At 32.1% G+C, this 144,179-nt stretch overlaps 7 protein-coding genes across 20 annotated transcripts in view; 4 read left to right on the forward strand and 3 right to left on the reverse strand.

Moving 5' to 3' along the window:
* The first annotated feature begins 5,075 nt into the window (after window positions 1-5,075).
* LOC134727596 (uncharacterized) lies at window positions 5,076-12,459 on the forward strand. The gene is made up of 3 exons (XM_063591975.1): window positions 5,076-5,198; window positions 8,001-8,463; window positions 10,325-12,459. Exons 2-3 carry the CDS (start codon window positions 8,031-8,033, stop codon window positions 12,457-12,459), a joined length of 2,568 nt encoding a protein of 855 aa, XP_063448045.1. The 5' UTR covers window positions 5,076-5,198; window positions 8,001-8,030.
* Window positions 12,460-31,744: 19,285 nt separating this feature from the next.
* On the reverse strand, window positions 31,745-61,529 carry LOC134680848 (cytochrome P450 4B1-like). Of its 4 annotated transcripts, XM_063540111.1 has the most exons (14): window positions 61,411-61,514; window positions 60,463-60,715; window positions 53,134-53,333; window positions 51,584-51,785; window positions 50,815-50,942; window positions 50,345-50,469; window positions 45,419-45,481; window positions 44,473-44,596; window positions 43,604-43,736; window positions 41,978-42,101; window positions 40,978-41,173; window positions 39,902-39,984; window positions 38,535-38,600; window positions 31,745-37,863 (listed from the first exon to the last, which is right to left on the reverse strand). In XM_063540111.1, the coding sequence occupies exons 3-14, from the start codon at window positions 53,296-53,298 to the stop codon at window positions 37,761-37,763; spliced, it is 1,512 nt and encodes a 503-aa protein (XP_063396181.1). In that variant the 5' UTR covers window positions 53,299-53,333; window positions 60,463-60,715; window positions 61,411-61,514; the 3' UTR covers window positions 31,745-37,760. The 4 variants fall into 4 exon arrangements, with proteins under 4 accessions (XP_063396181.1, XP_063396182.1, XP_063396178.1 ...); XM_063540112.1 differs by lacking the exons at window positions 60,463-60,715; window positions 61,411-61,514 and adding an exon at window positions 56,827-56,867; XM_063540108.1 differs by lacking the exon at window positions 60,463-60,715 and having other exon boundaries at window positions 31,746-37,863; window positions 61,411-61,529.
* Window positions 56,866-85,957, forward strand: LOC134680846 (cytochrome P450 4B1-like). 5 transcript variants are annotated; one of them, XM_063540102.1, is made up of 13 exons: window positions 56,866-57,021; window positions 63,306-63,509; window positions 65,778-65,976; window positions 66,582-66,709; window positions 72,278-72,402; window positions 73,289-73,351; window positions 76,529-76,655; window positions 77,244-77,376; window positions 78,319-78,442; window positions 79,279-79,474; window positions 80,112-80,194; window positions 81,088-81,153; window positions 84,351-85,957. In XM_063540102.1, exons 2-13 carry the CDS (start codon window positions 63,345-63,347, stop codon window positions 84,454-84,456), a joined length of 1,515 nt encoding a protein of 504 aa, XP_063396172.1. In that variant the 5' UTR covers window positions 56,866-57,021; window positions 63,306-63,344; the 3' UTR covers window positions 84,457-85,957. The 5 variants fall into 5 exon arrangements, with proteins under 5 accessions (XP_063396172.1, XP_063396176.1, XP_063396177.1 ...); XM_063540106.1 differs by lacking the exon at window positions 56,866-57,021 and adding an exon at window positions 57,037-57,055; XM_063540107.1 differs by lacking the exon at window positions 56,866-57,021 and adding an exon at window positions 60,628-60,656.
* Window positions 85,958-89,598: 3,641 nt separating this feature from the next.
* On the forward strand, window positions 89,599-101,802 carry LOC134680845 (cytochrome P450 4B1-like). The gene is made up of 13 exons (XM_063540100.1): window positions 89,599-89,912; window positions 90,556-90,740; window positions 91,164-91,365; window positions 92,936-93,063; window positions 93,756-93,880; window positions 94,524-94,586; window positions 95,321-95,447; window positions 95,980-96,112; window positions 97,058-97,181; window positions 97,978-98,173; window positions 98,908-98,990; window positions 100,647-100,712; window positions 101,505-101,802. Exons 2-13 carry the CDS (start codon window positions 90,576-90,578, stop codon window positions 101,608-101,610), a joined length of 1,518 nt encoding a protein of 505 aa, XP_063396170.1. The 5' UTR covers window positions 89,599-89,912; window positions 90,556-90,575; the 3' UTR covers window positions 101,611-101,802.
* A 2,643-nt stretch (window positions 101,803-104,445) lies between these two features.
* On the reverse strand, window positions 104,446-109,101 carry LOC134681845 (coiled-coil domain-containing protein 152-like). Its single transcript, XM_063541487.1, has 2 exons — window positions 108,968-109,101; window positions 104,446-105,398 (listed from the first exon to the last, which is right to left on the reverse strand). The coding sequence occupies exons 1-2, from the start codon at window positions 108,972-108,974 to the stop codon at window positions 104,587-104,589; spliced, it is 819 nt and encodes a 272-aa protein (XP_063397557.1). The 5' UTR covers window positions 108,975-109,101; the 3' UTR covers window positions 104,446-104,586.
* Window positions 109,102-109,198: 97 nt separating this feature from the next.
* On the forward strand, window positions 109,199-130,562 carry LOC134680849 (major vault protein-like). Of its 6 annotated transcripts, none has more exons than XM_063540114.1 (13): window positions 109,199-109,308; window positions 114,690-114,857; window positions 115,243-115,438; window positions 116,342-116,692; window positions 117,043-117,168; window positions 117,629-117,739; window positions 118,051-118,176; window positions 120,779-120,928; window positions 121,374-121,612; window positions 122,256-122,598; window positions 123,380-123,591; window positions 128,393-128,636; window positions 129,530-130,562. In XM_063540114.1, the coding sequence occupies exons 2-13, from the start codon at window positions 114,718-114,720 to the stop codon at window positions 129,866-129,868; spliced, it is 2,577 nt and encodes an 858-aa protein (XP_063396184.1). In that variant the 5' UTR covers window positions 109,199-109,308; window positions 114,690-114,717; the 3' UTR covers window positions 129,869-130,562. The 6 variants fall into 6 exon arrangements, with proteins under 6 accessions (XP_063396184.1, XP_063396188.1, XP_063396183.1 ...); XM_063540118.1 differs by lacking the exon at window positions 109,199-109,308 and adding an exon at window positions 109,404-109,428; XM_063540113.1 differs by lacking the exon at window positions 109,199-109,308 and adding an exon at window positions 112,706-112,809.
* A 9,308-nt stretch (window positions 130,563-139,870) lies between these two features.
* LOC134680850 (major vault protein-like) overlaps window positions 139,871-144,179 on the reverse strand; it is a 20,777-nt gene continuing 16,468 nt past the window's right edge. For both annotated transcript variants that reach the window (XM_063540119.1, XM_063540121.1), the window contains exon 13: window positions 139,871-140,748. In XM_063540119.1, coding sequence (XP_063396189.1) covers window positions 140,407-140,748 — 342 coding nt within the window. In that variant the 3' untranslated portion in view covers window positions 139,871-140,406. The remainder of the gene's footprint in view (window positions 140,749-144,179) is intronic.

Below are 144,179 nucleotides of genomic sequence, written 5' to 3' on the forward strand. Positions count from 1 at the left end.
CCTAGAACTAAATGTGATTTCACATTATTGCTGAAAAACAATTACATTTCTACATCATCAATAGAAGTAACGACGAATGGGACTCGTTTTCGTTTTCATACATAATTATGCTATGGTTTTTTTGTGTTCTTGTCTTTATTTTTGTTAATGTTCTTTGTCTATATGCCATTTTGTTTTTCTTTGTTGACAAACTTTTTTTCTAGAGATTATGATATGCGACTGTCATTTAACAACAAATGGAAGTTTATAACGACCTTGACTGGCTATACAGCCCTTGCACGGTCGGTCATTTAACATGTACAAGTCAGTGATTTATATAGCTACTGCATTAAATCAGATTTAATTCCTCATTTTCTATAAAAGGAAATGCTTGTTTCCAGTCAGGAATAGGATGGTGGTTTTCGGTTTGTTTGACGTGTTTATTTAGCGTTTGCTTTTGTCATTTGATGAGATCTCTCCACGTTGAATTTTCCTTGGGATTCGATTTTTTAGTTAATTTACTTTTTATCGTTCACATCGAAACACTCCGCTTAGTTCAATATTTGTACACATGTTTCATTAGAAAACGCTTAATTCATATGTATCTACCTCGTCGAAGTTTTGTTTTTTTGTGATTAAAATATCATTTCAGTATCGATGCAGATTGGCTTGGTTTGGTAGTTTTCAAACAGTATCTGTAACTTGTCTTGAATAGTATATTGATTTTTTAGTAAAATTAGCATTGCAAAGGAAACGCGTTTAAGCTTTTCTTCAGGTTAATGTTTTGGATTCCAGATAGTTTTTGACATTCTAACAAAACAATGTAATTTGAGTAAATGCTGTTATGATTTTAAATTCGACATCATTGGGGTAAGTTGAATGTGCCATTGCTAAGGTGGCACACAATATCATGTTTAAGAATAGGTATTAAATTATTTCACATTGTAGGTCCTTCTGTTTTTTTTCTTTTTTGTAGAGGGGATGCAAAATCCAGTAATTATCAGAAAGTGGAATGCAATATAGAATTAAAATTCCTACATATTATGGGAGTGCATTTTGTCAACGGTAGGGGAGTTGTCCAAATACCATGGCAGTGTATAATTCTTATTATATCTTTTCATGTTTTTTTATATAGATTGTCTATGTTGTTATAGCAATAGCATGTCAACTCTGAAAGGCATACACTCAGTTATGTTTGTATCTGAGTGCCTCGAACTAAATGTGATTTCACATTATTGCTGAAAAACAATTACATTTCTACATCATCAATAGAAGTAACGACGAATGGGACTCGTTTTCGTTTTCATACATAATTATGCTATGTTTTTTTTTGTGTTCTTGTCTTTATTTTTGTTAATGTTCTTTGTCTATATGCCATTTTGTTTTTCTTTGTTGACAAACTTTTTTTCTAGAGATTATGATATGCGACTGTCATTTAACAACAAATGGAAGTTTTTAACGACCTTGACTGACTATACAGCCCTTGCACGGTCGGTCATTTAACATGTACAAGTCAGTGATTTATATAGCTACTGCATTAAATCAGATTTAATTCCTCATTTTCTATAAAAGGAAATGCTTGTTTCCAGTCAGGAATAGGATAGTTGTTTTCGGTTTGTTTGACGTGTTTATTTAGCGTTTGATTTTGTCATTTGATGAGATCTCTCCACGTTTAATTTTCCTTGGGATTCGTTTTTTTAGTTAATTTACTTTTTATCGTTCACATCGAAACACTCCGCTTAGTTCAATATTTGTACACATGTTTCATTAGAAAACGCTTAATTCATATGTATCTACCTCGTCGAAGTTTTGTTTTTTTGTGATTAAAATATCACTTCAGTATCGATGCAGATTGGCTTGGTTTGGTAGTTTTCAAACAGTATCTGTAACTTGTCTTGAATAGTATATTGATTTTTTAGTAAAATTAGCATGGCAAAGGAAACGCGTTTAAGCTTTTCTTCAGGTTAATGTTTGGGATTCCAGATAGTTTTTGACATTCTAACAAAACAATGTAATTTGAGTAAATGCTGTTATGATTTTAAATTCGACATCATTGGGGTAAGTTGAATGTGCCATTGTTAAGGTGGCACAAAATATCATGTTTAAGAATAGGTATAAAATTATTTCACATTGTAGGTCCTTCTGGTTTTTTTTTCTTTTTTGTAGAGGGGGGTGCAAAATCCCGTAATTATCAGAAAGTGGAATGCAATATAGAATTAAAATTCCTATATATTATGGGAGTGCATTTTGTCAACGGTAGGGGTGTTGTCAAAATACCATGGCTGTGTATAATTCTTATGGTATCTTTTCATGTTTTTTTATAGTATGACTTGACACATTTAATGTAGCTTTAATGCTTTGATAATTCAAATATATGATAGTAAAGGGTAGTTTTTTAATTGATATATATATAGTGCCATTTATGAGTAATGAATATAGTTTTCAAAGGTGCCACACTTATAGTTTGATATGCCAGACACTCGATTCGTCTACATAAGACTCATCGATATCGGTGACGCTCAAATCAAATAGTTAGAAAGCCAAACAATTATACGTTGAAGAGCATTGAGGCTAAAAAATTCCGAAAAATGTTGCTAAATACGGCTAAGGTAATATGTGCCTGGGGTGAGAAAATTCTAAGTATTTCAAATTATTCAATTTTTCCATTCATTCCGTTTGTCAAGCGTTTTGTGTTGTCAGGTTTACTGGAATCATCATTTTTAATTTACCTTGGATTTCTGAACTTTTGTCAATACTTTGAACTGACTAAAACTTAAAAGAAAAAGTTCGATCCCTTTTTCATACCGTGATATTATTTCAATCATAATGATCAACGTCTATTCCTTTCTTTTTGTTTGTTCGTCTTTTCTCGATGGCTTTCACTGATGTATTGAGTTTATATCTCTAAATTGGTCAATATGTCCGTTTTTCTTTTTGCAGTGTCGTCTTACATTTCAATATACGTAACATTTTGAATGTTTGAGTGTTAAAAGTATTTTGTAGCTGGGATAATATTTTCGAAACGTGTACAAATCATATTTTTTTATTGGTCTTCCCTATCAAAATTCCGAAGATTTACTTCAAGTCATTAGTCGCTTTCTATACAATTTTGATGTTAAATCAACTCTCTTGATTTTCACGCATAGCGTTCACAAAACAACATCAGATTCAACTCGTGTTATTCCCTGTTACATCGGTTGACTTTGTTCAATTGATGGTTCAAACAAATCTTCTCATTACACAGAGCTTTTTCTTCAAAAATATGGAATTCTTTTATATAGGTAATTTTACAATTGCAAAATACAAACGCATAAGAAATAGAATGATGAAGCTTGGATTCTTGTTTTTTTTTTATTATTTCAGATACTTTTGTGTGTATATGCTTTGACATTTTTCATAACTCAAATTTCTGACAATTCAATGAGGTAAGATTTTTCCGTGATTGGGTCGGATTAAACAATACCAAGACAAAGAAAACGTCTTCAGCATGATTTATGTATCGTTTCAAGCACATGGTTTTTTTTTTATTCCAGACCAGTACTTCATGGCAATTATAGCTATATAGATGATGTAGCTCTATCGTAATTAGAAATTATGACATACGAGTTCGGTTCAATTTTCCATGATTGGAGGTCTAAATATCATGGCTAGTAAAAGGCTTTATGCAATCTTTTCCGAAATATAACCAAGATTCCAAAAATTTGTTGGAGCAAAATGAAGTTGCCAAAAACAAAAAGATTTCTGTCGTGGTTTTAAATTCTGTCATCTTGGTGAGGGTTCAATTTTCCAGGATATGGATTAGCATATAAATGTAAAACTACAAAGACACATTTTAATAACGTGTAGAAGTATTCTTTTATTTGTCTTCGTCACTTCTACTTTTACAGTTTAGGCTATTTTTGAGAAGTATATCCATTTGATGTCACTCCATGCTTTACATCTCGTCATTTTGTCGTGGTGTGGTAAAGTTGTGTATTCTTTATTTTTGTTAGATAATACATGAAACGTTATAGTTTAAGAAGAATCATGAATTTCAGTCTGTTCAAAATAAAGTACAAAAATTTGTTTTTGAAAGTTATCTAAGGACAGTTGATGTATCTGCTAAATGTCGATACTCTGTTACTTAACAAAATAATATCTGAATTTTGTATATGGTTGCTTTCTACATTTGAACTTTTTTTTTTAAATTAATTCGAGCGTCACTGATGCGATTATTTACATCGGACATTGAAAAATAATATTATAGTGTCGTAGTAAGTTGAAGTTTTAACTTGTTTTTCAATGGTCGATGACTTTTGAGCAATGAATGACTCACAATGTAATTGAAGTGACAAATAAGAGAAAATTTCTAACTTGTGTTAATATACAATGGAATTTTTGAGCAACTGCCTGATTTTTAGGATTTCCAATTAAACAGCATTAGATGAGATTGTAGTAATTGTTCGTTTTCAAAATCTACTTTTACACCAATTACAAAAGAAATATTTCATTTGTGATGATATACAACTGCAACGCAAACAGGTATTTTCATTTTCATTTATTTCATCTTTTTTAATGGAAATGCTGCAAAAGGTCGCCGTTAATTAAAAGTCTATCGTGAATATTTAAAAGTGCGTTAACACAGTGACTATGTTTTGTTTTAAAATATTTTGAATTATGCTAAAGATGCCAAATAAAGAATGAAAAAGATACCTAATAAATCATGTAAATAGTGCTAAAGATACAAAATAAATATTGCTAGCCTTTAAAACCTGAAGCCAAAATTATCAATCCTTAAATTGAATCTTGATTGGGCGAGGACTGTACCGCACGAGTATTTTACGACCTGGCCAATATGGTAGTACAGATAATATGCTTACGAATAGTATATGATTTAGTAATGTTTTAGGTAGGTTTATTATTAATGACATTTAATAGTTAATGTCACTTTCCAATTAAGTAAAAGTGGGTTAGAAATATTCAATATGAGTTTAAATCCCTCTCTACGACCGAATAACTCTTTTGTACATTCAATACAAATAATATACGTGTTGATAAAAAATCATTACCTATATACCTATTACATGTAAATTCATAAATATACTGTACATAAACTTGTTTACTGAATTTCCTTATTATATCCGGGTTTAATTCACAGAACAGAAGATATAAAAGTGTATCAATAAAGATAATAAGGAGAAAGAACACGATGGATAAAATGGGATCAAAAGTAGCATGAGGTATGTCTCTAAGGAAAGAGGGTAACCCGATTAAGCCCGTGTTTTATTGAAACAGGAAGTATTTTCGTAAAAGCCTTTACTTTGCCATTGTAAGCACTTGTAATTAATGCGTTAAGGGACATTATACTATATATTCACTGATTTGACGTATTTTGGTAACAGTTGCTAAGGTTGTACCGAAACAAATATATCCTAATGGAGTTTAGAAACAACAAGAAAGAATAAAAAAGATATTAATAAAAAAAAATCCGGCAAGAACAAAATTAAAAGCAAAATTTGAATAAGAATCTTTATTTTATATTTTTTGTTAAAATATGTTATGTGCGGCAAATACTCTTTTCTTTATATTTCTCATTGTGAATTAAAATATTTACCGCTAGGTATTAGTTGGCCTATACCTCTTCCTTTAAATATGCGAGACTGTGACAAAGACTCAATTGAAGACCATAGGACATTGAAATATGAATGCTCATGTATTTGACGTTATAAAAAGCGCAGTTGTTGTCCTTTCGTTTGATGTGTTTTATCATTTGATTTTGCTTTTTGATTAGGGACTTTCCGTTTTGAATTTTCCTCGGAGTCAAGTATGATATTAAGAACGTGTTTTTTTTTCAATTTACAAAACTCAAGAAGCACTTATAACAGCTAGTTACTTAAGATTATTCAATAATGATTAATTAGTTGTATCATGCATACCGATTCACATTACAAAGGAGTAAGTTCGGTAAGGGCCTTATTTGGCCCCTATTATAAAATTGAATGGTACAAGATGTAATATGCTTTAAGTTGTCTTAAAAACATTTGAGAAAGTAAAAAGTAAAATCACAAAAATACTGAACTCAGAGGAAAATCAATTTGGAAAGTCCATAATTTGATCCTATTTTATCCATTGTGTTCTTTCTTCTCCTTATTATGTTTATTCATACACTTTTATCCCTTCTGTTCTCTGAATTAAACCCGGATATAATAAGAAAATCCAGTAAACATGTTTACGTACAGTACATTTATGAATTTACATTTAATGGGTATATAGGTAATGAAATAGAACTATGTTTGTCAAAGTTTTATTCTAAAGCGTTGATATCTACATTAAAAATATGTCAAAATAAGATATTTTGACGAAATTTGACGTAACTGGGGGGATTTCAACCAAATTAAGGACCAGGAAACATAGAGCGCAGGCCTCGACAAACTAAATAGTCAACTTACACATGTAAGATGTCATTACAAAGATATTTTTTGTCGACAAATGCGCTCTATGTTTCATGTCCAATAATCAATGCAAAATTTACCAATTTTCATTGATTTTTCATGAAAAATGAAAATAAGTACTGTTTGTGACTTCATCAGTAGAACGCAGGGACGTAAATTTTCAACAAAAAGGCTTATTGGCTATCTAGTTAATGTATAAGCTATGATTCCTTGTGATATTGGTCAATAAAGCCTAATTTGATATTTACAAGGATTTAAGTTAAAAACAAAAGGGGGGGCCATTCTAGGGCCTTATCGAACTTCTACTTTATTTCTCCTTTCAATCAATCAAATAATCTAACCAAATCTTGCTTATTCTATTGAAAGAATGTGAGAAAATTATATACAACTGCCCTTTCCATAAAGATATATAGACTTTATCAAGATTCTAAATATATAATTCAAGGTAAACTGGTCAGTATAACCATATTCAGACTGAAAAGATTAAATATCATATAATAATATCAATAGCATGACATCTATTTTATTCAAATACATGTAATCAAAACATACAAATTCAAAATTACAAATATACATCAAATGTCCCTCTAGTGCGGTCTCTTTGAACTGTATCTGCTTATTGTTTCTGATCTCTTTTTTTCGTTGTACACATAAGTGGTACTTTCGAAAATCAAAATGTTATGATGGCAGGAATTCAATTCCATATAAATGGTCCATAACGCACTAAAGAGTAATTTTACATTGTACAGACATAAGGGAAACAGGTCGGTTGTTTGGTTGACCTGTTTCGTCTCCCTTTCAAAAAATGTTGATTTTATTTCCGACAAACCAGTTGGAAAGTACTGATCCTGTATATATTGATGTGTTGTATATTCTAATCTCCGGTCCCTGTAGATTTATGCGAGTTGATACTTGTCAGTTGTTTGTTAATTCCTGGTAAAGTTTTCAATATTTTTATTGTAATCTATAGGAAACTGTTCCTAAGGAAATCCGATCTGTAATGTTTAATATCTATCGGTGTTGCTGATTGACTTTATTTAACAATCTATGTTTTCTCTCTGTTGTCACCCAGGGAAAGTTCCATCTTGTTACAATCTGTTTAGAAGGTATGCTTCTCACAATTGTTTCGTTCCTTAGTGTTTAACGGATATCACAACGATTCAACGTCGTTCTTACTAGTGTCTTCCTTGAATTGCTTGCGATATGATTCTAGGTCTGATCGTTTACCTTCCATGAACAAATTAGTTTTCCTTGGTGGTTTATTATTAACTTTTGCCTTTTTGTATTAATCCATGACTTTAACAAGGTTAAGGTCGCTTATATCTGATTCAACTTCTATGTTCTGAATTATGTTTGGGTTGTTGTAACACAAATCTAAATCTTAAAAACATTGAAAGCAGTTGACTTCCGTTTGGCTTTTCGGGATGTATAAACCTGACGTCACTTCACGTCCTAATTGATCAATGATCAAGTCACCAAAATTTCTAGTGTAGTCTGCTGACTTGAAAACGTCATCTTATTTTTCTTTTTAATACATAAGAACATTATAATTACAATGTTTGCCTGTAACTTAAGCGTTATATTTTACAGTATTCAGCTGAAAAATCTATCAATACAACAATGTCCAACCAAAATGTATACGGTGATTGTACCAAGAAAATATCAACAAATACAAGTTTATTGAGAAATGTATGGTACCAAAGTAAGATAACCCAGGTACGAAAAGAAGTATGCAGTAGTTACTCTCAGTATCAATCAGTCATCTTTGTGAACGACTTTGTGAATAAGAAGACTTCAAGGAGTAACGATCTGTCTACCGACGAAATTCAACGAATCCATATTCAAAACGCAGAGAACGCTATTCCTACTTCTTGCAGTATAAAGATTCATAACATTGAGACAGACAGGAGTCATAGCTTGATATCGAAAAGAAATGTTCATGGATATCTATGTAAGGAAGTTGCAAGCAAATACAAAAAGATGTACGATGAACCATGGACGCCTGATATTTACATAACAGATGAGTATTTAGACAGACTTAACATTCCGCCAGGTAAGGATAAATAGAGCTACATTAAATTGAGAATGAAAATTGGGAATATGTCAAAGTCATAATAACCCGACCAAAGATGTAACAATAGCCGCGGCCCCCAATCTTAAACATGACGAAAATACTAAGCACGCTCCCTTTCGTTAGGCGTTCAGTATCATATCATTATAAAACATAACCCGTATCATACACAGAACTGGTTGTATAATAAATGTGAGTATTTCCAATGCAAATACCCTATGAGTCTGAATATTAAAGACAAAATATGCCATCTTTAATGACATGACCACAGTATTGTAACTATATCTCTTCTTGGTAACTCCGTTTAGAGATTTGGTTATCTTTTGAGTTGACATGTTTGTGCTTTGTAAATGATATTACTATAAAAGATTAGATGTGAAATGTCTGAACGTTTAATATGTATGCATGATGATTTATATTTAGAAATAAAGTCCATGTATCGATTGTAAAATTTAATAAATGTTTTGACTAGTTTGAGATATCGAAGCCCTAGTTAGAAAATATTTCAGTATTACATAGATTTATTTCGTTAATATCTTATACGTTGTTCAAACCACAGACTTAAAAATCCGCTGAGGAAGGACAAATGGAGCTACATACAATTCAGAATAGAAATAAGGAATGTGTCATAGTGATAACAACCCCGCCAAAGACAAAAAACAACTAAAAAACCAAAGACCCCCAATGTGTCTTTATTAAAGCAATAAAATCCCGCACTAGGAGACGTACATAGCTGACCCCATCAACTAAATTGAATGAAGTGAGGCAAGCTTTGTAAATGTGTACAAACTATAAAATGTCATAATTTATAGATTTACCTGGCACTGAATACTAATGAAGATTCCCAAACAACTATTTTGTCGATGTACGGATTCGTAATAACGCTCTTGACGCTACTGAATCGAATGCAAGGCGGTTTCTCTTAATTTTCTAAGTCAGTACTGAACTAAATTCAAAAATAAGAAAGCAATAATCGAGGTTGGTTGTTAAATGCAATATTTGCCATTTTGTGCTTCTTTGTTTATTTTGTTTATTTTGATTTAAATTCTTGTGCTATATATGCATCTTGTATTTATTGTTGACATTCTCGTATTCTTGGCTTTCATTTTTGATAATTTGCCTTTTCTATATGCCTTTTGGTGTTTCCTCGATACATATAGCTTGGCTCTGTACTTATGCATATTTTAAAACATGTTTGTTGCTTGTCTTTCATTTCTGCTACTAGTATGTGCTTTGTCTATATGCCTTTTTATGTTTCTTTGTTATATATATGATTTGTCTCTGTACTCATCCCGTGATTTCATTATTTACTATGGTAAATTTGTCGCAATTTTCCCTAATGTGTTTGGTATATAACCCACTTTGTGCCTCTTTGTTACATATTTGTTTGTTTTTTAGTGATTAAAAATGTAACACAATGTTTACTGCTGTATTTTTGACATTTTAACCTTTAATGTGTGTTTGCTTTGTTCGCGCATAGTAATCAATATAAAGGAATTTGATGCGACTGTCATTTCTTTCAAATGAGATAATTAGCTAGCTTTAAAACTAGGTTCTTTCCATCATTTTCCACATAATTAAAATGCCTGTACCAAGTCAGGAATTTGACAGTTGTTATCATTTCGTTTGAGCTTTTAAGAGAATTTCCATTTTGATTTTTTCACGGAGTTCAGTATTTTTGTGATTCAACCAACAAGATTTCCCGTGCGGATTTGGATACTGAACACGTACTGATTAACTGGAAAAGATGTTGACATTTTTCCTTGCGATTAATGCAGACATTTAAGAATGTTCAGTTTTTTAAATGACCGTTTAACAGTTTCTCTGTTTTATTATTTTTCAGGCAACCAAAGAAACCGACTCATAATATTCTACTCACAATCCAAAATTCTTTTTTGCTTTTTATCGTATCACATTGGGAATGAGTCCATTGTTAGGTTTCGCAGGATAATAATTGATAAGAAATATCCTCATAATATAGACTTTTTGAGTAATACACTACTTGCAAGTGGAAGTAGAGCGGAGGGTTTGGATATGAAAGGAAGCGACACAGATATCATGCTGATAGACTCCACAATTGAAGCGTATGAAGGTGATGATAAATCGAATCCCTTGATATCATGTCGATACGATTCTATGTCATCTGACTTAAAACCAGGATACGTACTGGTTGAAGCTTGGATGAGAGGTTATCCGTCTACTCTGCTTTCAAGTTCTTTCTTTAAAACAAGCATTTCTGTTTTCGCTCCTTTTCTGAAATTGATTTTTCAAATGGAACCTCATGGACCAGCTATGTCCGCCTCAACGTTTGGAGACGAATTTGATTTAGTTTATTGTATAAAAACTGTCACTTGGCCAAACATTGCGAGCGAATGGGTGTTTAGGAAAAGAAAATACGGATGGCCTTCGCAGGAAATGATCCAAAGTATTCAAAGTCAAGGCTGTCATTTAGTTCCTGTCAGTAGTAAAGTAGATGCTAGAACCACAGAAGAAATTGAATGGAGACTATCATTTTCATTTGCAGAAAAGGAGCTAGTTCATTCTTTTAGTCATACACAACTGTTAGTATATGGATTACTGAAACTCATTTTGAAAGAGGTAATAGATGTCCACCATGATATAGCAGAACATTTGTGTTCTTACTTTTTGAAGACCACAGTTTTCTGGGTAATAGAAGACAACCCACAATCTATTTGGAATGTCGATTTCCTTATTTTATCATTCCATTTATGCCTGGAACGTCTTATTCAATTTATTGTAGAGGAAAACTGTCCAAACTACTTTGTTCGAATCAATAATATGTTTTTAGAACGTTTCACATCAGAAGGAAAAGAAAAATTGCTGGCGCTCTTGTGTGAAATACGACACAGTGGATTCAGCTGGGTTACTTTAAGTTCAACCTTGAGAAAACTTAAAACTTTTCTAAAATATCCACTATCAATACGATCGCTTAATTGTGTTCAAAATGTAAAGTTTAAAAAAGAATGTTTAAGACTGATTTTAGATCTGTCAAGACACGCAAAATTCATTATGAGCAATATGATCATCGCAAATCGACAGAAATTCCTCCTATCATATGTAAAGTGTATGGTGAATACACCTGTTATCCGGTGTAGCTTTCTGAGTCACATTTGTCACTTTTTAGACATAGATGATAAGAAAATGACCCATAAAGATCTACATATCTTACGAAAACTATACATACAGTTATTGTGTATAGGATGTAGGGCAGATTTAGCGTGTGGTAAGACAATGCTAGCAAGCTGGTTGTATAATCAGGGAAAGTTTCAAGAATGCTTACACGTAACCAGTTTTGTTTTAGAAAGCGTTAAGTTCAGATGTTTCCATGTTGGCTCTAAAACTGTTACGGAATGTTCTAGCACAACACATATGACGCGGGATTTCAGTCAACAGTTTCCAAGTCATTTAAATCATTATTATACCGAAAATATCACTATTTCTGATAAGCCCGGAAAAATATCTGTGAGAGAACTGTCTAGATTTTTTAATTGTATTTTAAATTTGTTATCCATAGAAGACTATAGGCGACGAAATGCATTCTTTTACCAAGTTTGTCCTGAAGTGTATTGTTATTTTTTGCGATTTCTATGCTATCTAAGGCAATCGGATTTACTACATAGTGAGGAGGATTTTAACAAAATGATACAAGTTCATTTCGTTGGATCAGAATACGAGAAACAAATTCATGATTTAATTGTAACTATCATGAAAATCACGGGAAGAATTATAACACGAAATGTTCAAAATAACTGTGAAAGTGACATCTTTACGATGAATGATTTTTTTCATATTGAAACAGATGGAGATCTTTCAGCGTTTCGTGATGTCGATGTTTCAAAGTTATCTAGCTTTTTCAATAGCTTAAATGATTATGGATGTGATGAAAACTATATGAGAAGAATTTTTGCGTTTCCTAGTTCGATATTTCAAACAATTTTCGGTTTTTTAAATAAATAAAATGCTGCTCATTTTGTTTGGAGTTAATCATCGAAAATTAAGATTGCGCACACACACATGCACATTTTTCTTTGAAATTCAAGTTTTGTGCTTCTACATGTTCTACGTCTTATTTTAATTCGGCTATTTTACCTTTTTTCACTCGAGCGTCAGATTTGTAAACGAAACGCGCGTTGGCGTGCGAAATTTTAATATTAGTTTCTCTGGTAAGTTTTTTGTACTCCAATCATGCCTAGAAGGATTTTGAAACGAACAGCAAATCATGTATTTAAAGAATGCAATATTTCTTTGTGCAGAAGTGTTTTAAACAAATATGTGAAACATAATACATTTAGGGAAAACGATGTGTTTTAACATAAGCAGTTTGTAAAGTTTCTTACACATTCATTTTTCTTAGCATTAAGAACTTTTGTTTTACATTTTCCGTGTTTTCATTTTCATTTAGTATATTTATACTGGAGCTGCATAGTGCTCGCTCTTTTTCTAAAAGACGAAAAACCAGTAACCTTTATAAAAGTCAAGTCACAAAAATACTACACTAAAACTAAAAACACATCAAACGTATGGATAACAACTGTCATATTCGTGACATGGTAAGGCATTTTCTTTATGTAGAAAAATGGTGGATTAAGCTTGGTTTTATAGCTCGCTAAACTTCCGTTTGAATGACAGTAGCAACAAATTCTATTATTTTGATAACGATGTGTGAACAAATCAAACATACATAATATGTAAAAATGTCAATAATTGGGGTACAGTAGTCAACATCACTACAAATACAAACAAATAATTAACAAAAAGACATACTAGTATAGACAAAGAACATCAGCAAAAATGAAAGACAAGAATGCAAACTTCTCTAATGTTTGTGCTATTTTCACATTTCCTGACCGGTGTGAGAAAAATATTTCTCCTCACTAGTGAAAAATCTGTTCTCGGCAAATGATTTTTCGAAATTTGATTATGACGTCTAAATGTTTTCTTCTAAATTTTTCTATTGTGACGCAATGACAAAAGGCGGTAATGCATGATGACGTCGCATATAAAGAACACAAGTTTCTGATATCTTTCAAAAAGAAGGATACAATCATTAGAGAAACAGATGTCTCGAGTGGAGAAATATCGTAATACACTTGTTGCAGTGTAGGCATCTATATATTTACAATAGCACAATAATACGGAATGTAAAAGGACAGAGCCACGTCATATGTATCAAAATAGCACAAGAAGGCATGGCATATAGACAAATTCCTTTAGAACAAATGAGAGAAAAAATTCAATAGAATATTAACACAATGACGGTATGTATAAGTACAGAGTCACGTCACATGAGTATCACCAAAAAAAGACTTAACAGCAAAAGAAATATTCATAAAGACAAATAAAAGAATATTATAATACGTCATTAAGATGATAAACAACGTCTGTTCCCAGACTCTACACTTCAACGTCATCGTGTATTATTTGTGAAGTTGATACAAAATATGTATCAACAAGTTCTTGGCGCCTTCTTCCGCTTCATTTCTAGACTTATAGCTCGAATTTGACATACACAGTCATCTTAGTACCAGAATATATGGCAAACGAGACGATTTTAACTTGAAAATTATCAATGTCCTCCCCCTCCCCCACCCACCTTACTAGCAATTTACCAGCTTCACCTGCATATAAAATATATTGGCTTTATAATAGGTAAGGCATTTTCTTATGTAGAAAAAATGTCATATCGGGGCCTTTTATAGCTGACTATACAGGTATGGGCTTTGCTCATTGTTGAAGGCCGTACGTTGACCTATAGTTGTTAATGTATGTGTCATTTATGTCTCTTGCGGACAGTTGTCTCATTAGCAATCATACCTCATCTTCTTTATTATATTTATAACTATTTTGATCTGAGAGTCACTGATGAGTATTTTGACGCGTTTCGCGCGTCTGGCATAAATATAAAATTTAATCCTCTTATCTATGATGAGTTTATTTACATAGACGAAACGCGCGTCTGGCGTATCAAATTTTAATCCTGGTACCGTTGATAACTATGTCTGTCCATCTGATGAGGTAAGCAATTTTCAACTGATTTTTATAAATCGTTCTTTTGCTGTACTGTTACACCACTGCCGAAGGTTAGAGGAGGGTTTGGATCCCATTCTTTAACTCTTCTATATTCTGTAATTCAGCGGTTGTCGTTTGTTGATTTGTTACATATTTGTTTTTCGTTCATTTTGTGTACATAAATTAGGACGTGAGTTTTCTCGTTTGTATTGTTTTATATTTGTCATTTCGGGGCCATTTAAAGCTTTGCGGTATGGGTTTTGCTCATTGTTACAGGCCGTACAGTGACCTATACTTGTTAATTTCTGTGTGAGTTGATTGTTGCCTGTTGTCTCATGGGCAATCATACCACTGCGTCTGTTTTATAATTATTTGGTATTCAAGAGCTTGCAGCTCCTACTCAGACTTCGCTAAAACATCACTAGTGTCTGAGCAGATTAACCAGGGGTACAATGCATGTCAAAGAACGTCACGTCCTTTTCTTAAAAAATTCGCAGCTACATTAAGGCCGTTTTCACACTTCTTTCGACAAGGGCAGATAACTCCGTTCAATCTCATTAAATATTCATGCGTCGTTGTACACGCCGCCATGATGGAGAAGAAAAAATGTCCAGTTTACCATCTTTTGATGAAGCAGCGTTGCAGCAATCGTTGCCTTAGGATGCGGAATGGTCCAAGTCAGGGTAATTATAGAAAAATTGTAAAAAGTCATGGATAAATTATATGATTTAGGCGATTTTCTGTCGAGTATTAAGCCCCGCCCTCTACGAATATTTAGCCAATCAAAAAATACCTGCTTCATTTAGAAGCTTGCATCAATATTTTTCTCGAGCACCTGTAATGTGACGAAAAATAGGAAATTTGGACAGAAATGTGGAATTTGTGTTAATCTAGATAGATATTTAGTAAGAATTAACCCAACAACATCACAAAAAATGGAAACGGTACGTTTAAACGGAGTAGTCTGCAAATCTCAGGCCTCCGACTTGTGATGTTGTGCCTCCGACAGTGTCGGGGGTATAACTAGCCTAATTTATGCATTCTCTCGGTTAAAAGAAGTTATTTGCACTGATCCAATCTATTGTTTTCACATTTTTGTTGATTTTAATGAATGTTTGATGCATTTCCTTTACAAATGAAGATATACACACAAAAAAAGGGGGGGCACATTTGTTTCAAGATGGTGAAATTATACCCCCTTATCATGTTCATATAGTCTTCAAGCCAGGAAAGTGATATATTTATACCAGAATTGGTGCAGTTATGTAGACCATCTTGCTGAATGTGTGGTCAAGCCCTTTCAGTCATTCATTTTGTGATAGCTATATGCAGCAATTAACTTAAAGCTCCTCTAAAAATTCTAAAAGTTATCGTTTAATAAGCGTAGCTCAATATTATCCTCGTCTCTTGGTTGTTCTTGCCATTAAGAATTGTGATGTCACGCTTTCAATGCTTGTTATTTTTACTTTGGCACTTTCCTATGACCGATTGGAATAGACTTAATGATTAGTTTAGTTAGCATATGTTTAAAATAGTTATCAAAGGTACCAGGATTATAATTTAGTACGCCAGACGCGCGTTTCGTCTACGCTGTATAGTATATTGAGTCAGTAGTTTCTAACGATAATGATAATTTGAGATACATGTACATAAGTTTTCATCTCTAACTGTACTTTTGGTTATATGTTTAGGATGGCATTTACTTCCACACGTTTATATCTTGGCTTTTTTGCATTTGCACGTCTTGGTTGTGCACGAATCTTTTTATTAACATCTTGTGCATGTTTTGCTTGTAAGTGACAATTAAACTAGCATTCTTTGCAGCTGCGTGCAGTGATATCAAGGTCTCGGGCCATACCGATGTGTCTGCAGTGTCTTTAAGAGGCTCTAGATCTTCAAGATCGTAACATGACTGCAGTACACTTCTAGTATATTCACAGAAAAAATATTTATAAATTAACTTTAATCTATGGTCCTTGGCGGTGATGTCATCTACTTTACACAATAAACGTGGTAAATCACCAGACGCCCTGCCCTGTTAACCACCGATATGCGCAACATAACAAAACTTCATTTACAATAAGTGCAATTGATTTTTGAGATCTTCTTATTGTTCTTACAAGTAGTCAGTAAACTTCAATGTGTGAAACTGCTTTTTTTTATTTAGTAAAAAAAAATCCTTATAAAAATATAATAAAATTACCATTTTAATGACATGAAAACTAGAAGGGTCTGACATACCTTACGAAGAGTTTAGAAAACATGTTAATTACCCAGATCATATGCATACAGTTGGACCATATGAGTATTTATCTTACCTCCCATACATTTCTAGGAATATGATCGGTTAAAAGCGTCCTCGTGGAGACTGTGTATATTTGATATCAGGTTAGTAGGGAGACGTGGCTTATTTCATACATGGTTAGTAGTGGTGTTTTGTCCCTGAATACTCTATATTAGGCAAAAGGGAGGTGGGGCTTATTTCATACATAGTTAGTAGTAGTCGCTTTATAAAAACAAAAGGTACTGAGAAAAAATCTTAACGGTTCAACAGCTGACCCCATATATTTCGTATTAGGTCACTACATGTAGCACACTATGTAACTAATAATACCCATATAGTCATGACCATACTCGTAAGGTCCGGAACATATATATATATATATATACAACTCGTCTAAACATCAACCCAACAATGTTAGATCTGTAAATTTGCTTTCGCAAATTTTTGGTTCTTCCCTCGCCGGGATTCGAACCCATGCTACTGTGATATCGTGACACCAAATCGCCTGCACTGCAGCCGTCCCGCTAGACCACACGACCACCTGGGCTCTCAAAAAAAGAGCTTTCGGTGGCCATATGTTACCTTTCCACGTCAGTTTTAATCTAGCGGCGTACTACAGTACATGATATATTAGGCATGAAGATGTTATTGTTACAGATCAGCTAAATTATCTATAGTAAAGGATCCTACAAATTAATGTAAGATACAGTCACAGAAAATAATTATATTCATAAGTACGTCTGAGTCAGATATATATATATAGTCAGTTTGAGTAATAATTATCACATAATACCCTATGGTCATAATGCTTTTCATATCATCATTTTTGAATGCGTTTTATTTCATACTGGATACAAAAATTCAATATACTGTACATACATGACATAGACACATATATGCCAGAAAAGAAGTCATGTGCCAGATACACTGTACAATGTATATACATAAACATTAATTAACATTTCCCGTCATCTATGTTAAAATAACTTTTAATATGGACATATCTCTTATTGTCATGTCATGATGTCACTATTAGAATGACTCTGTGAGAGCTTCAGTCCTTTCACTAAAACTGGGTACAATTTTACTGTATCCAGAAATTGCATGCCAGAAAGGTAGGCAAGTGAGAAATAAATATTAAAATTCAAATGTATGCTAAGTTAGCCAGCTATGTTGACATGTCAGCTTTGAGTTAAATACATTCATCGTACATGTACGTACATTTGTACCAACATACATTTGTACATGTACATCTTGAATATAATATATTTGAAGCCGGTTCTGGATGACTACCAACTTACTAAAATGATATAGTTATTTAAGCAAGATAATTTATACAAAAAAGAAGATGTGATATGATTGTCATTGAGACCACTCCACAAGAGACCAAATGTAACATAAATTAACAGCTATAGGTCACTTTACTGCCTTCAACAATGAACAAAGCATATACCTCATAGTCAGCTATAAAACCATATATATCTATAGGTGTTCCAGACCACATGTGTATTTGGACCTGACCATACATGTATTTAAATCATTGATTGATTGATTGTTGGTTGCTTTACGCCGCATTTGGGTTAAATTGAAATAAAGATTTATCAAAATCTTTATTTTTAGTTTTAAAAGTTGAAATTATTACCATAAGATGGATAAAGTGAACAAGCGAGCAATTGAAATTAGACATTTGATTAATTGTAAATCTGAATGCTATTTTTGTTCTCTCGCCCAAGGTGACACTTGCTACCACAAGTAACGTAATATTTTTTTATATTAACATGTTGCAGTTCATGCATGATCCTAAGCATTTGCACTTTTTGTAAAGTTGCTAAATATAATAAAACAATTGCCCCCCCCCCCCCCCACATTATATTTACTTCCCATAACTTCAATTTCAGTGGCCATAATTCAAGTGTCAGATGAATTACTGATCGACATGCTAAATATAAGAGATTAACAGATTTAATAAGCGTGACTTTTTTTAAATAGTTTGAATATAAACTTCTTATTTCAATTACAATTGAACTTTTATATTAATTTGAGAGTAAAGTTATTTTGATCTGTTATATGCATTTGTATCCAATAAACTTGACTAACTTCTTAATACTAGTCAGACTGTTCGCGTACGGTCGACCATATAAGTATTTAAAAAAAGTATGCATACAGTCCAAATGGTACGCGTACAGTCCAATAACTCATACGGTCTGGTACATAGGCATTATATAGTTTTTCCACTTTTGTTTATATTCATTATGTTATTTAGTTTTGTAATTTAATGGCGTTTGCTGATGTCAACTTATTTATTCAACAGGCACATGCTATTTTTACTTTATATATAGCTTCCTAGAAGATCAGGCAGGGTATATATAGCTTCCTAGAAGATCAGGCAGGGTAACTCTTGGCATTATGCCATATTACCTGGCTGGTAACTGTTTATGTGCTATTTACATTAAAATTGTAGCACTTTACAGTTGCTGGGTAGGTTAAAATATCTCATCATTAAGAACATGGCAGCAATAAAGAAGATGAGGCATGAAAAAATGAAACTGAAATGATTAGTTCCTTGGGTCATTGCCTATTTCAATTGTTGATGTAAAAGAAGTCCATACTGACCATGTACTTGTAAGTTTTACTATCTGGACTATGCTGTTTTACTTATATTATCAGCACTAACTTATTTAAGACTGTATGAAGTCATATAATTGCTTATCGCCATTTCATTTTCTGTCTGATCATGTGTGGCAATCATACCACATCTCATTTTTGTTGAGTCACCGACTTTTGTCATAGAAGGGAGACATCACGATTCTACATTGCATTGGCAACGGCTTCCACAAATATTCACTCTGCGGTTAAAGTTTTGTAAAAAAGAAACTTGATTATCCCTATTTTACTTATAAATGGAGTTTTTATTCTAGTAAACATTACAAATACTCTGTGGTTAAAGTTTAAAATTTTAATAACTTTCTTAAACTATCCTGGATTTGTACGAAACTTGGACAGAAGGTTGTTTATGATCAAAAGCTAAAAAAAAATCTTATGGAGGAATTTAAATAGAGAAAAATAGTCAACAAATGACCGAACAACGCATTAATTTTATATCACTTGGAAACCACGGTAATTCATTGTAAGCACTGTCATAAATGTATTCAATCGTAGAAAGCATCATACATTCAAAATTAAAATTAAACTGAAGAAGATATGTGTGAGGAATGAAAATTATTTGTTCTTATTGCTGACAATAAAAAATTATGGACCGTTATTTAATATGACAAAACACTATAATCCCTAGGTAACTCACGCTTTTTGCATTTTAAAAGTAAGTGTAACAGATGTTGAATTTAATATATTTGTACATTATTTTTTTATATGTAACAGTTAACTGTTACAATTGAGATACTTGTAAGTTCATATCATTTTAATTTAAACCAAATTATAGGACCATGATAGTTTTTTTATATCCAAACTTAAAAAACATATTGCTTTGATTCCCTTTACCAATATATCAAAGATATATTATGATTTAAAAGATGGTTAAATTCGTGCTTATAGCATAAATTTGTAACAATATTATTTCATAAATTAATTGTAAATTCTTGCAATACAATCTTACCATGAGATTTTAAAATAATAAAATATACAATTAATGGGTGCAAAATTCATTCTATAACATTAAAGAGATGTTAAAGATATATTTATCTCTATATTTTGTTTAGTGTTTTTATGTTGCAAATATGTCAATGGTTGATTTTGCGGTCACAATTTAACAAATAGAATTTCTGTAAATTTATTCTTGCATATCTGACACTGATTACTGGTATAAATGGGGTTGCAAAAAAGGGTTACATTACTACTGAAATTTGGAGAATTTGGTTATTGCATTGTTAGATTTGTAAGATCACAGACTGAAAACTCATAAGTTTGTAAAAGTAAAAATCTATTTTTGTCTAACATTTGTCTAAGTTCATTCAAAATGTAGAGTAATTTTTCTTCCTTAATTTCTGTTGGAATATTATGCTTGCAATTTTTTTTCAGATATATCAGAGTATACATGGTACATTGTATACACTTAAATGTATCTTGTTAAGTTTAAAGATTATAGGTTCTTTTAAAATGAAAAGTCACATGTTGACAAAATTGTATTTAACATGATCATTGCAGATACATGTAGATTGAAAGCTTTGCCGTTTTTAGTTAATCAATATAAGGTCCCATAAATAAAAACGGACACATCTTATATATCTTGAGGACTTTTATTCACTCACACAAAGTGTAAATATTCTTATAAATTTAAAAAACACCGGCTTTTATATTTAAAAAAACGTATTATATCATCTCTCATTAAGCGCGGAAACAACCCTCGCTTTCCCCGGTACCGATTCAAAATCGTTATCTTTGTTGCGCTTTAAAATATTGCCGACAATAGAATTTTCGTTTAATTTTCAATATTTTGACCTAGCACAACCTTTTAATCTCAAACAAATGCCACCAACTAAGGAAAATTATTTTAAGAATTTAAATACGATCATGAATCTTGCTGGGGGTTTCTCCAATTTTGTTTCTGAGAGTCATACGAGGTAAGCAAAGATGACAAAATCACGGAATTTGACCTTCAAAGACGTAAAATCATTCTAAATAAACATTTTTAACAAACTGTTCTGACCCCCAGCACTTTTAAGTGACACTGGTAGTTGCTTAACCTATTGTTAAAATTTGGATGAGAATGGTGAAGGGTAAAAGGTTGTGCTCGAGCCAAATACAGACGACAGTTTTAACATATGAAAATGGCATGTCACGTGACAGTGTTAGAGTCACGGGGTCATATTTTTATGTTCAGTGATGAGAAATCAGACGGCCTTTCGTTATTGTCCATGTACGACTATGAAATATTTGACATTAAGCCGATTCTGACAATTCCGTTTTCACCCCCCTTTTTTCGTCAAATTTACAAAATTGCGTCCTTAATGTAGCTGCGAAATATTCATCGGAAGGTACCAAGCCATTGTTAATAAATATTCTGTATCAACTTCACAAATATTACACGTTGGTCTTGAAGTATAGATTCTGCGTACAAACGTTGTTTATCATCTTAATAACGTGTTACAGTATTCTTTTAATTGTCTTTATCAATATTACTTTTACAGTTTGTTTTTTTAAATATCCATTTGACGATGTGTCTGTCAGGGTAAGGATTCGATCCCAGTACTTAAAATCATTCAATCCTTTATAAAAAAAAAAGAAGTAAAATCACAAAAATACTGAACTTAGAGGAAATTCAATTCGGAAAGTCCATATTCACATGGCAAAACAACAAAATGGATCAAAAACGAATGGTCAAAAACTGTCATATTCCTGATTTGGTACAGGCATTTTCAAATGTAGAAAATGGTGGATTAAACCTGGTTCTGACAGTCTCATCAAATTCCGTTATACTTACATTGATGTATTGTTAAAACTTGTGACACAAGAAGAAGGCCATTTGTTGAGCCGAAATATTTGTCAACACGATTTTATAACAACATTTTCGTTTAATAACACCTTATATCAGTACCGTTGTGCAAATCGTTAGACTGATATAATTTTTTCCTTCTCTGCATAGTATCGCCTATTCTAGACGATCCGGTACATAGTAAATTTGCTGGTTGGTCCTTTTTATAGACTTTTATATATATATATATACATAAGTACGTCTGAGTCAGTGACAACCCTACAACAGATGTATCCATCGGATCGCCATCAATGATGGTGATACATGGCTGTGTACATAATGTATATACAACTCGTATAAACATCAACCCAACAATGTTAGTTCATATATAAGAAAAAGTTACGTAAAGTCGGTATGCTGGTAACATATAAGAAAATTATTAAAAGATAATATTGAAACCGTTATTATCTTTTAATAATTTTCTTATATATATATTCAAGAGTTAATCTAAAAATGAGGGTACTTTCTCTAAAAATGAGGGTACTTTTTATATGGCCTTCCAAATACCGTTTCGATCCCTAACATCACTGAAGAGACATTTATTGTCGAAATCAGGATATGGTGTACTAAAGAAATATTGACACCGAATGTTTGTGGCACAACATACTGTCCACAAGTTAACAATTTTTTTTTCTGTGACGTATTAAATTTATATTAGGATCCATTTTGTTACATCTTGTGATCAATTTTATTTGGCAATCGTCAATGGCAGTCAGCAGGGTTAAAGAACATCAGTTGTTCGACCTGTTAGTCAAATGCGTTTTGTTTAAATATACTTTTTCACTCTTTTGGTCTTTTGGAAAATGTTGTTTGTGCTGTTTTTAGACCCTTTTACAACGAAATTTGTTTTACATGCACACGTATAAAAACTGCGGTTTTTATCCAACGCAGTCATAGGTTTGAACGTAGTTTTCAATTTAGACTCGTTTATATTTTTTGTTTGGGCATGTATCATATTTTCCCTCCGGTTTATATGATCCGTTCATCCTATTGACTCTTAAAATTCAAGAGTTAATCTAAAAATGAGGGTACTTTCTCTAAAAATGAGGGTACTTTTTATATGGCCTTCCAAATACCGTTTCGATCCCTAACATCACTGAAGAGTCATTTATTGTCGAAATCAGGATATGGTGTACTAAAAAAATATTGACACCGAATGTTTGTGGCACAACATACTGTCCACATGTTAACAATTTTTTTTTCTGTGACGTATTAAATTTATATTAGGATCCATTTTGTTACATCTTGTGATCAATTTTATTTGGCAATCGTCAATGGCAGTCAGCAGGGTTAAAGAACATCAGTTGTTCGACCTGTTAGTCAAATGCGTTTTGTTTAAATATACTTTTTCACTCTTTTGGTCTTTTGGAAAATGTTGTTTGTGCTGTTTTTATACCCTTTTACAACGAAATTTGTTTTACATGCACACGTATAAAAACTGCGGTTTTTATCCAACGCAGTCATAGGTTTGAACGTAGTTTTCAATTTAGACTCGTTTATATTTTTTGTTTGGGCATGTATCATATTTTCCCTCTGGTTTATATGATCCGTTCATCCTATATATTGACTCTTAAAATTCAAGAGTTAATCTAAAAATGAGGGTACTTTCTCTAAAAATGAGGGTACTTTTTATATGGCCTTCCAAATACCGTTTCGATCCCTAACATCACTGAAGAGACATTTATTGTCGAAATCAGGATATGGTGTACTAAAGAAATATTGACACCGAATGTTTGTGGCACAACATACTGTCCACAAGTTAACAATTTTTTTTTCTGTGACGTATTAAATTTATATTAGGATCCATTTTGTTACATCTTGTGATCAATTTTATTTGGCAATCGTCAATGGCAGTCAGCAGGGTTAAAGAACATCAGTTGTTCGACCTGTTAGTCAAATGCGTTTTGTTTAAATATACTTTTTCACTCTTTTGGTCTTTTGGAAAATGTTGTTTGTGCTGTTTTTAGACCCTTTTACAACGAAATTTGTTTTACATGCACACGTATAAAAACTGCGGTTTTTATCCAACGCAGTCATAGGTTTGAACGTAGTTTTCAATTTAGACTCGTTTATATTTTTTGTTTGGGCATGTATCATATTTTCCCTCTGGTTTATATGATCCGTTCATCCTATATATTGACTCTTAAAATTCAAGAGTTAATCTAAAAATGAGGGTACTTTCTCTAAAAATGAGGGTACTTTTTATATGGCCTTCCAAATACCGTTTCGATCCCTAACATCACTGAAGAGACATTTATTGTCGAAATCAGGATATGGTGTACTAAAGAAATATTGACACCGAATGTTTGTGGCACAACATACTGTCCACAAGTTAACAATTTTTTTTTCTGTGACGTATTAAATTTATATTAGGATCCATTTTGTTACATCTTGTGATCAATTTTATTTGGCAATCGTCAATGGCAGTCAGCAGGGTTAAAGAACATCAGTTGTTCGACCTGTTAGTCAAATGCGTTTTGTTTAAATATACTTTTTCACTCTTTTGGTCTTTTGGAAAATGTTGTTTGTGCTGTTTTTAGACCCTTTTACAACGAAATTTGTTTTACATGCACACGTATAAAAACTGCGGTTTTTATCCAACGCAGTCATAGGTTTGAACGTAGTTTTCAATTTAGACTCGTTTATATTTTTTGTTTGGGCATGTATCATATTTTCCCTCCGGTTTATATGATCCGTTCATCCTATTGACTCTTAAAATTCAAGAGTTAATCTAAAAATGAGGGTACTTTCTCTAAAAATGAGGGTACTTTTTATATGGCCTTCCAAATACCGTTTCGATCCCTAACATCACTGAAGAGTCATTTATTGTCGAAATCAGGATATGGTGTACTAAAAAAATATTGACACCGAATGTTTGTGGCACAACATACTGTCCACAAGTTAACAATTTTTTTTTCTGTGACGTATTAAATTTATATTAGGATCCATTTTGTTACATCTTGTGATCAATTTTATTTGGCAATCGTCAATGGCAGTCAGCAGGGTTAAAGAACATCAGTTGTTCGACCTGTTAGTCAAATGCGTTTTGTTTAAATATACTTTTTCACTCTTTTGGTCTTTTGGAAAATGTTGTTTGTGCTGTTTTTAGACCCTTTTACAACGAAATTTGTTTTACATGCACACGTATAAAAACTGCGGTTTTTATCCAACGCAGTCATAGGTTTGAACGTAGTTTTCAATTTAGACTCGTTTATATTTTTTGTTTGGGCATGTATCATATTTTCCCTCTGGTTTATATGATCCGTTCATCCTATATATTGACTCTTAAAATTCAAGAGTTAATCTAAAAATGAGGGTACTTTCTCTAAAAATGAGGGTACTTTTTATATGGCCTTCCAAATACCGTTTCGATCCCTAACATCACTGAAGAGACATTTATTGTCGAAATCAGGATATGGTGTACTAAAGAAATATTGACACCGAATGTTTGTGGCACAACATACTGTCCACAAGTTAACAATTTTTTTTTCTGTGACGTATTAAATTTATATTAGGATCCATTTTGTTACATCTTGTGATCAATTTTATTTGGCAATCGTCAATGGCAGTCAGCAGGGTTAAAGAACATCAGTTGTTCGACCTGTTAGTCAAATGCGTTTTGTTTAAATATACTTTTTCACTCTTTTGGTCTTTTGGAAAATGTTGTTTGTGCTGTTTTTAGACCCTTTTACAACGAAATTTGTTTTACATGCACACGTATAAAAACTGCGGTTTTTATCCAACGCAGTCATAGGTTTGAAAGTAGTTTTCAATTTAGACTCGTTTATATTTTTTGTTTGGGCATGTATCATATTTTCCCTCCGGTTTATATGATCCGTTCATCCTATTGACTCTTAAAATTCAAGAGTTAATCTAAAAATGAGGGTACTTTCTCTAATCAAAGTGATGGATATCACTCATGGAAAGATTAGAACAGTAGTTTAAATTATTTCATATTAAGGTATGTTGGGGGAAAATGAACATTTATAGAGCACTATTGCTGAAAATTGCATTTACAGAGGGGGGAAAGGACCTTTATCAGGACTCCGGGAGCGAGTGTTTTTTAAGCTCGGGATTTTGGGATTAACCCTTTCGGAATCCGGGAATCCTTTTTTTCTGATTTCGGGACGTCGGGATTTACTTTATTTAAATTCGGGACCTCAGGATTTCTTTTTTTTAAGTCCGGGATTTCGGGACCAGGACCCCTACTATCCCCCCTCTTAACAGCAGGTTTTTAGAAGGAAATAATGCTTTTCCATTGAGAGGATAAAATGAGCTCAAATTAAATAATATGAATCTCTAAATTTTCACAATTTTATTTAAACTGCAGTTTATATCTAATCTAAATTAATATGTTGCCAGTTCAGAACATGTTTTAAAAAATCAAAAAAATGCAAAATCCGTCTAGTAAATGTTATAAACTATCCTTGTAAGACAAAAAAATAGACCAACAGCTAAAAGCTTTAAAGTGGCAACAAATATAATCTAAAAATGTTGTTTTGGGGCATTTTGTAAGTTGAAACAGAGGTTATATGGCATTGAAAATACTTGAATACCTTTTATATATTCATATTTATATTCATATTTCATTTTTTTTAAATCTTGTTACTCCATTAATCATTTAAATATAATCTTTCAGATATAATTTACAGAATCACTGTATGTAATGTAGATCAAAAGTAATTGGCAATAAATAAATCTATAATCCTTATGAATATCAAACATCTAATATACACATTTGTGTATTCAATTATGAGGTCAAATACTTGTGTATTAAGAATTATATCATATTTTGTGTGGTCTGTATAATTATGTAAGACTGAGGTTGATAGGTAATGTGGTCAATTTGATTGGCAGTTTAGGAGGTGGGGCATTGTAATTAAAGGTCCACCTTGTCTCTGATTGATTAGTGATAATGACAGTGGTCAATCATACTAGTGGAATCAATACCCATTTACCTAATCAAAATGTTTTTAAAAAAGCCTGCACATCAACACACCTTAATTACATACAATCTTGAATGAACTGCTCCAATAATATACCCAGTTTTTTTTCAGTTTATTTGTGTAGTATGTGCATATTCATGAGAACAATAGGGAACTATATTTTAGTGTGAATACATTTAGTAACAGTAGCTAACCTGTCCTGTTGTTAGGGAGGGTGGTGCCTAAGTAAAGATTTAGAACAAGTTCTTATCTTTCCAAAAATGAGGGTTCTTTTTATATGGCCTTCCAAATACCGTTTCGATCCCTAACATCACTGAAGAGTCATTTATTGTCGAAATCAGGATATGGTGTACTAAAAAAATATTGACACCGAATGTTTGTGGCACAACATACTGTCCACAAGTTAACAATTTTTTTTTCTGTGACGTATTAAATTTATATTAGGATCCATTTTGTTACATCTTGTGATCAATTTTATTTGGCAATCGTCAATGGCAGTCAGCAGGGTTAAAGAACATCAGTTGTTCGACCTGTTAGTCAAATGCGTTTTGTTTAAATATACTTTTTCACTCTTTTGGTCTTTTGGAAAATGTTGTTTGTGCTGTTTTTAGACCCTTTTACAACGAAATTTGTTTTACATGCACACGTATAAAAACTGCGGTTTTTATCCAACGCAGTCATAGGTTTGAACGTAGTTTTCAATTTAGACTCGTTTATATTTTTTGTTTGGGCATGTATCATATTTTCCCTCCGGTTTATATGGTCCGTTCATCCTATATATTGACTCTTAAAATTCAAGAGTTAATCTAAAAATGAGGGTACTTTCTCTAAAAATGAGGGTACTTTTTATATGGCCTTCCAAATACCGTTTCGATCCCTAACATCACTGAAGAGACATTTATTGTCGAAATCAGGATATGGTGTACTAAAGAAATATTGACACCGAATGTTTGTGGCACAACATACTGTCCACAAGTTAACAATTTTTTTTTCTGTGACGTATTAAATTTATATTAGGATCCATTTTGTTACATCTTGTGATCAATTTTATTTGGCAATCGTCAATGGCAGTCAGCAGGGTTAAAGAACATCAGTTGTTCGACCTGTTAGTCAAATGCGTTTTGTTTAAATATACTTTTTCACTCTTTTGGTCTTTTGGAAAATGTTGTTTGTGCTGTTTTTAGACCCTTTTACAACGAAATTTGTTTTACATGCACACGTATAAAAACTGCGGTTTTTATCCAACGCAGTCATAGGTTTGAACGTAGTTTTCAATTTAGACTCGTTTATATTTTTTGTTTGGGCATGTATCATATTTTCCCTCCGGTTTATATGATCCGTTCATCCTATATATTGACTCTTAAAATTCAAGAGTTTAAAAATGAGGGTACTTTCTCTAAAAATGAGGGTACTTTTTATATGGCCTTCCAAATACCGTTTCGATCCCTAACATCACTGAAGAGTCATTTATTGTCGAAATCAGGATATGGTGTACTAAAGAAATATTGACACCGAATGTTTGTGGCACAACATACTGTCCACAAGTTAACAATTTTTTTTTCTGTGACGTATTAAATTTATATTAGGATCCATTTTGTTACATCTTGTGATCAATTTTATTTGGCAATCGTCAATGGCAGTCAGCAGGGTTAAAGAACATCAGTTGTTCGACCTGTTAGTCAAATGCGTTTTGTTTAAATATACTTTTTCACTCTTTTGGTCTTTTGGAAAATGTTGTTTGTGCTGTTTTTAGACCCTTTTACAACGAAATTTGTTTTACATGCACACGTATAAAAACTGCGGTTTTTATCCAACGCAGTCATAGGTTTGAACGTAGTTTTCAATTTAGACTCGTATATATATATACAACTCGTCTAAACATCAACCCAACAATGTTGTAGGGTTGTCACTGACTCAGGGGCCAATGATGGTGATACATGGCTGTGTACATAATGTATATACAACTCGTATAAACATCAACCCAACAATGTTAGTTCATATATAAGAAAAAGTTACGTAAAGTCGGTATGCTGGTAACATATAAGAAAATTATTAAAAGATAATATTGAAACCATCGGATCGCATCAATATATATATATATGTGTGTTACAGTAAATAGGTGAAATTCGGAATTACATGTAATTAATAAAATTTCGGAATTACCTGTAATTCCCGATACACTTAGCAAATACAAGTAATTCCTGAATCTGTCTAGTTATAACCAGTAATTACTAGTTTTTAAATGATTTTTTTAAAGGTGATAAAACAATGTTATAATATGGCAAGCTGATGAAAAATAAGGATAAAACAGTGAACATTATCAAAAAGTGATCAACCTAAAATGTACCTTTTTGTTATATTAAAGGGTATTAGGCACTGTTAGCTATATAATGCAAAAAAATACATTATATGTTTTGTTGTTGTTCAATCAAATTATAATTCGATTTTTTTAAGATAAGTTTGGGTCATTTTTTTTTTCTCAAAATAAGCTAAGAAACATGGCTGATGAGTTATTCACTTGCAAATGAATAATTCAACCTCAATGTAACCGTTAAGCTGGAGCTGGGTTACACATGTATTCAGCTATTAAAAAGGATAGAATGACAAAATTGAAAGTAAAACAAAAGGGATGCACCATTTGGTTTACTGGGTCGATCCACAATAAGCTCATTCACATACATGTAAAGGTAAATACGACATTCGTTTGATGTGTTTGAGCTTTTGATGGTGCTATTTGATTAGGACTTATAGTTATAAATTGACTATGAGGGTCGGTTGAAATACAGATTTACGACAAGAGATGATTTCAGCATCCCAATTGTGACTTTTCCTTTTTTGTTTTTCAAATGGTGAAGTTGAAATCATCACTTCTTAAATTTTACGGACGCCATCACGAGTTGGCTGACCGTTATGGAATATCCGTTTCACATATGACACTGGATATGTTGCTTATGTCGTAGCTATAATCCATTTCTCTTTTCACGAAAGTGGGACAACCGAATTAGACTATGTACCGGCCCTGTAATAACACGAGTATTACGACGAGTGCCATATGTGGAGCAGGATCTGTTTTCCCTTACGGAGCACCTTAGATCCCCCCCAGATTTTGGTTGGATTCGTGTTGCTTTTTCTTTACTTTTTCATGTTGTGTCTTGCAAGTCTTAACCTTTTTTCAGCCATGGTGTTGTCAGTTTATTTACGATCTATGAGTTTAGACTTGGAACAGGCACCTGCGTTATGTGCTGTGGTAAACCAGTTTTGCCGAATACACACACGCCATTTTTCCCACTCAATAATTTATATGTGTGATTAATGATGTAAAACCAATACAGCACTGAACATATTGTAAAATTCCACCCTAAAGCACCAAACCTACCTAGAAATAATGATGTTCATGTGTGTCTGTCTGTTTGCAAGTCAGGACTAGTTTCTTCATAAGGATTGGTGGTTTCGATTTGTTATGCGACACTATCAATATGTCAATAGCCGCAGAACATCGAGTAAACATGTACATGTATTTTAATTCTTAATGGGTAATCATTTTTGCTACAAAAAAGGTGTTGATAACTGCTATATGACATGTGCAGTACAATTTTTGTACAGGTATATGTGAGCCAAAATTTGTTCCTGTGAAAAAAGTTCCAGTGGAACTAATATGTTCTGGGAGAACTTTTTTCACAGACAATTTCTATATAATTTGTTCCATCTATATGAAATAAGTTCCACACTTTACCTGGTGAAATAAGTTATGGGTTGGTGAAATTTGTTCCTTACCTAGTGAAATAAGTTCCATGTTTGTGAGATTTGTTCCTTACCTGGTGAAATAAGTTCTGGATTTGTGAGATTTGTTCCTCATCTGGTGAAATAAGTACCTTGTCTATGAAATTTGTTCCGCTGGTTAAACAAGTTATGTTACATACTGAGCACTTGTCATCAGTGAGTTTAAAGTCATTATAAAAAACATGTTTTATAATTGATAAGGTAATAAATAAAAAGTGTAAACATCAAATTTGGATCATGTGGAGTAAAGCAAAAGTTAATAACATTATTCTCAATAAATAATACTAAAAATGACACTTATGAACCAGGAAAGAGTAGAATAAATAATAATAAAAGTCATTCCGAAAAAAAGAATTATAATAGTTAAAGATGAATATTTGTACTTTTTCAAAATGGACAAAGTGACTGATCAATTATATTTCAAGACATAGAAAAACAAAAGACACTCTCTTTAAAAACTGTGAAATGACAATAGCTAAGTACATGTATGATTAGAACACCCATAACAGATCAACAGGAAATTAAAGGAGGTGGAATACCACTTCAATGATAAAATAGATACAAATTATGAAACATTATGATTCTCATCGCTTTTATTTCTTATCTTCATCCTAAAGTCATGCCTTTAATCAATCTCCCATGCAGAGTTCTCGGTCCTTGAGAGAGAGCAAGGACCGAGAACTTTGCATGGGAGATTGGCCTTTAATTGCAAATGTACCCCATGCAAGCACAGTACTTATTTCCTGTGAAACAGGTTTCATCAGAACATTTTCATTGATTTCTATAAAATACCTTCTTTCAAAACTAATATCACACAAACTTAATTCACTTTTTTTAAATTTTAATATTGGAACAAAACTCATACATTGTCATAGTGCTGTGATTTTTGTTCCGGAACTTATTTCACACTTGGTTAGAAAATTAGTTCTGGAACAAATTTTATAGTGCTGGAACATATTTTCTGTGACATAAGTTCCGCTGGAACATATTTCCTATGAAATTTGTTCCAGAGGAACAAATGTCACGCCGGAACAAATTTTTTGTTACATATACAGGCTTAAGTTTGGAGGTCTTTAGAAAGTCATATAAAAGAGACACTTAAAGCCATCATTTTGTATAATTTTATTTATGAAGAATGTCACCTTCAAGTTGCTTATTCTTTAGTTTTCTATGTCATGTGTCATTGGTTCTATTGTTTGTCTATTTGTCTTCTTTCATATTTAGCCAGGCGTTGTAAGTTTATGTTCAATTTATAAATTTGACTGTCCCTCTGGTATCTTTCGTCCCTATTTCAATGCAAATTCTAACAACAGAAGTCTTAGTTTAAAATAATTTGTCTGATGAATTAAATTATTTCATATGTCAAGTTAGTCTGATTGATATGCAAAGTATGCTTATTAATAGAGATTTTAATGTTTCCTGATGAATAATCATTATCTTTCAACCATATATGGCATAATAGAATGTCTATCATCAAAAAGAACGAACGAGAATTCTCACAAATGTATTTCTCATATATTGATTATATGATTGTCTTGCATGTTGAAAACGATTTTTAGCGAGTTTCAAAAATTATAAAGCAACCATTTCCCTATTTCAATTCACAAACAAATTTATAAAACATACAGTCTTTGATTCCTTTACATATACGTAATCTCTACAATCCCTACCCCGTTACTTTATTATTTGGTATATTGATGTATGTCTCAATTTTAATACAAATTAAAATATCAAGTTTGTGAATAGCTGTAAAAAAAATAATTAGTAATTACAGGTACAAAAAATTAATATGTTTGAAATTTTCAAAAAAGAATTTCTTCAATATCATGAAATATTGATAAATAAAGAAGGCAAATATGAAAAATTCCATAATCTGGTTGCAGCAAAAATTAAATTAATTTCATAAATTTATTATACATCGTGCTATCATATTTCTATTCAGTTACATACATGTCATTATTACTATATATACATATTGTGCTCTAACAAGTTCTAACTTATCAATAAAATGCTATATACTAACGTTAACGAGGCCGGGATAAGGTACCGGTACTTCATGTATCTCTAACAAATGTAAAATTCAAATAAAATATTATAACACTTAAAAAAAAGTAATTACAGGTATTTACTGAATTGTGTAGTAATTACGTGTCATTCCTAATTTCACGTATTTACTGTAACATATACACCTGTGAATCTGCAGTCACAACTCTAAGGAACTAATTACCTAAAAATCTGACACCTATAATTTCATTGTGTAATTTAAAAGAATCAAGCTGTATTAAAGAAATGTGGTACACAAATGTTTCTTGTAAACCATTTAAAAGGAGTAGGTCCGGTAAGGACCGATTTTGGCCTCAAATTTTAGTTTCATCTGATGAAAGATTTTGACCACTTTTTAAACACTTAAGTTTCTATTTCAATGGTTTCGATTAATTTATGTGAAAGATTTAAACTTATTTCGTCATTAAAAACGATCCGATTCAAGCTCAAATACGGAAAATCTACTAAATATGCGGAAAAATGTCACTTTTCACATGGTTTTTGTCCAAAACGAAATTGGCCCCATCCGTGTTCATCCTCAACCTTTATATATGTTATGTATCATCATCAAATACAACTTCCATTTCAATATTTTGGATGAACACGAATGTGGCCACTTTCTTTATACACGGAAACCGTCTAAAATTTAAGTAAAATGCTGAAATTGTTACGATTTCAGTAATTTAGCATGACTTTATGGTGCTAGTACCCAATATATGTGCATTGTATTTTCAAAAACAGTCCATATTTATGTAGCAGAACCATTTTACTATCCAATAAATAACTAAAAGTTTACATTTTAACAATTTTGTAAAACTGCCATATTTTGGGGACAAAAAAGGGTCTTACCGGACCTATCTACTCCTTTCCCGATTTTCAATTTTTAAATTAAAAGAAATGCTGAAAAATACAATTTTCTAAATAAATTCATTAACATAAATACAGCGATTTCAAATAGCTTTTTAGTAACAAAAATATCTAATATTAAATAATTTACCCATTTTCTTGATTACCTATCAGGGGTTATTCCTCCCCAATTTGTAAGATAATTATTGACGAGAATCCCATTCAAGGCCGCTTGATTTCACGGAGTTGCCAATCTCTGTGTATATTATATGTCTCTAATTTAATAGACTTGTTTTGTCAGTACAAGTAGATGCATCTGAGTTTGCAATTGGCTATGTCCTTTGACAAATATATCCAAACACTAAACTTGAACTTCAGGGTTCGATCACTGGATGAAAATTAACAGAAATGGCACATACATTACACGGAGGGTTATTACCAAAGAACGGTGTCAAACATTTTTATCCAAGTTTTCCCAACAGTAAAAGTCTATGTTTTTACAGACAATATAACAGTTCGCTGAATAGAGACAATAAAACATACCAGAGACACTAAGTTATATCCACATGATTTTTACGAATACAATTTTGAGATGAACGATATACCTTAGCAAGAAAAACAAAGCAGATGCCAAATAAAGAAGAGAACATAGATAGAAAAGCTCATTATGATGTCCACAAACTGAAGTTTAAGTAACAGTTGTAACTCTGAAGGACAACAAGTATGAGTTCATAACATTTTATTATGTGGGAGTTAATAAAAATAAATTAAACAGCCTTGCAATAAAATAATTAAAGATCACGACACTCTTAATTATATTGACCCTGAGGAATTTAAAAGACGCAAAAATATTCCATAACCTTAAAAGACATTGCTCAGATTATGTAAAAATTTGAAATCACAAATTAGATGGTACCTAAGGACAGACAAAATGAAAGACAACCTGATGCCAAATCATCAATTCAAGATCAAGGATCCTACCAAAATGAGATTATATTATGGCCAAACAGCTGGCAATAACAAGGGTCATACCACAAGAAGTATAGGAATTTTGTTGGTTGTCACCAAGCAGAAGAAACGACCTATGCAGATGTACAACAGAGATATAACTGGCCAAATATGTATCAACATACCAAAACATACATTAATACTTGTGCAATCTAGCGAAAGTTTCACTTGTTTACAAATGACATTTGACATTTAAAGACAATTACCCCATAGAATTATTTATATCAGGTTTACCCAAGAGTATAGATAACATAAATTGACTGATACACAATAAAGCCATGTGCTAGGTGGATACATTTAAATTGTCAACTGAGTCTTTTTGAAAATTTTTACTTGCCTACTAGGTCCACTTTGAGTAAAATATAACATTTGTATTGAAAATTGTTTTTTTCAACTGTTTAAAGTAACAGGTGAAGGTTACATTATGTTTTCTGGAAATTAATCTGCATTCTACTAATTTAAACTACTTGCAAAATATATTATTTATTATAACATACATTATCTTATAATAATTACAAAAAGCATGCAAGTAAAATACAACACAATATCTTATCTTAACAACAAATAATTGATGCTATTTAATCAAAGCGCTTGTGTGCACTAAGGAAAGCAGTTTACTATCTCTTTTTGGTTTTAAACTTATTAAAGTTTATTATGATTTACACTGTATTCATCCTTTATTAAGGCAATGTTTTGAAAAGAGTTATCTTCCTATGACATTGCAGGTAAAATAGGTATACCATGTAATACTTTTTACAACTTTAAGGATAATTTTAATATAATGGATTTTTAAACTAGTACAGTAATACATACACATGACATTTATTTAACTTGAAATACTGAGCGTACATTATTACTGAATTGCTTGACATGGTCATGGATAAGGAGTGACTAAAGGATGTTCACCTCATTGCACTATTTCGAATAAATTAGGAAAGAAACAGTTAAAAATCTCTATTTAGACAGTGATTGTACTAAGTCACTAACTCTGCACAAAATCATCAAACCGGAACAAAATTTGAACTGCATCTGTAACTTGTTATGATAAAAAATATACCAAATATTAAATCAATATCTTCAAACATGAAGAAAGATAAGTGTGAAAAACTGATTTGTCAGACTGGCGGATGGACAGACAGAGGGACCAAGTGCAAACCTAAAGCCAACTTTGACTTCATCGGTAAGGGAATAAAAAGTAATATAATGCAAATTCATGCTTAGGGTAATACAATATAACTAAAGAAAGTAACCTCACTAATATAAAGATTTAAAAAAAGCAATAAAATATCAGCAACAACCACTGCATCATTAACAACAGACTTGTAAAACATAGTCTTGATTGTAGTAGCATATGAGATAGAAAGTAATAATTTCTCAAAAAGTAAATGGTGGCAAGCAATGATAAAAACAGTATGTGTAAAAACAAACTATCACATTTTTTAAGTATGCCAAAATATGAAACAATTCAGAAGTGAAAATAAAAATATTAACATATAATTCATTGGGAACAACCTCTTATAAATACAACACTACTGCTAAAAACCTAAAATTCAAAAATGTTAAAGAATGTTAACCTTTCTAAAAGGCAAAAATTTGTAAGAAATAGAGTTCATTAGAACAAAACATAAACCAACCATTGTCATCAATGGTAAGTTTAAAAATCTAAATGTCATGAAACATTTTACAGCATAAAACTAAGAGTTAAAACAGATCTAGAATAGCAAAAACTGCTAAAGGTCAACTAAGAGGGATTTGCAACTTAGTGATAACTCAAGGCAGTAATCATATGGCAAAAATAACAGATATTATGTTTACAAAATTAGATCAATATACATTAAGGAGGTAACTGCTGACAAAAACAGGTCCGGAGAAATGTTTACATTTTCAAAACAATAGTTCAAACATAATCATCTAAAATTTTCAAATCATTTATACTTTGTCAATTGAATGATTTAATTATTCATACTTTTTAAAAAGCTATGTTTAAGTCAACTTCACAGCAATTAGTTTTTTGCAATTTTTCTAAACTTTCTGAAATATATCTTTATAAGGGGTTACACATTCAATACAATTTATAATTATATAGCATTAAATTTCTTGAAAAATGTCAAAAACAAATTAGCTTATCAAATAAGTTCACAGAATACTATAACTGCATCCAATTAATTAAATTACTTAAATACTAGTCTTGCCAATAGAGGCCTTTTTAACTGTATTAGATGTATGAATATGTATTGCACCTTTATTTAAAAAATGAGCATAGGCTTTAACTTTTACTGAGGGATTTCTGTTTTACATTTCAGGATTTAGAAAATGTGGGCTGAGTAAGAGGTATTTAAGTTTGACTGTGCAAAAGGTAAGAAAGTTTTATTAAGTTGCAGGCAGCAAATCACAGTTAGTTGATAACAGCATATGAAAGTTAATGGTGGGAGGTGATTGACAAGTTGTATGAATTTCTTTAATTTATACGAAAAGGAAATTTATACTAAATTATTTGCAACCCAAAGCAGTCGGTTGAATAGTCTGATTAATTGAAAAACAAGACAAAATATATGGGAGGAAGAATATGTGTGCCATTATATGCCAGGCCACACAGTAGAAGCCTATAACCAAATGCAGGTGGAAATCTTTGCAAGACCTAGGAATATACCTTAATTCATCCAAGGTCTAAATGCAACCCTGATTATCATAATGAGGTACAACTGTATCGGTTCATATACCATTTTATAGTTATATACTTAATCTATAATTGAACTGTTTAGCTAATTTCCAATATAAGACAGATAATATGGATATCAGGACTCAAACAGTCACACTGTCTATTAATATTTTGTATATGTGAACTTCATGGCAGTTAAGGCCTTTCTTTAAAGCTGGCCATAATACCATTTTTGGCTCTCATCACCACCTCTATAAAATGTTCTACTTCATGATCGGGATCTACAGTAATTTCAAATCTGTAAATATTAAATATTATATGTCAAATTTTTAGAAAAAAATATGCATGAATTTTATAAGCAATCAGACAAAAAAATCAAATTCAAAAACTTCAAAAATATTAAATGCAAAATTCGTCAAAGATCCTGATTCTAGTCTAACAACAATAATGTAATGTGTTAATAAAAATGTCATTTCTTTACAGTAAAAGTAACAATTATTTAAAGCAAAAGCAAAGCAAATGTTTTTACTGTAAACAAATAAGTGCAGAAAGTTTCAAATAAAACAATTCATGAAGAGGGTTGGAGCCTTCAAACATGATTGAGTTGCAACCTTCTTTATGTGCTAATCCCAATCCCAAGTCAGGAGCCTGTAGTTCATTGGTTTTCATTGGTTCATGTCTGTCATATTTGATTTTTTGTAAATTGTTTTAAATTAATTAAGCTGTTAGTTTCCTCAATTGAATAATTGTTTCTTATGTTTCATGTTGGGGCAATTTTAGTTTTATAGCACACTATAAAGTATGGATTGTTTTATTGCTCATTATTGAAAGCAGTCAATTTGCCTACTTTTGCTTGCATCCACTTCATTTAAACTTTGGTTGATAGATGCCTCATTGGTAATCACAATGGATTTCCATATTTCTGCCCCCCCCCCCAAAAAAAAAAAAATATCAATACAACAACATTACCTATTGACTAGTCTAGCAATTAGGACCTTTTCTTCATTTTGTGCAAAGGCTTGGCCAATACAATTTCTAAAATAAAAAATATTCACATTGACTTATTTTTTACAGTGTGGAAAATTGAATAGAGTCAAAAGCTGCATTATTGATGTTTTCTCCTTACTAATAAATACTGTAGCAGTTCAGAAATTTAGTAAATTAAATGCTTATTGTCTCTTTCAAACTGCTGACATTCATAACTATCTTCATTCTTCTCCATGAAAGGAAAACAATTATAAAAATCCTTTTCAAGGACCTTTATCTTCTGTATTTACCCACTAATTTATGGTGGATAATTTGTATTTACCATGGTCTAACTGAAAATGGAGTAAATCTATTAGGATCCTCTGCATTATAGGGGAGATAATTTATGTTCATTTCATTCAATTAGAAAGTGGAGTAAAACTATAAGGATCCTCTGCATTATAGGGGAGATAATTTATGTTCATCTCATTCAAGCAGAAAGTGGAGTAAAACTATAAGGATCCTCTGCATTATAGGGGAGATAATTTATGTTCATCTCATTTAAGCAGAAAGTGGAGTAAAACTATAAGGATCCTCTGCATTATAGGGGAGATAATTTATGTTCATTTCATTCAAGCAGAAAGTGGAGTAAAACTATAAGGATCCTATGCATTATAGGGGAGATAATTTATGTTCATCTCATTCAAGCAGAAAGTGGAGTAAAACTATAAGGATCCTCTGCATTATAGGGGAGATAATTTATGTTCATCTCATTCAAGCAGAAAGTGGAGTAAAACTATAAGGATCCTCTGCATTATAGGGGAGATAATTTATGTTCATCTCATTCAAGCAGAAAGTGGAGTAAAACTATAAGGATCCTCTGCATTATAGGGGAGATAATTTATGTTCATCTCATTCAAGCAGAAAGTGGAGTAAAACTATAAGGATCCTCTGCATTATAGGGGAGATAATTTATGTTCATCTCAATCAAGCAGAAAGTGAAAAAAAAACTATACAGATCCTCTGCATTATAGGGGAGATAATTCATGTTCATCTCAATCAAGCAGAAAACGGAGTAAAACTATAAGGATCCTCCCCAAGAGGTTTGTTTCAATTAGTCTTCCACCATTATTAGAGATGATTCATAGTCACAGTGGTCAGGCAGAAAATTCATTAAAGTTTTAAGGATCTACTGAGAAAGTTTCTATTGAAACTTTCTACAGGAAAGGGGAGATAACTCAAATCTAAATTTGTCAAGGAGAAAATAGAGTACAACTATAAGAAACTTCGAAGGAAGTCTGTATCAATTAAATCTTTTTTGTCTCTAGTTAATTTTGTTTTACATTTCAGGGGAGATAATTCATATTTACCTTGGTCCAGCTGAAAAGGGAGTAAAACTGTAGGGATCCATATCATGATGTTTGTCTCCCTCAAATCTCTCTGGTTTAAATTCCTGAAATTGCAAATAAATTGTATCAATATTTGCTTTATAGATAAAAAATGTTTGAAAGGTGAGTCTGGTTATTGATGTCTCATTCAAAATTGCAAATAAACTACTGTTTTTAATATAAAAAAAAATTGTTTTTAAAATGATTATCGACATATTTTTATGTATTTGTTTTTGTTTATGTTTTACCATGCCAAAATTAAATGGCTAAAGAATGTGAATAGTTCCTACATTTAAAACAATTTCAATTGTATTCATTTCAATAGAATCCAAAAAAATCATTGACTGCTTGTTTTATTACTGTTAAAAATAGAATGACACATAACCATTCTCTTGTCAAATTTTATATCTGATTTTAAATAATATGCCATAATGTTTCTGGATATTTGGTAATGTATAATGCATCTTAGCTACTTTGTAGCTTGTAAAACTTTACTTTAATTTGTTTCTTGGATGGAGAGTTATCTCATTGGCACTCATACCACATCTTCTTAGATCTATTTAACCTAATAGGACTTGTATTCAATCTAATGAAATGTATCATGTTGAATCTTATATTAAATTAACAACAGATATTTTTTTCATATTAAACATATTACATTCTAAACCTTTCCCTTTCTTGTTGATTCATTTATTTTCATTGTTACCAATTTTAGTGTACTTAGGGAAAAAATTCATGAATATTTTATTTCTTGTTTTCCCAAAGTCTACATACAAACCAGAAAAAACATTGTTATTCATTGAACATTTAATTTCTTGGTTCACCTGCACCCATGAGATCCATGAAGATTGTTTTTCTAACAAATAATGATGAACCCCTAGTAGTAAACCTTATTTAAGTATTTGAGTGTGGATTCCATTGACAGGTAAAAATAGCAGCATATGTCAACCCTGTCAATTCACAATTTTACCCTCCTGTTAGAGGTCGTTCTAAAATTTGTGTTTTTGACCTTGATTTGACATTGGGAAACACCTTCAGCACCTATATTGTATAATTACCCATGGATCCTCCCATACATCAGGATGATGATGAGCATGATAGATAGCCATATCTATAAAACTGCCTTTAGGTATCTCTATACCTTCAATAATACATGGTTCATCTAACATCCTACTGATAACTGGTACTGGGGTGTGGTGTCTCATTACTTCCTTCAGAAAACAGCTTAAATATTTCATTTTAGATATGTCTTCACTAAAATAAAATATTTAAAAGATTAAAATAAAAAAACAAGAACATGATGAATGTAAGATGAGAAAAATATGACATTTTTTGTTGAATGATATGTACACAGTTAACTTTCATTATATTGAAACTGATCTGATGGGACATGATAAAAAAAATTAATTATATGAAATTTGACCAAAAAGGAGCTTACTTACAAACAATCAGGTGGAGAAAACTACATTTTGCACACATAGTTAAACCAGTATTGCTCATTATGATGTATTTTAATGGACAAGGATCAAATTCAAAGCCTTTTTTAGCAGATGGTATTATTTTTAGTAGTTGTGTTTAAAAATACTGTATGATTTCTTTTAAGTTCGGCTTTGAAAGATATCTATAATGAAATATTTTTAGGCAAATATTAAGTCAACTGAGATAGAGGCAAAGAACAAGACTGTTTAGTTTATATAGATATAGGAAAATGTGGTGTGAGTGCCAATGAGACAACTCTCCATCCAAATAACAATGTATAAAAGAATTTCACAGTTTAACTTTGGCCCAGTATTTTCAGATAAGATTTTTGTAAAAGTTAAACAACTCCGAACGCAAAGTGATGAGAAAAACTCATTTGGACCTTCAGGTAAGGTGAGCTAAAAATGTAGTCTTTCTACAGACTGTTACCTGGTGAACTAGCATGTTGGTCTAGTTAATAGCAGGGTTAATATTTATATTACATGTACATGTTCTCGTCCTGATTATGCATATCAATTTGCCTCTGGACGTTAACCAAACATCCATCCTCATTATCAATTAATTAAGCCTTTTACTTACCAATCAACATACTGTTTGTCCCCAATGACCCCTCTGACCTCTTCATAAACTTTGTCCTGTATGTCTTTGTGTTTGCCTAAACTGTATATACTCCAGCTCAACACACTGGATGTAGTGTCGTGACCTATATGCCATAGAAAGAGATACATTATCATTATGATCATCATTTCATGAGTGTAAAAATCAGATGTTAGCAAATAGATGGAGCTATTCAAAAATATCCATCAAGAGCTGAGCACATAGATGAATAATGGAAGAATCTGACTTAATAGATTTAAAACTGTAGATATTATTCATTAATCTGATTCTGTTTCATCAACTTCTTTTTAACTTTATAAACAGTATTAACATACAATATCTTTCTCAAAATAACTTGAAACTACTAAAAAAAGGTTAACATTACATAAGTTCATTGAATTTTGATACATAGATAAAATGCATACAACAGCGGTTTAAAATTAATCTTAAATCAAAAAGGTTATAGACTTTTGGGACTAACAAGTCAAAGTTCAGGCTGTGAAAAACAACGGTTAGAACTCAGGTTTTTAAAATAACTATTTTCAGGGGTCATTTATATTTACGGACGCCATCACGAGTTGGTTGACCGTTATGGAATTACCGTTTCACAAATGATATCGGATATGTTCCTTACGTCGTAACTACAATCCCCTTCCCTTTCATGAATGTGACCTACTGAATTAAGACTATTTACCGGATTTGATATCACATAAGCAACCCGACGGGTGCCATATGTGGAGCAGGATCTGCTTACCCTTACGGAGCACCTGAGATCACCCCTAGTTTTTGGTGGGGTTCATGTTGTTTATTCTTTGGTTTTCTATGTTGTGTCATGTGTACTATTGTTTTTTTTTTTTTTTTCATTTCTAGCCATGGCGTTGTCAGTTTGTTTTAGATTTATGAGTTTGACTGTCCCTTTGGTATCTTTCGTCCCTCTTTTAGGATCAGGACTCTTGATTTCTTTACATTTAAGTTTGTAGATTTAGGACATGCAGAATTCAGAACATCTGATACACAATTGGAATATATTGATTAACATATAAAATGCTGGATATTCAATCAAGTATATGTATAGCTTGCTGTTCCATGTGAGCCAAGGCTCTGTTTTGAAAACCATACTTTGACCTATAATGCTTTACTTTTACAAATTGCAAATTGGATTGAGAGTTGTCTTATTGACACTCATACCACATCTTCTTATATCTATATATTTACATTAGATGTATGTTTCCTTATAATACTTTATTCTGATTGGCTAATTGCACATCACATGTTATTCCTTCTGCCATTGCATCACTCGATAAAACTTATCATCCGTGATAGCATGGGGTCCCACAATAAAGTGTACAGTTGAATTAAATAAAACAATATATAAAATTCGTTTTTTCATGACCATAGCTAAAATAAATGTAATTATAAGTATTGAATGCTTCTTTTTGGAACTTCATAGGGTTGTAAAAGCTTGATCGTGCACCCATTTTTAGAATGAAGCGCTTCCACGCTTTGAACAAAATGTACTTCGGTCAACGCTTTTACAACCCAATGAAGTTACAAAAAGAAGTATTCAGTTCTTAAATATAAGCTTTAATTATAAATATAATCCTTTACCAGCAAACATAAATGTATCCACCTCAGATCTGATCTCTACATTAGTCAATCCTTTACCAGATTCATCTCTCGCTGTTAACAAAATATCCAGAAAATCCAACTGTCTTTTCTTCTTTGTTTTGGAGTCGTCCTTCTATAAAAGTATCAAGTTATAATAATTTCAATTCTAATGGTGAAAAAATTTAAAAGAAAAAAAATGAAATACTATGAATGCAATTTTCATTTGAGGTATAAGCTTTGTATTTATAGCTTTTTGTTTGTATGTTTTCACATTGTTTAAGAAGAAAAAAACATGTCAAAATCTAGCTCAAGTGGTGTACCCACATTAGCTGCCACAAAAAAAGTATAAATAAAAATGCTGTGAGTATTTTCCAGTTTACAATGCAAAAATTTGATCTGCAGTAGATCTAAAACCAGTTTATTTATGAATGACATATAATCATGTATTGTTCAATATATCATATACGTTGTATATCAATTTAAGCATGATAATTCTAGAGATTTTCCAAACAGTAATTTTTTGGTGCCCTTTACAGCTTGCTGTTCAGTGTGAGCCAAGGCTCCGTGTTGAAGACCATACTTTGACCTATAATGGTTTTCCTTTTAAAATTAGGGCTTGGATGGAAGGTTGTGTCATTGGCACTCATATCACATCTACTTATATCTAAGGCTGGAATACATGATATGTTATGAATGTATGCAATCCTGAATATGCAATAAAGGTTTCAATGTATCATCTATTATATCTGATTTTCAACATCTTAAAATATATCTAAATAAAAGATAAAATGATATTAATTCACACCAGAAAACTTAAATTAAATTACATTTCAGTGAAAAAGGTCAACAATAGACATAATGCATCATACCAAATCATCTTTTCTCTTCAAAATAATATCTTCTGAAAACTCATGAACATAATCACAGAGCTTGAAAAATTCTTTACCACTAGGTGACAGCTTGAATAGAAATTCTGGATACAAGTTAATGTTTCTACAAAGTAAAGGCATTGTCAGTCATATATACAAAGTCCAATGATTCAAATTAAATAGTAACAGACTGCATGATTCAGTATAGTATTGAGACCATTTGGCATCAATTCAAATGAGTAATTTCATTACATTAATAAACAATATCACTATTTTGGTGCATTTCTCCTTTGATCTTTTATGTGATAAATTTTTATATCATTTATTTGCTTAAGATGGAAAATTATATGAGAGTGCAGCACAGAAGCATCCTCTCCTTTGAAACCTTTGATAACCTATAAATAAAGTAATGCTGTCAATAATTTTTTCACAATGTATTGTGCAATTATTTGTTTTTAGAAAGTTTAAAGTTATAAATTTTTGGGCACCACAAAGTAAATTTCCCCTTCTCACCCAAAAAATATGACTGACTTTTTCTAGTGTGGTAAATTATGGTTGTGATCTTTTAACTTTAACTTTTACTAGCAAAAATTAGTTTTATCTTCTTATTGGGACTCAGCATACTAAATTTGTTGAAGAAAACTGATGAAGACTGGGCATCGATATACTTGTCTGTCTGGTGTTGACATCATTTTTATCTGGATCCTCAATTGCTTTTAATTTTAATACAATAATCAAAGTTGGTCATATTTTGTCTGTAAGGGTTCTCAAAAGCAGCAATTGTTTACACGAATCACATGCTACCCTTTTTATTACACCACAATGAAAGTTAGGTATGCCTCATTCCAGGCATAAATTATCTTCTTTTTTCAGATCAAACAAACTTCTCACTATAAATATTTTGTACTTCAAACAAAAAAAGTTCAGAACAGTATTTATAACTTACAGACATCTATGTAGTGTTAGTTCAATCATTCTTTTAACAGCTTTAACATATGGATGGCTTTCCCTGTAAAGATAAAATGTATCTTTTTATAATTGTGCCCATTTAGCAATAATAGCAGCAGAAGTCTAACAACTTTTCTTAGAGACTGAACTATTGGTGTTTTTATGATTTGAAATTATGCACATCTTTCAAAATAGCTAGTAAATTTTAATATACATAAATCCATCTTAGTAAATGTATCAACAGATGAACTATTCAATTTAATAAATCTATTAGATGGGAAATTTGCCATGTGACATATTCAAAAAGTCAACTTTTAAAAATAAGCAATTAAAACATGTGACAATAAAATTGAGAATGGACATGGGGAAAGTGTCAAAAAGACAACAAAAAAAAGAGCAGAAAACATTCAGCAGATATACATTTCTAGAAAGCATGCATTGGACTATTGTCAACTATTTTTTAATTATTTGGGAAAATATTTCAAAAAATCTGTTTTTAAAGGATTTACGTATGTAAAGTTGACAGCTTTGGATCCAATTTATTGTACTCTTCTTTACAGAATCATGTATTGTTCATGTTGTATGGAGGTAGGTTCAAACCAATTTTTCTAGGAATTAATTAAAATTTAAATTGATGGAATTATATAGTAAATAAGGATACATCTACATAAAGAAATGTAGTTGAAAAACTCAACATGGTTGCAATTTGGGTACCCTCACGTTAATCCTGAATGCCAATTGATGATTAGAAAATTTGATATAATTTCTTACCCTACATCTTGTATATTTCCTTTGTATGACAGAGCACACTGTAACAAGATATCTAGATCTTACCCTACGTCTTGTATATTCCCTTTGTATGACAGAGCACACTGTAACAAGATATCTAGATCTTACCTTACGTCTTGTATATTCCCTTTGTATGACAGAGCACACTGTAACAAGATATCTAGATCTTACCCTACATCTTGTATATTCCCTTTGTATGACAGAGCACACTGTAACAAGATATCTAGATCTTACCCGACGTCTTGTATATTCCCTTTGTATGACAGAGCACACTGAAACAAGATATCTAGATCTTACCCGACGTCTTGTATATTCCCTTTGTATGACAGAGCACACTGTAACAAGATATCTAGATCTTACCCTACGTCTTGTATATTCCCTTTGTATGACAGAGCACACTGTAACAAGATATCTAGATCTTACCCTACATCTTGTATATTCCCTTTGTATGACAGAGCACACTGTAACAAGATATCTAGATCTTACCCTACATCTTGTATATTCCCTTTGTATGACAGAGCACACTGTAACAAGATATCTAGATCTTACCCTACATCTTGTATATTCCCTTTGTATGACAGAGCACATTGTAACAAGATATCTAGATCTTACCCTACGTCTTGTATATTCCCTTTGTATGACAGAGCACACTGTAACAAGATATCTAGATCTTACCCTACGTCTTGTATATTCCCTTTGTATGACAGAGCACACTGTAACAAGATATCTAGATCTTACCCTACATCTTGTATATTCCCTTTGTATGACAGAGCACACTGTAACAAGATATCTAGATCTTACCCTACGTCTTGTATATTTCCTTTGTATGACAGAGCACATTGTAACAAGATATCTAGATCTTACACTACGTCTTGTATATTCCCTTTGTATGACAGAGCACACTGTAACAAGATATCTAGATCTTACCCTACGTCTTGTATATTTCCTTTGTATGACAGAGCACACTGTAACAAGATATCTAGATCTTACCCTACGTCTTGTATATTCCCTTTGTATGACAGAGCACATTGTAACAAGATATCTAGATCTTACCCTACGTCTTGTATATTCCCTTTGTATGACAGAGCACACTGTAACAAGATATCTAGATCTTACCCTACGTCTTGTATATTTCCTTTGTATGACAGAGCACATTGTAACAAGATATCTAGATCTTACCCTACGTCTTGTATATTCCCTTTGTATGACAGAGCACACTGTAACAAGATATCTAGATCTTACCCTACATCTTGTATATTCCCTTTGTATGACAGAGCACACTGTAACAAGATATCTAGATCTTACCCTACATCTTGTATATTCCCTTTGTATGACAGAGCACACTGTAACAAGATATCTAGATCTTACCCTACGTCTTGTATATTCCCTTTGTATGACAGAGCACATTGTAACAAGATATCTAGATCTTACCCTACGTCTTGTATATTCCCTTTGTATGACAGAGCACACTGTAACAAGATATCTAGATCTTACCCTACGTCTTGTATATTCCCTTTGTATGACAGAGCACATTGTAACAAGATATCTAGATCTTACCCTACATCTTGTATATTCCCTTTGTATGACAGAGCACATTGTAACAAGATATCTAGATCTTACCCTACGTCTTGTATATTCCCTTTGTATGACAGAGCACACTGTAACAAGATATCTAGATCTTACCCTACGTCTTGTATATTTCCTTTGTATGACAGAGCACACTGTAACAAGATATCTAGATCTTACCCTACATCTTGTATATTCCCTTTGTATGACAGAGCACACTGTAACAAGATATCTAGATCTTACCCTACGTCTTGTATATTCCCTTTGTATGACAGAGCACACTGTAACAAGATATCTAGATCTTACCCTACCTCTTGTATATTCCCTTTGTATGACAGAGCACACTGTAACAAGATATCTAGATCTTACCCTACGTCTTGTATATTCCCTTTGTATGACAGAGCACACTGTAACAAGATATCTAGATCTTACCCTACATCTTGTATATTCCCTTTTTATACTGCAATCAGCTAGTTTACTGTACAGATAAAGCTATACGTATAAACGTAAGCTTTATACGTCAATGACCCCAACTGACCTATAAGCCCCGCCTCCTTATTGTATTTCATCAACAACATCACGTCACGACCATGACAACGTAAAGTAACAATGGTCAAACTTTTTTCAATTTAAACTTTTATGTCTTCAAATTGGTTATTTATATATCATGTTTATCAAATGTTATTAATTAAGTTCATTTTCCCTTTCTAATTCCTTAATACGCCAATGTCTTACCACCTGGACTACGCTCATAGGGAAATACCCCAAAATGGTACCTCTAGAGGGAAATTCCAAACACTTTTTTTAACAATTTTTGTTACATGTTTTTTTCATTTTTCATTTTTTTTTTCGATTTCAGTATAAAAACAATATACGTATAGTGTCTTGAAATATGAAATTTATTTGTATTCGGCAAGAAACGAGAAAATGCTCGGTAGAACCTCGCATTTTCCCATTTCTAAGCCTCATACAAATAAATTTCATATTTCAAGACACTATACGTATATTGTCTAAGTATGACAGAGCACACTGTAACAAGATATCTAGATCTTTATACCCTACGTCTTGTATATTCCCTTTGTATGACAGAGCACACTGTAACAAGATATCTAGATCTTACCCTACATCTTGTATGTTCCCTTTGTATGACAGAGCACATTGCAACAAGATATCTAGATCTTACCCTACATCTTGTATATTCCCTTTGTATGACAGAGCACACTGTAACAAGATATCTAGATCTTACCCTACGTCTTGTATATTCCCTTTGTATGACAGAGCACATTGTAACAAGATATCTAGATCTTACCCTACGTCTTGTATATTTCCTTTGTATGACAGAGCACATTGTAACAAGATATCTAGATCTTACCCTACATCTTGTATATTCCCTTTGTATGACAGAGCACACTGTAACAAGATATCTAGATCTTACCCTACGTCTTGTATATTTCCTTTGTATGACAGAGCACATTGTAACAAGATATCTAGATCTTACCCTACGTCTTGTATATTCCCTTTGTATGACAGAGCACATTGTAACAAGATATCTAGATCTTACCCTACGTCTTGTATATTCCCTTTGTATGACAGAGCACACTGTAACAAGATATCTAGATCTTACCCTACGTCTTGTATATTTCCTTTGTATGACAGAGCACATTGTAACAAGATATCTAGATCTTACCCTACGTCTTGTATATTCCCTTTGTATGACAGAGCACATTGTAACAAGATATCTAGATCTTACCCGACGTCTTGTATATTCCCTTTGTATGACAGAGCACATTGTAACAAGATATCTAGATCTTACCCTACGTCTTGTATATTCCCTTTGTATGACAGAGCACACTGTAACAAGATATCTAGATCTTACCCTACATCTTGTATATTCCCTTTGTATGACAGAGCACACTGTAACAAGATATCTAGATCTTACCCTACATCTTGTATATTCCCTTTGTATGACAGAGCACACTGTAACAAGATATCTAGATCTTACCCTACGTCTTGTATATTTCCTTTGTATGACAGAGCACATTGTAACAAGATATCTAGATCTTACCCTACGTCTTGTATATTCCCTTTGTATGACAGAGCACACTGTAACAAGATATCTAGATCTTACCCTACGTCTTGTATATTTCCTTTGTATGACAGAGCACACTGTAACAAGATATCTAGATCTTACCCTACATCTTGTATATTCCCTTTGTATGACAGAGCACATTGTAACAAGATATCTAGATCTTACCCTACGTCTTGTATATTCCCTTTGTATGACAGAGCACACTGTAACAAGATATCTAGATCTTACCCTACGTCTTGTATATTCCCTTTGTATGACAGAGCACACTGTAACAAGATATCTAGATCTTACCCTACGTCTTGTATATTCCCTTTGTATGACAGAGCACACTGTAACAAGATATCTAGATCTTACCCTACATCTTGTATATTCCCTTTGTATGACAGAGCACACTGTAACAAGATATCTAGATCTTACCCTACATCTTGGATATTTCCTTTGTATGACAGAGCACACTGTAACAAGATATCTAGATCTTACCCTACATCTTGTATATTCCCTTTGTATGACAGAGCACACTGTAACAAGATTTCTAATGTAGCCAGTCCTGAATATTGAAACACTTCCACATATTTTCCATTCTTACTTTCCTCTGCAAACTTCTCCTGTTAAAGAAAATAGAATATTAGACCTTATATATTTGATTATTTTACCTTTTGAGATTTTTAGAGATAAGTACGTATGTACATATTATAGTTTTCAAAAATAAATATTTTCATGATATAAAACCCTAGTCTCCTCTTTAGATCATAAGTTGAAATTGGGGCAGATGTGTTTTATACTGAGAAAATGTGTGTTCAAAAGTCAAGATCAAATATTTGTCATGTTCATTTGCTGCCCTAGCTAAAGAAAGTAAACTTTTCAGCCATCAGATTTAAAAACTTAAATCAATGTTTTTTGATGTTGACTTACAAATTTAACATAATAAGGTTATATAAAATATTACTTACTAATAATGTATCTGTCACATCATTGTATATTTTGAAGTACCCATTTAAAATGGAGAAATGAAACGCTGGTGTTAACAATCTTCTGTTTCTTTCCCACTTTGGTCCATCTGCAACCAGTAAACTTTCACCTGTGCATAAATATAAGGATACCATATTTTCTAATTTTCAAGTTTTGGTTACGGTAGATTATTGGCAAATTATGTAAAATTTTGTATCAAAAGACATTCAAATGAGTGATGTTCATTTTATGTTTGAAAATTTAACAGATTAGCAGAGATATCATGTAGCCTTTGTAATAGTTAAATCTTTTTCTACTATTTTTTTTAAAGAATTGCTTATATATCATGCATTAAATGCAGACATTTTATAGGGATTGACAGTTTATTAATGTGATCAGGTATGCCTTTTTTTCAACTGAATTTATCGATCCATGACACAGTGTAGGTGAACTTTATTTTGTGAACCTTGTCTAGCTATTATTGCAAATGCAATAATGGTACTGCAGATTGATTCATTATTATTCGTTGGATACCAATTTTTGTCAGTTTCATGGGTACAGGTGAACCACAATATTCAAATGTTCAACATATTACAAATTTTCTAGACTTTGGGTATGCAGAGATTGGCAAATACCATGAAATCAAATATCCACGAAAATGTAAGTTTTCCTCAATACACAAAAATTGATAACAATGAAAATAAATGACTCCATAGTATACACATACACAAATTATCTGCCCCTTGTATGGACTTATTTGCCTAAACTTACCTATCCATGGTAACATAAAGGAGATTCCTGCCCCTTTTCTAGACTTTGGTGCAGTTGACTTCATAACGACCTTTATAGTGTCTGGATGGGTCAAGGTCAGTAAAGGTCGTACAACAAATAACCAGTAGACGAAAGCTTTACATCTTTTTTCTTCCACATATTCCTTAAACATCTTTTTGAAAAATCCATCAAAGGATTCAATCTACAAAATTGAGTGTCAGCGTGGTGTGATAAGCTGGATGACATATATAGGGTGATCATTTTCAAGATCTGGGATTTTTTATTGTTATTTTTATGTAATTATGCTTTTTTCCTTCTTTTTCCCAGATGCCACCTTTGTCCCCTCTACAAATGTATATCCCACATCCCTACATTTTTACCCTTATATTCCCACAAACTAAAAGTCTGTCATCCCCCTTTCTGTGATAGTTTGAAAGACAATAACAATCAAAACCAAAGAGTAAGCAAAGACTCACAAAACCAAAGGACATTTACATCAACAGTTATAAATAATAATTAAGAAACAACACGAATTCCACTAAAAACCGGGAAAAATATAGATAATGTCCAGGGGCAACTATCACATATCTACACCCATTCCAGGAGAATAGGTCTATCAGGCATTAAAAAAAGACAATTATAGAAATTTGGAATTTATTACCTTTTTCTCATTTCATCAACACAGGTACCAGCAAAAAATGTTATAATATCTTTGATAGTTTTTGTTAAATTTCTTTTTTCTTTTTTTGGACTTTGGGACAATAATTTTATTTTACATATTTTTGTTGTTGAAGACTGTATGTTAATTTCTATATATCTTTATTACAGCTATCTGTGTTTTTGGGTAGTTGTCTTATTGATATATATACTACCATATTTCATTTTATTCATCATGATCATATAAATGACTCAATATTGATTCTATTTGTTGACTTTTTTTGGTCGAACTGTGCATTTCAAATATGATGTCTTTTATTTTTGTACCATTGGATTGCCGTCTCATTGGTATCATATATATCCCACACCTTTTAAATGTTTAACCCTGCCACATTATTTATGTCCCTGTCTTTTGAATAATTTGACATTTTGTTTTTCCTGGTGCCTTTAAATTTATAGCTTATCAAAGATATGGAATTCCTCATTGTTACAGACTGTACATGACATATTATTAGTTATCTTGGTGTAATCAGGGGTGTACAGAATTTTACACTGTTGTTGAAAATTCATACACCCTGAGGCGCAAATTTATTCATTTTTTTATTTTTTATTTATTTTTTTTTTATTTATTTTTTTTTGGCAAAATTTTATTTATCCCGAGGTGAACAAGGGTGTGGTGTTATTTACACCCGGGTAATTAACCAATCAGATTGCAGTATTTTTTGCTGCATAAGACAAAAAGTTGTTTACATCCTTGTCTGATTAATTTTCATTGAATAATTGTATGCTTGGCAATCATGTCCTATCTCCAAATTTTCAGACTTGTATATTTAAATTCTTTAAATTGGAATAAATTATTGTATAAAGTTAATATATTTTTTAAGTCTAAATACCTGGAGTGCATTTCCAAACAACCAATGTGTTTTAGGTCCTGGAAAATGAGACAGAGTCCTGACCATATTACCATGCCATTGTAAGAACTTGATGAGGTTTATAATGATAACTGTGAGGATCAAAACACCTACACCAATCCCTATTGACATCAAAACAGCTACCATGGTAACACTGGTTATTTACTGTATATACCGAGCATCTGAAATTTGACAGTATAAAATTATCTCTATTTTCAATGTTACTAAGAACACACCCGCGAAATCGCAGGCATATACAGCTTGTGGACTGTTGTAGGATGATTTTTTGTAAAAGATTGTATGTATGGGAAATTTCATAAAAAGTATGAAAAGCCTTCTCCCTAGTTAAAAAGTCCGATATTTGTTTCCTTTCTGTTAAATTCAAATATTTTCGTGTGTCTGGCCTCAGACCACAATTATTCTTCTCCTTTGGTACAATGCTGCTTTTGGTAAAAGTCAAATAAAATTAACAATTTGCACCGTTTCAAACATGAAAAAAATATAACTGCTTATATATAGATCATTATTAGTCTAATAAAATATGCTTCTATGACAATCCGTCAGTCTTTTTTTTTCTTTTGAGAGCCTTATTAAGATGTCAATTGTAGGATATGACTCATGTATAAATGACTAAGGCTAATTTGAAGGGTGGCCGGAGGGGTCCTGATCCCGAAATCCCGCGATTAAAACCATGAATCCAGAGATGCAGAATTAAAAGAAATGCATATCCCGAAATCACGAAATCGAAAAATATATTCCAGGATCCAGTAAGGATCAATCCCCAAATCCCGAGCTTAAAAACACACGATCCCGACGCTCCGAAAAATGCTCGCCTACTTTTAATCTCTACCTTACTTTCATTTTTGCTAAATCACTATTTTCCCTTTCAACAATAAATTTGTATGCCCCATTTATGGGCATTATGTTTTCAGGTTAGTCTGTCCGTTCGTTCGCTCGTTCGTCTGTCCGTGTCTGTCCCGCTTCAGATTAAAGTTATTGGTCGAGGTAGTTTTAGATGAAGTTAAGCATGTTTTACTTATTTTAATATATATGCAATTGGTATGACCCCTGAAGTAGTAAAACAGTAGACAGAATCAGGCCCGACTTTCTTTACTAACACAGAAAGTCCCATAGAGAATTAGATAGTCTCTATGTATCAAAGTAGTATAATCGTAGTTTACATGTAGATAAACGCGAAAAATTATTAATTGTCCTCTCTAAGGAGGTATAATAGTTGTGATTCGTGCGATCTAAACATCATGATATGGAGAACGCTTTGAATGGCTTATTTTTTTTTCTCCATTTTTGTTATCCATCATACGATTGGTTGTACTTGTGTCAAATATTTTACTTATTTTAATATATTATATATACAACTGGTATGACCCCTTAATAGTAAACATTTCAAAGAAAACAGTAGACAGAATACAGAGAGTCTCCATATATTAAAGTATAATAATCGTAGTTTACATATAGATAAACACGAAAAATAATTATTGTCCTCTATAAGGAGGTATGATAGTTGTGGTTCATGCGATCTAAACCCCATGCTATGGAGAACGCTCTAATTGGCTTATTTATTTTTCATATTTAGTTATCTATCATACGATTGGTTGTATTTGCGCATCTTTCAAACCGGAAATTTAATCTATGACTAAAAGTTAGTCCGATGACGGAATCATATCCGGACTCCTTTTTTCTCTTTTTTCTCCCAAAATAACTCAATCTGAATAATCATAAGAATGGATGACAAATGGGACTATGCATGTTACCTATAGGACACAGAGACATGATGATTGATTTATTGTGGAAGGAAGAGAAGCGACACCCAAAATGAGGTCTTCTCGTTTAATAGTATAGATATCATACAAGTTTTTGCATTGACATTATTTCATCATCTGATCCAGGGAGATAAGATGAGGCAGAGGTACTGCGATCTAGCTATGCACTTCCAACCACTGCAGACATGACAGAATTATGTGCCTTCTGGATTTCAAAAGCCTGTAGTCCACTGAATGGTTGTCTTTGGTAGCTTTCTGCAATAATGAATCTCTGTTCATCATGTTCATGTTGTTTAATGTTATATTAGCTTAAAGTTAAACCATGCTGTTTCCTGAATTTGTTATCCAGCATCTTTTTAAATATTGGTTTTGCTCATTTTTGAAGGATGAAATTGGTATGCATGACTTATTACAGTAGAAGTTAGCAATCATCCTTGAACTTATAGATCTCCAGGTGGTGGATTATAAGTTGTCTCATCAGCATTACCTCATTTTTTATATCTTAATGATCAGTTTTAAACATGAGGGTGAATGACAAACTTCAAAAACATAAAAGACTCCTGGCAATGGTCCATTCTCTTCAAAGGCATCATATGCACATGTACATGCATGGATGTATGTACTGGTAGATTAATACAACCTATCACCAATGACAATACACGAACAAACATCAAAGGACTGTTAGAACGTTTGGCTAGCTTTTTGACAGTGGCTATCCTAGTCCAATTTGGTGTAGGTATTATTACACAAACATACCCAGGAAAATGACACAATATATTACAGAAGAAAGTCTACATTATAAATTATATTACTTTGACTTATTAGGTGAGGCCAGACCAGCATATCCATGGAGTCTTTAAATATACGCTTCTCATTGGTTTTTGTACGACTACCAGTACTAACAATGCATTGTGATGTCACAATTTCCATTAAAAAAGCATTCATAGTACAAATTCATATGACGTACGAAAACATATGATCTGACCATACTTATTAGCCTGAATACGGTTACCAGATATAGTATGACATATAATTGGGGGGGGGGGGGGGGGGGGGGGGGGCCTTTATCGGGACTCCGGGATCGGGTGTTTTTTTAAGCTCTGGATTTCAGAATTGATCCTTTCGGGATCTGGGAATTCTTTTTTCGAATTTCGGGATGTCAGGATTTAAATTTCTTTAAATACGGGACCTCAGGATTTCATGTTTTTAAGCCTGGGATTTCTGGATCAGGACCCCTCCAACCCCCCTTATAATTTCCAAATGTATAAAAGCCACATTTTTTTTATATATATATAGAATGGTTTGTATTGAGAACAATCACACATATGTGATTAAATGTTATGGTTACGCTTTGAACCACTGCTTTGAACATGTTGAAATTATATCTGTTTATTATCTGTCTGATAGTGTTCTACATGAGGAGCGTAATGGGGTTACCCTCATGACAAATAACAGTAAAAATTCTAGCCCAATGACATTAACGATAATTTTTGGTGCATGACGATAAAATGTACACTTTCTTATCTATAGACGATAAAAAAATCGACTGATTTTGACGAATCACATTAATTTTTTCCCAAAAATAAAGGTAACAATAATTATTTGAGACCTCTGACGAATCACAATAAGGATATTTTGACGACTCACGGTAAAATTTTAACCAATTTGACGTTATTAACGGTAGCCTAAAATTACCGTTTGACGCCTGACGGTATAGGTATATTCCTACCCTCCTAAATTTCCAGTTTTAATATAATGTTGTCTATTGTTATAATAATGGAGGATTTCAAGCATTAATACCTCAGTCTCATAAATCGGAAAACATATAAGCAAGTCTGTACTTAAAACAGAAGATTGAAGAAGAGTGAGCTTAAAGGATCTGTTAGTGACATACTGTCACGAACAAACTTGTTTCATAAATAAATTCTCAGTTCGGGATGTAGTGCATAGGGGAGGGAAACGAGCATTGAATTTCGATTCGCAAAAAATGTCAACAAAATGAAGGGACAATGAATGTTATCGAAAGGATTTATAGAATAGCAAAAATCTATCTATTTGCTTGCTAGATTTTGTGAATTTTTTCGTTCAGGTAAACTAGTTGTAACTTAATATTTTACATCATGGTAAGTTATGATTTATTTCGGGATCTACGTTTAAATGGGGCATAATTCTAAAAAAGGGGGAGGACAAAATGACATGATCAAATCCCTATTGTGATTCGTAGTTTTTAGATTATATTTGGCTCTGTTGTTAGAAGATTGGCATGTAGATAGACACGTAGACATGACTTTTGAATGACCCTGATGGCCTTGTGCTGTTTTCCGCTGCTCTTTGGTCAGGTTGTTGTCTCTTTGACACATTCACCGTTTCCATTTTTAATTTTATATAGCTGGGAATAGTATTGTCAACATATTATGTCCCAGGTTTTAAAAGCATGAATGTTTTAGAGCTATATAACTGATAAAATTTATTAAATTGCCTCGGCATGTAAAATGTAAAACAAAGAACAGCTGACAACCTGACAACCTGATTAATGTACAATGAAAAACAAATATATTAAAGATAACGGCAACAACTGACTCACTCATCAGATTGATTGATTGATTGGTGTTATAACACCGTTTTCATCACTTAAATGTGCTATTTCTTATCAGTTTTTAGTAGTGAAATCAATAGTCATGATAGTGCCATGCAGAGAGAACCACCAAATTCGACTACTAATAGACCACCCTGCAACCAAAGCCCCCCCCCCCCCCCCCCCATTGGCTCATCAGACCAACACAAATCACACTAAAAATCAACTATAGCAAAAAGATTTAAGAGACATAACTATTTAAAGTAACGTTCTTCATGCAAACTGTACAAAAAAAGACTTTATTAAATACGTCATGTTTGCTAGTACAAACTAGTCCTACAGGAATGTACAAGGAATCTAGTAGGAATTTGTTATGAATTAATTCCTAACAGGAAAGTGTGCATATTCCAGCTTCATTGTAGCAGAAATCCACCAGGAAAAACAGCCTAGGATTTTCTTAGTTAAGGAATAATGTGATTCCTACTAGGTATATATATTCAAATTTATTTTACACCACTGGGTCGATGCCACTGCTGGTGGACGTTTCGTCCCCGAGGGTATCACCAGCCCAGTAGTCAACACTTCGGTGTTGACATGAATATCAATAATGTGGTCATTTTTATAAATTCCTGTATACAAAACTTTGAACTTTTTGAAAAACTAAGGATTTTCTTATCCCAGGCATAGATTACCTTAGCAGTATTTGGCACAACTTTTTGGAATTTTGGATCCTCAATGCTCTTCAACTTTGTACTTGTTTGGGTTTATAAATATTTTTGATTGGAGCGTCACTGATGAGTCTTATGTAGACGAAACGCGCGTCTGGCGTACTAAATTATAATCCTGGTACCTTTGATAACTATTTACACCACTGGGTCGATGCCACTGCTGGTGGACGTTTCGTCCCCGAGGGTATCACCAGCCCAGTAGTCAACACTTCGGTGTTGACATGAATATCAATAATGTGGTCATTTTTATAAATTTCCTGTATACAAAACTTTGAACTTTTTGAAAAACTAAGGATTTTCTTATCCCAGGCATAGATTACCTTAGCCGTATTTGGCACAACTTTTTGGAATTTTGGATCCTCAATGCTCTTCAACTTTGTACTTGTTTGGTTTATAAATATTTTTGATTGGAGCGTCACTGATGAGTCTAATGTAGACGAAACGCGCGTCTGGCGTACTAAATTATAATCCTGGTACCTTTGATAACTATTTACACTTCTGGGTCGATGCCACTGCTGATGGACGTTTCGTCCCCGAGGGTATCACCAGCCCAGTAGTCAACACTTCCGTGTTGACATGAATATCAATAATGTGGTCATTTTTATAAATTTCCTGTATACAAAACTTTGAACTTTTTGAAAAACTAAGGATTTCTTATCCCAGGCATAGATTACCTTAGCCGTATTTGGCACAACTTTTTGGAATTTTGGATCCTCAATGCTCTTCAACTTTGTACTTGTTTGGGTTTATAAATATTTTTGATTGGAGCGTCACTGATGAGTCTTATGTAGACGAAACGCGCGTCTGGCATACTAAATTATAATCCTGGTACCTTTGATAACTATTTACACCACTGGGTCGATGCCACTGCTGGTGGACGTTTCGTCCCCAAGGGTATCACCAGCCCAGTAGTCAACACTTCGGTGTTGACATGAATATCAATAATGTGGTCATTTTTATAAATTTCCTGTATACAAAACTTTGAACTTTTTGAAAAACTAAGGATTTTCCTATCCCAGGCATAGATTACCTTAGCCGTATTTGGCACAACTTTTTGGAATTTTGGATCCTCAATGCTCTTCAACTTTGTTCTTGTTTGGGTTTATAAATATTTTTGATTGGAGCGTCACTGATGAGTCTTATGTAGACGAAACGCGCGTCTGGCGTACTAAATTATAATCCTGGTACCTTTGATAACTAATTATAGCAGGAATAAATTGTCAGGAAAGTAAAATTCCTACCAGGATTCCTGTCAACTTTCCTTCTAATTTGAATATTCCTGGTAGGATTTTTTCATAAATTCCTACTAGGAAAGTTGATTTTCTAGCAGGAATTAATATAAATATATGTTATAAACTGAAGTGTTTACACATTACACAACTGGGTCATTCGTTAGTTTGAATATCAGCCACATATAATAGAACAAAGAATATACATATTTAAACTTCTTCTCAAATACCTTCATAAGCAATCCTGTCTTATATATTCAAATATTTCCCTGATAATTATTTAATCTTTGCAGCATTGTTTTTACACAATCTGAATCTTTTACCCTCCAACTTTTGAAATTGTAAACTGGAACCTGGTTGCTAATATAACACAGCAAAATAAATGTTATTAGCAAACTGGAATTCAGTTAAAGATAATTGAATACAAATCAATATCAGTCAAGATAATAATCCTGCTTGAATAAGAAAAAAATCCTGGTTAGAAAGATTTTCTAGCAGGTAAAAAAAATTTCTGTTAGTAACCCAGGAATCTTGTAGGAAAATGAAAAATCCTGCCAGAAAAAACAAATTTTTTCTTAGTACGTCTAAAACAGGGATTTAAGATTTGCTGCCAATTCCATGTGAATTCCTGCTATAGTTTAGTAAGAATCCTGCTAAATATTTCATACGGGCAGTCAGGTAAAATGCCATTCTCGAGAAAGTAAATACTGCATGCCTGGTATATTTTCACAAATATATATACCCAATGTGAACATTATATATATCTGTTTAATTTCACAGAATACTAATAGAATAATTAAAACCTTTGTAAATCAATTCCATTGTTTTCTTGGACTAGCATTTATTAATCTTTACTGAAATTAGTTTATTTTAATAGAGCAGTGCACGACTATTTATGTTAAATGATTGCTTTGTTTAAAAAAGAACACAAAAAAATTCAGTTGAATAACGTGAATTGTAGATAAATTTCAAAATTACACTATCTGTTACATACGTACCCTACAATACTGATTAGCTAGTTGAATTCAAGTGAAAATAATAATCTTAATGATACGCTTGATATGGTGTGATCATCATCATCATCATCAACAACATCATCAACATGCAGTTAGGGTAAAATGTGTTAAAATCCTTGCCGTCAAGTCCAAATTATAACATGTATTCCTGATTCCATTCAACACTTGCACTCAGGGTGAGTATTTTATTAGTTCCAGGGAGCTTATTGAAGATTAAAGTGACAATCCCAAGAGTCTGAAATAAAATTTGATCAATATGTACAACATGCATGTACATCAATTGATGTAAGGAATGAAGTACAAATTAGATGAAATTGATTTGGTTTATCTATATATACAATTGTGATTACAAGTATATGTGTATGGCAGCCTCGGACAAGAAACAACATATTTTATTCAGTATCCAGAATTCAGTTTTCTATTTTACCATAGGATCTCTGTATTTGTCAATGTCAAAACATAAATATATATACAAAGATAGATGTGACGGTTTTTATTTATGTAAATACATATAATATATTATATATTAATTATCAGATTATCATGATTATCAAATATATATATGTTTTTTTTTCCTTTCATCATTTTATTCCTAAAATCATGGTAACCTCAGAAATCATTGTAATATCATAAAAGATTGCAATAAAGATAATTCTGTCTGTTATTGCATAGATCTGTAATGAGTATCTTTGATTGACAATGAATTATTGACCTTGAACTTGAACTGTATTATCTAAATACATTTATATATATATATATATATATATAATAGTAATGTTGACAATGTAGGTATAATTTAAGGAATGCGTTTAGGGTACTTTTATTTACAGAATATAACTATTAAAAGTCTTTTAATCATGTTAATGTCTTATGATATATATATATATTTATATCATATATCTTGCCTTTTAATATTTAAATCTACATTACCCATTAATAGATTCAGCCAAATATGTTTTAACAGATCCTCTAGATTTAAGATTTAAAGCTCGGACATTTATCAGTACAGGTAAACTCAGTTTGGTGCATTCAACTTCCACTTATGTTGATTAAACATTGTGTAGTACATGTTTATATATATAAATAACAAGGACAAACAAATGTAAACTACCTACTGTTTTGGAGCAAACACTTGGGATATTACACCTTATTTCAGGTAAAACTATGAACTAAGTGGTCTAGCTTAAAATCACTGGTCAGTACATTCATCATTAAACTTTACACTAATAGCATTGATTATATTTCATGTATTATATTACTTTGGTTTTAAAGTTACAAAGTAACTAAATCTTATAAAACTTCTTTTACATGTACTTTTTAGCCCACCTGGCCCAAAAGGGCCAAGTGAGCTTTTCTCATCACTTGGTGTCTGTCGTCTGCCGTTGTCGTCGTCTGTCGTTGTCATCGTTGTCCGTTTACTTTTACAAAAATCTTCTCCTCTGAAACTACTGGGCCAAATTAAACCAAACTTTGCCTAAATCATCCTTAGGGTATCTAGTTTTTAAAATGTATCCAAAGACCCTGGCCATCAACCAAGATGGTCGCCATGGCTAAAAATAGAACATGGGGGTAAAATGCAGTTTGTGGCTTATATCTTTGAAACTAAAGCATTTATAGCAAATCTGAGAAGGAGTAAAATTGTTCATCAGGTAAAGATCTATCAGCCCTTAAAATTTCAGACGCATCAAACAACCCCTTGTTGGGTTGCTGCCCCTGAATTGGTAATTTTAAGGAAATTTTGCAGTTTTTGGTTATTTTCTTGAATATTTTAATAGATAGAGATAAACTGTAAACAGCAAACTTGTTCAACTGAAGATATCAAGGATTTGTATAATAGTAAGACATATTCTTGGTGATATTTAAATAATGGCCCAGTCTCAACAGTTAAACAGAAATGGCTTTGTAAAAGGGCAACTGAGTTACTAATATAAACATCATAAACATGGTCTTTATTTAATTGGGGGGTTTTAATGACTACAAACTGTTCTTACTAAGCTATTTATAAAATTTTACTGAAATTAGTTCATTGACTAATGGAACTTTTGCATAGTTTACATGATTAAAGTTTTAATGTTTAGGTGAATTGAAAGGGAACCAATTTTGATAAGTCAGTGGTATCCGCAGTGGTGTTTGATTGGTAGATGAATTGACTTAAAGCATTGGCAATTTTCTCTTCATTTCCATGGAGGTAATTGGGCTCTGAAACTTTAGTCATGATTCATTAACGTTGAATAATTTAAATTGTTTATATGTTCAAATTATAAATGCCATTTTGATTTTATAAATTTCATTATTCTATCAAAATTACATAAATAAAATTGAGAATGGAAACAGGGAATGTACATGTCAAAGAGACAGCAACCGGACCAAAGAGAAGAAAACAGCTCAAGGCCACCAATGGGTCTTCAACACAGCGAGAAAATCCTGCACCCAGAGATAGGCTTCAGCTGGCCCCTAAACAAAAATTTGTACTAGTTCAGCGAAAATGGACGTCACACTAAACTCTGAAACTCATAAATGATTATTTTTTTAAACATACAAGACTGTAACAAAGGCCAGAGGCTCCTGACTTGGGACAGGCACAAAAATGTGCCACATTAAACATGTTTTGCATGATCTCAACCCTCCCCCTATTCCTCTAGCCAATTTAGAATAAACAAACACACAGAATCTGAGTCAGATGTTAGAATGGGTAACATAAAGGTTACTGTTAGACATATGTTTGTGTTAACAGTTTATATTATAATCTTATGTAGATTTTTTATCAAAAGTAGTAAAAATAAGTGAGCCTAACATTAAAAGTATCTTTTTTTTTTTAATTTTAGGAATACTATAATGGGAAACAGTAGCAGCAGATAAGAATTATGGGTACATTAACATGGACATTTGTAGTCGGTGCTGTGACCTTGGTGTTGACCTATGCTGCTATTAGAATATTTAAATATTTGAAATGGCTGAGACTTGTGATAACGTCTGTTTCAAAATTACCAGGTCCAAAGCCACATTGGTTCTTTGGAAATATTTTTCAGGTAATAATTATTTCATGTTGGATTTATATAGCTTTTTCTCTAATTCTTCATGAATTTATCCCTTTCTGCACCCATTGTATAACAAAATTTAATCAACGTGTGGTTCGTTTGATATCAGTTCATCATTGGTTTAAATCCGATTATGACGTCGAATTTTAATGCTTTCTTCTGAATTTTCTATTGTGACGGCATGAAAAAAGGTGACCATGCCTGATGACGTCACATAGAAAGAACACATCTTTTTGCAGATCATTCATAAAGAAGGAATATGTTTGCCTGCATATTGTTTGAAAATCCCGATCATTAGAGAAACATTTAAATTTCTCGGCGAGCCTCACGTTTCAAATTTGAAAATTTAACTGTCTCAAGTGGATAAATATCATATTACACTTGATGCAGTGGTAGAATCTATATTTATCATGTTTATGTAAATCTTCCTTTATTTAGGGATAATTGTTATAAGCCTTATTTTCACCAAACTTACATAACTTAAACACTACCCTTTTTCAATCATGATCAGTCAAATAAAAAAAGTTACGAAATTATTAGATCTCATCAAGACTTTTTGTTTATATAGATTAGACCGTTGGTTTTCCCGTTTGAATGGTTTTACACTAGTAATTTTGGGGCCCTTTATAGCTTGTTGTTCGGTGTGAGCCAAGGCTCCGTGTTGAAGGCCGTACTTTAACCTATAATGGTTTAATTTTTAAATTGTTATTTGGATGGAGAGTTGTCTCATTGGCACTCACACCACATCTTCCTATATCTATTTAATGGTATCTGGATGTACCAATATAATTGGTTGGAATCAAAACAACCAAAACACATATAGTTTATCTCCCTTCCCTATACACTCCTCATGTACATGTGCAATCAAAATCAGTACACTAAAAAAAAACCACTTAAACCTGATACCAGTTGAAAGTTTTATGCAGACTATACCGGTAATTAGAATTTAATTATCAGTTAAATTTTGATGGAATGTTTTCCTTAAAGTTTAGCTTGATAAGATCTGTTAAAGTCATATGACAAAACTGATTTTTAAAGCTATAAAGATTTTTATGCCCCACTTAGGGGACTGTGCATCTGTTTTTATATGATGAAATCATAATCTTTCAGTCAGTTTAATTGAAGTCTGGAGCTGGCATGTCAGTTAACTGCTAGTTAAGTCTGTTGTTATTTATGCATTATTGTCATTTTGTTTATTTTCTTTGGTTACATCTTCTGACATCAGACTCAGACTTCTCTTGAACTGAATTTTAATGTGCGTATTGTTATGTGTTTACTTTTCTACATTGGCTAGAGGTATAGGGGGAGGGTTGAGATCTCACAAACATGTTTAACCCCGCCGCATTTTTGCGCCTGTCCCAAGTCAGGAACCTCTGGCCTTTGTTAGTCATGTATTATTTTAGTTTTAGTTTCTTGTGTACAATTTGGAAATTAGTATGGCGTTCATTATCACTGAACTAGTATATATTTGTTTAGGGGCCAGCTGAAGAACGCCTCCGGGTGCGGGAATTTCTCGCTGCATTGAAGACCTGTTGGTGACCTTCTGCTGTTGTTTTTTTCTATGGTCGGGTTGTTGTCTCTTTGGCACATTCCCCATTTCCATTCTCAATTTTATCTATTTGTTCGTCTATTCGTTCATTCGTTAGTTCAATCGTCCGACCATTCATCTGTTCCTCCGTCTGTCCCACTTTTAAGGATAAAGTATTTACTCAAGGTACATGTAGTTTTTGATGAAGTTGAAGTCCAATCAACTTGAAACTTAGTACACATATGTTCCCTATGATATTATCTTTCTAATCGTTATGCTAAATTAGAGTTTTGACCCCAATTTTAGGGTCCACTGAACATAGAAAATGATAGTGTGAGTGGGGCATCTGTGTTCTATGGACACATTCTTGTTTTTTTTTGTTTGAAAAAAAAAACGACTGCAGAGTCTTCAGTGATGTATGATAGTTGTGTATGATACACATCCCCTCTACCAACCAACCACATGATGTCTTGGGTAAAAAAGTATGTATAATACACACCTAAATGTGGTTGATAAGACAGTCAATTCAGAAGTTTTAAAGGTGCCTGCTTCAGTCACTGTTAATCACAAGCTTTAAGCAGCTGCATGTAGCAGCTAGATTTGTTATAGACATTAGTTTTAATTGAGGGCTTGGGGAAGATTAGTAAAAACTAACCATGTAACCCTCTGAAAATAAAGTCGTGTTGCTGTTGTTGTCCTTGTTGTTATAATATGCATAAATGTGTTTTCAGATAAAAGATTTCAGTGACCTGATGTTTAGGATGCACGAGGAATGTATAGGAAAGGGAGATAAACTATATGTGTTTTGGTTGTTTCGATTCCAACCAATTATTATATTGGCACATCCAGACACCATTAAAGTTGTAATGAGATCTAATGCTCCAAAGACAACGATAGGTCCAGGATATCCTTTTCTTGTTCCATGGCTAGGTAAGTTGTGATTAGTTAAACTTATAACATCAGTTGCAATGAAATACATTGATTTTCAGGTCAACAAAATCATGAAAAAAAGGTGTGGACAAGAGTTTTTCTATAAATACTATAAATTTAGAAATAATTGTGAGGTTTTATTCATGCTTATTAAGGGACTGAGTGAGTATTGCAATAGTGAGAACTGACATTCTGACATCTGATACATATATCTGTATGCAAAGTTTCCTGACATTGCAATAATTAATCTCTCATTGTTGTCCATTCTACAAAATCGCAATAATAAATGCATGCAATCATTTCTGAATTAACAGTAAATTTATAATGTCTGATTTTAAATTGACATCATCTTCAAGCATAATCAGACTTGAAGTTAACTATCAATTTACAACATGATACATTTAATAGACATTATAGGTCTTCCCAGTGCCTATATATTCACGCTAGTCATCTCTTTGTAAAATCTCATATTGAAGAATTATTTATGGGCATGCATGCAGGTTATGAATCCTTTTTTGTCTCACATTCACAAGAGAATTTTATCAAAATGATATGAAGCACAGCACAGATATTCAATTATTGAATTCATTGTTATCATTTTTAAGGTCAAAGCTTATTAATAGCTAATGGACCAAAATGGGAAAGAAATCGCCGATTGTTGACACCAGCTTTCCACTTTAGTATACTGACAGGGTATTTTAAGCTCTACAATGAGGTAGCTGATGTATTATTGGTAAGTAATGTTAACACCACAATTTCACATGCAGTATATAGTGAGAAAAAAAAGCTAAATAGCAACAAATATTCATAATTTTATATATTTAAACAATAACCTATCTTTACTACATGTACTAAAATAACGAGGTCCAATTTGTTAGCTGTCAAAGAGACATATAATACAATTGTATTATATGTCTCTGGCTGTCATGACGTAAAAACGACAAATCAATGATGGTGTTGATTAAAAATTATACCATTCCAGGCCATTTTTATACGACAGCAAATTTACGTTTATTGGTATGACGTTGGCGTCGTCGGCGTCCGAAGACACATTGGTTTTCGCACTATAACTTTTTTTTAAGTAAATAGAAATCTATGAAATTTAAACACAAGGTTTATGACCACAAACGAAAGGTTGGGATTGATTTTGGGAGTTTTGGTCCCAACAGTTTAGGAATTAACTTGGGGCCAAAAAAGGGCCCAAATAAACATTTTTCTTGGTTTTCTCACAATAACTTTAGTATAAGTAAATAGAAATCTATGAAATTTAAACACAAGGTTTATGAACACAAAAGGAAGGTTGGTATTGATTTTGGGAGTTTTGGTCCCAACAGTTTAGGAATTAGGGTCCAAAAAGGGGCCCAAATAAGCATTTTTCTTGGTTTTCGCACAATAACTTTAGTATAATTAGAAATCTCTGAAATTTAAACACAAGGTGTATGACCATAAAAGGAAGGTTGTGATTGATTTTGGGAGTTTTGTTCCAAACAGTTTAGGAATTAGGGGCACAAAGGGTCCAAATTAAACTTTGATATGACGAATCTAACTGTGTATGTAGATTCTTAATTTTTGGTCCCGTTTTCAAATAGGTCTACATTAAGGTCCAAAGGGTCCAAAATTAAACTTAGTTTGATTATAACAAAAATTGAATTCTTGGGGTTCTTTGATATGCTGAATCTAAACATGTACTTAAGATTTTTTATTATGGGCCCAGTTTTCAAATTTGTCCAAATCGGGGTCCAAAATTAAACTTTGTTTAATATTGATTTCCACAAAAATTGAATTCTTGGGTTTCTTTGATATGCTGAATCTAAACATGTACTTAGATTTTTGATTTTGGGCCCAGTTTTCAAGTTGGTCCAAATCGGGGTCCAAAATTAAACTTTGTTTGATTTCAACAAAAATTAAATCCTTGTGGTTCTTTGATATGCTGAATCTAAGCATGTATTAAGAGTTTAGCTTATGGGGCCAGTTTTCAAGTTGGTCCAAAATTAAACTTTGTTTGATATCAACAAAAATTGAATCCTTGGGGTTGTTTGATATGCTGAATCTAAACATGTATTTAGATTTTTGATTATAGGCCCAGTTTTCAAGTTGGTCCAAATGGTGGTCCAAAATTAAACTTTGTTTGATTTCAACAAAAATTGAATATATGGGGTTCTTTGATATATGCTGAATCTAACCATGTATTTAGATTTTTGATATTTGGGCCCAGTTATCAAATTGGTCCACATTGAGGTCTTAAGGGTCCAAAATTGAACTTTATTTGATTTCATCAAAAATTGAATTCTTGGGGTTCTTTGATATGCTGAATCTAACCATGTATTTAGATTTTGAATATTGGACCATAATAGGTAAATGTCCAATTTAAAATTTTTAAGTTTTTAAGTTTAAGTTCTTAGAACACATTCATTCTGTGTCAGAAACCTATTTGGTGTCAACTGTTTAATCACAATCCAAATTCAGAGCTATATCAAGCTTGAATGTTGTGTCCATACTTGCCCCAACTGTTCAGGGTTCAAACTCTACAGTTGTATAAAGCTGCGCCCTGCGGAGCATCTAGTTTTTCTACATATAATTAATACTTCCAATAATTGACAAGTTCAATGGTCTAATCAGATACTGATACCAATAGTGTATGTCACATGTAATTTACGGTATATATATGCATGTATGTTTTGTATCTTCCTCCTTTATTAGGAGCACCTCCATGGGTTATGGTACGTATAAAGGAGGACATCACACTGTATCATTACATATTTAATGTGAGCATTCCTTGCACCGGTTGTTACGTAAGAAACCAGGACGGGTTAAAACAGAAAGATTTTCAAAGCAGAGAAAACTGTGCACCAATTATAATCAGCATGACCTTATATCAGATACTAAAAATTTTCTATCATGCTTAAAATAAGGCATAGGTACTTTAATTCAGTCATGGACCTGCAGTGTGTTATAGTGCTTCTTGACATAACAATAAATACATTATTTACAACAAAGAAAATAAGCTATAACATATAATTTTACTTTAATATTATTTATATTATATAATAAAGATTTTTTTGCACTTTTTACTTTACAGTTCTTTTAATTAAAAAATATGGTGCTAAACTTTTTACTCTGTATAAATATATATTCAAAGGTGATTCAGTGAAAAGCAATCTTGCTAGTTTTTTGTGGTTTGTGTGAAACAGGATGCATGTCGCCAGATAGCTAGTGATTTAAGATGATAACACTTCTATTTACATGATTTAGGAACTGTTTATTTACAATGTATCATCAAATATGAAATATGCAGTGAGGTATTTCCCACCATCACTATCACTAACTTTTTAGCTCACCTGGCCCAAAGGGCCAAGTGAGCTTTTCCAATCACTTTGCGTCCGGCGTCGTCCGGCGTCGTTGTTAACTTTTACAAAAATCTTCTCCTCTGAAACTGCTGGGCCAAATTTAACCAAACTTGGCCACAATTATCATTGGGGTATATAGTTTAAAAAATGTGTCCGATGACCTGGTCAACCAACCAAGATGGCCGCCACGGCTAAAAATAGAGCATAGGGGTAAAATGCAGTTTTTGGCTTATAACTCTAAAACCAAAGCATTAAGAGCGAATCTGACATGGGGTATAATTGTTCATCAGGTCAAGATCTATCTGCCCTGAAAATTTCAGATGAATCGGACGACCCGTTGTTGGGTTGCTGCCCCTGAATTAGCAATTTTAAGGAAATTTTGCTGTTCTTGGTTATTATCTTGAATATTATTATAGATAGAGATAAACTGTAAACAGCAATAATATTCAGCAAAGTAAGATTTACAAATAAGGCAACATGACCGAAATGGTCAGTTGACCCCTTTAGGAGTTATTGCCCTTTTTAGTCAATTTTTAACCATTTTTTGTAAATCTTAGTAGTCTTTTACAAAAATCTTCTCCTCTGAAACAACTGGGCCAAATTAAACCAAACTTGGCCACAACTATCATTCGGGTATCTAGTTTAAAAAATGTGTGGCGTGACCCAGCAAACCGACCAAGATGGCCGCCAAAGCTAAAAACAGAACATAGGGGTAAAATTCAGTTTTTGGCTTATAACTCAAAAACCAAAGCATTTAAAGCAAATCTGACACGAGGTAAAATTGTCTACAGGTCAACATCAGTATCTGCCCTGAAATTTTCAGATGAATCGGACAACCTGTTGTTGGGTTGCTGCCCCTGAATTGGCAATTTTAAGGAAATTTTGCTGTTTTTGGTTATTATCTTGAATATTATTATAGATAGAGATAAACTGTAAACAGCTATAATGTTCAGCAAAGTAAGATTTACAAATAAGTCAACATGACCGAAATGGTCAGTTGACCCCTTTAGGAGTCATTGCCCTTTTTAGTCAATTTTTAACCATTTTTTTCGTAAATCTTAGTTATCTTTTACTAAAATCTTCTCCTCTGAAACAACTGGGCCAAATTAAACCAAACTTGGCCACAACTATCATTGGGGTATCTAGTTTAAAAAATGTGTGGCGTAACCTGGCCATACAACCAAGATGGTCGCCAAAGCTAAAAATAGAACATAGGGGTAAAATTCAGTTTTTGGCTTAAAACTCAAAAACCTGCAAAGCATTTAAAGCAAATCTGACAAGAAGTAAAATTGTTCATCAGGTCAAAATCTATCTGCCAGGAAATTTTCAGATGAATCAGACAACTCGTTGTTTAGGACTGCTGCCCCTGAACAGGTAAATTTAAGGAAATTTTGCCTTTTTTTGGTTATTATCTTGAATATTATTATAGAGATAAACTGTAAAAAACAACAAATGTTGGCAAAGTAAGATCTACAAATAAGTCAACATGACCGAAATTGTCAGTTGACCCCTTTAGGAGTTACTGCCCTTTATAGTCATGTTTAACCATTTTTTCGTAAATCTTATTAATCTTTTACAAAAATCTTCTCCTCTGAAACTACTCATGGGCCAAATTAATTATAGATAGAGATAATTGTAAGCAGCTAGAATGTTCAGTAAATTAAGATGTACAAACACATCACCATCACCAAAACACAATTTTGTCATGAATCCATCTGTGTCCTTTGTTTAATATTCACATAGACCAAGGTGAGCGACACAGGCTCTTTAGAGCCTCTAGTTTATATGACCACACAAATTTTTTTGGATTGGTATAATGCTATGATGTCGTTTGAGACACATTTGGTTTCAGGACAATTACTTTAGTTTTAGTATATGGATCTCTATGAAATTTTTAAAGAAGGTTCATTACCACAAAAGGAAGGTTGGGATTCATTTTTGGGATGATGGTCCGAAATGTTTAGGAAAAAGGGGCCCAAAACAAGCATTTTTCTAGTTTCAGGATAATAACTTGTGTATAAATATTTGGATTGCTCTGAAATTGTACCACCATGTTTAATACCACAAGTAGAAGGTTGGGATACATTTTGGGGGTTTTGGTGCCAACAGTTTTGAAATTAAGGTCCAAAAAGGGGCCAAAAACAAACATTTTTGTAGTTTCCAGACAATAACTTGTGTGTAAGTGTATGGATCTGTCTGACATTGTATGACAAGGTCCCATATCACAAAGTAAAGGCTGGGATTAAGTTTGGGGGTAACTTCCCCAAACATGCAGGAATTAGGGTAAAAAAAAGGGGCAAAAAACAAGCATTTTTCTAGTTTCCAGACAATTACTTGTGTTTAAGTGTATGGATCTCTCTAAAATTGTACTACAAGGTTCCATACAACAAAGGAAAGACTGGGATTGAGTTTGATGGTTACTGCTCCAAAGTGGGAATCAAAAAGTTCGGGGAGGGGGGTTTCCAATTTTTTAAGGGGTTCATATTTTATTTTTTTTATTTTTCAAATTTCAAATATTTGAAAAGTTTCAAGAAGATTAAATCTTCAGTTGCACAGTATTGCCCATTAGATTTGTAAGATCGTTGACCACATTAATTTTGTGTCAGAAACCTATATTATGTCAAAATTTTGATCACAATTGAAATTCATATAGTATGCAAGCTTGAATATTGTGTCCAAATTTGCCCCAACTGTTCAGGGTTCAACCTCTGAGGTCGTATCAGGCTGCACTCAGCGAAGCATTTTATTTATTGTGAAAAATCAACAATAAGAAGTATTTTTAACTAAGTGTATAAAATGTAATTTGCTATAAATGTTAAATTTTTATTGATAGACTATGATAGAGCAATTAAAAATGTTATGTTGCTAATAATTGTTGATTTCCATTTATATATACAAATGTAAGATATAAGAAATTAATGTTTGTGCATAATTGTTTTTCTCTTTTTTAACAGGATAAGCTAGCGAGTGGAAGTAAAGATGGGAAATATTTAGATATTTTTAAGCCAGCGAGCATGGCTACTCTAGATACTTTGTTACAATGTTCACTTGGTTATAAAGGAAATGTTCAACTTGTGGGGTAGGTAATTATTTAGATGTTTAAAAAGTTAAATCTTGATTTGGAGGCAAATTTAAAATTTCTAAATTTACTGTCAAATTTAAAACTATGCTAACATTGCTATTTTTATTTTTAAAGAAAGAGAAAAGGTATCAATAAATTACCAGACAAAGGTATGGCCACAAATAAAAATAATAAGACAATACACAGAAAACTTAAGATTGAGCAACACAAACACTACCACAAAACTGGAGGTAAATAAAGGAAACAGTAGTAAACCGGTGTTCAAAAGTCATAAATCTATTGAGAGAAACTACGGTTGCCCTTGAACTTTTCCATTGTACATGATATACTACAACAGTGAAATGACAAGTCAAGACAGAAAATACTGCTTAGATTTAGTAGTTTGTTACTGCATTCGTTTATTTTTTCACAAAAAGAAAACTGTCATATTATTTACACAATTAAATAATATGGAGTTGAATTTTTTTTAATTGTTCATTAATATAAAAAGAAAACACCGTGATGATTTTATTTATTGAGAAAATTGCAATTTTTATGGAGAAAATTGCAAAGGGATAGCTTTGGCAAAAATAAATACAGGCTTCTCAATTTCTGATTTCATTAATTGTATAAGGCAACATTTCCTCAAATTGAAAATCTTTATATTGCAATTCTGTCTAGTGTTGAAAAATCTCAATAATAAATGTTCTGAAAATTTGTAATTTACACCAAATATGTGTATAAAATATCAGTTTAAGAAATCTACAATCAATTTATTAATACATGTAATTTTATTTTTGTTGATATCTAACAGAGCTCAGACCCCGTAAATAATCGCCTAATAATGTAGATTCTTCAAAATTGATTAATTATATTCTTATTGTGTATTATTTGTTTTTTTCAGAGACAGTCATCCCTATGTGACAGCAGTAAATCGTCTGGGACATCTGATTGATAAAAGAAGTTTGTAAGTTTATCAAAAGCTTGATACTTTAACTTCATGGTAGTATCCTGTAGATTAGAGGCAGAATTATTTGTTTGCCTCACTTATGGAACTACATTATATGGTTAATAAAAAGACGTTTTACAAGCTCCCACTGTTAGAATTGTCTTGCTGGCACCCCCTCCCCTATCTCTTTTTAGCATCCTGGATCCCCATCTGTAGGGAGATTTGTTTATGACATTAAGAAATTTTTTTTTATTTGTTAAATATGAATAACTTTAGGAAAGTACCAATTAGACAGCATTATAACAATAAGATAAAACCAAAAAAAAATAGATGTTTTAGCCTGTTGTTCAGTGGTTGTCATTTGTTGATGTGATTCATAAGTGTTTCACGGTTCTCATTTTTATTAGCTCACCTGGCCCAAAGGGCCAAGTGAGCTTTTCTCATCACTTGGCGTCCGGTGTCGGTCGTCGTCCGTCGACGTCGTCGTCCTGCGTTCAGCGTTAACTTTTACAAAAATCTTCTCCTCTGAAACTACTGGGCCAAATTTAACCAAACTTGGCCACAATCATCTTTGGGGTATCTAGTTTAAAAATTGTGTCCAGTGACCCGGCCAACCAACCAAGATGGCCGCCATGGCTAAAAATAGAACATAGGGGTAAAATGCAGTTTTTGGCTTATATCTCAAAAACCAAAGCATTTAGAGCAAATCTGACAGGGTAAAATTGTTTATCAGGTCAAGATCTATCTGCCCTGAAATTTTCAGATGAATCCGACATTTCGTTGTTAGGTTGCTGCCCCTGAATTTGTAATTTTAAGGAATTTTTGCTGTTTTTGTTTATTATCTTGAATATTATTATAGATAGAGATAAACTATGAACATCAATAATGTTCAGCAAAGTAAGATCTACAAATAAGTCAACATGACCAAAATGGTCAGTTGACCACTTTAGGAGTTATTGCCCTTTATAGTCCATTTTTAACCATTTTTCGTAAATCTTAGTAATCTTTTAGAAAAAATTTCTCCTCTGAATCTACTGGGCCAAATTAATTGAAACTTGGCCACAATCATCTTTGGGGTATCTAGTTTAAAAAATGTGTCCGGTGACCGGGCCAATCAACCAAGATGGACGCAATGGCTAAAAATAGAACATAGGGGTAAAATGCAGTTTTTGGCTATAACTCAAAAACCAAAGCATTAAGAGCAAATCTGACAGGAAGTAAAATTGTTGATCAGGTCAAGATCTATCTGCCCTGGACTTTTCAGATGAATCCGACATATTTTTGTTAGATTGCTGCCCCTGAATTTGTAATTTTAAGGAATTTTTGCTGTTTTTGTTTATTATCTTGAATATTGGTATAGATAGAGATAAACTGTAAACATCAATAATGTACAGCAAAGTAAGAACTAAAAATAAGTCAACATGACCAAAATAGTCAATTGACCCCCATAAGGAGTTATTGCCCTTCATAGTTAATTTTTAACATTTTTCACAAAATTTGTAGATTTTCACTAACATTTTCCACAGAAACTACTGTTATATATAGAGATAATTGTAAGCAGCAAAAATGTTTAGTAAAGTAAGATCTACAAACACATCACCATCACCAAAACACAATTTTGTCATGAATCCATCTGTGTACAATGTTTAATATAAACATAGACCAAGGTGAGCGACACAGGCTCTTTAGAACCTCTAGTATATTGTAAATTCAGAAATTATTGCGTGCATTTATTTTTACAATTTTGTCATTTGAATAGACTTATAAATTATAAATGGGATTTTAATTTTTGTGATATTGAGAAAAATCCTGTTTAATTCATATAAAAAATTTCAAAATGGGAGTTTAAATTATTGCGATTATAACCCTGTCGCATTTTTTGCAATAATAAAAACATCGCAAAAATTTCTAAATTTACACTGTTTGGGGCCTTTTTTAGCTTGCTGTTCGGTGTGAGACAAGGCTCAGTGTTGAAGGGTGTACTTTGACCTATAATGGTTTTCTTTTTAGCTCACCTGGCCCGAAGGTCCATGTGAGCTTTTCCCATCACTTTGTCTGTCGTCCGTCGTCCGTCGTCAGTCGTCGTTAACTTTTACAAAAATCTTCTCCTCTGAAACTACAGGGCCAAATTAAACCAAACTTGGCCACAATCATCATTGGGGTATCTAGTTTAAAAAATGTGTCTGGTGACCCGGCCAACCAACCAAGATGGCCGCCATGGCTAAAAATAGAACATATGGGTAAAATGCAGTTTTGGGCTTATAACTCAAAAACCAAAGCATTTAGAACAAATTTGACTGGAGTAAAATTGTCTATCTGGTCAAGATCTATCTGCCCTGAAATTTTCAGATGAATCGGACAACCCTTTGTTGGGTTGCTGCCCCTGAATTGGTAATTTTAAGGAAATTTTTCTGTTTTTCGTTATCTTGAATATTATTATAGATAGAGATAAATTGTATACACCAATAATGTTCAGCAAAGTAAGATTTACAAATAAGTCAACATGACGGAAATGGTCAATTGACCCTGAAGGAGTTATTGTCCTTTATAGTCAATTTTTAACAATTTTCATAAAATTTATAAATTTTAACTAACATTTTCCACTGAAACTACTGGGCAAAGTTCATTATACATAGAGATAATTGTAAGCAGCAAGAATGTTCAATAGGTAAGATGTACAAACACATCACCATCACCAAAACAAAATTTTGTCATGAATCCATCTGCTTCCTTTGTTTAATATTCACATAGACCAAGGTGAGCGACACAGGCTCTTTAGAGCCTCTAGTTACAAATTGTGACTTGGATGGAGAGTCGTCTCATTGGTACTCATACGACATCTTCTTATATCTATGTAGGGGTCAGGTCAGCATATAGTCCTCATGGATTGACACCTCTCCATGTTACATGTCAACACTCTTATTCCAGTGGTTAAAGTATTTCTCATTTGTATTGAATAAATCTCCTCTCACAGAAAAACGTTGCAATTTAACTAATCTAAACAGCCTTAGGAAGGTGGTAAGGACCTTGTTTGAATTGTTTCACTTTCAGACTATACAGTACTGGTTTAAGTCATTATTGAATGTTGATATCTGCTCTCAATTAATGGTTATTATTACAACTTAACAGGTCTTATCTTTTAAATACATTATAGCAAGTTTGAATAAGCAACTTAATTTGATATTTTCTTTGCAGCCATTTTCATCATTATGCAGAGTTCATATACAGACATTTTACTGCTGATGGTAAAGAATTCTTCAAGATTTGTGAATATGTTCATAAATTCTCAAAAGACATAATATCTAAAAGACGAAAAGAGTTGGTAAGTTATATTGAGTATAAACTTTTTATAGCTAGCCTAAAAGAAGTATTATTTTAAAAATTGGAGATTTGTTATGAATAAACCCAACATGAGAATGTCTTTTGGAACAGCTAAGTCCTGATATGTAGAAATTAAAAAATTATGAACCTGCTTTGTGTGTCTGTCCAAAGTCAGAAGCCTGTAGTTCAGGGTTGCCTGTCATATTTTTTTTTTGTAAATTGTTTTGTTATGAATTAGGATGTAAGTTTTTTCATTTGAATTGTTTCATATTTTTCATGTCAGGGCCTTTTATAGCCGACTATATGGTATGGGTTTTTCTCTACATTAAAGGCAGCAAGTTTACAGTTGCCTATAATTGCTTTCATCAACTTCATTTGAATTTGGGTGGAGAGTTGTCTCATTGACAAATCATTCCACATCTCCTTATTTTTATATATAATTAAATTTCTACTAAACCCTAAAGTAAATGTAAAATAGATTACAAGGACACTAAAGAATTCTGACTTGCAGTTCCTGAAAGCAAATTTAAAGTACTGGTACATGTATACTACACCTGCTGATCTATAGGCATACTACATGTCTTTTTAGAATGAAAGTAAAGAAGCAGAGCAGAAGAAACACTTGGACTTCCTGGATATATTAATAACAGCCAAAGATGATAATGGTGTTGGACTGACGGATGATGAAATCAGGGCAGAAGTCGATACCTTCCTTTTTGCAGGTAATTTATTGTGTTTATGAAAGATTTCCATGCCTGATGCATTATATGTACTATGATCACACAGAGCACAGCATAAATGTATTCTATTTTATTATTTATTTATTTTTTTACATCAATTTTTTTCTCCTTTCGGCAATTTGAATTCCCTCAGTGATGTGACTACTCTTCTGTTGAGGCATTGATGGCTATATAGGTTTATTCTTTAATTATATCCATATGAGTTTTTTTGTGAATTTAGCTTGCATCAAACAAATGTTTTTAAATTTAATTTTAATTTTAAAGACTTCTTGTTTTCTAAAATTAACTTAAATCTTAAGATAACCATTTAGGAGGGTGGTAAAGGTTTTTTTTCGTGCACCATGTTTTGCCATTTTTATTTCACGTGCAGCCCTGAAAAAGGTTCGTTATTCACCGTGTTTTGTGAAATCGGTAAAAAGATCAACATGCAAGAAATTTTTATTTGTTCGTTCATCGTGAAATGGCAATTTTATTTCGCGTTCTTCCGTGCAGATACACCCCCTTTACGCCCCTCATTTAGTAACCTATAAAAATAATAGTATTTTGAATGATTACAAATGAAACAAGTAACTACCAGAGACTAAAGGATGAGATTGTAAACATCTAAAAGTCTGCAAATGGCCTTCAACAATGAGTAAGATTGTCTTTTTTTACCTAAAAAAAATTTAAGAATTCCACTCATACTTTTCTTTAAATCATGGATGATTGAGACCAGTATGAATGAAGCATCCCTCAGTTTCTGAGATTTTTAAGTGCATTGGGTAATATATACACAAATGTACAAAGTGCATAAAAAAATTTAACTATGGAAATGTACAAAACTAAAAATTGTTGGATATAACATAATTATTTTGAAACAAATACATAAATACAACTTACACTTTGCCTTAATGCTGTTATATTTATTATTTTTGGATATTCCAGGCCATGACACAACATCTAGTGTATTGAGCTGGAGTATATATTGTTTAGGAAAATACAAAGATATACAGGACAAAGTTTACAGAGAGGTCAAAGAAGTCACAGGCAGCAATGGAAATATTGACAGGTAAATTAAGGTTTCTATAAACTTAATATTATATAATTCACCAAACTGAGCTAATGGTACACCACCATCTGTACTGATCCTGAGTGGTATTTTACTTATATTGATATCAAGTGATAGCTTGTAACAGCAACCATCACCAGGTAATGAGAAACTGTAAATTTACCAATTAATCTTGAGAATATCTTATGAACCAATATTTGATTTAATTTAATGAGATGGTAAAATAGTTATCAAAGGTACCAGGATTATAATTTAGTATGCCAGACGCGCATTTCGTCTACATTAGACTCATCTGAGTGATGCTCATATCAAAAAAAAAATTTAAAGTCAAAACAAGTACAAAGTTGAAGAGCATAAATGCACTGAATTAAGAACTGATTTTCATAAGGAAAATAAGGCCTTGTTCACCTTGCTATAACCCTACAAAACTATCAAAAAGAAGCATGTAATACTTATAATAACAGCATAACAGCTAAACCCCTTGCCCCCCCTCTTATATTTCAATTCTAAAAGCATGAAAGGAGGAGTTTAATAAACTTTGGTTAGTTTAAAGAAAAATATTACTGGCATACTATACACATTGATGTCATGTTGTCAAGGGAAGCGCCTATTCTAACAAATGCTGCATTGTATCAGTACATAAAAAAATCACTTTTAAGTCAGAATGATGCAATCTATATAAAACGTCTTTGTCATTATTAAATTTAAACCAATCACTTCTACAGTCACAAGTATCAAATTGTAAAAGTTAATTACGATCCGGTTTTCATTTTAAAATTAGGAAGTTGAATTTTTACTACGCTCAAAAATTATATTTGTTATTTGTCACTGTATAGTGAAGATCTACCAAAGTTGAAATACCTGACCTGTTTCCTGAAGGAGGTAATGAGATTACATACACCGGTACCAGTCACAAACAGGACATTAGATGAACCCATTGTTTTGGATGGGTATGATATCCCTGCTGGAGTTATGGTAGACTTTGGTATTTATCATTGTCATAACCATCCTGATGTTTGGGAAAATCCAAAAGTAAGTAATAAATAATTTGAAGATCAGGAATATGCAATGTGCATAAAAGTTATGATTATTTACTTATACATGCTGTTTCCATGGAAAACATATTAAACTTCTTACATTATTATTGTCAGGGTCAAATTTTTTTCTTATTTCTAATGAACTTTTAACTAGATGTTGAATACCTGAAATTATACGACCATTTTTGTAAAGCATCTTTTTCTTTCCATGCTATTTTTCTCAATGTAGATTTAATGACATCATAAGATCAGTGATGAAACTAAGTTATTATTTTGATAGTGTACTATGAATGCATACTTCACTTGTAAAGTATACAACCTGTCACTTTGCTCCTAAATGTGTAAGTGAGTGAATATGATTTTTTCAATGTTTAACTCCAAAACCATTTTAGTGTAATTTTAAATAATGTTTTGACAAAACTAATTCTTATTGCTAAAATTTATTTAGTTGAAATCTATTTACAGGTAAACACGACTTGAAAATTGATCAATGTCCGGTACAATTGAGTTTACCTTTGTAAATGGACATGTATTTAGATGACTGTCAAGTACATACATTTATAGGACTGTTTTGAACTGTTTAGAATGTTTTAGGTGTCTTATAAAAGTTATTCTATTTCAATTATTTTCAGGAATTTAAACCAGAGAGATTTGAGGGAGACAAACATCATCAGATGGATCCATATAGTTTTACTCCATTTTCTGCTGGACCAAGGTAAATATGAATTATCTCCCTTTTATAGCAAATGGATTTAAAGGAGACAAGCATTATCATATAGATACTTCTGCTGGGCCAAGGTAAATATGTAATATCTTCTCTTTGCTGCAGAGATATTTGATGGCAACAAACATCATGAGATGGATCATTATACTGTAAATTCAGAAATTATTGTGTGCATTTATTATTGCGATTTTGTCATTTAGACTAAATAGCGATTTTAAATTTTGAAAATAATCCTGTTTAATTCATATAAAAAATTTCAAAGTGCGAGTTAAAATTATTGGGATTATAACCCACTCGCATTTTTCACAATAATAAAAACCTCGCAATAATTTCTGAATTTACAGTAGTTTAACTTCATGTTCTCCTTAACCAAGTTAAATAAGAATTATCTCCCCTATAATGCAGATAGTTGATCACCATGAACAGATTCATAGTTCTCCATTTTTTTGGAACCAATTATCTCCCTTATAATGCAGGGAGATGAAGATCATTAGAAAACCCTAAGTTTTACTGGCTTTTCTACTGGAATATATTAAAGATGGATTACCTCCAATATGAAATAGAGAGAAGAACATCATGGGACAGATCTTTAGTTTTACTCCATTTTCTGTGAGACAGAGATAAATATAATGTTCTTCCTTATAAAATAGTGGACAAGCATCTCTACAAATTACTCACTTTTCTTCTGAAATGAGAGTATCAAAGCTGATTCACAGTAATTTTAGAACTGGCTTGCTCTCATTAGAACATATATTAAATGTACATCAAGGCAACATAAGCTAGTGTCACTGAAACTTTTTTTTAGAAAGAAAGACATTTTAAGAAATTTCATTGTATCTGTATATAATATTAGTTTCATTATATTAGATGGATTTATGTTACAGAAATTGTATTGGATTAAACTTTGCACAGAATGAGGAGAAAGTGTTGATAGCAAGAATTGTAGAAAGGTATGGGGTTTAATTAGTTATTTAGATTCTTGTGAATATTTACCCTGCAATACTTGCAAACAGATTCTCAAATAAACCATTTTTCCAATTTACGTCTGAGTTAGTGACAACTCTACAACAGATTTATCCATCGGATCACCAGCAATGATGGTGATACATGACTGTGTACATTATGTATATACAACTTGTCTAAACATCAACCCAACAATGTTTTCTGTGACTGTATCTTGCATTAATTTGTAGGATCCTTTACTATAGATCATTGAGCTGATCTGTAACAATAACATCTCCATGCCTTATATATCATGTACTGTAGTTCGACGCTAGATTAAAACTGATGAGGAAAGGTAACTGTGAAGCCCAGGTGGTCGTGTGGTCTAGCGGGACGGCTACAGTGCAGGCGATTTGTTGTCACGATATCTCAGTAGCATGGGTTCGAATCCTGGCAAGGGAGAACAAAAAATTTGCGAAAGCAAATTACAGATCTAACATTGTTGGGTTGATGTTTAGACGAGTTGTATATATATACAGTCGACTCTCGTTATCTCGAAGTCAGTCAGAGCAGAGCATTATTTCGATATACACATATTTCGACTCAAACGAAAACTGGAAGTTCAACAGACCAAGGTACACATCTCTAACTCGAATAATTCTGCGCCCTCTTGCGGCCTATAGCCTATTGAGTTAATGTAGCAATCGGAGATTAGACAGAGATCAGCGGAATATAACAACTGACATTATTCGGGTTAAAATAAATCCGGATGAATATGGGAAGGGGATCGATATTCTGGTATCAGATCGATGGTCTTTCATTATTATAATAAAATTATTTAAACTCATTCAATTGTTTCAGTTACAATTGTTTCCTATGGCCTTTATGTGAGAGAGTAATTTCCAATCGATCTTAGAGTAATTTAGGTCGTTAAAATTTGACAAAATTGTTTAATCTCGGTACAAGAGAATTTAGAAAATTGAGATTTCTCTTCATTTTGTTTCATCTCTTTCTTTTCAATAGAAAAAACAACAAGATAAAAGACGCCGATTGAGTAGTTTTTAGGTGATCATCAACGGAAGTCTTAATCCTCACTTTATACACACCCAAGCTAATTAAGTGTAAATCACGATTAATTGTTTTGTAAACATTTTAAATACTTTGTCATGAACATTAACAATGTATCACTAATTATTTATGAATATTCTATAAAAGATAATCTTAGAAAAACACTCGTGGAAATAGCATGTCATAATTCAATTACAGTGGTCAGTGACTCGAAATTTAATTACACGTGTATTGTCAGATTAACTTTTCAATCCATTTAAATCCCAGAGGTCAAATTTTGACATATTTGTATAAGTTCGAGATAAATGATGAATTTTAAATGCTTTTGTAAACCTTGGGACTGTAGTTCGACTCAATCGAAATTTCGACTCATCCAATTTCTACTCATCAGGAGTAGAAATACATACATTTATATGGATCAAAGTTCTTGACCACGTGAAAACTTCGACTCATCCAAAATTTCGAGTCAACCGAGTTCGAGTCAATGAGAGTTAACTGTATATATATATATATATATATATATATATAAACGAGTCTAAATTGAAAACTACATTCAAACCTATGATTGCGTTGAATAAAAACCGCAATTTTTATACGTGTGCATGTCAAACAAATTTCGTTGTAGAAGGGTCTAAAAACAGCACAAATAACATTTTTCAAAAGACCAAAAAGTGAAAAAGTATATTTAAACAAAACGCATTTGACTATATATATAGCTAACAGGTCGAACAACTGATGTTCTTTAACCCTGCTGACTGCCATTGACGATTGCCAAATAAAATTGATCACAAGATGTAACAAAATGGATCTGAATATAAATTTAATACGTCACAGAAAAAAAAAAATTGTAAACTTGTGGCTACGATGTTGTGCCACAAACATTCGGTGTCAATATATATATACAACTCGTCTAAACATCAACCCAACAATGTTAGATCTGTAAATTTGCTTTCGCAAATTTTTGGTTCTTCCCTCGCCGGGATTCGAACCCATGCTACTGTGATATCGTTACACCAAATCGCCTGCACTGCAGCCGTCCCGCTAGACCACACGACCACCTGGGCTCTCAAAAAAAGAGCTTTCGCTGGCCATGTGTTACCTTTCCACGTCAGTTTTAATCTAGCGGCGTACTACAGTACATGATATATAAGGCATGAAGATGTTATTGTTACAGATCAGCTAAATTATCTATAGTAAAGGATCCTACAAATTAATGTAAGATACAGTCACAGAATGTCGTGTGGTCTAGCGGGACGGCTGCAGTGCAGGCGATTTGGTGTCACGATATCACAGTAGCATGGGTTCGAATCCCGGCGAGGGAAGAACCAAAAATTTGCGAAAGCAAATTTACAGATCTAACATTGTTGGGTTGATGTTTAGACGAGTTGTATATACATTATGTACACAGCTATGTATCACCATCATTGATGGCGATCCGACGTACTTATATATATATATATATAGGCATAAAAAATAATTTTCACATGTGCAGATGTATATATTCATTAAATAAAATAGTAAAATAAGTTAAAAAGTTAACAGTTCCATTCAATCGATTTCATCCTTCCATTGGAACTCTTCAGGATAACTGATACGGCGTCGTTATGGGCGACATCGTTTATAAGGAGGTTTGTGACCTTCCGTCATTGTTCGTTATTAAAAGTTTTTCGGGATTTAGTTTTGATCGGAACGTTGTGATGAAATAACGTTCCATCTCCTTTCGATAGGCTTCATCCCGTCTACATTTAAAAATAGGTATTATTTGAAAACGTTTTTTATATGTAACACATAAATTGAAAGAAAAACATTTTTTTTTATTTCAAAATGAATGAAAAGCAATGTTGGATAAGAATCAATGATCAGCTAGACAGCAACCCTAAATCACAAATTAAACTCAACATTGAATCATTGATAAAAAAAATGCATAGGAACTTCTTTTTAAATTACTAACTTTTATTCTATCAAGTTTTCTAGTGTCAACAAACTGGTTTGATTGTTAGAGAGACCGTAGAAAAGAAAAATATTTTAACAATTTATGATCATAATAGTTGATGTCTTTTCTTTAATCATCAATCTAAATTATGTTACATGTATTAACTAACATCACTTAATCTTGGTATAATTTTATATTTCATAGGTTTGAAGTCACCTTGGATCCAGACCATACAGTTATACCATTTCTTGAGGTTGTAATGAGAGCCAAAACTGGTATTATGGTCAATTTTAAAGATAGAAGCTCCTGAGTTACCAAGAAGACCTGAAAAGTGAAATCTTGATTTTAAAACAGAGGCTTCTTATAATTTATTTTATTGTTATTAATGAAAGAAATGTAAAAACAAGCCATTAATTTTTGGTGTTTCTAAGAATTTATGTTAGCAGACAGGACAATATTGCACTGGTTTTATTTTCTTAAAAATGTTTGTTCATTTAATTAACTTAAACAATTATGTCCAACTTTTATAAATTTATTCAATCGTTTGGGCCTTGGTAGATGGATAATAATAATTACCTCCCCTTTATATTTTTTGAACTTTTTTATTAGATGAAGGTTTTGCACAACTTTCAACCTATCCTCTATTTTTAATTTTATGGCAGCCACTGGTGGATTAGTAAATTGAATTATCTCCCCTGTTGAATTGTTAGATTGTTCTGTATTTTACACGTTTTTTGGTAGCTTAGTATTATTGTAAATTTATCTAGTTACAGTTTTTCTTTCACCATTGCAATTAATATTGAAAAAGAAGATAAATTTTGTTGTTAATCAGTTATTGCACATAAGAAAATTCTTGGACAAAAAAAATAAGTTACAGTGACTTGACTGTTAGTGTTGCTATCCACCAATTGCAACTCATTCAAAATTTTGACCAAATTGCAATTTGTTTTTTAAAATCCAATTGCTCAACTGGTCAGAATATTGAACAAATTGTTCAGTCAAAATGTGAAAGTGCAAGGTGATAAAATAAAATATACTTACAATCCTATAAGACTTTAACTCCACTTTAATGATGTTATTACTAAATCTGTCTATCAATCTGTATAGTTATATTATAGCCATTACCATACTATAGTTCAACTGTTTTATTATGAATTGCTATAAAAATGTCCAAACTAAGCTTTTATATAGTTTTTCTTTCGAAAAGAATTTTATATTTATAAGAATCATGTATCATTTAAAATAATACATCATATATTCAGTAAAATACGTGTGAAATAACAATATGCTATTGATAAGTTTCCTTGGGGAGATAACCTAAAATACTATTCTTTTGAATAAAGACTTTTTGAAACCAAAAAAGATTATCTCCCCTTCCTACAAACATATTGCAATTTCACAAATATTTTACTGAATATGAAATGATTTTATTCACATAATGTGTGATCCTTATGAATATAGAATACTTTTCGAAAGAAAAACTATATAAAAGCTTAGTTTGGACATTTTTATAGCAATTAAAAATAAAACAGTTCACCTTTAGTATGGTAATGGCTATAATATAACTATACAGATTGATAGACTGATTTAGTAATAACATCATTAAAGTGGAGTTAAAGTCTTATAGGATTGTAAAGTATGTTTCATTTTATCACCTTGCACTTTCACACTTGACTGTGGTTTTCTACAGCAGTTGGTTCAAATTTCTGACCAGTTGAACAATTTGGTTGAATAAAAGCAATTTGGTCAAAATTTTGAATGAATTGCAATTGGTGGATAGCAACACTTACAGTCAAGTCACTGTAAATGGATTGTCAAAAATCAATATACAATGATTTTAAAATTTGAACAGTAGAAAATATATCTACTACTGTAGATTCAGAAATTATTGCGATGTTTTTATTATTGCGTAAAATGTGACGGGGTTATAATTGCAATAATTTAAGCTCACATTTTGAAATGTTTTATATGAATCAAACAGGATTTTTCTCAATATCACAATAATTAAAATCACATTTAGTCTAAAATGACAAAATCACAATGATAAATGCATGCAATAATTTCTAAATTTACAGTACTTTGTAAAATTGATAAAAATATACAACATTTAATATGAGCAGAGACATATAGTATTGTGTCTCTGATATAAGAGAGTAAGCATATTTGATATTGATTTGTCCTATCTCAAATGGTCTTCTTATTTAAAATACAACCACAAAGTGCTGCAGTTATGGTACTATAAAGATGGTATTTGAAATAAACTTATTTTCATTTTTCTATTACTAGTATACAGAATTGGTTTTGCTCATTGTTGAAGGCTGTATGAAAACCTGGCCTTGAAGGTGTAAAACTTTGCTCAGTGCTTGAAGCACAAAAATCTTGCTTGATACACAAAATCCAGTATTTTGATTGGTTGATTCTTGAGTCTGAGTACAAAAATCGTGCTCGAAAGTTTTATGACCGCAAGGCCTGGTATTCGTTCACTCCTTTATGCTTTGGTCTTCATTGATTGTTTTTTAATTTGCAATTATACAGCATATCCTTATTTTTTGTTGTGTAGTTATTGTTAAATTTGGTTGTATATACATGGGTATGTTCTTTTTATTATACTTTTTATAATCAAAGCAATACAGTATTACTAATGCAATTTGTTATGTGTCTGTTGAACTGTATTATATATTACTCTTATATGAATAATAATAAACATATAATAATAATGGAAGAGTTTGCGCTTTTTTTACAATGCCAATTTATTTTCAGACTTAATGATGTACATAGGTGAGGTTTTGGAATTTGTTTCAAATTTTTCGGACTCCTTGGTGTTTTTCCATACATAACAAGGTAAAATATTTTGCCCCATAACACCCATTTATTTTTTCATATAAGACTAAATAGCTCATGAAAGGTTTAATTACCAAAATTTTAGAAGATTCTTAGTTTTCTTTCTTTTGTTTTAGGACCCAAATAATAATATCAATGCAAACATAAGGTAAAAGTCTGAGTCAGACTTTTCCCGCCATATTTTAAATCTCAAATATTTGGAAAAGGAGGTCATGACCTATCAATATTTTTAGCTTATTTTTTAGCCATAAAGAATGCTGTACCAACTTATAGTATCAATTTTATTTATTAATATTCACCTTACCTCACCTAAGTACATCCTTAAATACCTTGCATCATTCTGAGTCATTTTTCATGCTTTTCAAAAATTTTGAATTGCCTAAAAACTTCTTTGGGATAGACATTTTTACTGTCTTAACATACTGTCAGCAAAATTTTGTTGAATCTATTTAAAAAAAAATTGTGATTTACTAAAAGATAGAGGGTTTTGCTCATTGTTGAAGGCCATATGGTGAACTATAGTAGATTATATCAACATCATTTGGTCTCCATTGGATAGTTATTTCAAGAGGCAATCATACCACACCTTCTTATTGTCTTCCTTGCAACACATATTGTAGAATGCAAAATATAAGGATTACAATTTAGGGACTACAGCATAGACCATTTGTATAAACCTTTAGATTTCAAAAGTTGGAGGCAGGGATTCTTGATACGTTATTTACAGATGTCTTATGTTACCAAGTTTCTGCCTGTCATATTTCCATAATACACAACCTCATTTTCACTGTTAAAAGATGGCTTGCATGATGAAAAAAAAAAAATTTTTTGTAATGATATAATCTTTAGTATATGGCTTCCTTAGAATGCAAGGTCTACATTTATGCCAGATAGGCAGCGTTCACCAAACCTCAATTTCAATTTATGGATCAATTATCAAGGTTTACATGGAATGAATGAAGTGTAAATGTGTGACTGGCAGATTTCATTTGACCTTGACCTCCTTTAAGGACCATCAGACAATGCGTTGTTTTTGTGGTTTGGTAAATTTCTTAGATACTATCAACAAAAAAGGCCACTATACTACATGTTGTGCATGAAATGATTGTAAGGTGTATATATTTGTATGGCAGGTTTTATATGACTTTGACCTCATTGTTATGATGGTGATGATAATTAGTCACATTTGAGATAAGGAAGACTTTAAAAACAAGAATGTGTCCCCAGTATACACGGATGCCCCACTCCCACTATCATTTTCAATGTTCAGTTGACCTATAATTGGGGTCAGAACTCAAATTTTGCATTAAAATTAGAAAGATCATATCATAAGGAATATGTATACTAAGGGTTCATTGGACTTCAACTTCATCAAAAATAACCTCGACCAAAAACTTTAACGTGAAGCGGGACAGACAAATGAACGAATGGACAGACAGACGAACGGCTGAATGGACGGACGAACAGACCCACAGACCAGAAAACATAATGCCCCTCTACTATCGTAGGTGGGTCAAAAAAATCAAATTCACCATTAAGAACCCGACATGATCAATGGTTCTAAAGTTCAAGTAAAGCATCAACCATCCATACAGCAAATAAACATAAGCCCTCATATATTTTACTAATACACCAAAAGTCAGGGAGATTTATGGATGACTGCCTAAAAATACTTTGACAAACAACTTAAGTTTAAGGATCAGGGACATATCTTTGAATCTTTAAGTCAAGTGTCATTGACCTTAAATAATCCTTGCATGGTTCTTTATCGATGACTTCTGTTAAATATATTTTATTATGCAAACAAAACCCATGTTTTAAAATTATTATTAAAAGTTTCTTTTGAATAAATCATTTATTTATTTTATTAACCTGTAATATTAATTTGGGCAATTTGGAATCATTTTTGGCGCAAATGGAATATGGTTTGTGGCGCAAATGAAATACCATATTATATACTGGCACAAAAGCAACTTTTAAGCACCGGTTTGAACCCCATTGAACTCATGTCTTCCTCTGGATTTGTCACCTGTCAAAAAATAAGTTGAGTAATTTTTCAGCATAGTTTGTAAATATTGTGTTCTGAAAAACAGGGGTTAAAAAAAATATTTTAATTAAGATATCTGTAGTGAATTTTGATTAAATTGTTTGCATCACTATAAGGCCTGATATTATATTAGGCAGCAACCATTTGATTTTCTGGGGGGGGGGGGGGGGGGGGGGGGGGCTATGGTTTTTTTTGGAAAAAAAAGTTTGTTTCAAGTTTTTGGAGAAAAAAATAATTTGTTTTTGACCCTGGGAAAAAAAAATTGTTTGTTTCACCCTCAGCTGCCACTATATATAATGCTAAATTTGAAAGAAAAAAAATGTTTTCGACTTGTCGCCAAAAAAATAGCAAAGGCGAAAAAAAAAGTCTGTCCAGAAAAAAAATCCATAGCCCCCCCCCCCCCCCAGAAAATCAAATGGTTGCTGCCTTATTATAAAAAAAAAATGTATATTGAAGCAATGAATGCCTTGGAGCCTCTTGTTTTGATAAATTAAAGAATTTAATACAAAGTAACATACTCTTAGAAACATACTGCACCATATTAGTCAATCAACACTTATAAAATGTGAATTTGTGAACAAAATCATGCTATAAAGAATTTATTTTAGGTTACTGTAACAGTTATAGTAAGTAAACTATAAATAGAATACATTTACTGACAGATGCATTCATGTGTAATATGTTTGGGAATATTTTATGGCTTTTAATAATGTCAATATATAGGACATTGAAGGCAGATGTTTGCTGCAGTTTGACATTAGATTGTGCTGCAGAAGTGTGAAAACAAGATGGCCTGATAACAGTAGAAAATTGCAGAATTGTGTATTAGATTTCATTGATTATAGATATACATTTTGAAGTACCATTAGTTTGTATAGGTATGTAATACTGTGTCAATGAAAAACAATTCCATAAAACATTTATTTATTTCAGTCTTTAAAATACAAGTTTCACAATATTTATAACACATCAATTACAATCTACACTAAAAAGAAAATGTTTAATAAATATAGAAGGTGTCAAAGCTGTCTATCAGAGAATAGAATTAAGTTGACAGTTCATTTTTATTGTAATGTATGAGGGTTTAGCTGGTTTGAGGTTCTTCATTTTTTAATTCTTTAGTGAGGGGGAGGACAGGGGTAAGGGAGACAGGGACAAAGGGGGTAGGAGAAAGGAGAGGAAGGCTGGGAGAAAGGAGAAAAAGTTCGAGAAAGGAGAAAAAATAAAATATCTCTCCTTTTAAAAAATGATCTAATATTTCAAGAAAAAATATCTCAAAAGGAGATGTTTTATTCTAATAGGAGAAAGGAGAAAGGAGAAGAGGGGTGGGAGAAGGGAGAAGGGTACCCCCTGTCCTCCCCCTCTTTAGTTGTTCATCAAATGTCGTATGTTTCTATATTCTTCATTTTATCTTCCATTATCTTTTCATGATATATATAATTTTCATGATTGCAATTATTAACTTATTATTTTCTCATTATACATGCTTTAATCACTTTAACTTCATAATTCTATCTTAAGGGACTACATTAAGTAGAGCAATGGGTACTATAACATGGACATTCATAGTTGGTGCTGTTACCTTGGTGATGACATACATTGGAATAAAGCTGTACAGATATTTTAAATGGCTGAGATATGTCCATAAAACTTTATCCAAATTACCAGGTCCAAAACCACACTGGTTATTTGGAAATATTTTTCAGGTAATTTGTAAACAATTCAGCATATATATATATATCATAAATATTGAAATTTCACCTCTTTAATTTGTCTTTTGTTATTAAAAAAAAGATAATAGCTATATAAGTAGTAGCATGTTGCTTTGTAAGCATGTAAAAAATTATATACTTTTGATGGCAAGCAGGAAATCAATATTGTTCATTATATGGTTCATTATGTTGGGTGTATGTCAATAAGGCAGCAAATCAATTAGATAATTAAGAAGGGTGGATTTTCAGGGGTTTTAACCCCCTTTAGAAAACATGTGGATCTGCCCCTGCAAAGCATGGTTAAACATGGTAAAACTTCGGTTGTTGGACTCTTTTTGATTCCATACATTTTGGGTTGAGGTGCAATTCAATTAGAGTCAACTTTATTAATCGTGTCACATTTTTTGTGTTTTGCAGATAACAAATTTTAGTGAATTCCATAATAAATGTCATGAAGAATTCATAGTGCAGAAAAAAGTGAAGATATATGTGTTTTGGCTGTCAACGTTCTTTCCAACTGTGATGCTGGCACATCCAGATACTATCAAAGAAGTGATGAGGTCTAATTCACCAAAGCCTACGGTAGGACCAGGATACCCATTCCTTGTACCTTGGCTAGGTATGAAAATATTTCAGATCATTTCAATATGGGTGTTTTTTCAAATACTTTGCAGGTCAGGAATCATTATTATCCTTGGGAAACAATTTTTGTGGATTTCGTGGGTATATTTAAACCATGAATTTAAATGTTTTACAAATCACCAACTTTCATTAGACATGAATGCAGACTTTTGCTTTACCATGAAATCATATATCCATGAAAAAACAAATTTTCTTCAATCTAAGAAAATGGGTATCTAGGAAAATGAGTCAACAGTACCATAAGAATAAAAAGGTTATAATGGGATGACAAACTAATGAAATAGATATAAAAGGGGTTCTGTAAAGGTATTATTTTTTCTGGTTTTTATATGTCATGTTCTCTACTAGTCCAAATAATTATGACGTCTGGCAAGGCTATTTTAATTTTTTTCTAGGACGCCTTCCTCTGACGTCGTAGGAAGGCGTCCCAGAAAAAATTTAAAATTGCCTTGCCAGACGTCATAATTATTTGGACTAGTTATTTTAATATCTGTAAATACATTTTAGTTTTATGATTGTCTTACATTAATGTTAAGTTTAATTATCTCCCCTGAATTAAACTTATTAATTTAAATGATACATTCTAAGTCTTCAACCAAAGTTTGGTGAAAGATTCTAAGACTTGTGTCTTTACGTGGGCGCCATTTGTAGTGCAATATATAAAATGATAATAAAAATCACTCTGCTACATATATAAATAAATGGATACACATACTTGTTTATTCCTTGAGTTTAGCATAGGAACATTGAATGTCTAAGATATTATAATTGAATTCCACATCAAAATTTGACATCCTATTAAATGTGAAAGGTTATTTATTGACAAATATACTTCAGATTTAAACTCTTTTGTCCAATGAAAGGAAAGATGTATTGCAAATTACTATAGAAGTACTAAGTTGATACTTTTACAAATAATTTTGACATTGCAGCAGGGAACAATGAATGTGTTGAGCAAAGACAATTTATGAAGCTAAGGACTTTCTTCATCTTATTTTCGTTTTTACAGTAGACTTAAGATTGACAGAATTCCATTAGAAGCATTTATATCAACATGATCAAATATATAAAACTTAGAATGGAAATAGGGAATGTGTCAAAGAGACAATAATCTGACCAAAAAGTAGAAAATAGCTAATGGCTATTAATGGATCTTAAATACAGGGAGAAAATCACATGCACTTGTCTCAGAAAACAAATGTTATATTAAGGTATAAGGGGGGAAAAAATTCTGAGACAAGTCCTGTAGAGAAAATCTTGCATGGGGAGCAAAGCTTCAAGTTCAGCTTCAGAAAACATTTTTTAAGAATATGCATAAAGTATAAATAATAATATCTTTATTTGCAAAACATACAACAACCAATTTTGGTTGTGGCAAATACATTGACAAACAAACATAATGAAACATAATGAAAACTAAATCTATTCTATTATCTCTAACTGCTGCATTATCAAAACCAGTATACAATGACAAATTTGTACATTTCTTCTTCCTTCATTAAGTCCTACAAAATTGTTACCATTTTCCATTCCTATTCCTTTTATAGGTCAAAGCCTTCTTTTATCAAATGGAGCTAAATGGGAGAGAAATCGTCGATTGTTGACGCCAGCTTTCCACTTCAGTATTTTGACGGGGTATTTCAAGATTTACAATGAAGTAACAGATGTATTGATGGTGAGTAAGATATCAGTGCCTTTCTTTAATATTGAGGGGGGGGGGCAGGAAGTTTTGCCAGATGTCTGGGTTTTGGGGATTGATCCTTTCGAGATCTGGTTTTTTTTTTTATTTTCGTTATGTTTGGATACAATTTTTTTTAAATTTGGGACCTCAAGAATCGTGATTTTAGGCCCAGGATTTCGGGATCAGGGCCCCTCTGACCCCCTTCAATATTCCACTTAAAAAGTTGTTATATTAACATAAGAAGATGTGATATAATTTGCGATGAGACAGCTATCCACAAGGGACAAAATGAAACAGAAATTTACAATTATAAGAAAATTAACAGCCTAATTGATTTAAAAATGATGTCTAGTAAATGAATGATAAGTTTTTTTAATAAAAGTAGTCTCAATTAAATATTTGATACTATGGGAGTTTACCATTAAGTAAAGATTTGAGGAATTTTAGAAAATGTATCTGTTGAGAAATAAACAAAGGGGAAGCTGGTCGTATCCAGTTTTATCATGTTGATAATGTAGTACATTTGTTAAATATAATAATATTTTCAAGGTACTATGATTATGCTTATTGAAACCAAACATGCTGAAGTAAACAATCGAAAAACAAAAAGAGACAAAAAATTGTAAAATCCTTACTGATTTGATCACATAGCTACCACATAATTCTTGTGAAAACATTTATTTTAGGATAAATTGGCATTTATGTGTGAAAAGAGAAAATACATAGATATTTTCAAACCTGCTAGTATGGCTACGTTAGATACCCTACTTCAGTGTGCCTTGGGATATAAGGGAGATGTACAACAAGTTGGGTATGTAAAATATTGTGTTAATACTGCAAACCAACTTATTTTCACGACTTTCGCGAGTAGAAAAAAAACGTGAATATAAATCGTCGCATATACGTAAAACTTTAATTATTTTTTTTATTAAATTACATCAGGTAAATCATAAATTCGCAAAAACTTAATAGCAGCGGAATGGTCTGTGAAGGGTAAAACGCGGAATAAAGTATCCGCGAAGTTAAGTTGGTTTACAGTAATTCTATAAAATTGTAGTACATGTACATATGATATTACTTTTCATCTTCAATTGATCAAAAATTGATAGAAAAAAAATATTCTTGTACAAAAGATTTAAGAAGATGGGTTATGAGTGCCAATGTGACAACTCTCCATTAAAGTCTCAATTTTTAAAAGTAAACTATATAGCTATACTATATGTCAAAGTAAGGTATTCAACATGGAGCCTATACTGAACAGCAAGCTATATATTGGGCCAAAATGATTTTAAACCATTCAAATAGGAAAAACAACAGTCTACAATGAGAAACAAGAAACACTTGTGTTTTGAACACACTAACAAACAATAACAACTGAACAACAGGCTTCTGACTTATGACAAGTGCATAAAAAGGTAACAGTTTTAACGTAATAGTTACTACCTTATTTTCAGAGAACACCATCCATATGTAATAGCAGTGAATAGACTTGGTTTTCACATTCAGGAAAGATGCTTGTGAGTATTATCAATTATTATAACTCTATAAAATTCTTTGGAAGATGCCTTTTTTTCTTTCTGAAAATAAACATGATAAAGGGCAATATTTTATAATTTGATATTTCTATCAAGAAATTAAGAATGAAACAATAAAATAAAAAAAATAATTCAATGGAATCCAATTGTAATGAATATTTCATTGAGAATTTTTAAATTCTTTGATTTACCATTACAAACCTTGTATTAGACTTTGTGGTTTTGATTAAGTGTTGTGAGGGGTTTCTTCAGTCCTGTACTCCATCAACATAATAAATGAAAACAATAAATAAAAGAACTTTCATTTCTAGACTTAGTTTTCTTTTAGGGCAAAGATATAATCAGTTTTTTTGCCCCATTGATGGGCATTATTGGCTCCATTTATGGACATTATGTTTTCTGGTCTGTGCGTCCCTCTGTTTGTTTGTTCGTTTGTCCATCTGTCAGTCCGTTCATTCTGCTTCAGGTTTTGGGTCAAGGTAGGTCAAAGTTTTTGATCAAGGTAGTTTTTGATGAAGTTGAAGTCGATCAACTTAGTATACATGTTCCCTATGATATGATCTTTTTAATTTTAATGCCAAATTAGAGATTCTACCTCATTTTCACAGTCCATAGAAAATGATAGTTCAGATGGGGCATCCATGTACGGTACTTAGGAACGATCTTTTTGCATATTTATTATGTAGATGTTTAATTTTATTGAATATTTTGGTTAGATATATTCACCACTACCCAGAGTTCATATACAAATACCTTACAGCCAATGGCAGAGAATTCTTCAAACTTTGTGATTATGTTCATAAATTCTCAAAAGATATCATCTCTACCAGAAGAAAAGAACTGGTAGGTACTCTCATTGGGGTATTTGGAGAATAAATGTTAATACAAAATCAAATGTTTAACGATAATATATTTTAAAAGTTTGTTCATGCAGACTTTGGCAGAACCATGAACACTAAAAAAAAAATTCCAAAGAAAATTAATGAAAATAAGTGAATCCACAGCATACATACTGAAGTTTAAAAACATTTCAAAATAAGCAAAGCTAGGGTTTATTTGCCTATTAGAATTTCTTCATGATTTTAATAAAGAAAAACTTTTTTTTGGCAGGGGAGATAATTGAAACTATTAGATACTAAATAAAAGTATGATGTGATATAATGCAATAATTTCTTTTGTCTTGATTTGACAGATCCTAATACCTTTGATCAATTTGCATACAAACTATTTTGACCTATTTTTTACTATGATTATCTACCTATGATAGATTTAAGATGAAAATCTAATGTATTTTATAAACGATCATCCAAGAAAGCAAATTAAATGTATACTTAAACTGAAGATATGAATTCATGCTATTCTACTCTCTTTTTAGAATGAAAGTAAAGAAACAGAGAAGAAGAAACACTTGGATTTCCTGGATATTTTAATAACAGCCAAAGATGACAATGGTGTCGGACTGACAGATGATGAAATCAGGGCAGAAGTTGATACCTTCCTTTTTGCTGGTAATTTTTTAAACAATAAAAGTTCCACCTAATATTGAATTCAGTATTGCTGGTAACCACCAATTGTTTGCCTATTGTATTTATGTATATTAATATTCCCATATGCTGCCATCTTATCTATTTTAAGTTTTAAATTAAAGCAAACTTAACTTTTGATAGATTTGTGATTGTCATTTCTATTAAAGATTATTTCTGATTGAATATGACTACTAGTAGCTACGATATATCTTCCATTTCACGTTGAATCATGTGCAAGGAATAGAGTTTGCCAGTATATCTCATGTAATAAAATAAAACAAACAAGTAAAGAGAAACTGTTCACTATGCCATTAACAAATATAATTTAAAGGAGATGTGGGGTATACAATAACGAGACAGAAACCCAACCAAAAAAAACACCCAAAAGACAACTGAAGAGCATACAGTCTTCAAAAATAAACAGATGTATAAACAATATGTCAACCTCTGAATCTTCCAGAGTCGATAAAAAATGTTATTTATGTTAACAGAATTGCAGATGTCCATGTATTGACTTCAACTTAGGTCTATGATATACTTAGAAATTATGTCATGATAAATAATTTGTTGGAAATTGCAGTACACTTGTAGAAAGATTATGCATTTAATTATTTAGTTTGTTTGACATCTAGATATCCTTATAGAAATAGGAGTTGAAACTCAGATCTCAACTATTATAAACTTGCATATTGAATACTGTAAATTTAGAAATTATTGCATGCATTTATTATTTCGATTTTGTCATTTTAGACTTGAATGCGATTTTAATTTTTACGATTTCGAGAAAAATCCTGTTAAATTCATATAAGATATTTCAAAATGCGAGTTTGAATTATTGGGTTTACAACTGAGTCGCATTTTTCGCAATAATTAAAACCTCGCATAAATTTCTGAACTTACAGTAATATGGTAGAGGTTATGTTCTAGGTCATGACACAACATCTTGTTTGCTCAGTTGGAGTATGTATTGTTTGGGTAAATTCAAAGATATCCAAGACAAAGTTTACGAGGAAATTAAACAGGTCATTGGCGGCAAAAATACTGTTGACAGGTAAAATTATATTTTATTTTAGTTTTCTTTCTATACAGTCACATAATAATACCAGTACCTTTGATTACAATTAGTAGCTTGAAAACAAGCTTTACATGATTAATTAATTTTTATGCTTCATTTATTCTGGTCTGTGCATCCATTCGTTCGTCTGTCCTTTTGACTGTCTGTCCTGTTTCAGGTTAAAATTTTTGGTCCAGGTAGTTTTTGATGAAATTGAAGTTCAATCAACTTGAAACTTAGACACATGTTCCCTTTGATATGATCGTTCTAATTTTAATGCCAAATTAGAGTTTTTACCCCATTTTCACGGTCCACTTAACATAAAAAAATGATAGTGCTGATGGGGCATCTGTGTAAATGGGGACACATTCTTGTTTTATGATTTATTAGATATAGCATTAGAAAATTACATTTTTGCAAATGATTATGAAATTGTGTCATCTTATACACCTACTGACAACTGTGATCATTCATTTATTTTTTCGTGCATACCATTTTTAATGGATTGAGGAAGACTTGTATTTTTGTAAATATTTGATTTCGTGGTTTTGCCAAAGTCTGAATACATTCTTATAGAGAAGTCATTCATCTTACATTGAAAAACAGGATTCACAGGTAATCATTAAAACCATAAAAATTGGTTTCCCACGAATAATAATGAATCCTCAGTATACAACTTATCAGTAAATAAGATTTTCATTGGAGAAGCTTATTTTTGTAATGAAATCTCTATTATCATAAACATTCTTTCTAAAATATTATTTTTAAGTCAACAGTTCTTTTATTTTATTAGTGAAGATCTAGCAAATTTGAGATACTTGACCTGTTTCTTAAAGGAAGTCATGAGATTACATTCGCCTGTATCCATTGTCAACAGAATGCTAGACCAACCTGTTGTTACTGATGGTGTAGAGATACCTGCTGGGATATTAATAGATCTGGGTATTTACCATGCTCAAAATCATCCTGATGTCTGGCAAAATCCTACGGTAGGTCATATACATCATTGAGTTTTTTAAACTATTTTTTTTTCTCTTTCAACCACCATATTGTCAACGACAATATGCTGCATCAAACAATAGACCACTTTCGAGTTCATCCGTCACTGGAAAAAACTCGTCAATTATAAGCGCCTTTATGACGTCATTTACCAGATAGAGGGGGTCGCCTGTATCCCTGCACTATTTAGGTTCGTCAAGCGTCTTAGTGATCGTCATTGTGCAGGATAAACTAGAAATAATGGTTTTTCTGTAGGTACTTAATGACAATTCCCTTTTGACAGCAATGATGGTTGTCAATTTTGAGAATTCAATTTGCCAAATAATTCGTACAATATAGAATTATAGTTTTCCAACCACTCGCTCAACATTGGAATGGAAGTGACGATGCCCCTAAACGCACAAATGATGTTCACTAAAACCAGAGTTTTTGACGGAAATGCATCGAACTCGAAAGTTGTCTATTGTATCCTTGAATTTAATGAGACATCATAACTTATTTGCAAATAGTAGCTGCAATTCATGTAGATAAAACATCTTATTTTCAACCTTTGCATGTAGTAATTATATTTATAGTACTAATCTCGTCCACATTTAATTCAAAGTATCAGATATCAAACTTGGTTTGATTTTAACCTTTGTGATAATTTTTTATGTGACAGTGATAGATCAGATATTGAAAAGAACAAAAGTCTTTATTATGATCACTGCTTTTTCTTTTCCAGGAATTTAAACCAGAGAGATTTGAGGGAGACAAACATCATGAAATGGATCCATATAGCTTTACTCCATTTTCAGCTGGACCAAGGTAATTATTTCTCCATCCTTGATATGGGAGATAACGAGTTATTGTTAATAACTTTGTACCTTATCTAAAAACATTTTTGTATGGTAACAAGGAAAATATTTTTTTTATATATAAATTAATGAGATTTGAGGGAAACAAACAACATGAGATGGATCTGTATTCTAGTAGTTTGACCATATTTAATGAATCAGAACCAAGTAATTAATGATGTCACTCCCTTATCATTGAAAAACATCTCTTTTATAAATATCATGACAGGACACTTGAGCTATTACTCTATTTTTAGCTGACTCAAGTTAATTAATTATTATCTCCCATATAAACAAAAATGGCTGAGATAAAGTTAATTTCACCTTGCTCTTTCGCCAATATTAATGATAGAAAAGAGAGGTAAACACTGGACATATTTGCCCTGAAATACTCAGGAAATTAAAAAAAGTTTATAATACCATTTTTTATCTTCAAAAACCATCATGAAAGTTTTCTCACACTTCAGTTGAAGTAAGTGAAATTTGAGTTATCTCCAATGTAAAGCAGAGATATTTGTGCAAGATAATCCTTATGAGACATCTCCTTATAGTTATGTTCCTATTTCTGTAGTTAAAAAGGTAAATATGAGTTAATTATCTAATAAACCAAAGAGATATTACGGGGCAACTTATGAGAAATATCCAATTATTTGATCAAATATTTTTAGAATTTTTTTTTTTTATTTATTTATCTCCCATATCAAGAATGGATATATTTATAGATTATCGTTGATTATCTCAACGAGATTGATTTTGTCGCTTGAGCTGGTACAGCGAAAGTGAGAAAAGCAATCGAGTTGAGATGACCAATGATAATCTGTTTATCGCTATTTTACCTGTGACGACGTTGTTAATTTCAATGTCAATTTCGTTAACAACGCCACGTGGCTCCTTAGTTTCTAGCAATAATTTTTCCATATCAAGCGAGAAGCATGATATGAAAATTATCACAAAAAAAGATCAAAGGAAAAATGCACAAAATAGCGATAATGAGTTTTACACCAGTTTTTTAATGGACCAAATTTGAAATTCAATTCATCATGCTATAATTTGCAGTGAAGACAAATTTGTAGGCAATACAATGATATTTTTTTTTAAATTTAGTCACACCATATAAAGTCACTAATGAAAATATCAACATAAAATGTACAACTGCAAAACAAAAAAATACACACAATTTACCAGAGTGATATGTTCATCTTTTTTTTACTGTGATGTTATTTTTCACAAAACTGATAAATATTATATTGTGCACACATTCATCAGTACTCATCATGCATAGAATGTATGAGATATTTGCCACTGATAATTAAGCAAACAATAAATAAAACAATTCTTTTCTCATCAGCACTTCTTGATTAATTTGTATCGATATAGTTGTATTGTATGAGGGGGATAGGACCTTTATCTGGACTCCGGGATCAGGTGTTTATAAGCTCTGGATTTCAGGATTGACCCTTTCAGGATCCGGGAAGTCTTGTTTTTGGAATTTATTTTTAATAGATTACTTTATTTAAATTCGGGACTTCAGGATTTCGTGTTTCTAAGCCCGGGATTTCGGGATCAGGACCCCTCCTATACCCCCTCTTGTATATGACGATTTAATTAATGTAATTTTACATTGCAGAAACTGTATTGGAATGAACTTTGCACAGAATGAAGAAAAAGTGATGATTGCAAGAATAATCAAAAGGTACGAGAACAGTATTTTAAAAGACAAATACAAACCTACCTCTTTCAAAAATCAAATAAAGTCAAAAGTTATTGAAGATATCCCAAAATATTGCAAAAGTAAAGAAGTTATTCAAACAGAATTGCTTTTAAATTTGAAATCATATTTTATTTTAGTGAGAAAACTGTATTTCGGTATTTTAATGATTTTTGTTACTTTGTTTATGATAGAGATAAGAGCTTAGTTATGCTTTGAGTCAAAATAATTCATCATAGATACAAGGATTAAAGTTGTGTATGCCAATTAAAGTTCGAAGTTGAAATAATTGATAGGTTGCTTTAAGAATGTAAGGGGCAAATATGACATGTTAATTAAAAATAAGAATATTTGATGGATTATTATAAAAAAAAAATACAAAAATGTTACCCTTATAATAATGAAGCAGTTTTTTTTTTGCTGTTTTTTTCTTTAAAGTTGAATCAGGGTCTTCAGAGTAAGTAAGAGAATGTTTATAATAATCAGCTTCATTGACATTAAATTGTACCTTTTTTACATTATATAAAGTTTAATTGCCAAGAATAAAAGAGGGAAGAAAGATACCAAAGGGACAGTCACAACTCATAAATCTAAAACAAACTGACAACGCCATGACTAAAAATGAAAAAGACAAACAGAAAAACAATAGTACACATAACACAACATAGAAAACTAAAGAATAAAAAACACAAACCCCACCAAATAACAGCTGGAGATAAATTCTGTAAATTGTAATTTAAGATCATGAATTATACATATGATTTTTGTTTTTAACAGATTTGAAGTATCACTAGATCCAGATCATGTTGTTGAACCTTTCATGGAGGTTGTCTTGAGAGCAAAAACTGGTATAATGGTGAACTTCAAAGAAAGAGACTTGTGAAAGACTTTTCTGGATTTTTATGAGTGCTATTTTGCTAAAACTGAATTTAAAAATAAAATAAAATTACCACCCATTAAATATATTAAAACAAGAATCACAGTATCAAGGAGTGAAGAGAGATTATTGCCTAAAATTATTTCAATTTTTTTTTTTTTTAAATCCATCAACAAGGGAGATAACTCATGGAAAATAGTGTTTTTTATAAATTGATATAGCTTTTAGAACAGAAGATACCTTAAAAGGAGAGTATTTGTACATTTTTAAAGATATTTATAATTTTTATTTTTGTTGTGTATATTCCCATCAAATTGTTGAGAAAGTTTTGAAATTATTTTTATGATAGTTTGATGCTTACCTGATACATGTATTATACTGGTTATATGTTTATACTCCTTATGCTACAATTATCTCTATAAAATGTGTTATGTTGGAAGGGATTTGCTTTGTGAGTGGAATTAGTTGGGTATCAGTTGAGGAGTGTTTTCTCCTGTTCAACAAACCCTAAAAAAATTGTAAGATTTAACATAAATGAAAGTATCAAATCCATTTTTTGGAAAAATCAACATATTTCATAAATATCTCATTTTATTGATGTGTAAAGCAGAATATTACATGTTTTACAGCAATAATAATTAATGTTTTTACTTTTCAATGCAAGGTTCCTTATGATTTTTTTGTCAATTTTTTTAATTTATATTCTTATGAATGGACTTTTTTTTTATGTCACAGTCAATGCAAGTAATATTTTTATCTTATCAATTTTATTTCAATATTTAAAATGTTTATTGTTTTTATACATGTATATTTGTTTTTGAATGTTTTATTCTGAGATTTAATTGTTACTGAGACTACTAGTTGTTGTTGCCTCTGTTTGATGTAGTGTTTTATAAATTATATATTGTAAGTATGAATGTCAGATTCTTTGTTAGTTTATACATTCTGGTTAAGGTGGTACCTAACACTACAGGGAGATAACTCTGTAAAATCAGCTAAACGTTTTAATGACGTTGTGTTGTTAAGGGAATATTAAGCTTCTCAATGATCAAAATTAGTGCTTGTCAAACTGCTATATAACCAGTGTAATTTTTCTGATAAAATGGTTGGTTCAAAATTTTTAAAATTTTTATATTTTTGTTAAAGGGTCAAAGTAAATACGTAGTCAAAATTTTATGAAAATTAAACGAGCCAAATTAATTTTAGTGAAAGTGTTGGGTACCACCTTAATGTTGTTGTGATACAGTCATGTCGACCTAATTTAAAGTTGATTTATATTTTTTTTTAGGACATTTTTTTGTGAAGTAACAGTATATTATACAATATACGAAATATATGATTTGATTTCAATATCATAGTTAAATAATAAAAGATCTGAGAAACATAAATGTGAAGTTCTTTTCATATGAAAATTCAACATCATTAAAAAGGATACTTTTTTTTACATATTTATTTTATTTTTTTAGTTTATAGTTTAGAGAAAACTGCTATTGTCAAAATTACTAAAATAATAAAATGCATGAAAATAATAAAAGAGTAAAATTCTTATGCAGTTGTTATTGTTTAAAGGATTTTTAATTTTGTTGAATATTGTAACATTATGTAAGTTTGAGAGAAAATGATAAAATTTGTAAAAGTTATCATTGTCATTTCAAAGCTTATTCTGATATCCTTAGATATCTACTTTCTTGTATCCATGATCATGCAGGATTTGATGTTTAGAGTCAGATTCATGGTTCTCGCTGCAGAATTTATGTGCAACTTTTTCAGAGCTGCATGAATATAATATATAGATACAAGAAGATGTGGTATGAGTGTCAATGAGATCTAGACAACTCTCTATCCAAGTCCCAATTTATGAAAGTAAACCATTATAGGTCAAAGTATGGTCTTCAACATAAAGCTTAGCTAGCACTGAAAAGCAAGCTATAAAGGGCACCAAAATAACTACATTGTGTATTGTAAATCATTCAAACTGGAAAACCATCTGTCCAATCTTTAAAAAAAAAATTAAGAAAAACTTATAAATAAAACAAATGACAACTACTAAACATCTGATTCCTGATTGTTTACAAACTTTTGCCATTAAGTTTGTTCTAGTTTTTAAAAGGTATGGTTTGTAATTCTGTGTTTAATGCTTCTTCTTGTGTTATTCCTCTTCTAATACAGTGTAATGGAAATAATAGTATTGTTGATCTTCGAAGATTTGTCTGATACCAACATTGCAATGTCAATAAGAAATATTAAGAATAAAATAACGAAGAAGCAAAAGCCCAGAAAATTTAGACCTAAGAGAAAGACTATCACTTATTCTCAGTCATCAGTGGTGGATCCAGGGGGGTGGGTTCCGGAAGTTGGAATCCCCCCTTTTTTTTGGACGATCAATGCATTTAAATGGGAGCATATAGTTGGAACCCCCCTTTACTCTGGGTTGGGACACCCCCACCCCCCTTCCCCTTTTTTAAATGGCTGGATCCGCCACTGGTCATTGATAATGTTTTGTTGTGTCTGAGGTGATATTATCTTTAAACCATGGTGTCTGAAATTTTCATATTTTGCATTTTTTCCCCTGTGATTCTTTCTTTGTACCTGTTAATAGATCTAATGGATAAAAATCAGTAAAAAAAGTCAAGAAAAAAGTTGTTTTTATGCTGTCTGTGCCAGGATTAGCTTTGTAGCAAATAAGTTTTCCCTCTGTCATCCCTTTATTCAGAAAGACCAAAGGAAAACAAGGTTCCAACAGAGCTTCAATAAGTTATAATTTACACCAAAAATCAAAACTAGAAAATCGAAACCAGCAGCTGTATTGTGTTTGATATTTAAAAGTTAAAGAATGGCATTTTATTATTTTATATGAAAACATAAACATCAACTCAAAATATCACAAAAGATCACTCAGTCTAAATCACATTGCAATTTTCAACATTAACAATAAATTTCATTGCATTTGCAACATATAAATTAAGTCATGAAGAAAATCTTTTAAAATCTTCTTTTTTTGCTTGACGTAAAGGTCATTCTGTTTCCACTAGGTGGGGCAGTTACTCTTTCTTCAAGTTCTGATACTTGCTCTCTCAATAGACGAACCTCTCTTTCATACTCATTTTTCATGTGTTGTAATTTCATTCGAAATATTTCCTGATTTGTTGATGAACCATGTGCTGTTGTACTTGGTATTTTTTGCCGTAGTTTTGCCAATTTACTTTCATATTCCATCGATACTCTAACAATCTCAGCTTCAGATTCCCTATTAGATGCTTGTAATTTTTCTTTCAGTTCTTCTACTTCTAAACTCTTTTTTCTTAAGAAAATTTCGTAACTCTCTTTCTCATTTTCTAATAAAATTTTCATTGAATTTCTAACATCTTCTTTCTGTTTTTCATTGTCAATCTCTATTTCTTCTAAAATTCTTTTATGTTGTCTTTCTTTCTCATTCATCTTTAAATTTGAATCTTCAATATCTGCTTTTAGCCTCTCTAAATTAACTTTAATTTCCCTGTTTTCTTCCTCAACGTCACAAATTCTATGTAAACTTTTATGTGTAGAATCGAGGACAGTTTGTAAATGGTCAATTTGATTCTCGAGCTCTTCATTTTTTGACGCAAGTTTTTGTTTATCATGAGAAAGTGCATTGACATCCTCCACTAGTTTTGACTTTTCCTTCATTAAACTTTCAGTAAAATTTTGCCAGTGATCAAAAGATTTCTGAAATTCATCTAAATCATTACTACTGGCAATTTTTCTTTTCACTGGCCCTGTCCAAGGTTCAGCTGGTTGTATTTTTTCCATTTTATCTGAGAAAAAAAAATGAAATTCTAATTGCCAGCTCATAAAAATGAAAGAATGAAGATATAATAGAGACATTCTAACTCATCAGTCATGAATATAAATAATTTACTGACAACATCATGGCAAAAAAGACCAAAAGACATTTCACAAAACACAACATAGAAATGTTAGGACAGCAACCCAACCCCACCAAACGATATAAACATGATTATGTTCATGTAAAACTGTTGTCCTCTAATTCTTAAACAAATTTTCATTTTCCTGACATGTTAATTATTTTTATTCAATCAACGATTGATTTGTTAGATCTCAGAACCTGGTCAAAATTTGATTATGACTTCAAATTTGCTTACTTTTCTCTCAACTTACTATTGAAAGTGAGACGTCATGAAAAAAGGCGACCATGTCTAATGACCTCACATACAAAATGTAGAAAGAACACATATTTTTGCAGATCAATCAAATCAAAGGACTGAGTTTGTTTAATGTCTGCATATTGTTTAAAATTCATCAGAGAAACAGATTCCACCATCACAACATTTGCAATACAATACTAATCAACTCTCAACAGATAAATCTAAATATTTAAAAATAAGTCTAAAGAACCTGTGTTGCTCACATTAATCTTCAACTATGACCACTTAATAGTAAAAGTCATCATTAAATGACAATAATTCTATCAAGAATTGACTAGCAATTACAGTCATGTTGACAAATATTTGATGATCTTATTCGCAAAATATTGGTAAAAAAAATCTTCAATAAAGGGCAATAACTCTAAATGAGGAGTCAACAGAAGATTTCAATTACTTTTTTTATAACTTTTTTGTAGATCTTGTTTTGTTTATCAATTTTGCTATTAAAATTTCTGTCATTAATTGCATGAGTTAGTCCCCTTTCATGACAATGTTAACTATTTATTTTCCAAGTTGCCCATTATTTGATAAATAGCAAAAACTATCAAGGAAATATCTGCAAGTAGTTCAGCAAAGAGCCTGTGTAGGTCACCTGTATAGATCTTCAACAATGACCACATTATAGTAAAAGTCATCAATAAAGGGGAATTACTATATTAAGAACTATTAAAAGTTCTAACAATTTCAGTCATGTTGACATATATACTTGTATTTTAAGATCTCATCTGCAACATATTGGTAAAAAATACATTTTAGGGCAATAACTCTAATGAGGAGTCAATAAATAGGCAATTTCAGAAGATTTATTGACCACTTGACTTCTTTGCAGAACTTGTCTTACTAAATACCATTTTTGCTATTTAAATTTTCTGCCTTTTAAATGTTTTGTATGAGTAAGTCCCCGTACATGACAAATCAATGCAAAAATGGTCAAGAAAATATCTGCAAATAGGTCAGCTTATATTTTTTATAGGTAAATTTGTCCTAAAAAAGTGGTTCTTTCAATTGATTGTAAATACGTACTGTAAATTCAGATACTATTGTGATGCTTTTATCATTGGGAAAATGATACAGGGTTATAATCGCAATAATTTATACTCACATTTTGAAATGTTTTATTTAAATCAGACCAGATTTTTCTCAATACCACAAATATCAAATTTGTATTATAATTCTAAAATGTCAGCGTCATCAGAAGACAGATGGTTAAACCATCATGGTTTCCTGATAATAACTTTAGTATAAGTAAATAGAAATCAATAAAACTTTAACACAATGTTTATACTTTATAACCACTAAGAGGAAGGTTGGAATTGATTTTGGGGGTTATGGTCCTAAAGGTTCAGGAATTATAGGCCCAAAGGGACCCAAAACAAGCATGTATCTAGTTTCTGGACAATGAGTTGTGTATAAGTATTTCAATTGCTCTGAAATTGTACCACAATGTTAAATACCATAAGTACATGTAGAAGGTTTGGATTTATTTTAAGGTTTATGGGGCAAACAGTCTAGGCAAAAACTTACAAAGGGGCAAACAACAACCATTTTTCTAATTTCAGGACAATAACTTTTGTGAAACTGTATGGATGATATCTCTATTATAAAGGGAAGGCTGAGATTGATTTTTGGGTTAATTTCCCCAAACATGTAGGAATAAGGGGTCAAAAAGGTCCAAAAAGAAGCATTTTTTTTAGTTTACAGACAATAAATTTTATGTTTAGGTTTACAAATGTCTCTGAAATTATACCACATGTAATTAAGTTTCCATACTACAAAGGGATTGGTATAGGGGTTATGGCTCAAATTATTTAGCAAATAGGGGCAAAAAAGGGGGGAAAATAATTTAAACAATTTAAAAGCAGTGTATTAAGGGAGGTAATCCAATTCCATTTAAAGAATATATATGTTTGATTACCTCCCTTACACTGATTGAAAATTATGTATGAAGAATTGATGATTGTCTTGAGATTATTATATTACTGTAGAAGTTACTATTAATTAACATTAATGTTAACCATGACTTATCTTTATATTCTAATAGTTGATTATGTATTTAAATAAGTAGTTATTGTTGCAAACTCCATTAGAAATTTGAATTGAGATTATTTTTAGAATATGGAAAAGGGGGAGGTGAAAAAAGAGGGGGGATTGGGTACAATTTTTAGGGGATTTTAATATTCAGAAGCATATATAGTGAATTGCTTATTGGCAAAAACAAATCTTTTTAGTTCATTAGACCACATTCATTCTGTGTCAGAAACCTCGATCTGTGGTCCTTTAGTATAAAGCTGCGTCTTGCGGAGCATCAGGTTTCCTATTTTATAAAAATATACATGATACAACAAATGGAAGTTTTTAACGACCTTGACTGGCTATACAGCCCTTGCACTGCCAGTAATACTCACAGTGGGTTGTTTAGTGGATCAGACTAGGTTTTAATGTCAATGGCAGTACCAACCCCATTTAAAAGACCAACTAAACAAGCCCCTGTGCTTTGCACCTTTAGTCTTTTAGTTTTACTTTTCAGTTTTAGCCTTCACAGGTATTTGGGGAATGGACCCCCCTTTTTTTTTGGACCTCACTAAAATAAAATTTTGGCGTTTTTTTATTCATTTACAATTTTCTACAATGTATAAACATATATCAAGTCTCAACAATCCATTGCTAGTCGATTACAATATTTTTTTTACTATCCATACGAGCCCCAAGTGAAAAAAGTCTTTTTTCACTTGGGGCTCGTATGGATAGTAAAAAAAATATTGTAATCGACTAGCAATGGATTGTTGAGACTTGATATATGTTTATACATTGTAGAAAATTGTAAACGAATAAAAAAACGCCAAAATTTTATTTTAGTGAGGTCCAAAAAAAAGGGGGGTCCATTCCCCAAATACCTGTGTTAGCCTTGACACAAAATTGTGTTTTTCCAGGAATATAAATTTAGATATTGGAATATTTTTGTATAACCTGTAGCTTGAAAAACGCCTGGTTACCCATGTTTAAAGCCATGATATAAAATCCATTTTTGCAAATAATTATAAACTAGAACTGTGAATTTAAAAATTAAAATCTTGCCCCTCCCCCTTATAATTGTTTTTTTTGTGTTTTTTTATCTAAAATTCTTGCATGATCGTTAGAAACATGGGAAATGGATTTACCGATCATTAATTATGGCAACACTTGATAATCTTGGTTCTTTTAGTTCATTGACAGTGATGTCTTCTTCTCAGTTGTGTAAGACATGAATGCAGACGATTTTTCTGAGCAGACATAAAATACAATCTTCAACTTCAAGTGCTATTTTTATATTATTTAAAGCTCTTGGATAACCATGAATCGGGATTTCCCCTGTGTTGTAATTTCTAAAAATAACTTCTTGATGCATTGATTGGTCAAGTTCAACCACGCCTACATTGCGGTAAAACCGGAAACTTGTGAAAATAGTGTTAACCGGACTTGACTGGTCAGAACAAAGTCAAGAAAGTTCAACCTCGACAAGGTAAACAGTTAAGTAAACGTTTGAAGAAGTTATTACCAATGTCTTGAATGTCTGACATAATGTCATAGCATATGATTCCAGCAAAATGAAACCGAAAGTAACAGGGCACTTGCTAAAGTTGTAGGTTTTCCTAAAACTTTGTGTCGCAGTATCATTTTTCATGCAATTTTACTATATATACATGTACATGGTATGTCAGATAAAATGCTTTCGTACTATATGCATATTTTTTTTTAATATAGGAAGATGTGATACATGTGAGTGTCAATGAGAGATCATGAGACAACTCTCCATCCAAATAACAATTTAAAAAAGTAAACCAGTAAAGGTCAATGCAAGGCCTTTAACACAGAGCCTTGGCTTACATTGAAAAAAACAGACCACTATCGACTGTATCCCTGCACTATCAACACAGAGCCTTGGCTCACATGAAAATTAATAGATATAGGAAGATGTGATGTGGTTACAATTGCGCAATTATTTACAATGCATTTTCCATAGGGTACCCTGTCTCTTTGAATCCTAATAAAAAAAAAGTACATAAATTGCAGAGAAACCAAAGCCAGAATCTGAAAGGAGACATACTAAGAATTTATTTCAGTAAAAAAAAACAACATGCTTATGCGGCGGAAATTGCCTTAAATAGCTGTTGTTATGGACGCTTCCAAAATCCGCACTAAATGACATAGCAAAATTTTCAGTCAACCTATTACCACAAAAAAAATATTTCCACAGAGAATACTAAATCAATCATTCCAAATTGTTACTATTTTTGCACAAAAATGGTTTATCTTTCATAAAATCAATAAATTGAAGGTATACCATCCAATCAGAAGCCTCATAGATTTTTTTCCTTACTACCATCTTGGGTTCAAAAACTTCCTGGTGAAATGTAAACAAATAATTGCGCAATTGTAACCATGTGATCAGTGCCAATGAGAGATCATGAGACAACTCTCCATCCAAATAACAATTTAAAAAAGTAAACCATTATAGGTCAATGCAATGCCTTCAACACAGAGCCTTGGCTTACATCGTAACAGACCACTTTCGAGTTTGTCCTTCACAGGAAAAAACTTGTCAATTATGCGCTCCGGTGTGACTTCATTTACCAGATAGACTGGATCGACTGTATTCCTGCACTATAAATGGTCAACAAATTGGTAAAATTATCAATGTGCAAGAACTTTTTAATTGTTCATTCATTGTGAAATGGCAAATTTATTTTACGTTTTTCCATGAATATATAATAATACATCCCCCTTTTACGACCCTCTTTGTTCTGTATGTAATTAATCACAAGGACAGCTGTGCTGAAAGACAATTTATATGAGAATTCAATTTGCTGAACAATTTGTATAATATGGCTTTATAGTTTTTCAACCACACACTCAACATTGGAAAGGAAGTGACAACGCTTATAAATGCAAGAATTATGTTTAAAATCAGAGTTTTTGACAGAAATATATCGAACTTGAAAGTTGTCTATGTGACTTCACAATGCATTCTTAATAGTTTGAAAAATGAGAGGAGGATATGTATGTGAAATCCAAATAAAAGTTATTGTCGATTATTTTTAAAACTGTAATCATTTCTAATTAGAACTCTGACATGACTGAAGCATTATATTTTATATTTCTTTTTGTTTATATTCTGTCCCTATACTATCATGACTATTGTGATTTGGAGATGAATGACGATTTAATGTGTGATAAAGTCAAGAGAGTAGCAAAGGCCTTAGCGATAACAAAAGTTGGTGAATGTTGGAATACAAAAGAGAGTTGAAGATAGTTAGTGTCATAGAGAATGGATGTGTCTCTTTATTTAATATGTTTATATATATGTAAATTAGTTTTTAAAGCCAGTGTCTATGAATAGCCCTATGACAACTATTGATCTGTTTTAAATGTGTGTTCCCATTTCTTTCTTCAACAGTGTCTGGGTGCTGACACAATGATCATAGCTAAACAATGTACAGGTGTATGAAACAAATGATTTGAAGATAGATTTTCTGTCAAAGTTTCATTTTAGGATTCAATTTCAATTTTATCCCCAGTCAAGGGTTGTAACCTGTTGCCTCTCACTTTACTATAACTGTCAGTGTAACATGAAAGTGGCACTTAAAGTGGTCATCTTTTTGTCTTCTATCTATATAGCTCACTTTGCCTTCGACAATGACCCTTATGATCATCATGAATACATGTAGCCCATGTTAGTACTGAAGATAATTTGTCATGAGATGATATCACGGAAAAGGTCTCTAATCTGTAGTGCTCAAGGCTCTGAAGTTTGTCATTTCAATTAATAAAGAAATGTGATTAGCCTTATCATTTATTTGTTATCTGGTACAGGGGTGGATCCAGCTTTTTTAAAAAGGGGGGTTTCCAACTAAGGACAAAGGGGGGAGTCAAACTATATGTCCCCTTTCAAATGCATTGATTGTCCAAAAAAGGGGGGTTCCATCCCTAGGAACACACTGGATCTGCCACTGTGGTACTTCAGAAAGATGGTAAAAAGTAAAATCACGAAAATACTGGGACAGCAAGAAGGTAAATTAATAGATTTTTTTCACCACCAATCAGACAACTATAAACTGATGTAATTTCTGTCATCTAGCTTCAGATTTTATAAATGAGGTACCAAAAGAAAGAAGAAAGATTGATCTTTCAAATGGTGAATGATAATTTCATTACAACATAATTATTATGTAATTAGTTGCTATATTGTGATGTCCACACTTGAATGAAATTAGCTTCTTTGTTATTCATAGCATCCCAAAATATTTTATAGATTCTTTTACAACAGACATGACAGAGTGACCTCCAAAACTGTGTCTCAGATTTTCCCTATTTTATTCATTCTCTCATTAATAAAACCTTCAATGCAGTATGAAAACTCAATTCATAAGAGATCACTAAATTGGTTAATAAATTTGTTCTATTGATGTTTTGAGAAATCTAAGATAGGGTTTGAAGAAAGTATAAAAAATATTTATTTTATTATAGTGTCACATATTGATTGACAATATTTACAAATCACAGTATTCAATATATATATAGCCCTCACCTGGAGAACTGTTTTAATTAGTTTTATCATACTTATATTCCTTCTCAAAGAAACAAAAAAGATTTCGTAAAATAAATGTTGTTTATCTTTTATGTCAACTAAATAGTACAAAATGTTTACATTATAAAAATATTTTTGATATGGATAAAATTTTGTTGTAAACACTATATTAAAGTTTTGAGTTTTATGTCAGTACTTGTAAACCAAAAAAAACAATCATATATATCAATTGAATTATATAAACAGTAACTTGTTATAACCAGCAACAAATGAAAAATCCAATTGACGTAAATAGGTAAGCTGGTTGTGAAATCCCCATTTCTATTTTTAGACTTTACTGTATATTCTGGAAGTATTGCACCACTCATTGCTGACTAAGGTCAGTTATTTGTTTGAGCCAGCATTTTTATTACGCATAAATTGGAGAGCTTTTATGTGAGTAAATTATTTAGCAAAATGTTTAGATGGTAGCTATACACATTTTGTCAACTGTTTGAAGTTATAATGTAACCAAGCATGTAGCATTTGACCTACATTGATTATTTATCTGCACTCTGGAACAAGTCACCAACTGAAAGTTAATTTTGTAAGTTTAGTTACTTTTTTTACAAATTATAGAAGGATTATATTGAAGAAAATTTTTTGAATTTATGAACTTGAAATATTTATATTCCGACATGATAATGCTGCAAAGTTAAATTTCTAATTTTTTATAGTAGCTACTGTACATGTAGCTAGATTTCTCATAAAAAAAAATTACTGTGATTTTATTTTAGTCAAAATATAACTGTGTAAATACATTTTTTTCTCAAGCTGATTACTTGCTGAAAGTTTACCACTCATCATCAAAGGTACAAAACAATTAAGCCGGTAGACGGAAAATGTTTTTTTTATACATTAATAACACAAGGCCATGACATATAGCTGATTTTACCCAATGAAATAATGATAGCACAAGGAATCAATTTAATATAAAAGGAAATAAAAACCTTGACTATTTCCTATTTTTCTATTCCAATACAATCATTTAGCATGTTTTAACAGATATGCAAAGGTACACAGTGATTTAAACATGATTGCTTATAATACAAGTGTGTGTCAAATTATAATCACTAAAATCAATATTTATATATATCCTAGTAAATAACTTGAATGCTTGGTTGGGTACATATTGATTAGCTCAGGAAGGTTAAAGTGTACTTATTGTGAATAGTATGTTTGGCTCGTATCCAACCAACCTGTAAATCCTTTCATTAGTGTCAGCATTTTATCAGGTAAGCTCTTGACATAATAAAAATATATATATGTCTGCATAATTTTCACACATTTTTCTCAAATTATACAAAAGATATATATAATATGCAACTAAATTTTTAACCGTATTCTTTAAACAGTGAAAATTAAAGGTTCAAAATGTAGGACAAAAATTAATGCTGATCAATTAAGTAAAATCAAATGTAAGGTATATATTTCATAATTTTTCTTTTGCTTTTAAAATGTATGACTTCTTAAAGATGTTATAGGTTTGATAAAGTATAATACATGTATATACTTAATCTTGATAAGAGCATATCTAGATCATATGATTGCCAATGAAAAAACTCCCACCCTTCATCTGTCATCTTCGTTTTATGTTAATGTAATGTTATAAGTCAGCTCAGGGCCTGAGGATCTTAAGGTCATTTGGTCCAAATATATTGTATTGGATAGACGGACCGAGACCACAATTGTCGTCCCTTGATTTTCGTTGTTCACGAATATAGTACCTAGTGTTGACAGTGGGTTACTTGCCATTAATTTTTATACCCCTTCCAAATTTATTTCTCCATGTTTAAAGCCTCAAATTGCAAGAAGGGGGGAGGGGGGGTGGGAAATTACATTGCCTTTCCTAAATACTACCTGCATCAACTTTCATTAAACTAATACCTTTTTGTAATAAGACATCTATAATTTTTAGGTGGTGCAAATTGTTTTTTGCTTTGTGAGTCCATTTGTCTGTTTGTCAGTCTGTTTAAGTAAGAGCATCTGTGTACTACATGTAAGGACACATTCTTGTTTTATTTATTTGATGGTGATCTGACAGTTTGCAGAGAATCTCACTATAAATGCAGATAAAAAATGTGTAAAATTAATAAAATCTGCTTCAGTCTGACAAGTGTTCTCTATAAATTCATGTACACAGCAGTCCATCAGTGTTGTCCTATCAAAGATTATACTAGCATTTTTTTATTAATGTCACAAATGACATAATGTTAAAAAATGGTTTAGTCGGTGAGGTATTAAACCACTAAATGATTAATTATTTTTAATTATAGATAATATTGTAATACATCCACCATCATCATGTCTGCACCAAGGAGATCAGCCGATGAGCCTATCTACAGAATACCACCATATTATTATTTACATGTATTGGACCAAAATCTAAACATCACAAGACTAGAGATTGGTCCACAGACCTTCATTAGACAAGACAATGAAAGGTAAGGACTTTTTCTATAGAGTGCTTCCACTTAACAAAAGGACCACCTACATATCTTGGACATATGTTTGATCAGAACCTTGAAAAAACAGAACTAGAAAAATTCCATAGACCTTTCTTTTTAATGTAAGGCCATGAAAGACAATTTTGTGTAATCACTACTAACTACTTCATTATATACAATGAACAATTATTCTTGATATTATTCTGCAATTTTTATTCACAAAAAGAAGGAATTGTTTTTAATTAATGAAAATTATATTAATTTTTAAGTTTTTTTTCTTTTTACCTGTTTAAATTATTATTCTTACATTTCTCTAAGCTATTACTGTAATCCAAAGGGAAAAGCTAATGTATCATATACATGTGCATTTTTTTACTTACAGAGTTGTATATGGACCTGAGCGTATGATCACTGTCCCCCCAAGGCATTATTGTATTATTGAAAACCCAGTACTGAAAGACAAAGAATGTAAAGTTGTTTTTGACGAAAGTGGACAGGCCAAACTTGTACATGCTGACCAGGAGATTAGATTGGCACAGGATCCTTTCCCACTGTACCCCGGGGAAATACTGAAACAGGTATGATGTACCATTATGCTACACTTTGTTTTCATGTACAATGTATTACTGTATGGCAATTATGTTGGCAGGGTGTGAATTTTTGCTTATTTTAGTGGATAGAACAAAATTGCCAAAATAAATTCCTCCTATATAAAAGTTATCATGCAAAGGTATTGATAAAATGGTTGAATCCACCATAACAATAACCACCAAAGTATTTCGTATACCTTATTCAATGAAAATCGCAAAATTTACTTCGCTATACAGTATATTGTAACTTTACTGGTATAATTATTGTCAACTTCATGGAGAGGAAGTTTCATATTGAGGACAAAAGGATCTGTTTTGCTATCTAGCGAATCAGTTGCTACTTTCATCGCTGGCATAATTGCTCAATTGCAAGGGATTTTGTAAGCATTTATCTGCTAGTCAGATGATAACATCTGCTTTTGAAATATTAACAGATACAATTTGAATAAGATCTGAGGAAATTGACTTTTTGAATTTAAGAGTCATGCTTTTGTTATTAATGCATTATAAAATATGTCAGGATGTTGAAAGCAACTTTTGTAAAATTAAAATTGAAAAGGAAGTAATCATGTTTACAAGGTAAAATGAAGGTCTTGTTTCTATATAGTACAGGTAACATTTAAAATTTGTTATTAAATCAACATTGATCAGTAGAGTGACAAGGAAGTAAGATGTCTTAGATGTTTAAGTTGATAGCACACACCTTTAAATGTCGTTCACCAAATTAAAATGACATGATGTTCAATAGTTAAACTACTATTTTCAAGGTTAACAATATTATGTATGATTTAAATCTTCTTTCATTTTTTGATATTCATAATATTAGGGCTAGGTTATTATGATGCGAAAAGTGTTAGCAGCAAATTTTATTATCTCCCTTATTGTTTATAGGTTGTAACTCCCTTGAAAGTGGTAGCTGCCAACTCAGCTCTTCGGCTCAGAGCTATTTTAGACTTTGAAGATGACGATGAGGAAAAGAGAACAGCTGGGGATGAGTGGCTATTTGAAGGACCAGGAACATATATCCCCAGGAAAGAGGTTGTTATTGAGGAGACTGTCAGGGCCACAGTCATTAGACCTAATCAGGCCATTAGACTGAGGGCCAGGAAGGAGACTATTGACAGACAAGGTGTTGCTAGGGTAACTGGTGAGGAATGGCTGGTGAAGAAGACCGGAGCTTACCTCCCAGGAGCTTATGAAGAAGTTGTGGATGTTGTCAACGCCTATGTTCTAACAGATAAGGTAAAGAGGCTGTAGAGGGTACATAAAATGTCTTTTTGTGGAAACATGAAAGTAAAAAATTCAAATTTACAGTGAAATTATATAAGCACATTATTGTACCAGCACAAAATTTAGGTAGATTTTAATTTAGAAAAAAATAGATGGCATTTGATGTTTGTTTAGGCAAGACCCTACAATACCTTATAAAAGGTTACTATCTATAATACATGTTATTGAGAGGAGAAAAACCTATAGAATAAAGAGTAAATCATACCAAAAATATACAGTACTCCTTTAATTGATGATTCTAAATATGTTTGGAGGAAATATGTATATTAAAGTTATTAAATATTTTCTTTCACATCTTGCAGAAAGCCCTTCATATGAGGTCATTGAGAACATTTAAAGATGACTTTGGTGTAACAAGAAAGAACGGAGAGGAATGGTTGATCAAAATGACAGACACAGAAACACACATACCTAATGTGTATGAAGAGGTATGTATCATGTGTATTGCACTGGTGTAAAATAACACATAATAAGGTAGTCATATGTTCTTTGTATCAATTCAATATTAACTTACTGTACATGTCCATACAAGTAAATGTAATGTTTTCAATATCTTTAAACCAGCTGGTTAACTGGAACCATTTATACTTTTGCGTAACAAAATGATGGGGAAAAGTGTCAAACTTACGCAAAGCTTTATAGAAAATGTAATTATAAATTGTACAAAATTGTCTGAAAAGGACTAATCCTTAAAAACTATCTCTGAAAAAAATTAATTGGTTTCCTTGTTTTAATCTCCAGAACCTCAGTTGATTGCACAGGGATCATTTTCTATAACCATAATTGATAAATGATTTACCTTAATTTTACATAAGGAACATTTATTTATGGAATGATATCAATGTCTAGCTTCTGACTTTAATGGACATGACTTTATTTTTTCATCAGGTTGTTGGAGTAGTGAATATTACCACATTAACCAGCAGACAATACTGTATCATCCTTGACCCTTCAGATGAGCATGGCAGACCACAACTTGGTAGAAAGAAGTTAGTTAAGGTATGGTGAAAATTTGTTTCATGAGAAATAACCCCTTCATTCTATTATCATGATTATAAAACAATATCAATTACTACTTTTACTTTACTTTAGGAACTGTGAAAATAATACAAACTTAGTGTGTACTGCAAAATACAATGCATTTAAAATTCTTCTTTTGGTTGGAATTTGATGTTTCTTATAATTTATTGATATAAAAAAGTTTTAATAACAGAAAATTCATTATTTTTTATCAAGGGTCACAGCTTCTCTTTATGGTGCAGAGAGAAACATTTGATTACAGTACTCATAATTTCAATTTTTTTTTATAGGGTGAGTGTTCATTCTTTTTGTTACCTGGAGAACGATTTGAGAGAGGAATCCAGAATGTCTACGTTCTGGGAGAAGATGAAGGTGTTATACTGAGAGCTACAGAATCATTTAAAGATACTGATGCTGTAAGTTTCACACATATTTAATAAAACCAAATATCTGGAAAGTCATAAATTGATATTGGTGTGTTGGGAGTGTAGGCCTCCTAGGTAGCTGGCACATATCTGACATAGATTACAGCTGTTTCTGCTTAACTAACAGGGTATAAGTCATCTGTATATGATACAGTTTCACTCATAGATGAACGAGTGGTGGTATTAGGTCATTGAACTAACGTCATTAAAATGGAAATTTCTTAAATAGCATCCCCATGATGACTATGAAAAATCATAAGAACAACTAAAAAAATCAGAAAAGAGACTGAATTTCTTGGATACTTCCCCTTTACGAACATGTATCATGATGTTGACCATTTCTATATTTCTTGCATGCCTTCTTTGCATATTGTTGAACAAAAGTTGATGAATTTGACACAACTTTGAAATAATGAACCTTCTGTCATGATACAAATGTGGTAGGAGTGAATCTTTTGAAGAAATCTTATTTTATATATCAATGAAGTGAATCTGGTTATTTTGCAACCAAAAAATAGCATTGCTTTGAAAAGAAGACAATTAGATAAACTAACCTTTGTATAAAGGATAAACTTTGCCTTGAATAAGTGGTACATGTACTTTGAATACTGTACACTATAGAGTGACCACATATATTTCAAAGTTATGTCAAATGATTAGTTTGTTTTGTTGTAAAACATTTATTTACTCCGCATGTTAATATTTTGTTGTATAACATTCATTTACTCTACTTGATAATGCTGTCTCCCTCTCTGTGCTCAATTCGCCATTTCAGAATCTAAGGGACTCTGGGTAATTTAATTGTTCATACATCTGAATAAAGTTTACATTACACAATTAGGTTGGATATTTTGGTGATTACCAAATAGGATGTTTTGTCATAAATTTGAAAAAAGAACATTACCCAGAATACATGACTGGTAGATTCTGAAATGGTAAATTGTAAAACAAGTTTGATCCTGAAAATTGTTACTAGAGTAGGTGAATTTAACTTTTTTGTTTATTTCAGACTGATGAAAAAGTAAGTCAACAAGTGCTTTTAGTGCTTTCAGTGCTTTGATCTAACTGTTATTCTTGTTATAAACATTTGCTATAAGTAATGACCTGCTTCAGAATAGGAAGGGCCGCCTACAATTGTCTTGTGTTTTCAATGTGTGTGTGTCCTTTCTACCTGTTTTGCTAATGCGTTTTGTCCAGTGTTTTTTCTTATCAATATTATAGGAAGTCTTGAAATTGAATCATTCATTTTATTCAAAACAAGATTAATTGAATTACACAATATTGTGATAAGTTAATTTCATAGATTTCCTGAAATAAAGTGTAATTCACCTGTTATTTTATTATTGCATTGGAAAGTGCTAGAATTATTTTGCATGTAATAAATATTAACTAAAGATTTCTTATAATTTGTGCTTCAATAACATAAGTATGTTTTATATTAGGTGCATATTTCAACCTCAATTCCATTGGGAGACTCCTATACTGTTTATACAAAAGTAAGTCACAGTGACTTAGCTTCGTAAATAGATATTTAAAAATTCAATGTTGTTTGAATATATTTGTTATATAATCTTTTGTTCAAGTTTTCAAAAGAAATTTTTAAAATCAAAGCATTTGAATAAGTTATTTTCAAAAACAATTCTTGAAACATAATAAATATTAATAAGCTTTATTCTCAAGAACCCATTCTTGGTACAAAACAAATCAGCTATTTTCATGCTGTCATCTAATATTCATATCTGTTTAGCCTTTTATTGTCCCCAATATCAATGTAATACTTGCCACTGGACATAAAAAATTGATTCATTATTATTTGTTGGATTCCAATTTTCATGGGTTTTGTGAGTACAGGTGAACTATGATTCAAATGTTCAACACATTACAAATTTTCTAATGGCTTCAAAAGCACAGATTGGCAATACCAAGAAATAAAATATCCACTTAAATGCAAATTATCCTGCATCAACCAAAATGCCTCAGATTGATTTAATTTGAGATGCACATTCTTGATATTTTCAAAGCTTTTTATTACTATTAAATCAGTTTGCTTGGTATTTATGCCATATCTGCTTGAACATAATAGTATATTCATTTTTTTTACATTTTCAAGACTTACATGACTAACACTGTTTGAGATTTCTATTCATTCAAATTTCAAAACACATTTCATCAAACTCCTTTACTTATAGAGACCTGTTTTCTGTGTTCATACTAAATCTGGCTTTAAAGTTCAATTTAATATAGCCTTCATGTAGCTTCACAGGGGTTCTATCTCTGAGCAATAAAATATTTTTCATGAAGTACAAGTTCAGTCCTTTGACAAAGTTTTTCTTAGTGCATTTAGCATGCTTATTGACTTAAGTTTTCACCTACAAGTTTTTCATTTCAACTTTATACTTATATGGCTGCTTTTTAATGTAGAACTGTTGGTATTTTTATAAATACTATCAGTTTAAGTCTTCAGAAGTCATTTCTTTTCATACTAGCACATGAAAGGATCTATAGTCAAAACAAGATTTACAAAATCAAGATTCTGTTGGGAAAGATTTTTTATGACAACAAAGTTATTTATTATCAAACTTTTTTATTTAAGGATGTTGAAAGGAAACCAGGAGATAAATGGATGATCAGGGGACCAGCAGAATATGTACCACCTGTAGAGGTCGAGGTCATCATGAAGAGAACTGCAATCCCATTGGACGAAAATGAGGGTATCTATGTCAGAGATATTAAAACTGGAAAGGTTGGTGTTACACATATATATATATACTAACATTAAAACTAGATATCACAATAACAATTTTTTTTTTTTTTTAAATTCAAAAGTAAGATAACAATCTTTTTTAAATGGAATATTTGGCAAAATGAAGTTATTTTTTGAAGTGAGGATTTTTTCATGAATTTTGTTAAACAAAAAACAATCTATTTTGTATATAACCGAACAATTCTGAGAATTTTGTGTATGTTAGGAAACACCGGGGATCTCTATTTTGACCAAAAAAAATAAATTATAAATGACGATTTGATGTATTGTTATGTTTTCAAAATACACTGGGTACTGTATATCATTATTGAGAGAACACACTTATAACCATTTACATAGTAACATCTCCCGTCATCCATCAACGTTTGATATTGTCTTTTCACTAGTGAAGTTTTGACTAAGATTAACATTATACATATTATAGGTCAGAGCTGTAACTGGAGAAACCTATATGTTAAACCAAGATGAGGAATTATGGGCCAAGGAACTTCCTCCTGCAGTCGAGACCCTTCTTGCCCAAGGAAAGGACCCTATGGCTGACAGGAGTGACCGGTCCAAATCAAGCGATTCATCAAAACCAAGGGACAAGACTCGTGTTGTCACATTCAGAGTGCCACACAATGCTGCAGTACAGATTTATGATTATAAAGAAAAGAAAGCCAGGTAAATAGTGCTTCATACTCAGTGTATACATTCCCTTATCCAACAGGCCATGAGCAGAATTAGGCCAGTCATTTAATTCATTACAATACATGAATATTGATTGAGTAGAAGGTACACATTGTATACCAACTTCTTTCAGGGCTTCAGTGGCTTAGTTGTCTAAGAGGTTCATATACAATCATCACAATCTTTCAATTTGAGGTTGCAATTTCATACTCAACGTGTTCTAACAAGTATGTTAGACGTCAATCTTAATCGACAAAAAATGCCAGTTTTCCTGCTGAATATCAATGGTTTCTTTCATGATACTCTGGTTTCTTCCATCAACAAAAATTCTTTACTTAAGTCATTGTTAAGTGTTGATTAACTTGGACATTTGAATCAGTATGATAAAAATAAATAGTTACTTAGTTGTGGAAATTCTCTTTATTTAGAGTTTTACATCTGTTATTTAAAGAATGAATAATGTATGTTCATTGAAGATTATCAAAAGGAAGAACTCGTGTATGTCTATTGAAACTGTGTGAACAAATGATTATCATTGTTGAAACAGATTGTTATGCCCCTCTAGTGATTTTATTAAAAATTATCAAAACCCTTGGAATAAACAAATAATAGCCATGTAATTTTCTTTCTATTCTAGAGTTGTGTTTGGTCCAGAATTAGTTATGTTGGGTCCAGATGAACAATTCACACAGCTTAGTCTCTCTGGAGGTAAACCAAAGAAACAAAACGTTATCAAATCATTGTGTTTACTTCTGGGACCTGATTTCTGTACTGACATTATCACCGTAGAAACAGCCGATCACGCCAGGTTGTCACTTCAGTTATCATACAACTGGCACTTTGATATTAAAAATAAAGAAGATAAGGCTGAGGCATCTAAGATTTTCAGTGTACCAGATTTTGTTGGGGATGCCTGCAAGGCCATTGCCTCCAGGATCAGAGGGGCCGTGGCACAAGTACAGTTTGATGATTTCCATAAGGTATGCTTAATGAACAAGTAGACCTGCATAGACACAGACATTACCACTGAAATATTTTTATAGGTCAAATTCATAAAATAATTGTTTTACCTGTTGATTCAATATTCATAAATATTACGCATATAAAAATGAGTGTGGTATGATTGGCAATTAGAGTTCTCTTCACAACAGAGACAAAGTGGCATAGAATTTAACCTTGCATTTTAGTTTTATGAACAAATAGACATGAGCTAAAAATTGTCTTTCAAAATTATACTAAAGAATTATTTCCAAACTTTTCTCAAAATCCAGGGGTGGTGCTATAAACTCAAGACAATAAGAGAACCTCTCTTGAATATCCTTTGGTGTTCCCTGAGGCATATTGATATATACGGAAACTTTATGTTTTTATTACTGCATAATATAACTTTTTCTCCTCAGGGCAAGGAGGGGCGTAAATAGGGGGAATCTGCACGGAAGAACACAAAATAAAATTGCCATTTCATGATGAACGAAAACTTAAAAGTTTCCTGCACGTTGATCTTTTTTACCGATTTCATGAAACACAGTGAATAACGAACTTTTTTCACGGCTGCACATGAAATAAAAATGGTAAAACACTTGGCATAAAAATAACCCTTTACCACCCTCGCAAAGGAGTGAATCAATCCTATCAAATAAAAAAAAATATATTATGCCATACAAAAAAAATATACGATCACAAATAATCAGTACAGACTGAAAATTATCTACTGTGTACAGAAAAATTCAGAATTAAGAAATTTGCACATTTATGTTACAGAATTCTGCTAGAATCATCAGATCTTCTGTGTTTGGATTTGATGACAAAGACAAAGTGCGTGAAGTTTTCAAATTCCCCCAAAACAATTTGGTTTTCACCAGTATTGATATCCAGTCTGTAGAACCTGTAGATCAGAGAACAAGAGATGCTTTACAGAAATCTGTACAACTGGCCATTGAAATCACAACAAACTCACAGGAAGCTGCTGCAAGGTAGATAACTCTTCAGAAACTTATACTGGTATATTAAAAACACCAAATTATTGTACAGGAGACTACTGCAAAGTAGTCATTAAAACACAGTTCAATTCAAGATGACTGTAGAATATTTATAAAATTGGAGATGTGGTATGATTGCCAATGAGACAACTCTCCACCAGAGACCAAACTACATAATAGTTAACAAATTAAGGTCACTGTATGGCCTTCAACAATGAGCAAAACCCATACTGCATAGTAAGCTATAAAGTGAATTCTAAGTCTGAGTACGTAAATCATACTCTAAATTTTTATAACCGCCTGGCCTGACAGTTGACTATAAGCTAGTGAGCTTATACAGATATTAGCTTACCATGTTCTAGAAAAATGCAATATATATTTTATATCACAGCAATGTATATTTCCCCAAATTATGTTTGAAAATTTTCTGCTAAATGTTTAAATTTTCTTTATTCAAAACATGATACATGAATAGTGGCAAAAAGTTGGTTGCTTAATTTGTTTTGACTTACATATCATAATAAATAGAATGGGTCCTCATATGCAACTATTCCAGTCATAATTAGGTTCGATAACTCTGTATGTGACTGGTTTAATTAGGATTATGTAAAATGTACTGGTTACCCGTGTAATGATTTCAAAAAAATATATATATAATTTTTATACGACCGCAAATTTTGAAAAAATTTTCGTCGTATATTGCTATCACGTTGGCGTCGTCGTCGTCGTCGTCGTCGTCGTCGTCGTCGTCGTCGTCGTCGTCGTCCGAATACTTTTAGTTTTCGCACTCTAACTTTAGTAAAAGTGAATAGAAATCTATGAAATTTTAACACAAGGTTTATGACCACAAAAGGAAGGCTGGTATTGATTTTGGGAGTTTTGGTCCCAACATTTTAGGAATTAAGGGCCAAAAAGGGCCCAAATAAGCATTTTCTTTGTTTTCGCACTATAACATTAGTTTAAGTAAATAGAAATCTATGAAATTTTGACACAAGGTTTATGACCACAAAAGAAAGGTTGGTATTGATTTTGGGAGTTTTGATTCCAACAGTTTAGGAATTAGGGGCCAAAAAAGGGCCCAAATAAGCATTATTCTTGGTTTTCGCACAATTACTTTAGTGTAAGTAAATAGAAATCAATGAAATTTAAACACAATGTTTATGACCACAAAAGGAAGGTTGGTATTGATTTTGGGAGTTTTGGTCCCAACAGTTTAGGAATAAGGGGCCCAAAGGGTCCAAAATTAAACTTTGTTTGATTTTATCCAAAATTGAATAATTGAAATTCCTTGATATGCCGAATCTAACTGTGTATGTAGATTCTTAATTTTTGGTCCCGTTTTCAAATTGGTCTACATTAAGGTTCAAAGGGTCCAAAATAAAACTTAGTTTGATTTTGACAAAAATTGAATCAGTTGGGTTCTTTGATATGCTGAATTTAAAAATGTACTTAGATTTTTTAATGTTGGCCCAGTTTTCAAGTTGGTCCAAATCGGGGTCCAAAATTAAACTTTGTTTGATTTCATCAAAAATTGAATAAATGGGGTTCTTTGATATGCCAAATCTAACTGTGTATGTTGATTCTTCATTTTTGGTCCTGTTTTCAAATTGGTCTACATTAAAGTCCAAAGGGTCCAAAATTAAACTTAGTTTGATTTTAACAAAAATTAAATTCTTGGGCTTCTTTGATATGCTTTATCTAAACATGTACTTTGATTTTTGATTATGGGCCCAGTTTTCAAGTTGGTCCAAATCAGGATTCAAAATTATTACATTAAGTATTCTGGAATAGCAAGAAATTTTCAATTGCACAGTATTGCACAATAGCAAGAAATATCAAATTGCAGAGTATTGTGCAATAGCAATTATTTTTTTCAATTGGAGTTATCTTTCTTTGTATAGAATAGTAGTTGAATCAACTTTAATCATTGTTTTATACAATATACAATGTATTTTCATTTTTACTACCAACTGATAAATTAAAACAATCTTTACCATTCAGTGATAACAAGCACTTTTTATAACATTTTAATATTGTATGATGTATTTAAATGAGCAGTTATTGTTGCAAACTTCATTAGAAATTTGAATTGAAATCAGTACATTATAACTTTAGTATAAGTGAATAGAAATCTATGAAATTTAAACACAAGGTTTATGACCATAAAAGGAAGGTTGGTATTGATTTTGGGAGTTTTGGTCCCAACAGTTTAGGAATTTTGGGCCCAAAGGGTCCAAAATTAAACTTTGTTTGATTTTGACAAAAATTGAATCCTTGGGGTTCTTTGATATGCTGAATCTAAAAATGTACTTATATTTTTAATTATTGGTCCAGTTTTCAAGTTGGTCTACACTAAGGTCCAAAGGGTCCAAAATCATAATGTGACATAAACCTATGTTGTGTCAACTATTTAATCACAATCCACATTTAAAGCTGTATCAAACTTAAAAGTTGTGTCCATACTTGTCCCATCTGTTCAGGGTTCTACATCTGCGGTCGTATAATGCTGCGCCCTGCGAAGCAACTGGTTCATCTTTGTTACCATCCATCCGTGGTTTCCTTTTGTTAATATAAAATATTATAATAAAATGATTCCATAAACAATCGTATAATACTAATATATGTATTAGGTCTTGTCAAAACTTCATCGTGATTAGGCCACGTTGCCATGTTTGTTTTCTTTGATCACGTTGATGACTTAATTAATATCTCCACAATCTAGCTTTATCCTTGATTATCATACGAGTTACAATAACGTGTCATATTTAATTGCAATACAAACAGTTAAATCTTATTGAATTATTTGCATGTGCAAAATAAGTGTCGAACATCGTCTACGTTTGAAAATTATTTGGTCGCCATTTTGTTATATGTAACTTCGAAATTTTATCAAAACAAATAGCATGTATCCACTTTAACAGAGGGAAATAATGTTTAATTCTATGCTGCATTAAGGTAAGACAATTATTGAAAAGACATGAATCTAACAATTTTTCGATTTTCATCGTACAAATCTTTAAAAATATATATTCCCATGTCGCCCCAAGCTAACAATGTACATGCAAACTGCATGGTCGGTGCATGTAAATCTTTATTTTTAGTGTGAGAGACTGTTTCTAATAAATATATTGAAGAACATGTGAAAATAGAAATTTCTTAAGTACAAAAAGACACACTTTGATAAATGTCTTAAATATTACTTTTTACATTTATAACTAAATTAATACCGGCATGTCATGTCGTTCTGAACCTTCAACAGTGGCCGCCATTTTGAAAATATTGCTGAAGACTGCCAAAATATGAACTTTTCAACCAAATTTCGAAGCAAAAAGTTTAATACCTGAACTGATATGGTTTGCGATTTCATTTAAAGGAATATGTTGTCGATCTTTTTAGGGGTTGGAAGGATATAAGTTACAATAAATTAGTTGAGAAAATTGATTTTACAAAAAGGTCCCATTGCAATTTTATCGAGTTTTAACGAAGATGTCAACGAAGGCTGTGTGGCTATGTCACCTCAATTTTCAAACTTATTTCGAAGCACGAAATCATATTTCTGAACTAAAACTTAAAACATATTTAATTGTAAAAACTTATTAACTGTAAAACGCGGGGTTGGGAGGGAAAATATACATTATAACAAAAAAGTTATGACCGTTTTATCTATGTACCCCGTTCACTTTCATTGATAATCAATCGGCCATTAATGATATACAACTTAAGTGTAAAAGTCACGTGATGAGGGAGATAGTTGGATATGTGAACCCTATTGTTGGGAACCTGTACATGATTTGGTTGTTCAGAAACAAAAGAATTATATTCTTTTCATGCTTAGGCCTTTTTTTTTTAATTAGTTGGTTTACGGATCCGCCGACCCGATTTTGTTTAAAAGTGAAATAAAATTAAAATTTTGATTTCGTGTTGTTTTTTATTCCGCCGACCCGATTTTTCGAGTGCTGTGAATAAAAAAATCCGAGGCGTTCCAAAACGTTTTGTCTGTGTCAATAAAGCGTTTGTAGTGAACGGCGTATTTTGAAAAGCTTCGAAATGACGCAGACGAATTCAAAAACCCAACGAGGGAGGACCATGGAGTCTGACGGCTTCATCTACTTTCAGTTGAATATTAACTTTGATGGTCAACGTACTGAGAGCACTTTTATCAAATGCAAACCTAAGCAAACAATCGGCGATGCCATATTCGACAATATGGCTGATGAAAATGTTGCCATTGTCAAGGTACAAACAGTTTCGCCACCAAACAAAACTAGGGCAGACACCCCTACCAGTACACCCGTAGAAGTGCTTGCGTCCTTTGGGGCAAAAATTATATTTGTTGATGTAAATGAAGGAGCACCTCCAGAAAAAAGTGCAAAGCTGAACATGGATGATAAAGTTAATGCTTTTTCAATCCTACTCATTATCATATTCTCATCCTAATTATGCATCTGATTAGCCACTAGACATTAAACAACAATTGACCATCCATCCATCAAATGCAAAGCATATCAAGATAAGAGCTAAACTATTTCTCCTCCTCAACCCCTGTAATGTCATGAATGAACAGCTTTTTTTTTTTTTCCTCCGACTCAAATTTTTCAGAACAGTTATACGTGAACAAAAAAAAAATCTAAGATTGCTATTTTATTTTTATTTTTTTTACCTCCTCCGACCCTAACCTTTGACACTAGTTGTCCGTAAACCAACTAATTAAAAAAAAAAGGCCTTAGAAGCAATATGCAGAACATAAATTAATGAATATAAATGGAGAATTTTATCAATCTATATTTTTTTTCAGGCATGAGGCAGAAAGATTAGAACAGGAAGCTAAAGGAAGATTAGAGAGACAAAAGATTTCAGATGAAGCAGAAGCTGAGAAATCCAGGAAACAATTGTTAGAATTACAGGCAAACAGTGCTGCAGTAGAGAGTACTGGTCAGGCTAAAGCAGAGGCACAGTCCCGAGCTGAAGCTGCCAGGATTGAGGGTGAGGCAGCTGTAGACCAAGCCAAACTGAAATCACAGGCCATGAAGATTGAAGCAGTAAGTAGAATAATGTGTTGCCCTGTCAGAATATCACAGGGTATGCATCCAGTGATTCAAGGATGTTCGTTACTCTATTTCAAAATAACAAGCTTTTTAAAAGACTATTATAAATTGATAGTATATAAACAATGAAACTAAAAAAGCAGAAAAAAATGAAGGGTCCGTGTGCTTGTTTTCTAGATATAAGCCATTGAAAATTTGGCGGGAATTAATTCTTTCTAAATTTTTCATACACTTAACATTGGCACCTTTTTTCTTTCAAAAACGAATAAAAAATAACTAGGAATTTATAAGATTTTCATATATGACATTTTAAACTATTTGTAATCAAATTATGAAAAGAAAGGTAGGGGTTAGTGGGCAAAATTTTTAATGGCCTTACATGGATAAAACCAGAGGATTCTGAATGCCTAGCAAAAAATCAAAAACAAGAAGAGCGAACATCCTAAACCACAAATTTAAATATTCAACAAACTACAAATCTCCTATTGCTTGTCTGGACTTTCTCAATCCATGGATATTTGTATCCATGAAAAGAAAGTAATCCAGAGTATATGTTATATAATAAAAAATAAAGAGACATCGTAAGACTGCCAATGACTCAAATTTCAACCTGAGACCAAAGATTAAAGATGTAAACAACAACATGTACATGGAAAGGTATGCCCTTCAACAATGAACAAAACACATACCTGGTAGAAAATTTTTAAAGTATTTCAATAAATAACAACTATAAATAAAGTTATTAGGCAACACTTGAAAGTAATTAACGGAAATTGTCTTACAAAATGAATACTTGATTTTTCTAATCCAAATGTCAAGGTACATATTTACTCTTGATAATGCAAATGTTTGAGAGTGTATTTTCAATTTCTTTGTTGACTTTGTAGGAGTCTGAATTAGAGAGATTAACACAAGCCAGAGAGGCAGAACTTAAATATGTGAGAGAGCAGAACGATATGGAACTTTCAAAATCAAAAGAAATGTCAACCATCGAAACAACAAGGTTCAAGAACATGGTGGATGCTATTGGAGCAAATACATTGGCAACCATGGCTTCAGCTGGACCAGACCAACAGGTCCGTATGTTGCAGTCCCTGGGCCTGAAATCCACCCTTATCACAGACGGTAGCACACCAATTAATCTGTTCAATACAGCTAATGGTTTGATTGGAGGTATGATGCCAGCAAAGAGGAGCAGGAGGACTGATGACGAAGACGATGATTAAAACTTGGTGATAAACTGTGAAGTAACACAAAAATGAAGGTTGAACTTTGAACTTTAGTAACTATACTGACTGATAAAATCCTTGGCGAAACTCTAATGTTTATTTTTGGTTGTACACATTTCGTTATCTTCTTCTGTATTTTGTTGAATATAATTTTGTTTCTTTTTGTTATTTTTTGTTATTTGAATGGACAAAATGTTTGAGGGATAAGTAAAGATGTGAGAGTGATACTTGGGGATTTTAGTGAAAGAGGTGTGAAAATAATATTCTGATAAAAGCAATGGACCAAGTATGTGATAAAAATTTATAGTGCTCTCCTATTTTCATTGTATAGTTTTATATCATTTTCATATCCAAACTATAAGTAGAAAGTTATCTTGATTCATTTATTTTGATTATTTAATAACTTTTATATACTGTTAAACATAAAAAGGACACAAAATTTTTGTGCAATAATTATTGTCTTACTCCAAAGTTTGGCGAATAAGTCATATATGTCTGTTATTTATATTATTTCCTGTTTACATACAGCCACTTTTATATTGACTATTGTAAGCACCTAATACAATCATAACTGTAAATACCGTGATTATATATTGTTATAAATCATGTAATGTATGGTTAGTTGTAGTGGATTTAAAAAAAGGTATAAAAATACTTATAACAGAAAAGTTAATAAAAAAATTAAATATAATCACCTTCTTATTTCACATGTTTCAGTACTATTTGTGTTCTATTAGTGAGCAAGAAAAACTACAAGATTTAGAAATACCAAGATATTGAACTCAACAAAAATTCACTTAGGGCTATTCCAGAAAAAATGTATGGGGGAGTTGGAAGGCACATTGTATTAATGATACATGGGTGATGGGTATCAGAGCAACTTTTCACACTATAATGCACTATAATTCTCAATTACAATTGTCTGGGTGACGGGTGCTGACAAAAACTGCCTTCCAACCCCTCCTACATTTTTTTCTGGAATAGCCCTTACCACATACTTTAATGAAAAGTAATAAAATCTTTTGATCTTTTGAACAAAGACTGAACACAACAGAACATCAAACAGGCTATTTATTTAGACTTCACACTTGCAAAATACCAAATATTAAGATAGTTTTTCTGGGTACCAAAACCCTAGACATGACATACCTCATAAAAGAAAAGAAACAACACACACAATACATGCTACACACTTATTTGGATGACTGCAAAGTATCATGTGAAGCCTGACAGTTTGCTGGTAGTCAAATTATACTCCAAGTTAATGTATGGACACTGCACATGCTAAAAGAAGCTGGCTGACTTCAACCAGTACAAATCACTGACCTCTGTAATAACAGTATACTATGTGGATTTATTGTATAGATAAAAAAGAAAGATGTGGTATGATTGCCAATGAGACAACTCTTCACAAGAGACCAAATGACACAGAAATTACCAATGAGCAAAGCCCATACCGCATAGTCAGCTATAAAAGGCCTCGAAATGACTACTGTAAAACAATTCAAACGAGAAAACTAACGGCCTAATTTATGTACAAAATAATGAACTAACAAGCATCCTGAGAGTATTGCATGGCAATACATAGTCCCCTACTGGTTAAAAATTAATTGTACTGGAACAAAATGCTAACTTGATCTATAATTGTCATGGTGTTATTTATACATAACAAATATCAAATCAATATCTTCAAGCATGACAAAAAAAAGTGTGGAAAACTGATTATTTAAGTCCAAGGACCAAAACTCTGTACAAAATCATTAGACTGAAACAAAATTCGAACTTGGTCTGTAACTTATATGATAAAAATTTAAAAAAAAACAGACACTTTAAATCACAAAATTGATCAGCAAGTCAAGATCTACTAACAAGTCAAACTTTGCTGATATATTTAGAAGACTGTCACTATCTATAGGAGTGATTGCCCTTAAACAAAGAATTTTTTTTACCCACTTTTGTGTTTTGAGCAAGAACTAAAGAAGATAAAATGAATATTTTAATATTCAAGTGCAACCTGAATTATAACAAACAATTATATTCAAATATACATAAAGGCAATAGCAGTATATCGCTGTTGAATAGTCATAAATCGATTTAACTGAAACAAATCCGGGTCACAAATCAAACTGAGGGAACACATCAAATATAAGAGGAAACAAAACGGAACAAAAGAAACATTAAACTGCTAAAAAAACCAAAACAACATACATAGAAACGGACTATGTGATAACAACTGCCACATTCCTGAATTGATACAGGACATTTAAAGAAAAAAATAGTGGGTTGAAACTGGTTTTATGGCTAGTCAAACCTGCAGCTTATATGGCAATGTAAAAAAATACCATTTAGATGACAACATTACGTGACAGGAATACAGTACAAATAAAAGCAAGAACATTCAGGACAGAGAAATACATCAATAAATAATATAATAATTAGGGATGTCAACTCGGTGAAGATTTACTAATCGAGTAATCGTTGGATTTACCGAGCAATACTCGGAGTACTCCCTCAGTAAAACATTTACAAAATGGAAACACAAAAGTATACCCGACGATCATCTGGTAGCAATATATATATGCTTTCCAAGTACAATGTACACTGCAAATATACCAAAGACAATGCCGATTTTTTATGCAAATAAAACAATTACAAAGATCTTGAAGATAAATTTAATTGGTGTCAACTGGTTCAAAAGTTAAACATATATTATTCTGGTCCTAATTAAAGTTTGTAGGACGATTTGAGCATCGATGAAGAGACATTAATTGTCGAAGTATGCATCTCGTTCAGTAAAACTTGTACCATTAATGTTATTATTTCCATTGAGTAAATACTTCTGCTGGTGCGCAGTTTGTCCCCGAAGGTTATACCAGCCCAGTATTCAGTTCCTGATCGGTAATAGCATGCAAATACAAATAATGTTTTTGATTGAAATTTCCTATCGACTCGTGAAATTTAAAGATGAGAAATATATCTCACTAAAAAAGCAAAGCTCGGATTCCTTGTCCGGATTTGGCTTTACTTGGGGTCCATTTTGGTTTGATCAGCTCTTCAATAGTTGTAGAAGAATTTGAATTTTTAGAGCATCTTTGAAGAGACATTAATTGTCAAAATACGCACCTTTTGTATTAAAATGGGTAACGTTAATGTTATTGGCCATTGCGTTAAAATTGCAGACAAGTTTTGTTTATAGGAACAGCATTGGCACAAATGTGTTCAATAGCCTCGTTTTAAAAGTGATTTTCCTCTTTTTACTGCATAATGTGTGGTATTTATATACAGGTATAATGTATTAAAACCCGAAAGTTAATTAGCAGTTAAAGTCTTCGATGAATGAAATATTTTTATACGTTTGACTTAATATGAATGTTAATCTGCACAAAGGACTACGTTAAGTGTATATGCATGCATTGGTGATCAATGGTTTAATTATTTAATAAAATAATTATCACCAGAAACTCGTTTTATATTACTATATGAATATAAATCTCAAAATATAAACATATTTATATCCAAGTCTTTTATGATATACGCATGTTGCACGCCTCGTGATTATTGGAATAGTGCTGAAGTATTGTAAAAGTCACTGTTCAGTGTTTGGTTTAAGTAACCATTAAAGAGAAGTGCAAAACTGTCCTTATAGAAAATCATGTTTGTCTTCCTTTGAAGAAAAAATGTATGCTGTTTCCGACGGCGGCTACGGCGTCAACAATGCATAAGTTTGTGATAAGGTCAGTGTATTAAAACCCGAAAGTCATGGTCTATTGACCTGAAACTTGTTTACTTTACATGTATATTAGTGTGTAATTTGGTCAGTTATGGGGATGGCAGGTAAATGATATTTTGTATGCAGTTGTATTAACATTGGTACATCTCATGTCCATGGGATTTATTTAACACCGCCCCTTCCGTCATGGTCTATTGACTGAAACGTTTTCTTACTAAACATGTATTAGTTTGTAATTAGGTTAGGTTATGGGGAACCACTAGTGGTAGGTCAATACTATTTGGTATGCAGTTGTGTTAGCATTGGCACATTTCATTGCCATGGAGTTTTTTGGCGCATCCAATCAGTCAGCGCTTATTGGCTTTGAAACTTGAAACGTATTAGGTTGTGATTAAGACGATATATATATATATTTGGCAATCGCCAATGGCAGTCAGCAGGGTTAAAGAACATCAGTTGTTCGACCTGTTAGTCAAATGCGTTTTGTTTAAATATACTTTTTCACTCTTTTGGTCTTTTGGAAAATGTTGTTTGTGCTGTTTTTAGACCCTTCTACAACGAAATTTGTTTGACATGCACACGTATAAAAATTGCGGTTTTTATCCAACGCAGTCATAGGTTTGAACGTAGTTTTCAATTTAGACTCGTTTATATTTTTTGTTTGGGCATGTATCATATTTTCCCTCCGGTTTATATGATCCGTTCATCCTATATATTGACTCTTAAAATTCAAGAGTTAATCTAAAAATGAGGGTACTTTCTCTAAAAATGAGGGTGCTTTTTATATGGCCTTCCAAATACCGTTTCGATCCCTAACATCACTGAAGAGACATTTATTGTCGAAATCCGGATATGGTGTACTAAAGAAATATTGACACCGAATGTTTGTGGCACAACATCCTGTCCACAAGTTAACAAATTTTTTTTTTTCTGTGACGTATTAAATTTATAATCAGATCCATTTTGTTACAACCTGTGATCAATTTTATTTGGCAATCGCCAATGGCAGTCAGCAGGGTTAAAGAACATCAGTTGTTCGACCTGTTAGTCAAATGCGTTTTGTTTAAATATACTTTTTCACTCTTTTGGTCTTTTGGAAAATGTTGTTTGTGCTGTTTTTAGACCCTTCTACAACGAAATTTGTTTGACATGCACACGTATAAAAATTGCGGTTTTTATCCAACGCAGTCATAGGTTTGAACGTAGTTTTCAATTTAGACTCGTTTATATTTTTTGTTTGGGCATGTATCATATTTTCCCTCCGGTTTATATGATCCGTTCATCCTATATATTGACTCTTAAAATTCAAGAGTTAATCTAAAAATGAGGGTACTTTCTCTAAAAATGAGGGTGCTTTTTATATGGCCTTCCAAATACCGTTTCGATCCCTAACATCACTGAAGAGACATTTATTGTCGAAATCCGGATATGGTGTACTAAAGAAATATTGACACCGAATGTTTGTGGCACAACATCCTGTCCACAAGTTAACAAATTTTTTTTTTTTCTGTGACGTATTAAATTTATAATCAGATCCATTTTGTTACAACCTGTGATCAATTTTATTTGGCAATCGCCAATGGCAGTCAGCAGGGTTAAAGAACATCAGTTGTTCGACCTGTTAGTCAAATGCGTTTTGTTTAAATATACTTTTTCACTCTTTTGGTCTTTTGGAAAATGTTGTTTGTGCTGTTTTTAGACCCTTCTACAACGAAATTTGTTTGACATGCACACGTATAAAAATTGCGGTTTTTATCCAACGCAGTCATAGGTTTGAACGTAGTTTTCAATTTAGACTCGTTTATATATATATATATATATATATAACATTGTTGGGTTGATGTCTAGACGAGTTGTATATATATACATTGTTGGGTTGATGTTTAGACGAGTTGTATATATATACATTGTTGGGTTGATATTTAGACGAGCTGTATATATATATATATATATACAATTCGTCTAAACATCAACCCAACAATGTTAGATCTGTAAATTTGCTTTCGCAAATTTTTGGTTCTTCCCTCGCCGGGATTCGAACCCATGCTACTGTGATATCGTGACACCAAATCGCCTGCACTGCAGCCGTCCCGCTAGACCACACGACCACCTGGGCTCTCGAAAAAAGAGCTTTCGCTGGCCGTGTGTTACCTTTCCACGTCAGTTTTAATCTAGCGGCGTACTACAGAACATGATATATAAGGCATGAAGATGTTATTGTTACAGATCAGCTAAATTATCTATAGTAAAGGATCCTACAAATTAATGTAAGACACAGTCATAGAAAATAATTATATTTATAAGTACGTCTGAGTCAGTGACAACTCCACAACAGATGTATCCATCGGATCGCCATCAATGATACATGGCTGTGTACATAATGTATATACAACTCGTCTAAACATCAAACCAACAATGTTAGATCTGTAAATTTGCTTTCGCAAATTTTTGGTTCTTCCCTCGCCGGGATTCGAACCCATGCTACTGTGATATCGTAACACCAAATCGCCTGCACTGTAGCCGTCCCGCTAGACCACACGACCACCTGGGCTTCATAAAAATGAAGCTCTCGGTGGCCGAGTGTTACCTTTCCACGTCAGTTTTAATCAAGCGTCGTACTACAGTACATGATATATATATAAGGCATGGAGATGTTATTTTTTTTTACAGATCAGCTAAATTATCTATAGTAAAGGATCCTACAAATTCATTTAAGATACAGTCACAGAAAGTAATTATATTTATAAGTACGTCTGAGCCAGTGACAACTCTACAACAGATTTATCCATCGGATCACCAGCAGTGATGGTGATACATGGCTGTGTCGTGACATGATTTGGTGTCACGATATCTCAGTAACATGGGTTCGAATCCCGGCGAGGGAAGAACAAAAAATTTGCGAAAGCAAATTTACAGATCTAACATTGTTGGGTTGATGTTTAGACGAGTTGTAAACATAACAATAACTGTCTGTAGCATATATGTGTGTGTTACTAGTCTGCTCTTTATTTCTCCTGTTTTCGCATTAGTTTGGTTGTTTCTTGTACACTGCCAGATATTATGCGGCATAAATGATGGGTTTTTCCTGTATTTGAAGGTACATGTATGCCAATGTCTTTTTATTTGACTGGTCTTCTAGGCATATTTCATGCCGGTATTTATTTTGATGATATCTAACTATCCTTTTCCATTTTCCTTCGATTTTGGGTGTTGCATAAGATACAAAAGAATGAGTTTCTTATTGAACGGTGTGCAAGCAACAAACAAGTTAAAACCAGATGCTCCGCAGGGCGCAGCTTTATACGACCGTAGAGGTTGAACCCTGAACGGTTGGGGCAAGTATGGACACAACATGCAAGCTGGATTCAGCTCTAAATTTGGATTGTGATTAAATAGTTGACACAGCATAGGATTCTGACACAGAATGAATGTGGTCTAATGAACTTAAAAAAAATGTTTTGCCTTTGAGCAATTCACTATGCTGTTGAATATTAATCCTCTCAAAAAAATGTTTGAAGAAATTTTCTTTTTATTTATGAAATCTGAAATGAAAAAAATTGACCCCCCCAATTTTTTTTCACATCCCCCTTCCCTTATTTCAAAACTGATCTCAATTCAAATTTCTAATGAAGTTTGCAACAATAACTACTCATTTAAATACATCATAAAATATTAAAATGTAAAAAAAAGTGCTTGTTATTACTGAATGGTAAAGATTGTTTTAATCTATCAGTTGGTAGTAAAAGTGAATATACATTGTATATTGTATAAAACAATGATTTAAGTTGATTCAACTACTATTCTGGACAAAGAAAGATAACTCCAATTGAAATCCAATTGGAATTTCTTGCTATTGCACAATATTGTGCAATTAGATATTTCTTGCTATTGTGCAATACTGTGCAATTGAAAATATTTGCTATTGCACAATACTGTGCAATTGAAGATTTCTTGCTATTGCACAATACTATGCAATTGAAGATTTCTTGCTATTGCAGAATACTGTGCAATTGAAAATTTCTTGCTATTGCACAATACTTAATATAATAATTTTGGATCCTGATTTGGACCAACTTGAAAACTGGGCCCATAATCAAAAATCTAAGTACATGTTTAGATTCAGCAAATCAAAGAGGCCCAAGGATTCAATTTTTGTTAAAATCAAACTTAGTTTAATTTTGGACCCTTTGGACTTTTATGTAGACCAATTTTAAAACCGGACCAAAAATTAAGAATCTACATACACAGTTAGATTTGGCATATCAAAGAACCCCAATTATTCAATTTTTGATGAAATCAAACAAAGTTTAATTTTGGACCCCGATTTGGACCAACTTGAAAACTGGGCCAATAATAAAAAATCTAATTACATTTTTAGATTCAGCATATCAAAGAACCCCAAGGATTCAATTTTTGTTAAAATCAAACTAAGTTTAATTTTGGACCCTTTGGACTTTAATGTAGACCAATTTTAAAACCGGACCAAAAATTAAGAATCTACATACACAGTTAGATTTGGCATATCAAAGAACCCCAATTATTCAATTTTTGATGAAATCAAACAAAGTTTAATTTTGGACCCCGATTTGGACCAACTTGAAAACTGGGCCAATAATCAAAAATCTAAGTACATTTTTAGATTCAGCATATCAAAGAACCCCAAGGATTCAATTTTTGTTAAAATCAAACTAAGTTTAATTTTGGACCCTTTGGACCTTAATGTAGACCAATTTGAAAACGGGACCAAAAATTAAGAATCTACATACACAGTTAGATTTGGCATATCAAAGAACCCCAATTATTCAATTTTTGATGAAATCAAACAAAGTTTAATTTTGAACCCTTTGGGCCCTTTATTTCTAAACTGTTGGGACCAAAACTCCCAAAATCAATACCAACCTTCCTTTTATGGTCATAAACCTTGTGTTTAAATTTCATAGATTTTTATTTACTTATACTAAAGTTATGGTGCGAAAACCAAGAAAAATGCTTATTTGGGTCCCTTTTTGGCCCCTAATTCCTAAACTGTTGGGACATAAACTCCCAAAATCAATACCAACCTTCCTTTTGTGATCATAAACATTGTGTGTTAATTTCATTGATTTCTATTTACTTAAACTAAAGTTATTGTGCGAAAACCAAGAATAATGCTTATTTGGGCCCTTTTTTGGCCCCTAATTCCTAAACTGTTGGAACCAAAACTCCCAAAATCAATCCCAACCTTTCTTTTGTGGTCATAAACCTTGTGTCAAAATTTATATAGATTTCTATTAACTTAAACTAAGGTTATAGTGCGAAAACCAAGAAAATGCTTATTTGGGCCCTTTTTGGCCCCTAATTCCTAAAATATTGGGACCAAAACTCCCAAAATCAATCCCAACCTTCCTTTTGTGGTCATAAACCTTGTGTTAAAATTTCATAGATTTCTATTCACTTTTACTAAAGTTAGAGTGCGAAAACTAAAAGTATTCGGAAGACGACGACGACGCCGCCGACGCCGACGAATACGCCGACGCCGACGACGACGCCGACGCCGACATGGACGCCAACGTGATAGCAATATACGACGAAATTTTTTTCAAATTTTGCGGTTGTATAAAAATCAATCAAGCGAACATGACCGACAAAAAAGCCAATAATGCATAAAATTTTGCGTTAAACTTTATATACCACTTTTGGTGAACTGTCATTCCCAGAGGGTATCAACAGTACCTACCTACCGTTCCTTCGTCATTGTTTATTCAGTACATTTTATAAGGATAGCAACTCTTAGATTGTAGATTATTATGTTATTCTTTCATGTTTGTTTCTGGTTATACTATGCTCTGATTCCTTTTTCGGGTTTGGCTTTACTAATGGTCCTTTTTTGTTTTATCGGCTCTTCAATGTTTGTATTAGGTTTTTGACTTTCAAATATGTTGGCCTCGAGCATCACTAATGAGATATTAAAATTGTCTAAATACGCATCTGGTGCAATACATCAGATATTGTACTACATATTGGTGACATTCCTTTCTATTGTCACTTGAGTGGAATGACCTTTTTATTGTACATAAGAGATAGATTTCAATAATAATTTCATAAACTACTCACTTTCGTACGTTCTGATTCACGATATTTGTTTTCATTATTAATATGTTATGATAAAGTTTTCTTGTGAATTTTTGCGTCAATACGACCCTTTGTGGAGAATGTGCCGAATACTTAGAGTTCTATTTGGAGGGGAGATATTTTGTTTTTCCACAATGCCAGTTATACACAAGTCAAGATTATTTATCAATAAACGTTTAATTGTTGAATAACATAAACAAACATGACTCATGGAAATTGATCTCTGAAATCTCTGAAAAATGAGTAACAAACAATGTTGTGATAAAGAAAACTATTAAAATACAAAACAAATGAATGTATTGCACACATACTAAATATTGATAAATTAGTGTATAAAAGTGACCATAGACCTAATATGTTAAGACCATGTAACAAACAATCCCATCAAATATACAAAACATACATATCTATCACTTTTTGAAGTATACAAAACATTTTACACTCTGACACTATCCCCTTCTCATCTAAACAATACACAAATCAGCCCGCCTCTATTACACATCGTTTCAAAGTTTATAAATTATACAACGTCATCAGATATTAATAAATATAACAAAGATATACCATGGCATGTTCAAATTGTTTATAATGTTAGTATCAATAACATGTAATATTCTCAACTGATAAATTTTACAAAACAAAATACTTTCTTCACAAAATTACTAATGTTAATAAGAAAAGCACATTCCAATATTTATTCATAGCAATCATCGTCGTCATTCCGTTTTCCCCTCTTTGCTGGCATCATACCTCCAATCAATCCATTAGCTGTATTAAACAGATTAATTGGTGTGCTACCGTCCGTGATTAAGGTGGATTTCAGGCCCAGGGACTGCAACATACGGACCTGTTGGTCTGGTCCAGCTGACGCCATGGTTGCCAATGTATTTGCTCCAATTGCGTCCACCATGTTCTTGAATTTGGTGGTTTCAATGCTTGACATTTCCCTAGATTTGCTTAGTTCAATTTCATCTTGTTCTCGAACATATTTAAGTTCTGCATCTCTTGCTTGTGTAAGTCTTTGCAATTCAGATTCCTAAAATAAGATTTTATATTGTACTAACTTTATCATCAATAATAAAACTTGTCAGCTTTGTTGAGTTCTATGAATAGATAGCATGTAGTTTTGGTGTAACATAAATCGAAGGTTCTATCACCGAAAAAAGAATTTCAGATAATAAAAGGATTGTGCCAAAACAGAACATGGGACATATACAAACTTGGAAACAGCACCATTATATACTCATATGCGGCTTAGCTTAGCGAAAGGTAGTGCGACGTAATCAGTCAAACAAACTTTATTAGATTAACTCTCTAAGGAACGATCGTTTCCATTGGTCAATTCAAACCTTCGACCTCACACCTGCGAAAATAGAACACACGTACTATAACGTTGAATGGACTGATCAATATTCACGTAGCTGGTCAAGGTCGTTTAAAGCTTCCATCGTCGTATTCGCGTACATGATTGTGGTCTTGATTATCCAATCACAATTCTAGCTTTTATAAATGTGCATGTGAAATTCATTGGTTTTATAATTTTCTGCAATTGATAACAAAAATTTAAACTTAAAAATCTAAACAGTTTTCACATTGAAATATTTCATTCAAATGTCTCCTCTAGATCAAGGGACGACATTAAAAGTTCAATGCAGGATAAAAAAAAATCTTAATTCACATATTTTTTTCATTGACTACACCCTCCCCCACCCCAAGTTACTCGTCCTGACTACCTTTTCTTTCACTGAATGGACTCGATGAAAAATCAAACCGTACTTTACTACAAACACTTTTCATATTATTTGCCGAGTTTTAGGTATTCGACGTAGAATAGTGATTTTTTTCTGATTCCGTTTAATTGAGAGAAAAAATCCCGAAATTGTTAGTAAATTCATCACATGTTACCAACCATGATCAACCATGCTTTGTTAAGAAAAAACGGAGATGGCAAACCATGGCACAGGGGAATTAAAAGTAGTTTATAACTCCAACGAAATACTGTGTGATGTTTTGCTATTATCGGTTGAAAAACGAACGTAAATTGTATATTCATAAATGTAAATATGTATATGTTAATAGAAACAATCAGTTTTAAAAACCAGATGCTCCGCAGGGCGTAGCTTTATACGACCGCAGAGGTTGAACCCTGAACGGTTGGGGCAAGTATGGACACAACATTCAAGCTGGATTCAGCTCTAAATTTGGATTGTGATTAAATAGTTGACACAGCATAGGTTTCTGACACAGAATGAATGTGTTCTAATGAACTTAAAATTTTTGTTTTCTCTTAGAGCAATTCACTATGCTGTTGAATATTTATCCTCTCAAAAAAATGTTTGAAGAAATTTTCTTTTTATTTATGAAATTTCAAATGAGAAAAATTTAACCCAATTTTTTTAATCACATCCCCCTTTCCCTTATTCCAAAACTATTCTCAATTAAATTTCTAATGGAGTTTGCAACAATAACTACTCATTTAAATACATCATAAAATATTAAGATGTAAAAAAACTGCTTGTTATCACTGAATGGTAAAGATTATTTTAATTTATCAGTTGGTAGTAAAAAGTGAATATACATTGTATGTAACAAAGATTTGAGTTGATTCTTGACAAAGAAAGATAACTCTAATTAAAAAAAAATATTGCTATTTCACAATATTGTGCAATTAGATATTTCTTGCTTACTATTCTGGACAAAGAAAGATAACTCTAATTAAAAAAAAATATTGCTATTTCACAATATTTCACAATATTGTGCAATTAGTTATTTCTTGCCATTGTGCAATACTGTGCAATTGAAAAGACTTGCTATTGCACAATACTTAATATAATATTTTAGATCCTGATTTGGACCAACTTGAAAACTGGGCCTTTAATCAAAAATCTAAGTACATGTTTGGATTCAGCATATCAAAGAACCCCAAGATTTCAATTTTTGTTAAAATCAAACTTAGTTTAATTTTGGACCCTTTGGACTTTAATGTAGACCAATTTTAAAACTGGACCAAAAATGAAGAATCTACATACACATTTAGATTTGGCATATCAAGAACCCCATTTATTCAATTTTTGATGAAATCAATCAAAGTTTAGTTTTGGACCCCGATTTGGACCAACTTGAAAACTGGGCCAATAATCAAGAATCTAAGTACATTTTTAGATTCAGCATATCAAAGAACCCCAAGGTTTCAATTTTTGTTAAAATCAAACTAAGTTTAATTTTGGACCCTTTGGACCTTAATGTAGACCAATTTGAAAACGGGACCAAAAATTAAGAATCTACATACACAGTTAGATTCGGCATATTAAAGAACCCCAATTATTCAATTTTGATGAAATCAAACAAAGTTTAATTTTGGACCCTTTGGGCCCCTTTTTCCTTAACTGTTGGGACCAAAACTCCCAAAATCAATACCAACCTTCCTTTTATAGTCATAAACCTTGTGTTTAAATTTCATAGATTTCTATTTACTTATACTAACGCTATGGTGCTAAAACCAAGAAAAATGCTTATTTGGGTCCCTTTTTGGCCCCCAATTCCTAAACTGTTGGGACCGAAACTCCCAAAATCAATACCAACCTTCCTTTTGTGGTCATAAACATTATGTTTAAATTTCATTGATTTCTATTTACTTTAACTAAAGTTATTGTGCGAAAACCAAGAATAATGCTTATTTGGGCCCTTTTTTGGCCCCTTATTCCTAAACTGTTGAAACCAAAACTCCCAAAATCAATCCCAACCTTTCTTTTGTGGTCATACACCTTGTGTCAAAATTTCATAGATTTCTATTAACTTAAACTAAAGTTATAGTGCGAAAACCAAGAAAATGCTTATTTGGGCCCTTTTTGGCCCCTAATTCCTAAAATGTTGGGACCAAAACTCCCAAAATCAATACCAGCCTTCCTTTTATGGTCATAAACCTTGTGTTAAAATTTCATAGATTTCTATTCACTTTTACTAAAGTTAGAGTGCGAAAACTAAAAGTATTCGGACGACGACGACGACGACGACGACGACGACGCCAACGTGATAGCAATATACGACGAAATTTTTTTCAAAATTTGCGGTCGTATAAAAAGTGTTTATTCATTAAATGTATTGATACAAAGGTGAGCTTCTTCTTACACATGCATTTAGTCATCCTTAATTTCTTGATATTTTGTTTATCAGTTTATCATACACGTTTAGTTTTGTATTTCATTTTAAATACGAATACATATACCACATATACTTTAGCGGATAGTTCAACAATGTTATGCAGCTCTATTCTTACAGTATAAAAATGAAAGATAAATGTTCATCCATTTAAAATCGAAAACAGTACATTAATATTTAAAAAAAGAAGATGTGGTATGATTGCCAATAATACAACTCTCCATGAGAGACCAAAATGACACAGAAATTAACAACTATATGTCACCGTACGGCTTTCAATAATTTGCAAATCCCATACCGCATAGTCAG

Source organism: Mytilus trossulus, chromosome 8, assembly GCF_036588685.1.
Source record: "Mytilus trossulus isolate FHL-02 chromosome 8, PNRI_Mtr1.1.1.hap1, whole genome shotgun sequence".
Classification (NCBI taxonomy): Eukaryota; Metazoa; Mollusca; class Bivalvia; order Mytilida; family Mytilidae; genus Mytilus; species Mytilus trossulus.

Coding starts and splice junctions, on each gene's coding strand:
- LOC134727596 (XM_063591975.1), top strand. CDS start 8,031: ATGTCCAACCAAAATGTATACGGTGATTGTACCAAGAAAATATCAACA. Junction 8,464..10,324: donor CAGACTTAACATTCCGCCAG/GTAAGGATAAAT, acceptor ATTATTTTTCAG/GCAACCAAAGAAACCGACTC.
- LOC134680848 (XM_063540111.1), bottom strand. CDS start 53,298: ATGGTAGCTGTTTTGATGTCAATAGGGATTGGTGTAGGTGTTTTGATC. Junction 45,482..50,344: donor GGGAATATACAAGATGTAGG/GTAAGATCTAGA, acceptor TTATCTTTACAG/GGAAAGCCATCCATATGTTA. Junction 44,597..45,418: donor CTAACACTACATAGATGTCT/GTAAGTTATAAA, acceptor TTTACTTTGTAG/AAACATTAACTTGTATCCAG.
- LOC134680846 (XM_063540102.1), top strand. CDS start 63,345: ATGGGTACATTAACATGGACATTTGTAGTCGGTGCTGTGACCTTGGTG. Junction 72,403..73,288: donor GGAAATGTTCAACTTGTGGG/GTAGGTAATTAT, acceptor TGTTTTTTTCAG/AGACAGTCATCCCTATGTGA. Junction 73,352..76,528: donor CTGATTGATAAAAGAAGTTT/GTAAGTTTATCA, acceptor TTTTCTTTGCAG/CCATTTTCATCATTATGCAG.
- LOC134680845 (XM_063540100.1), top strand. CDS start 90,576: ATGGGTACTATAACATGGACATTCATAGTTGGTGCTGTTACCTTGGTG. Junction 93,881..94,523: donor GGAGATGTACAACAAGTTGG/GTATGTAAAATA, acceptor CCTTATTTTCAG/AGAACACCATCCATATGTAA. Junction 94,587..95,320: donor CACATTCAGGAAAGATGCTT/GTGAGTATTATC, acceptor TATTTTGGTTAG/ATATATTCACCACTACCCAG.
- LOC134680849 (XM_063540114.1), top strand. CDS start 114,718: ATGTCTGCACCAAGGAGATCAGCCGATGAGCCTATCTACAGAATACCA. Junction 115,439..116,341: donor CCGGGGAAATACTGAAACAG/GTATGATGTACC, acceptor TATTGTTTATAG/GTTGTAACTCCCTTGAAAGT. Junction 123,592..128,392: donor TCACAGGAAGCTGCTGCAAG/GTAGATAACTCT, acceptor ATTTTTTTTCAG/GCATGAGGCAGAAAGATTAG.